At 47.7% G+C, this 101,589-nt stretch overlaps 1 protein-coding gene across 2 annotated transcripts; it reads right to left on the bottom strand.

The window, feature by feature from the left end:
- Nucleotides 1-2,510: 2,510 nt before the first annotated feature.
- Nucleotides 2,511-101,382, bottom strand: mccc1 (methylcrotonoyl-CoA carboxylase 1 (alpha)). Of its 2 annotated transcripts, none has more exons than XM_038816004.1 (19): nucleotides 101,128-101,382; nucleotides 85,406-85,449; nucleotides 83,011-83,150; nucleotides 76,397-76,492; nucleotides 73,803-73,924; nucleotides 71,665-71,812; nucleotides 59,683-59,804; nucleotides 59,294-59,405; nucleotides 57,216-57,297; nucleotides 48,769-48,896; nucleotides 44,504-44,687; nucleotides 44,282-44,391; nucleotides 41,282-41,498; nucleotides 41,113-41,199; nucleotides 39,371-39,420; nucleotides 35,674-35,811; nucleotides 35,480-35,587; nucleotides 19,529-19,600; nucleotides 2,511-3,061 (listed from the first exon to the last, which is right to left on the bottom strand). In XM_038816004.1, exons 1-19 carry the CDS (start codon nucleotides 101,178-101,180, stop codon nucleotides 2,945-2,947), a joined length of 2,130 nt encoding a protein of 709 aa, XP_038671932.1. In that variant the 5' UTR covers nucleotides 101,181-101,382; the 3' UTR covers nucleotides 2,511-2,944. The 2 variants fall into 2 exon arrangements, with proteins under 2 accessions (XP_038671932.1, XP_038671933.1); XM_038816005.1 differs by having other exon boundaries at nucleotides 101,172-101,381.
- Between the last annotated feature and the right edge of the window lie 207 nt (nucleotides 101,383-101,589).

The raw sequence follows: 101,589 nt of genomic DNA, 5'->3' as shown, positions 1-101,589 counted from the left end.
CCACCTGCTCGGCCGACCCCACCCTCTCCGGCACAGCTCCCCAGGTCCAAACTCCCCCACCACGACCCAAGCCACCCTTCCCTCCCCCGAGGCCCGTCAACCTCCCTCAACCTTCAACCCCTCCCAACCCAACAACTTCCCCCCTTTCCCGGAGCCCGTCCAACGGGCATACAAAACATCCCACAAATTTTCCCAAAAGAGAAAAAAAAACTCAACACAAGGGAACAAGGGAGAACAGAACCTCCAAACACTATACAACATTCCCCGACCCCCCCCCCCCCCCTCAATTCTTAGTCCGAATCCAGCTTCTCGGCCTGGACAAAGTCCCAGGCCTCTTCCGGGGAGTCAAAGTAATACTGGCGGTCTTTATAGGTGACCCAAAGGCGCGCCGGCTGTAGCAGGCCAAACTTCACCCCTCTCCTGTGCAGCACTGCTATCGACCGGTTATAACCGGCCCTTTTCTTCATCGCCTCCGCCTTCACTGCCAGGCCTAGGATTTCGTCCTCATTCTCCGAGGCCTTTTGCCGGACCTCGTGGATCTCTGCCCCCTGGGCCGCCATGAGCTTGTCGAGCGAGGCCTTTAGCGGTTCCAGCAGCTCAGCTCCCTGAAGCAGTGATGGAGGAGCTCCTGCTGCTCCTGCACCCACGCTGCCGGTTCCCCGCCCACCGCCATCGTGGTGTTCCTCCCTCGCACCTTTCTCTGCTCCAGTGCCGATTTTCTAACCGCTCCACTCCTGGTCCAGTCCATCCACTGGCAGAGAAGTGTTGCTGATGTCTTCCCACACCGGGAAAAATCCATCCAGTGCCGTTACGGGCCCTAAAAAGAGCCCAAAAGTTCGAAAATAGTGGGAGCAGCCGAACGGGCGGCTTAGCTCCGCATCACCGCAACCGGAAGTCCAGGAAAAATCTTTTTAAGATCCAGAATGCACTGGCTGAGAGTGGCGGAGGCAGATTCATTTGTGGCTTTCAAAAAGGAATTGGATTAGCATCTGAAAAGAAAAATAATTCAGGGCTACAGCAGGAGAGCGAGACCTGCTGAGTTGCACTTGCAGAGAGGCTGAATGGCCACCTTCTTGTCTATTACTGTTCTATCATTTTAACTCACCACAACTTGAACAAACTTCAGAATACTCTCAGAAATTTTGTAGCATCAGAAGTTCTTCAAAAACACCTTACATGCAAGTTAAGTGCCTGGCACTTTTAGTAACCTCTTGCAGCTCAGCGCCTGATCTTTGGCGTGTGCTGTATGAGTTAATACTATGGACCTGTGCAGTTTGAATTTAGATGGCAAAGCATCAGCTGGTACCACTGTGTGGTGTGAAACAGCTGCTTTTTGGCACCTTGCACGTGATGCCTGGGTGGGATTTTTTAACGCCCCACTCCTGGTCCAGTCCATCCACCGGCAGAGAAGTGTTGCTGATGTCTTCCCACACCGGGAAAAATCCGTCCAGCGCCGTTATGGACCCTAAAAATAGCCCAAAAGTTCGAAAATAGTGGGAGCAGCCGAACGTGCGGCTTAGCTCCGCATCACCGCAACCGGAAGTCCAGGAAAAATCTTTTTAGGATCCAGAATGCACCCCCTTCTCAAGATGACATGTCACACAGGTTGTGCTGAAAGAAGCTGACAGGGTAGCATAGAGGGGGAATTGGCTTCCATATTGCTGATGGAAACGCAGTTTGAAATTAAATGAAATGAAAATCGCTTATTGTCACAAGTAGGCTTCGAATGAAGTTACTGTGAAAAGCCCCTAGTCGCCACATTCCAGCACCTGTTCGGGGAGGCTGTTACCCAATGGTAACGTGACTCGATGAGTGTAATTCTGGTCTTTATTACTTTGGCAACAAGCCGATGGAAATAAAAATTGGGATGTTTCTATAATGGGTGGAACCTCCATCCCAGGGGGTTACTGCTGAGGTAGCGAGGGTGACAAAAGACCCTAAACTGTCTCAAGTGGAATCTGCAAACCAATATCCTCCAAACACTGACAAAATACTACGGATGCTGGGACTCTTGAAATAAAAGCAAAAAATGCTGGAGAGAGTTAGTAGTTCAAGCAGCTTCTGAGGGGAGAGAAACGGAGTTAACATTTCAGGTGAATAACCTTTCATCAGAACTAAAAAGGTTATTGAACTGAAACATTGGTTCGGTTTATCTTCAAAGATGCTGCCTGATCTGCTCAGTATTTCCAACCTTTTCTGTTTTATAGCCCCAGACAAACTTTGGTACACATTCTCTCCCAGCAGGGGATTTTAAATCGTACTTAATGTATCATTTTATTATTCAAAATAACTAAAACCCATGTTTGGCAAAGACAGAAATTCTCTAACGTAATGTGCCCAAAAATGTTTGATAAAATGTCTATGAATATTCACCCCCCACCCGCCGAATTGAAGGTAGTTGTCACATTAATGAAATAAACACAGTTTTCCCAGGTATCTGAATTCATACCTGTGGGACATGAAGCACATTAACTCACAAGTAATTTTACAAACAAAATTAACAGCACAGCTTTTGGTCAGCACACAAATGCTATTTATTGTTGCATTTATATAAAATACTGAACTTAAGGAATATACATCCTTTGAAAGTGGTCCAAAAAATGTCATATGAAATCAGAGCACCTAAATTCATTCAATAGTCACGCGAAATTTAAAAAAAAAACATTTTAAGTACCCAATTTGTTTTTTCCAATTAAGGGGCAATTTAGCATAGCCAATTCACCTACCCTGCACATCTTTCTGGGTTGTAGGGGTGAGACCCACGCAGACACGGAGAGAATGTGTAAACTCCACATGTCCAGTGACCCGGGGCTGAGATCAAACACAGATCCTCGGCGGCGTGAGGCAGCAGTGCTAACCACTGCACAACCGTGCTGCCCTGGTCACATGAATAAATCTCAGTCCTTATGCACAATTGACCAAAATAAATTGAGTTGAGTTGAATTCATTGTGAATTTTCTTCTTCCACAAATTTTACCAAGGCAGCATGTCGGTTAGCTTGGGAACCCTCTTTGTACAGAACTTTCTCGATCACACCAGCCTTTGGAGCTTTTATTGTATGCTGAAAAAGAAATGCAAAGAACTCAGACTTTGGCTTTCTCCACGTTTACTTCAAAAAAATGACTGAGAAAGGCCATTCACCTCATCTGAATTCATCCATCCAGATAGACCCTCCTCTCCCTCATTGTTCTTAGTGAGTATTTTAAAATATATCACATAAAAATAAATCAAAAATTATTCCAGGACGTTTGCCTCCACTACTCTATTTGGAAATCCATTACATCTTGTGTAAATATCTTTCAGACATCAGCCCTATGAATGTGCTTTCTATTGGTTTGAACTAGGCTTGACCTAAAGTAGTCCTGCCGATTTACCATTTCATTACAGTTGATTATCTCGTCAATCTCTGAGATTAGCTCTCAGTCAACTGCTTTCAAGACTAGAGAAGTCCAAATATCTCCCACCATTCCTTGTGATCTCAGCACTCGCATGTCTTCCTTTGTGCCTTGGTGACAAGAACTGGACACAATAGTCAAGTTGTCATCTGGACTAATGCCAATGCACAGGTTGGGAGTAACTTCTGAATTGTACTCTAATGGTTTATTTAGATAAATTAGCATTCAGCTGTACTAGCTTTAATAGTTACTCTGCCATGGTTAGACATATTAATTGCCAAATCCAATAAGAGCTCTAGATCAACCTTCATTTAATCCATATGCGTTTTGGTATCACAAGAACATACATCACTTAATTTATTCTCTGTGAAGTAAATTTCAATTGTCTATTATTTGTTGTACCATGCAGTTAAAAATATTTAATTTTAAGTTTTGTAAATGGCATGCCTCGAAAATGCAATTAATAATCTGGCCAGCAATATGTTTCAGAAAGATTAATTCCTCTTCTTCAAACTGAGCATACATAGTGATGAAACTTCCCCCCCCCCCCACAACACGTCCTCCCACTTCCTCTTCACCTCCCCGATTGGGACCCCTTCCCATTCCATCAATTCCTTATATATTTACGAGACACTCCCCTCCCCAACCCCTGTTTTTGACACCACCTTATCCTGTATTCCCCTTAGGGGGAGGCTAAGAAAGCCCGGAACCTGCCTCCGGACAAAGTCCCGTACCTGCAGCTACCGAAATCCGTTCCCACCCGGCAAATCAAACTCCTCCTCTAGCTCCTCCAGGCTCGGGAAGCCCTCCTCAATGAAGAGATGCCCAAATCTCTCACTACCACCTCCTAAAGCCCCTGTCCAGCCCCACCGGAGCAAACTGGTGGTTATCACAGATCGATGACCACACCGACGCCCCCTCCAGACTCATGTGCTGACTCCATTGCCTCCACACTCTCGGGGCTGCTACTACCACTGGGCTTGTGGAGTACCGAGCCGGTGAGAATGGCTGAGATGCCGTTATCAGAGCGTTCAGATGCCGCCTCCACATGCTCCCACACCGGACCCTCCCCACCCCACTTCCTAACCATTGATACGTTAACAGCCCAATAATAATTAATAAAGTTCGGAATGGCCAAGCCCCCCTCCCCGCACCCCCGTTTCAGAAGGACCTTCTTCACCCTCCTTCTCCCAACCCATATAAAACCGAAAATCGCCACGTTCATCTTCCTGAAAAATGCCTTAGGGATAAAGATTGGGAGACACTGAAACACAAACAACAATCTCGGGAGGACTGTCATCTGCACAGTCTGTACCCTCCCCACCAATGACAGCGGGAGCACGTCCCACCTGCGGAAGGCCCGTTTCATTTGCTCGATCACCCTGCCTAAATTTAACTTATGGAGCTGACCCCAGTTCCTTGCCACCTGAATCCCAAGTACCTAAAACTCCTTCCCACCAGCTTAAACGGCATGTCCCTCAGACTCCTCTCCTGCCCCCTTGCCTGGATCGTGAAGACCTCGCTCTTGCTCATGTTTAATTTGTAACCTAAGAACCGGCCAAATTCCTCCAATACAGTAGTCCCCCGTTATAACGCGCCCCGCAATACCGCGGTTCGCGATATACGGCGGGGGGGTTTATGGACCCCAACTTACTTGACTCATTTTAAACTCTTTTTGAAACAGCACCTTTTTGAGCCGCGATGATTAGACCGATTAGCAGCGATGATTACCCGCGATGATTAGACCGATTAGCAGCGATTATTACCCGCGATGATTAGACCGATTAGCAGCGATGATCACTGTCTTGTACTGTAGAACGATTAGCCGCGATGAGTAGCCGCGACCGATTAGCCCAGTTACACAGCCATAAAAGGGATACCTTTTCCAGTGCAGGTATCTTCGAGTTCGAGTTCAGTTGCTGTCGTGTCGTTCAAAATGTTTAAGCGCAAGTCTTACTCAGTGAGTCAAAAGATACATTTGATAGACCGGCTTCGAAACGGGGAAACGAAGGCAAAATTATCCAGAGAGACTGGTGTACCAGAGTCAACCCTCCGTGGGTGGGTGAAAGATGAGCCCAATTTAAGAGCATATGTTGGGACAGTTTCTCAGAGTGAAGGGCTTAGCAGGAAAAAGGCAAGGAACGCTAGTGACAGTAACTTAGAGAAGGCTGTGTTCACCTGGTTTGTCCAGGAACAGTCTGGTGGCACCCCCCTATCTGGACCTATCATCAGGACTCAGGCTGAGAAGTTCCATCACCAGCTCCACCCAGAGGACAGCAATTTCGTAGCCAGCAAGGGTTGGCTCCATCGGTTCCAGAAAAGACATGGGATAGGTGCAGTTACCATCAGTGGTGAACAGAGATCCGCCGACTCAGGAGCCGCAGCAGCCTTTCCCGACATCCTCAAGAACTACATGGTGCAAGAGGAGCTGACCCCAGAGCAACTCTACAATGCAGATGAGTCAGGGCTTTACTGGAAGATGCTGCCTGACAAGACCCTAGCTGTCAAGGATGATGCCCACAAGACTCTGGGGTACAAGCAAGCCAAGAACAGGCTCACCATCCTGTTTGCCAGCAATGCCACGGGAACACACAAGCTGAAGCCATTGATTGTGGGCAAATTCAAGTCTCCTAGATGCTTTCACCACATCAACATGGAGAACCTACCCATTACCTACCGGAACTCTGGCAAAGCCTGGATGACAGCTTTCTTGTTTGAGGAGTGGTTCTTCAAGTTCTTCGTACCCAGTGTCAGGGACCACCTTAGAGCCCGCAACTTACCGCAGAAGGCCACACTCCTACTGGACAACTGCTCAGCCCACCCTCAGGGAGATGTTCTCAAGACCAGGGATGGGCAGATCCAAGTGCTCTATCTCCCAAAGAACACCACCAGCAAGATCCAGCCATGTGATGCTGGCATCATTCAGACCTTCAAGTCTGTGTACAAAAAGGAACTGATCCTGGAAATGATAGACTCTCCTCTCACTGTCCCAGATTACCTGAAAGCCATCACCATCAAGGATGCCTGTTATCTGGCAGGGAAGGCCTGGGGAGCTGTGACAGAGAAGACCATCGCCAACTGCTGGAACAAGGCCCTAGGAGCAGCACTCCCACGACCCCAACATTACCCGGATGAAGAGGATTTCGTAGGCTTTACTGAAGCAGAGATCAGGGCAGCTGAGGAGAGGCTAGAGGACCAACTGGATGAGAACCTAACACTCCAGGATTGGGTGGACAGGTGGGCAGCAGCAGAGGATGACATGGCACCCGCAGAAACATTCACAGAGGAGGAGATCATCGACCAGGTCACCCAAGAGGAGGCAGAAGAAGAAGAAGAACCCCAGCCCACAGTGGCAAAGAGCCACTCGGATGCCATCACGCACCTGAAGTGGCTCATAGCATACACAGAGCAGCAAGACTTCGACCCAATATACATCCTGCACCTGAAGAACCTCCAGAGACAAGCACAAGTCAAGATGAGGAAGGGGATGTGCCAGAGGAAACTCACAGACTTTTTTAAATGATTTTAAAAATATGCGTGTAAGTACAATTTTAAGTATATTATTGTATGTATACTGTATATTATTGTATATATTTTAATACATTTAAAACTTGATTTAAGACTTGAACGAACTTTGCTGTTTCTTATTTAAAACGCCCTTCCATTCAGCAATGTTCAGCATAGTCAGCGATGTTTCCTCTCGTTCATTCATTTCGATATCCGCCATCTTGGATATCCGCGGCTCGGTTACAACGCGGGTGGCTGTCTTGGACCCGAACACCCGCGTTATAACGGGGGACTACTGTATCCCCATAATTCCTGCAAACCCCCACAACACATCTGTTATATAAAGAAGCAAATCGTCTGCAAAGAGCGAGACCCTATGCTCCACCCTCCCCTCTTACTATCCCCCGCCAAAGGTTTGATGACCTAAGTGCTATTGCCAAAGGCTCTATGGCCAGGGTAAACAGTAGTGGGGAGAGTGGACACCCCGGCCTTGTCCCCCTACACAGACTAAAATACTCTGACCGAACCTGGTTGGTCCTTAACATTCGCCCCGGTGCCTGATATAGCAGCCCGACCCTTTTCACGAATCCCTGCCCGAACCCAAACCTTCCCAGGACATCCCACAGGTACTTCCATTCTACCCGATCATAGGCTTTTTCTGCATCCATGGCCACCTCGACCTCGCACCCCCGCTGGCATCATTATCACGTTTAGGAGCCGTCTAATATTGACCGTCATTTATTACCCCCGGGACACAATCCTCTATGCGCATGGCGAAAATCTTTGCCAGCAATATCGCATCCACCTTTAAAAGGGAGATCGGCCTAGACGACCCACATCTCTCCGGATCCTTATCACGCTTCAAAATAAGGGAAATCGATGCCTGTGATAACGTTGGGGGGAGCACTCCGAACTCCTTAGACTCATTAAAAGCCTTTACCAGGAGCGGCCCCAGCAACCCGGAAAACTTTTAATAGAACTCAACCGGATATCCATCAGGTCCTGGGGCCTTACCCAATTGCATCGCCCCCAACCCGTCTATAATCTCCCCAAGCCTTCAACCAACTCCTCATCTATCCCCGGGAACTCCAGCCCCCCCCCCCCCCCCAGAATCGCTTCATACCCTCCTCCCGGCTGGGGGTTCCGATTTATATAATCTATGAGTAATTATAGGGACAAGGGGGACAGGGGGACAAGGCCGGGGTGTCACTCTCTCCACTACTGTTTGCCATGGCCGTAGAGCCTTTGGCAATGGCACTTTGGTAAAATTCCCGAAACACATCGGTGATGAAACTTTCTGCATAAGTTTGTTACTTTGATACTGTAATTTTCATTTTGTTTGGATTCAGTTGATTATTTTTAAGAAAATTCTGTTTAAACAGAAAACTGTAGACCTGATGTAGGCCTGGCAGTGGCTTGGAGACTTTCCTAAACCCAGAGATGTGATGCAACTAAATGCTGTTATGAGCCACAGGGTGCTTGTGTGAGCTTATGATTAAACTATTTGCATGTTGATGTAGCTCTCTTACACATGCATGCTCAATAACACCTCCCAGTATTTCTCATATGTCATTGACATTCACTCCCAAATCAAAAATAGTTACCACCAGTGGAAAGGGCGAAAAACACCAAGTAAAATTTTCTTTTAAAGAAAGTGATGTACTTCCTATAGTTTCAGCTTTCCTTCAAAAAGGCCCTATTGATAGAGGTGAAAGGTCTCTTGGCTCAGTGGTAACATTCTTGACTCTGACTCAGAAGATGACGGGTTCAAGCCTCACTCCAGAGATTTAAGCACCTAATCCAGGCTGACACTTCAGTACAAATACTGAGGCAACACTGCATAATCGGCGGAGCCTTATTTTAGATTAACCATTAAACTGAGACCCTGTCTGCCCTCTGGTGTGGATAAAATAAACTTGTCACGTTATTTGTAGAGGAGTAAGGGAGTTTTCCTACTGAGTATTTATCTCCCATTCAACATCAATTAAACAAATTATCTTGTCATTTGTCTCATAGCTGTTTATGAGATTCTACTATGCACAAATTAGTAGCTGCATCCTCCGACATTACAACTGTGACTATGCTTATGGGGAGATGGTGGCGCAGTGGTAATGTCACTGGGCCAGTAATCCAGAGGGCCAGACTAATGCACCGAGGGCAATGGTTCCCATCCCACCATGGCAGCTGGGGTAATTTAAATTCAATGAATTGGCCTGGACCTTTTTAAAAACAGAATCTCAGTAATGGTGACCATGATCAATGATTGTGATAAAAACCCAACTGGTTCACTTATTGGTCCTTGAGGGGAGGCAATCTGCCTGGTCTGGTCAACATAGAACATACAGTGCAGAAGGAGGCCATTCGGCCCATCGCGTCTGCACGGTCCCACTTTAAGCCCTCACTTCCACCCAATCCCCGTAACCCTAAAACCCCTCCTAACCTTTTTGGTCACTAAAGGCAATTTATCATGGCCAATCCACCTAACCTGCACGTCTTTGTGGGAGGAAACTGGAGCACCCGGAGGAAACCCACGCAGGCAGGGGAGAATGTGCAGACTCCGCACAGACAGTGATCCAGCAGGGAATCAAACCTGGGACCCTGGCGCTGTGAAGCCACAGTGCTAGCCACTTGTGCTACTGTGCGGCCTATCCAGAGCAATGGCAATGTGGTTGACTCTTAGCTGTCCTCCGAAATGGCTCAGCTCACCCTCACCTTTTCAAGGACAGTTAGGGACGTGGAACAAATGCTGATCTTGCCAGCGACACCAAAGTCTCATGAAAGAATCATTTTTAAAATGACTTCAAAAGTACTTTGGATGTGAAGCAGTTTGAGATGTCCCTTGTGCTCGCCACTTTGGGAACATGAAAGGTTCTACAGGAAGGCAAGTTATTTTACTCTTGATCTACCCGATGAAGATCTGATTGTTGGGATATCCCGCTACTCATACCTGGCAGTTATTAAACAGCTCTAGTTTTAAAATTCTTTCACAGGATGTGGGCATCACTGACTAGGCCAGCAATTGTTCCCCACCCCTAATTTCACTTGAAAAGGTGGCCACACCGCTCGTGTTACCATGCTGAATGCTTTTTTCCTTGGATGGGATGTGGTTATCACTGGCAAGGCCAGTATTTAGAACATCAGAACTCGGAGAAGCCTGTCGAGCCTGCACCGCCATTCATTACAATCATGGCTGATCTCATCTTGGTCTCATCTCCACCTTTTAGCCCACCCCCATTACCCTTAATCCCACTACCAACTAAAAACATTTGTTGTCCATCCCTAATTGACCTTCACCCAAGTTACTTGCTTAACCATTTTAGAGGGCGGCCAAGAGTCAACTATATTTTTATTGGTCGAGAGTTACATATGGGCCAAGCTAGGTTAAGGACAGTGCATCTCCCTCCCTGGATAGTTTTTAATGACAATCAATAATAATTTCATTGACTTCCGGTTGCGGCTATGACTAGCTAAGCCGCACATTTGGAAGCTCCTGCGGCAAAGGTGTTTTTGGGCCAATTGGAGGGCCCCAACGGCGCAGAAAAAACGAATCCCGGTGGGGGAAGGTCCCCTGAGGAGAACTAGACCGATTTTATGGTCGGTACCCGGAGTGGAGCGGCAAGAAAGATGGCAGCAGCTCCCCAAAAAAAGCGGGGGAAGAAAATCAAAATGGCGGCCGGCGGTGCATCGGAGGAGTGGAAGAAATGGGCGGAGGAGCAGCAGGCCACTCTCCTCCGTTTTTTCACGGAGATGAAAGTGGAGCTCTTAGAGTCCATGAACGCGACGGCCACCAGGTTGGTGGGAGCCCAGGCGATCCAAGAGGCGTCGATTAAAGATCTGCAGCAGGAGATGACCGCGAGGGAGGAGGAGGCCACAGTCATCGGGGCAAAGGTGGAGGTGCACGAGGCACTCCACATGAAGTGGCAGAGCCGCTTCGAGGAGCTGGACACTCGGATGAGGAGGAAAAATTTGAGGATCCTGGGCCTGGAAGAAGGCCTGGAGGGGTCGGATCTCCCGGGATATGTGGCGGAGATGTTGAGCTCCCTGATGGGGGAAGGGGCCGGTCCGGCGCCCCTGGAATTGGAAGAGGCATACCGGGTCATGGCCAGGAGGCCTAGGGCAAACAAGCCCCCGAGGGCGGTGCTGGTGCGGTTCCAGCGGCTAAGTGATCGAGAGAAAGTCCTGAGGTGGGCAAAAAGGGAGAAAAGCAGCAAGTGGCAGAACTCGACGGTAAGGGTGTACCAGGACTGGAGTGCGGAGGTGGCAAAGCGGCGGGCCCGGTACAACTGGACAAAGGCGGTGCTACACGCGAAAAAGATCAAATTTGGAATGCTGCAACCGGCGCGCTTGTGGGTCACCTACAAGGACCAACATCATTATTTCGAGTCCCCAGAGGAGGCCTGGACCTTTGTACAAGAGGAAATGTTGGACACGAACTAAAACCTGGGAGCACCGGCGGTCGTAGCCGCCTGGGGACTCTTGATTGAGCAAGTGGCCCTTTTCTTTTTCAGGCCAGGTCGGAACTGGGTAACAGTTTCGTGGATTGTTTGGGGTGTTTTTTCTCGAACAGTTGACTTTTCTGAATATCTTGAAGGTTTCGAGTTGTTGGGTGTTTCTGTATATTTGTACTGTTGAAATCTCTATTGTGGGTCGTTGGCTTCTTATGGGGTGTTTCTTCCCGTTTCCAATTTCCCCTAGTTATTTACCCCTCTTACCCTTTTTCTTTGGGTGCTTGGGGGGGTTTTTTGTTCTTTTTTTTTTCCTTTTCGGGTTATGGTTATCTGCGGTTATTTATACTGTTTGATGGAGGGTGATGGTTGGGCACACTGTTAGTTGATAGCTGGTTAATTATTTTGTTATTTAAGTATGTAGTTAAGTATTTATGTATTTAGTTGCCATTGGGTATTTATATCGTTAAGTTGGGGAGACGGGACGGGGGGGAGCGGGTTGATTATGCGGGTCTTTCTCTGGGGTTTTAAGGGGATCTTTCACGGGCGCAGATGGGGTGAACCGGGAGGAGTCGGAATGTGGCAGAAGCAGCCGGGTCAGCGGAGACCAGCTGACTCTCGGGAGTACGATGTTGGGTACATCGCGGCTAGGAGGGGTCCTAGCCAGGTGGGGGGGCTGGGGGGGGGACACCGGGTTGCTGCTGGAAAGACCAGGGACGAGAAGGGGAGAGCCGGGGGGGTGGGGGGGGGGGGGGGGGCCATCGCTATGGGAAGCGGGTCAGAAAAGGAGGGATGACCCGGGGCGAGCAAGGGACAAGACATGGCTAATCGACAGGGAGTAGGGACGGGTTGCTCTGCGATCCGATTGATCACGTGGAACGTAAGGGGGCTGAATGGGCCGGTCAAAAGATCAAGGGTCTTCTCACACCTGAAGGGACTGAAGGCTGATGTAGCAATGCTGCAGGAGACTCATTTGAGGGTAGCAGATCAGGTCCGCCTGAGAAGGGGGTGGGTGGGACAGGTGTTCCACTCAGGCTTGGATATCAAGAACCGGGGGGTGGCGATTTTGGTGGGAAAGAGGGTGTCGTTTGTGGCGGCAGAGGTGGTGGCAGACAAGGAGGGCAGGTACGTGATGGTGAGGGGTAGGTTGCAGGGAGAGAATGTGGTACTGGTAAATGTGTATGCCCCGAACTGGGACGACGCGGGTTTTATGAGGCGCCTGCTGGGCCTCATCCCGGGACTGGAGGCAGGGGGCCTGATCATGGGAGGGGACTTTAATACGGTGTTAGACCCTGGGCTGGATAGATCGAGTTCCAGGACGAATAGGAGGCCGGCAGCGGCAGAGGTGTTAAGGGGGTTCATGGAGCAGATGGGAGGGGTAGACCCATGGAGATTTGGTAGGCCTAGGGCGAGGGAGTATTCTTTTTTCTCCCACGTCCACAGAGTGTACTCTAGGATCGATTTTTTCGTATTGAACAGGGGGCTGATACCGAGAGTGCAGGACACGGAGTACTCGGCCATCGCGATATCGGACCATGCACCACATTGGGTGGACGTGGACATGGGGGAGGCGCGGGATCAACGCCCGTTGTGGCGCCTGGATGTAGGGCTGTTGGCGGACAAAGAGGTGTGCAGAAGGGTGAGAACGGGCATTGAGAACTATCTGGGTACGAATGACACAGGTGAGGTGCAGGTGGGGACGGTCTGGGAGGCCTTGAAAGCAGTGATTAGAGGAGAGCTGATCTCCATAAGGGCACACAGAGAGAGGAAGGAGAGGCAGGAAAGGGAGAGGCTGGTGGGGGAGCTCCTAGAAGTAGATAGGAAATATGCGGCGGCACCAGAGGAGGGGCTATTAAGGGAGCGGCGTAGCTTGCAGGCCAGGTTCGACCTACTGACCACTAGGAAGGCGGAAATGCAGTGGAGAAGGGCGCAGGGTGCGGCGTATGAGTACGGGGAAAAGGCGAGCAGGATGCTGGCACACCAGCTTCGTAAGCGAGATGCAGCCAGAGAGATTGGGGGAGTGAGAGAGAGGGGTGGGGACGTAGTGCAGAAGGGGCAAGAGGTGAATAGGGTCTTTAGGGACTTCTATAGGGAATTGTATAGGTCTGAACCGCCGAAGAGGAGAGGGGGAATGAAGAACTTTCTCGACAAATTGGGGTTCCCAAAGGTACAGGAGGAGCTGGTAGAAGGGTTGGGGGCGCCGATAGAGCTGCAGGAGCTAATTAAAGGGATAGGCCAGATGCAGGCGGGGAAGGCGCCGGGGCCGGATGGGTTCCCGGTGGAGTTTTACAGGAAATTTGTGGACTTGGTGGGTCCAGTGCTGGTGCGAGCCTTTAATGAGGCGCGCGAGGGGGGGGGTTCTGCCCCCAACAATGTCACAGGCCCTGATCTCCTTGATTTTGAAGCGGGACAAGGACCCGGTCCAGTGCGGGTCCTACAGGCCCATCTCCCTCCTGAATGTTGACGCCAAGCCGTTAGCAAAGGTCCTGGCAACCAGGATAGAGGACTGTGTGCCAGGGGTAGTCAATGAAGACCAGACGGGGTTCGTGAAGGGACGCCAACTTAACACAAATGTCCGGAGATTGTTAAATGTGATTATGATGCCAGCAGTGGAAGGGGAGGCGGAGATAATGGTAGCGCTGGACGCGGAGAAGGCATTTGACAGGGTGGAGTGGGAATACTTGTGGGAGACGTTGGAAAGGTTTGGGTTTGGGGAGGGATTTATCAAGTGGGTAAAACTGCTCTATTCAGCTCCGATGGCAAGTGTGGTAACAAACGGGAGGAATATTTTGGGCTCCATCGAGGTACTAGGCAGGGATGTCCCCTATCTCCCTTACTCTTTGCATTAGCGATTGAGCCGTTGGCGATGGCACTGAGGGGTTCAGGGGGGTGGAGAGGACTGACAAGGGGAGGGGAGGAACATCGGGTCTCGCTCTATGCGGATGATTTGTTGTTGTATGTGGGAGACCCGGAAGGGGGAATGCCGGAGGTAATGGGGATACTAGCGGAGTTCGGGGACTTTTCGGGGTATAAATTAAATCTGGGGAAAAGTGAGGTCTTTGTAATACACCCGGGAGACCAAGGGGAGGGAATTGGGAGGCTCCCCTTCAAAAGAGCAGTTAAAAGTTTTAGGTATTTGGGGGTGCAGGTGGCAAAGAACTGGGGGACCCTCCACAAATTGAACTTTTCCAGACTGGTGGAACAGATGGAGGAGGAGTTTAAGAGGTGGGATATGGTACCGCTGTCGCTGGCAGGGAGGGTGCAGTCAGTTAAAATGACGGTCCTCCCGAGGTTCTTGTTTTTGTTCCAGTGTCTGCCCATCTTCCTCCCCAGGGCCTTTTTCAAGAAGGTAACGAGTAGTATCATGGGGTATGTGTGGGCACATGGCACCCCGAGAGTTAGAAGGGTCTTTTTGGAGCGGAGTAGGGATAGTGGAGGGCTGGCGTTACCCAACCTTTCAGGATATTACTGGGCGGCAAATACATCGATGGTACGAAAGTGGATGATGGAAGGGGAGGGGGCAGCCTGGAAGCGTATGGAGAGGGCGTCCTGCGGCAACATAAGCTTAGGGGCACTGGTAACGGCACCATGGCCGCTCCCTCCCACGAGGTATACCACGAGCCCGGTGGTGGCGGCCACCCTCAAGATCTGGGGGCAGTGGAGGCGACACAGGGGGGAAGTGGGAGGTCTGATAGGGGCACCACTAAGAGGGAACCACAGATTTGCGCCGGGAAATACAGGAGGGGGATTCCAGAGCTGGCAGAGGGCGGGTATTAGACAACTGAGGGACTTGTTTATAGAGGGGAGGTTTGCGAGCTTGGGAGAGCTGGAGGAGAAATTTGGGCTCCCCCCGGGGAACACGTTCAGGTACCTCCAAGTGAAGGCATTTGCCAGACGACAGGTAGAGGGGTTCCCCGCGCTTCCCGACAGGGGGGTGAGTGATAGGGTGCTATCAGGGGTCTGGGTCGGGGAGGGGAAGATCTCGGACATCTATAAGATTATGCAGGAGGTGGAGGAGGTACCAGTAGTGGAGCTGAAAGATAAGTGGGAGTTAGAGCTGGGGAACAGATAGAGGACGGGACATGGGCAGACGCCCTGGAGAGGGTCAACTCGTCGTCGTCATGTGCGAGACTAAGTCTCATTCAATTTAAGGTACTGCATAGAGCCCACATGACGGGGACAAGGATGAGTCGGTTTTTCGGGGGTGAAGACAGGTGTATTAGATGTTCGGGAAGCCCTGCAAATCATGCACATATGTTTTGGGCATGTCCGGCACTGGAGGAGTTCTGGAAGGGGGTGGCAGGGACGGTGTCGAGAGTGGTGGGGTCCAGGGTCAAGCCAGGATGGAGACTTGCGATCTTCGGGGTTGGGGTGGAACCGGGGGTACAGGAGGCGAGGGAGGCTGGAATATTAGCCTTTGCGTCCCTGGTGGCTCGGAGGAGGATCTTGATTCAGTGGAGGGACGACAGGCCTCTAAGTGTTAACACCTGGTTAAACGACATGGCAAACTTCATCCAATTGGAAAGGATCAAATTCGCCCTGAGAGGGTCGGTGCAGGGGTTTTTCAGGCGATGGCAACCCTTCCTGGACCTCTTAGATCAGAGATAGAAACTGAGGCCGTGACAGCAGCAACCCGGGAGGGGAGGGGAGGGCGGGAGGGAGGGGGGGGGGAGGAGGGGAGACAACAACGAAGGAAGTACGGTAGCGGTGGTGGCACGGGCAAGGCCTGCCCGAGGACACTGCCAGAAATGATAAGTTGGTCTGACTGTCGGTTCGCCGGCGCGGGGGGGGGGGGGGGGGGGGGGGGGGGGGGGTGTGGGACGCGCGATTAGGGGGTGGGGGGGACTTTTTTTGTTAAGTAGGGAGGTCTGACTTTGTTTTGCTATAATTTAAATGTAAATGTAGGGGGGGTTAAAATGTTTGTATTTTGAAAAATTTCTTCAATAAAAATTATTTAAAAAAAAAAAATAATTTCATTATCACCATTCCTGAGACTAGCTTTAAATTTCAAATATTTAAAATTAATTTTAATTTAAATTCCACCAGCTGCCATGGTAAGGTTTTAGCCCACATTACCAGAGCATTATTGTAGTTATGGAGGAGGAGTGTGAAGTATTGGATGTGATAAACATCGGGAGAGAGGAAGTACTCAGGTGATTAGCATCCTGGAAATTGCATAAATCACCAGGACAAGGTGAAACATACTTCAGTTTGTTGAAAAAAGCTGGGAGGAAATAGTGGAGGGTCTCACCAACGCTTTTCAATCCTCACTGGCGTGGTGCTGGTAGATTGGAGGTCTGCTAACGTTATATCTTTGTTTAAAAAGGAAGCAAGGGGTTGACCGAATAATTATGAGCAAGTCAGTGTTATCTCAGTAGCGGGAAAATTATTCAAATCAATTCTGAAGGACAGGTAAACTGTCATTTAGAAAGGCATGGATTAATCAAGGACAGACCACATTGATTTGTTAAGACGGGAAGGTCGTGTCTGACTAACTTGATTCAATTTTTTGAAGAAGTAACAAGGAAGACTGATGGGGGTAATCCAGTTGATGTGGTCTACAGTCTTTCAGCAAGAATTTTGACAAGGTTCCACATGGCAGAATGGTTAAAACAATAAATAAAAGCCTGTGGTATCTTGGGGAATGTAGTAAACTGGATCTAAAATTGACTCAGTGGCTGGAAACAAAGGTTGATGGATGCTCTTGTGACTAGAAGGCTGTTTCCAGTGAGGTTCTACAGAGCTCAGTGCTTTTCGTGATATATATTAATGATTTGGACATAAATGTAAGGGGACTGATCCAAAAGTTTCAAGTTGACACAGAATTTGGCTGCAATGTTGATAGCGACTGCTGTCGACTGCAGGAAGATATCAATGGATGGATCATTTAGACAGAAAAGTGTCAAATTGAATTCAACCCAGTGAAGTGTGAGGTGATGCATTTGGTGAGGCCAAACAAGAAATGGGAGGATATTGAGAGGTGTAGAGGAAGTGAGGAAACTAGGAGTGAATGGTCCACAGATTCCTGAAGGCAGCAGGGCTGGTTGTTAAGATGGTTAAGACGGCACATGGAATCCTTTCCCTTATTAACCGAGACATAGAATACAAGAGCAGGAAGGTTATGCTGGAACCATATAAAACATTAGTTAGGCTGCAACTGAAGAACTGTGCGCAGTTCTGGTCATCTTATTACATAAAGGATGTAATTGCAGTAGAGAGGCTACAGGGGAAATTTATGAGGGTGTTGCCAGGACTGAAAGATAGCAGCTATGAGAAAAGAATGGATAGGCTGGGGTTGTCTTCCTTGAAACAGAGAAGGCTGAGGTGATATTTGATTGATGTGTAGAAAACTGTAAAGTGCCTGGATAGAATAGATGGGAAGAGCCAATTTACTTCAGCAGAGAAGTCAGTATCTAGGGGACATAGATTTAAAGTGTTTATTAGAAATATTAGAGGGGCAGAAATATTAGAGGAGGTGAGGAAAATGTTTTTCACCCAGGGTATCGTGGGGGGCTGCAACTCACTACCTGAAAGGGTGGAAATGCTCAACTAATGTAAAAGTTGTCTGGATATGCACCTCAAGCGCCATTTCCAGAACCAAATTGTGGAAAATGGGATTAGGCTGGGTGGCTCACTTTTCGGGCAGTGCAGAAACAATGGGCCAAGTGGTCTCTTTCTGTGCCGTAAACTTTCTCTGATTAGCCTGGGTCTCTGGATTACTAGCCCAGTGACACCAATAATCCACCATCTCCCTAAATTAGGGCACAAAAACAGAAGATAATTTTATCGCACAAAAGTTTACGTAAGGGTTTGCTCATTTATTTATAATGGCAAGATTGTGTCCATATTCAAAATTGACTCAGCTATGATTGGATATCACTGACATTGATCAAATGGATATTGGCAGTTTTGATAAGAGAATGTTTGAAATGCAGAAAATGCACTATTTAAATAAAAACTCGATGAGCTCATGTTTCAGATAGATATCTTTCAGAATTAATCCTTCCATATCTAAACAGGCTCAGGTATGAAATCAATTCTTAGGTGCCTCTTGTTGACCAAGACACCACTAAAATATACTGGGCTGGATTCTGAGCCTCTGCACCGAAATCGCGATCGGCGCGGGGGTGGAGAATGGACGGTTACGCCAAAATCCGGTCCGACGCCACTCCCGGAGAATCGACGCAGTGTGCGTAGGGGGCCATTGACAGAGGCCTCCGCAGCGATTCTCCGAGAGAAAGTGGACTCGGTCCGCAGCCACCCTGGTGGGGGGCGTGGGGAGCCTCACAGAAGGCCAGGCAAGCGATCGGGCGGCACCAATCCGTGGACGCACGCGATCTCAGGGGGGACCTAATTCGTTCATCATGGTCCGCGGTGTGAGTCCGCCACGTCGCATGCACGGACTCCCGACCGGAAGTGCAGGGCCCTGTATCCGCAGCCAGGAGCTGCGAGGAGCACTCCGGGGCCCTGCTAGCCCCCGCAGGTGAGGAAAGTCCAGAGTGAAACACCCACGTTACGACGCCGACATGGGGACATAGCCTCATTATTGGAGAATCCCGCCTACTGTATCTAATCCTCCACAAATAATGCTGTCATTGGGAAAGGTCAATTTACTTAATTAATTGTTAACTAAGTGGATGTTATCTCTTGTTAATGTGAAGTTAACATAGAAGTAAAAATGAAAAACATTATTGAAATGTTTATTATTTAAATAAAGTATTTAAAATGAATAAAGAATCACCGTCGAAAACATGAAGCCATAGAACATAGAACAGTACAGCACAGCACAGAACAGGCCCTTCGGCCCTCGATGTTGTGCCGAGCCATGATCACCTACTCAAACCCACGTATCCACCCTATACCCGTAACCCAACAACCCCCCCCATCTTTTTGTTTTGCACTAATTGCAGTATTTTATTTTTCATCCCGGTGTGGTATTAATGGGATAGTTGTTACAACTGTATTGGCACATTAATCCAGCGTGTTGATGGGAGAGGAGTCCCTTCTTTCAGTCTGAAAGTGTCTGCAATGTTACATATTTTGGTATTTGTGATGCAAATGCTCCCTTATACAATAACTATGGAATACTGCAACCTTTAGAATTAGAATTACAAAGGCAAAATAAAGGGAAACATTCTTCAGAAAATACGCATTGTTTTAGAATGGAATATGTTTGCTCACCTCCATTTTCATGGCTATCATTACCATCAATGAGTCTCCAGCCTTGACATGATCACCTTCCTTAACGAACACCTTGAAAATATAGATTGTGATCGATTACAATTAGCAAAAAATAGCCAGAACCATCTGCACGCACATCACAGGAAATACAGTACAATATTCTATACCAAAGGATGGCATGGTGGCGCAGTAGTTAGCCCTCACGGCGCCAAGGACCTGGGTTCGATCCCGGATCACTATCCGTGTGGAGTTTGCACATTCTTCGCGTGTCCACATGGGTCTCATCCCCACAACCCAAAGATGTGCAGGGTAGGTTGATTGGTCAGGCTAAATTGCCCCTTAATTGTAATTTTTTTTTCTTTTTTAAAAAAGTACAATCTTCTATACCTAAACTGCCACATTCTCTTCCAATCTTATACTCACTGTCTGACTTCTTGAAGTCTTACTCGAAAATTCCCACACCAGGATTGTAACATCTAAATGAAAGCTGGAGCCATTGTGGGCACATGTAAAAATATTAGGAGTGTTGTAGACAAATGGTGCTGCATGTGATCTCCTACACCTGTTCTGTATGAAGTCATAGGACTTGAATTATTGTGGCAACTGCTTCAGACCTAAAGTTAAACTGAAACTAATCAATTATCAACTACAGCACCCCACCCCCAACGAGAAGAAACACTGTAAACCAGCAGACGTGAAGGGTGTTTATTAAAACATGAAGATGATCCTGGAAGGCTGCTAATCTTACTTCTTCATTTTACACTCAGGACAGTTTGGAGATGGCAGGGTGGGTTTGGTGGAAAGAAGGGACCCAGTGTAACAAACACTACATGAGGAAGGAATCTACCACTCACACTGTCATATTCCTCAGATAAACATTTACAGTAATGCTGAGTAAATATGTGGCCATCTCTCATTGATGTGCTATCAATTAGAATTTGTTTGAGAGATGACAAGGAATCAAAGCAAACAAAGTGGAATGACCCTTAACCTGTTCCCTAATTCCCCTTTTGCAGAACAGTAGCTGTGAGAAATGCTCTCAAACTGTCATTTTGATATCAGTTGCTTAAATTCTCTTCCCCAGAAGGTAGTGGAGGCTAGGTCTTTAAGTTTATTCAAGGCTGAGTTAGATAGATTTTTGTTAGACAATGGAATCTAGGCTTGTCGGGGGACAGACAGGAAAGTGGGGCTGAGAACACAACCATGATATTATTGAATGGTGGTGCAGGCTCAAAGGGCCGAATGGTCTACTCTTGCTCCGACAACCTATGTTCCTAAATCTAGGGCCCGCATTCCCAGGATTCCTTCTCAGGAGTGTTCCTAAAACTCCCTTCTAATATTTCTCAGACAAACCTTTCAGCGTTCCCAGAGCATTGGAGCCTCTTTCAAAATACTGCATCGGATCTCAAAACTACCAAATTGCAGCAACCCCCACTCCTCTTCTTAGCACATGTAGGTTCCAGGGCCACCATCAATGTTGTTAAGTTAGCTTCACTGCTAATATTATTTGGCATAACAATTTTTTATATATAAAATTACTTATTTGCCATCAGTAATGCCACTGGAGATCTGTTAGAATTCTAAAAATAGAAACACCGCATTGGTATGGTTAGGTTTATTTTGTGATTTTCATTAGTAAAATAGATTACAATAAAAATTAATTAATACAACTTTGTTATTCTTTTATAGATACAAGATTAGAAAACAACATTTTTAAAAGGGAAGTTTATTATTGCGCTATAAAATGGAGCATCGGTTTAGTTGTATTACGAGGCAGAATGCTTCTTCTCTAACAATGCATTTCTTTGAAAAAGAGAAATTTATTCCACTTGCACGATTTAAACATACACATATTATGTGTATATTAATTCTTGGCGAAGTTACAGACTGTTTGACAGAGTTGCTGATGTAACCATGATTACAATTTGAGCTGCCAAAATACCAGTGACACTCGGGTATAATTATTTAAATGTGCTAAAATTGGAAAAGAGCTTTATTTTTAAAATATACAATTCAGATATTTAAGTCATTCTTTCTTAACAGGTGTTATTTTCTTTCTCGTGTTAGAGGAACATTTTCGTTGATTTTGACTATACCAAAATCAACCAAAATCCATCCATAATACACAGAATCAAGAGGAGAGAGTCCATCACTGCCCCTGATTTGTCTGGAAACTAAAAAGCAATTAGACTAATATTTTAAAGTCTTTTGTCTATTGGGTTATTTAAAAAATAATCTTTATTATTGTCACAAGTAGGCTTACGTTAACACTGCAATGAAGTTACTGTGAAAAGCCCCTCGTCGCCACACTCTGGTTCCTGTTCTGATACACAGAGGGAGAATTCAGAATGTCTAGTTCACCTAACAAGTCTTTCGGGACTTGTGGGAGGAAACCGGAGCAGCCGGAGGAAATGCATGCAGACACGGGGAGAACGTGCAGACTCCACACAGACAGTGATCCAAGCCAGGAATTGAACCTGGGACCCTAGTGCTGTGAAGCAGCAGTGCTAACCGTGAAATATAATACAAGAGCCTAAGTTCAAGATGATGTGGAGATGAACGTACATCGCGTGACAATCGCCAGGCAGGAATGTTCCATTCCAGTCGGGGAGCACTCAGTCAAGGGCATTCAGCCTCTGATCTTCGGGTAAGCGTTCTCCAAGGCAGCCTTCAGGACGCGCGACAACGCAGAATTGCCGAGCAAAAACTTATAGCCAAGTTACGCACATGAGAGAGTACAGCCTCAACCGGGACCTTAGAATTAGGATTAGAACAGTACAACACAGAACAGGCCCTTCGGCCCTCGATGTTGTGCCGAGCAATGATCACCCTACTCAAGCCCACGTATACCTATCCCAGTAACCCAACAACCCCCATTAACCTTATTTTTTAGGACACTAAGGGCAATTTAGCCTGGCCAATCCACCTAACCCGCACATCTTTGGACTGTGGGAGGAAACCGGAGCACCCGGAGGAAACCCACGCACACACGGGGAGGATGTGCAGACTCCGCACAGACAGTGACCCAGCCGGGAATCGAACCTGGGACCCTGGAGCTGTGAAACATCCAGGGAACCTTAAATTCATTAAAAAAACAATTTAGAGTACCCAATCAATTTTTTCCAATTAAGGGGCAAATTAAGGTGGTCAATCCACCTACCAGGCACATCTTGGGGTTGTGGGGGCGAAACCCACGCAAACACGGGGAGAATGTACAAACTCCACAGACAGTGACCCAGAGCCGGGATCGAACCTGGGACCTCGGCGCCATGAGGCAGCAAGGCTAACCCACTGTGCCACCGTGCTGCCCTGGAACCTTGAATTCATGTTGCATTACATTCACCCCCTAACCATCTGGCCTGGGCTTGCGAAATCCTACCAACTAGATCCCTGAAAGTTGCCACCCAGGTTGATACGGTTTTGAAGAAGGCCTATGGTGTGTTGGCCTTTATTGGTAGAGGGATTGAGTTCCGGAGCCATGAGGTCATGTTGCAGCTGTACGAAACTCTGGTACGGCCGCATTTGGAGTATTGCGTACAGTTCTGGTCGCCTCATTATAGGAAGGACGTGGAAGCTTTGGAACGGGTGCAGAGGAGATTTACCAGGATATTGCCTGGTATGGAGGGAAAATCTTAGGAGGAAAGGCTGATGGACTTGAGGTTGTTTTCGTTAGAGAGAAGAAGGTTAAGAGGTGACTTAATAGAGGCATACAAAATGATCAGCAGCGTGGCCGATAAAAGCCGGGAGACCTAATGTGATCCCTCAAGATGTTGTGATGTAAATCCCACCCACAATCACATTTTGGTAAATCTGCACATTAGAGCGATACAGCTAGCCTCACTCTAATGTACAGATTCCCAAGGTATCCGAGGCTTTGGGATTCATCCCCTTCGCTGCAGAGATCTCGGGTGGGCGCCATTCAGTACTGAGCTCCACAACCGAGGACCAGACGGAACGGAACTCATGGGGGTCTCCCAGGGGATCCGAGGCCCCCTGCTGCATGCCCTTTGGGCAGGGTGGTATCCTGGCCCTGCTGGTGCCAGTCTGGTACCCTGACAGTGCTACCTGGGTGCCAGCCTGGCACTGCCAGCTGGCATGGGCACTAACAAGCTGCTAAGCTGGCACACTCTGCACACGCAATCTCTCGCTACACTGGGGAGTTCCCCAGTGTACAAAATGGGGCTATGTGCGACCTCGCCGGCGTTTCCCGCTGAGACCTCTCGCGTTGTATAGCCATGTATTTCTCAGCACTGCGAGCCTCGGGACACAAGGGGCTAAATGCGTTGGCTTTGGGACTTTGTTCCCAATTAGTGCCCTTAGGCTGGAGCCCTTAAGTAATTAGTGGCTAGTCCAACACTAAATTTTTATATTTTATGTAATATAAGCTGTATAATATAAATGTTTTTCCTGAAACCATAATTGATGGTATAGACCACAATGGGCGCGATTCTCTGACCCCCGCGCTGGGTTGGAGAATCACGGAAGTGCCGGGCGAATCACGCCATGCCGCCCTGGCACCCCCACGCGATTCTCCCACCTCCCCCCCCCCAAAATGGCGTGTCGCGTTTTGCGACAGGCCGCTCAGAGAATCGCCACTTGCCGTTTCTAACGGCGACTGGCGATTCTCCGGCCCGGATGGGCCAAGCGGCCTGCCGAACCCGACTGGTTCACGTGGCGCCAACCACACCTGGTCGCTGCCGGCGTGAACATCGCGTGACCGCTGCATGTGGGGCCTGTGGGGGAGCAGAGGGAGGATCGAGCACCACGGGCGTGCTCAGGAGGTGTCTGGCCCGCGATCGGTGCCCACTGATCGTCGGGCCAACGTCTCTAAAAGACGCACTCTTTTCCCTCCGCCGCCCCGCAATATCAAGCCGCCATGTCTTGTGGGGCAGTGGAAGGGCTGGCACGGCCAACCGGCGCATGCGTGGGTGACGTGACTTAGGCTCCGCCGGCCGCATCATTCCGGCCGCGCCACTTTGACGCAAGTGTCAAGGCCCGGCGCGCAAAATTCACGCGCTGCCACTCCTAGCCCCCCCCCCCTCTGGGTTTCACTCCGCCGTCGGCTGTTTGTCTCCCTTTGGGTGAATTACGCCCAATATTTCTGATATTTGTCTAGTTTGAATTTGTACCAATTCTTGATTCTTTTTTTCTCCCCCATTTCAACCTAATCTCAACTAAAGGGAAGAGGTTGAGTAGTACATTGACAAATATTCCTGTAGATGGTTAAACAAATCCATTATCTAACAGTAATTAATATTTGCACATGGCCTTTCACTTAATCAAATGTTCTAGGAAGAGCACTGAACACTAAACAGGTTCACAAAAAAATTAATATGAAGGTGATTGGATTGTTGTAATAATGCAACAGATTTATCAATGTCCTTCAGTAACCTGAAATCCTACTAAGTCTGGGTAATAAGTGATTCTTGTTCATATTGTGTTGATTACCAGAACATCAGGACATGGTTGGCTGGGCCACACTGCTGACAACTATCCTCCATCTCCTCAAACAGCCGGCTCACCCTCACCTTTGTTAAGTGCGCCCTATACACTACCTACCAACCCCAGCCTCGCACACGAGGTCGAGGCATTGACCCTTCGCAGCACTTTGCACCATAATCCTTCCTCTAGCCCCACTTAGCCTTAATCCCTTCCATAGACTCCTTATCCTCCTCCATAATCCTACCATAAAGTTGTGGAGACAACCCCACTCTGACTTCCGGTGTGCACCATGGAGTGAGTGATCACACAGAGGCAGGTCCTGCCCAAGGTTACAGAAAAGAGCTCTTTTTTGGGCGGCACGTGTTGGAATTTCGATGAAAAGGCGTAGGTGAATGTTTGAGGAGTACTTTCCCCCAGGAATAGTATGTTTCTTGGTTATCAGACCCTCAGAAACAGTGCAAGATTGGGCTGAAGCAACAGCAGACAAAAGCCTCTGCAAGCATGCAGGCGGGGGAAGGGCCAGCTTATAGGTCTCAAGCTTGAGGGCCTTTATGAAAGCTGAATTCTAGCAGCAGAGGGAAGAACTGTGAAAAGATCTCACCAAGGCCATTGAAGAAGCGGGGAAGAACTTCCGGTAGCGGTGATGCGGAGCTAAGCCGCACGTTCAGTGGCTCCCGCTATTTTCGGACTTTGGGGCTCTTTTAAGGGCTCGTAGTGGTGCTGTTTGGACTTTTCCCCGTGTGGGAACACTCCTTCTCAGATTCTCCACCGGTGGATGGCCTGTACTAGGAGTGCAGCGGTCAGAAAATCGGCTTTGGAAACTTCCGGTTGCGGCTATGCGGAGCTAAGCCGCACCGCAGCTCCCGCTACTTAAGGACTTTTGGGCCGATTTGAAGGCCCCAAACGGCGCTGTCTCGACGAATCCCGGTGGGGGAAGGTGACTAGAGGAGCATTCCCCATAGTTTATGGTGCTCACCCGGAGTGGGGCAAAGGAAAAAGCTGCAGCAGCTCCCCAAGAAAAGCGGGGTAAGAAGGCCAAAATGGCGGAACACCCGAGGACTGGTGGAAGTGGGCGCAGGAGCAGCAAGCCTCTCTTCTGCGTGTTTTGCGGAGCTGAAGGCGGAGTTGCTGGACTCCCTGAATGCGACTACCAACAAGCTGCTTGGGACCCAGGCGGCCCAGGAGGTGTCCATTCGGGAGTTCCAGCAGCAGGCCGCTGAGCGGGAGGAGGAGGCCGTGGTCCTCGTGGGGAAAGTGGAGTTGCACGAGGCACTTCACAAAAAGTGGCAAGACCGCTTGGAGGAGCTGGACGTTCGCACAAGGCAAAAGAATTTGAGGATCCTGGGCAGCCTGGCGGAGGGGCTGGAGGGGTCGGATCTCCCGTCGTACGTGACCACAATGTTGAGCTCGTTGATGGGAGCGGGGTCCTTCCATTTGCCCCTGGAGCTTGAGGGAGCTCACAGAGTGCTGGCCAGGGAGGCCTGGGGCAAATGAACCCCCCGCGGGCGGTGCTGGTGCGGTTCCATCGATTTAGTGACCGGGAGTGTGTGCTGCGCTGGGCCAAGAAAGAGAGGAGCAACAAGTGGGAGAATTTGGTAGTGCGAATCTACCAGGACTGGAGTGCGGAGGTGGCAAAGCGGCGGGCCGGGTTCAACCGGACGAAGGCGGTGCTGCATGCCAAGCAGGTCAGATTTAGAATGCTGCAGCCTGCGCGTCTGTGGGTGACATATAAGGACCGGCACCACTACTTTGAGTCCCCGGAGGAGGCGTGGGCCTTTGTACAGGCGGAGAAGCTGGACTCGAACTAGGGTCTGGGGTCCCACTATGGCCGTTGCTGTTTTCGCTGTTGCTGTTCTTCAATTTTGACACGTGTTTTTTTTAATGCTGGTGTTCTTTTTGCTCTGTTTCCGGGTGGGTTGGTCTGTTGGGTATGGGTGTGGGGAACGTTGGGGGTATGTGCTTTATATGGTTTCTTCTGTACGTGGCTGGGGGTTGGGGTGAAACTGGATTTTGGGGAGCTGCGTCAGAAGGGTGGGGTGTGGCAGTGTGAAAGCGCGGGCTTTCCTCTGGTTTCCCGCGCTGTGGGGGGGGGGGGCGGAGCTGGAGGTTGGGGCATGGCCTCTACTGGTTTTTTTTTCCCGCGCTGAAGCGGTGCCAAGGAGGTGTGGCAAGAGGGGGATGACCCGAGGGCAGCACGGTGGCATAGTGGTTAGCACAACCGCCTCACGGCGCTGAGGTCCCAGGTTCGATCCCGGCTCTGGGTCACTGTCTGTGTGGAGTTTGCACATTCTCCCCGTGTCTGCGTGGGTTTCGCCCCCACAACCCAAAATGTGCAGTGTAGGTGGATTGGCCACGCTAAATTGCCCCTTAATTGGAAAAAATAATTGGGTAATCTAAATTTTTTTAAAAAAAGAGGGGGATGACCCCATGCCGGGAGGGGATGGGTTTTGGCGGGAGCTGCCGGGTCAGCAGAAGTCAGCTGACTCACGGAAGTACCATGGAGGGTGCGTCGCGGCTAGGAGGGGTCCTAGCCTGGGGGGGTGGGGGGATACCAGGTTGCTGCTGGAATGGCCAGGAAGGAGCTGGTGTGGGCCGGGGGGGGGGTAGAGGAGAGGCGTTATCGCCATGGGGAACGGGTCAGGCGGGGCGAGCTGGCCTGGGGCGAGCAGTCGACAAGCTATGGCTAGCCGGCGGGGGAGAGGGGCAGGTTGCCCTCTGATCCGGCTGATTACCTGGAACATGAGGGGGCTGATTGGGCCGGTTAAGAGAACAAGGGTATTTATTCATCTGAAGGCGGACGTGGCTATGCTCCAGGAGACCCACTTGAAGGTGGCGGACCAGGTTTGTCTGAGGAAGGGGTGGGTGGGGCAGGTTTTTCACTCAGGATTGGACGCGAAGAACCGGGGGTTGGTGATTCTGGTGGGGAAGAGGGTGGCGTCGGACAAGGAGGGCAGATATATTATGGTGAAGGGTAGGCTGCAGGGAGAGAAGGTGGTGCTGGTTAATGTATATGCCCCGAATTGGGATGATGCCGGCTTCATGAGGCGCTTGTTGGGCCGCATTCCGGACCTGGAGGCAGGGGGCCTGATCATGGGGGGAGACTTTAACACAGTGCTGGATCCCCCACTGGACCGGTCCAGTTCAAGGACGGGTAGGAGACCGGCGGCGGCCAAGGTGCTGAGGGTGTTTATGGGCCAGATGGGAGGGGTGGATCCCTGGAGGTTTAGGAGGCCGAGGGCGCGGGAGTATTCCTTTTTCTCCCATGTCCATAGGGTTTACTCCCGAATAGATTTTTTTGTCCTGAGCTGGGGATTGATCCCGAAGGTGCAGGATGCCGAGTGTTCGGCCATAGTGATTTCAGACCATGCTCCGCACTGGGTTGATCTGGAGATGGGGGAGGCGCGGGACCAGCGCCCGCTCTGGCGCCTGGATGTGGGGATGCTGGCTGATGAGGAGGTGTGTAGGAGGGTCCGGGGAAGTATTGAGGGGTATCTTGATACCAACGACACGGGGGAGGTCCGGGTGGGGATGGTCTGGGAGGCTCTGAAAGCAGTGATCCGGGGGGAGCTGATCTCCATCCGGGCCCATAGGGAAAGGAGGGAGTGGAAGGAGAGGGAGAGACTGGTGGGGGAGCTCCTGGATGTGGACAGGAGATACGCGGAGGCACCGGAGGAGGGGTTGCTAGGGGAACGGCGTAGTTTGCAGGCCAAATTTGACTTGTTGACCACCAGAAAGGCGGAGACACAGTGGAGGAGGGCGCAGGGCGCGGTATATGAGTATGGGGAGAAGGCGAGCAGGATGTTGGCGCATCAGCTGCGCAGGCGAGATGCGGCTAGGGAAATTGGTGGAGTGACGGATAGGGGTGGGAATGTAGTGCAGAAGGGGACAGAAGTAAATGGGGTCTTTAGGGACTTCTACGAGGAACTGTACCGGTCGGAACCTCCGATGGGGAGAGGGGGGATGGAGAGCTTCATGAACAGGCTATGTTTCCCAAGGGTTCAAGAGGAGCTGGTAGAGGGGCTGGGGGCACCGATAGAGTTGGAGGAGCTAGTCAGGGGGATTGGACAAATGCAGTCAGGTAAGGCGCCGGGGCCGGACGGGTTCCCGGTGGAATTTTATAAAAAGTATGTGGATCTGGTGGGCCCCCTGTTGGTGCGAGCCTTCAATGAGGCATGGGAGGGGGGGGGGGGCTTTGCCCCCGATGATGTCGCGGGCACTGATCTCTCTGATCCTGAAGCGGGATAAGGACCCCTTGCAGTGTGGATCATACAGGCCTATCTCGCTCCTCAATGTTGACGCTAAGTTGCTGGCGAAGATCCTGGCCACCAGGATAGAGGATTGTGTGCCAGGGGTGATACACGAGGATCAGACAGGATTTGTCAAGGGACGGCAGCTCAACACGAATGTGTGGAGACTGCTAAATGCTATTATGATGCCGGCAGTGGAGGGGGAGGCGGAGATAGTGGTGGCGCTGGATGCTGAGAAAGCGTTTGATAGAGTTGAGTGGGGGTACCTGTGGGAGGTGCTGGAGCGGTTCGGATTCGGGGAGGGATTCATCAAATGGGTGAGGCTGCTCTACGCGGCTCCGATGGCAAGTGTAGTTACCAATGGAAGGAGATCGGAGTACTTTAGGCTCTACCGTGGGACCAGGCAGGGGTGCCCCCTGTCCCCCTTGCTCTTTGCACTGGCGATTGAACCTTTGGCTATGGCGTTGAGGGAGTCAGGGAGATGGAGGGGTCTGGTGCAGGGTGGGGAGGAACATCGGATATTGCTGTATGCGGACGACCTGCTGTTGTATGTGGCGGATCCAGAAGGGGGAATGCCGGGGGTGATGGAGCTGTTAGCGGAATTTGGGGGCTTCTCGGGCTATACGTTAAATTTAGGCAAGAGTGAGGGATTTGTAGTACACCCGGGTGATCAGGAGGAGGGAATTGGGAGACTCCCATTTAAGAGGGCAGTGAAGAGTTTCAGATACCTGGGGGTGCAGGTGGCCAGGAGTTGGGGGACTCTCCATAAGCTTAATTTTACCAGGCTGGCGGAGCAGATGGAGGAGGAATTTAAAAGGTGGGATATGGTGCCGCTATCGTTGGCGGGTAGCGTGCAGTCCGTCAAAATGACGGTTCTCCCGAGGTTCTTGTTCCTTTTTCAGTGTTTGCCCATCTTTATCCCTAGGGCCTTTTTTAGAAGGGTGACTAGCAGCATCATGAGCTTTGTTTGGGCGCATGGGACCCCGAGGGTGAAGAGGGTCTTCTTGGAGCGGGGTAGAGATCCGGGGCGGGGGGGGGCTGGCGTTACCCAATCTCTCGGGGTATTATTGGGCGGCCAATGTGTCGATGGTGTGCAAGTGGGTAGCGGAGGGGGAGGGGGCAGCATGGAAACGGATAGAGAGGACGTCCTGTGGAGATACAAGCCTGGGGGCCCTGGTAACGGCGCCGTGGCCACTCCCTCCTACGAGGTATACCACGAGTCCGGTGGTGGCGGCTACCCTCAAGATTTGGGGGCAGTGGAGGCGACATAGGGGAGAAGCGGGGGGCTCGATGGAGGCTCCGTTAAGGGGGAACCATAGGTTCGTCCCGGGGAACATTGATGGGGGATTTCAGGGTTGGCACAGAGCGGGCATCAGACAGCTGAGGGACCTGTTTATTGATGGGAGGTTTGCGAGCCTGGGGAGTTGGAGGAGAAATTTGGGCTCCCCCAGGGAAACATGTTCAAGTATCTGCAGGTAAAGGCATTTGCTAGATGGCAGGTGGAGGGATTCCCTTCGCTTCACGCGAGGGGGGGGTGAATGACAGGGTGCTTTCGGGGGTCTGGGTCGGAGAGGGGAAGATATCTGATATCTACAAGGTTATGCAGGAGGCGGAGGAGGCGTCTGTAGAGGAGCTGAAAGCTAAGTGGGAGGGGGAACTGGAGGAACAGATCGAATACGGGACATGGGCTGATGCCCTGGAGAGGGTTAATTCTTCCTCCTCGTGTGCGCGGCATAGCCTCATCCAATTCAAGGTGCTGCACCGGGCCCACATGACTGGGACGAGGATGAGTAGGTTCTTTGGGGGTGAAGACAGGTGTGTCAGGTGCTCGGGGAGTCCAGCGAACCATGCCCATATGTTCTGGGCATGCCCGGCACTGGAGGAGTTCTGGAAGGGGGTGGCGAGGACGGTGTCGAGGGTGGTGGGATCCAGGGTCAAGCCAGGATGGGGACTTGCGAATTTTGGGGTTGGGGTGGAGCCGGGAGTGCAGGAGGCGAAAGAGGCCGGTGTGCTGGCCTTTGCGTCCCTAGTAGCCCGGCGAAGGATCTTGCTACAATGGAAGGATGCGAGGCCCCCAAGCGTGGAGACCTGGATCAATGATATGGCGGGTTTCATTAAGCTAGAGAAGGTCAAATTCGCCCTGAGAGGGTCGGTACAAGGGTTCTTTAGGCGGTGGCAACCTTTCCTCGACTTTCTGGCTCAACGATAGGGTACGGGGACAGTAGCAGCAGCAACCCGGGGGGGGGGGGGGGGGGGGGGGGAGACGATGACTATGTTTGTTTATTTAATTTAAATTTATTTTTAAGTTCTTTTGTTGTTCATTGGGGTTGGGGGGATGTGATACATGCGTCGATACGGTCTGGGGGGTGTTACAGTTATTATGGGTTATTTTGTTGCATTTCATTGTTTGTCGTTATGTTTTATATTTTCTGTAAAAAATTCCAATAAAAATTATTTAAAAAGAGACAACCCCACTCTCCAGCCCCCAAAACGTCAGCACCTCCTCCAATAACGAGGAGGGCGACGCCACCACCGAGAAACTCGGAAAAATCTTCCTTGCAAAATTCCCGACCTGCACATACCCAACGCCTTCCTCACGCTGCAGCCCATTCTTCACCCCCAACTCCTCTAAACTGCGAATCTCCCCTCCAGAAACAGATCCTTCACCTCTTTCACCGCCCTATCCTCCCATCCCCGGAACCTCGCACCGATCCTCCCTGGCTAAAACCCATGAACCTCTCTTATCGGCATCACTCTCGATCCCGTCCTCAACTTGAGGTGCTGTTGAAATTGCCCCCAGATCGCCGCTACCACTACTGGATTTCCAGAATACTTCTCTGGGGCTAGCGGTAGGGGCACCATTTCATTTCATTGCCAGCACCTGAAACACTGACCCCTTACAGGACCCCGTCTCCATCCGCACCCACAAAGCTTCTGACTTCTTCCTCCAGCCTCGTACTTTCTCTGCACACGCTGTCCAGTAATAGTGCCACAGATTTTGAAGAGCCAAGCCCCCTGACTGCCACCCCCTTTGGAGCACCGCCTTCCTTAATTTCGACATCTTGCCTGTCCACACAAATGACAGCCTATCCACCCCTCAAAAAAAAAATGCCTTTGGCAAAAAGGACAGTACACACTGGAACAGGAACAAAAACCGTGGCAAAATATTCAATTTTTACTGTGTGCACCCGGCCAACGATCGACAAAGAGAGACTATCCCACCTCAAAATGAGTTGTCGCCACCCTAAATGGCAAACCCTCTACTCCCGCCCCTCCACCCGAAGGAGACATGACAAAACACTCATCTTCCCCAAATTCAATATATACCCCGTAAACGCCCCAAATTTCCCTAGAAGCCCCATTATGTCCCTCACCGATGAGCCCAGGTCCATGATATACAGGAGTAAGTCATCTGCTTGACATAAACCACAATCAGCGCAATTGCCAACACGAACAAGAGGGGGGACATGGGGCACCCCTGCCTCGTTCCCCGGAATAGTGGGAAGTACTCGGACTGAATCTCATTCGTTTGTTCACAAGCTGTTGGATCCTTATACAGCAATTTTACAGGTGCTGAGGGCCCGGGTTCAATCCTGGCCCTGGATCACTGTCCATCACATGGTCCGATATCTCAATCACAGAGTACTCCGCCTTCTTTATCCCCATCAACCTTCCCTACCACACAAAAAAGTAAATCCTTGAATACATCCGAGTACTGAGGAGAAAAACAAATACTCCCTGTCCCATGGGTTCAAAAATCTCCCAGGATCCACCCCTCCCATCTCCTTCATAAACTTCCCTAGCACCTTTGCCAACCCCGCCCCTCCCTCGGGGGCTAGCGAGTGCGGCAGAGACATATCTATCCTCGGGTCCAACACTCCTCTAACAGCGCCACGACAATGTGAGATGTGAGAAAACTCAAGCTCTCTTCACCAGTTCCTCCTAACCCTCACACATTCCACGCCACCACTGCCCCGGGGGAGGGGGTCTTTCCTACCCACCGTGAGCATCTTCCTAGGCCCCGCTTTGTAAGCAGGGCCCTACCCTGGCCCTAGTCACTAGTCACTGACCCCCCTCCCCATTCCCAGCAACCCTTGCGCCACTTCCTCTTGGAAGTACCTCACCCTGTATCGGCTCCATTCCCTCACCATTCACCCCTCCCAGGCCCATCGAAACCTGCCCATTCAGGTCCCAATAGCCACGGCCCCTCCACCCACCTCGCTCACAGCCAACATTGCATTTGCTAGCACGATGTCCCCTACCCCCACATCAAAAACGAAACCACACCAACCCCAATGCCTCCAAACAAAGTTATCCATAACACCCGTACAAGAAAAAGAACCCAACTGAGAAAAAACAAAAAACAAATTCAGCCAAAAAAACATCAAATTCAGTCCTTCTGCCTTCACAAACCCTTCCACCTCAAAATAATAGTCTCTAACGTTGTACGTGACCCTCAGCTTCACCGGGTAGACCGCACCAAAATGCACATTGCGCTTATACAATGCCGCCTTAACCCGTCCGAGGGCCGCTCACCTCCTTGCCAGTCCTGATGTGTACATATATCCTTACCTTCTCACTCCACCTCATGCCCTTGCTTTGCCACCTCAAGTACTCTCTCCTTCACCTGAAAATTATCCTCCGGTTATGCCTTCGCGACCTGTTCTGAATGTCTTGCATCTTGGCTCTCAGCCCTCTGTTGATCTCCTCCACCCTCCGGTGCTCCTCATCCACGGAGGTGAAATGGCCATGACTTGACAAGGCCTCCTCCAACCCTTTCATTTTATCACCGTCGTCGAAGTTCTCACCAACTCATGTCTCACCGGGGCAAGGGTCTCACCCACCCATGCCTTAAGCGAGCCCATCATCACCATCTGATGCTTTTCAAAATACTTCGCGAACAGCCGTTCAAACTCTCCAGCCATCACCTCCACCGTGATGGGTGCGGCCCCGCCTGATGTGCTCTCTCCCACCATCTTTCCTCCCACTGCATCCCTCACCACAATTAGTGAAGCGCTTTCGCTCGCTGCCTTCATCCCTGGAATCTTCTTGCCGGCTTTTGACATTTTAGAAATGCCCCAAACCTTCCCACAGCTCCTCAGGAACAATTCTTCACCAAAAGCTGGGCTAAAAAGTCCATAAAAGACAGATCTAGCAGGAGCCACCAAATATGCAACCTCCACCTACATGCTGCAACTCACGGAAGTCATGGGCTTCAATCTTGGGCCTTGCATAGATTCTATAACTCTGAACAACATTCAAAATGATGTAGAAAAGCGAAAGAAAAAACTAGTCTTTTTTTTTCATTCCCTACATTTTCAATGTTGTCATGTCTAACCCTGAGAAGAGCTTCCAACTGCATATTTGCACCATGAAGATCGCCAACTTTCACATCCGTAATTCCATCTCTGCTTTAGCTCACCACGCCCGAAACCCTCATCCATGCATTTGTTTCCTCCAAACTGATCTTGCAACTTCCACAAACTTAAGTTCAGAAAACAAATCCTTCCTACCAGTGTCCTGACTCACACCAAATCCTTTATGTTCACTACCGCTGTGCTTGCTGACTTGCTTTGGCTCCCATTTGAACCATGCCTCGATTTAAAAATTCACATCCTTATTTTCAAATTCTTCCTTGGTCTAACCCCCCCCCCCATGTCTCTGTGACCTCCTTGAGCCTCACAATCTGTCTCCATTCCTCCAATTCTGGCCGCTAGTGCATTTTTCAGTTTAATCGCATCACCATTACAGCCTTCAGTTGCTGAGGCCCCAAGTTCTGGAATTCTCGCCCCAAACCTCTTCACCTCTCTTTCTTCCTTAAAGGCACTCCTTAAAACCTACTTCGCTGGCCAAGCGTATTGTCATCTACTCTAATATCTCCTTATGTAGTCGGCTGTCGGATATTGTTGGATAAGGCTCCTGTGAAGCACTTTGGGATGTTTTTCACTGAAGGCATTACATAAATGCAAGTTGTTGTTATTTGCATCTTCTGAAAGCGCCAACCCAAAATGGGGCTTAGCCTCACGGCAGCCAGCAGCCCTCACATGTGTCACCTCAGGAGCTATTTCTTTTCTCCAAGCCGAATAAATGTATTTTCCCAGGTTGTTCAATTTGTTGGGTATCAGCTGATCCTAATCCTGCTCACCCATGTCTATTCATGTATGCCTTCCTGTCGCAGTCACTTGATAGTAATGTGTTATTTCCCATCAAGTGCTATCTGGAAAACATATTAAGAATCACAGGTTCAAAATTAAAACGTTACCTTTTCAATTGTTCCTGTCATTGGTGCCACTGCTCCTCCTCGAGATCCAGAGGTATCAATTCCAACCAAATACTTTGGCACAGGGCTATTAACTTGCACAGATCCTTCCTAAATAAAGATTAAACATGTGTTACTTTGCTCTATTCAGTATATTGAATTACATTCCTTGTACCTAACACAGGAATGAATCTTACCATTGAAAACAGGTGAATGCTGTTGTCTGTGAGAACTAGTTTAGGTCTGCAAACCATCCCATTGACTGAACATTTCAGGTATGTGGCATCTCCCACTGCATCCAGTTCTCCAAATACATGGAATACCTCTTCATCAATCTGAGGTAGAATCAAAATTTAGGTATAAATCTAATGTTCCTCTGAATTAGACTGATACACCAACCACAACAATTTACTGAATGAAAACAGTAACAACTCATTTATCCAGGATAGCAAGACTTACACTTGAATGTTCACTCATTCTCACATTATAACGGTGAACGGATAGGTGGAAGCCATTTGAATGAGGTAGACACAGGGTAATGAGGAGTGCAGGAGTCTTGGATTGTTCTCGCAAAGAGCCGTAATAGATAAGATGGACCAAATGGCCTCCTTCTATGAAATATGGTTCTGTTGCTGCCACTGTATCTCAGGCTGCATGACTTAGCAAATTTATCTGATCCTTCTAAATTCATTGAGCAGAATCCTTGTTGGTCTGTTGCCTGTGACCTCAATTGAACGCTAATAATCTTCAGATAGACAGACTTTAGATCTATCTTGTTATGCAGCAAACAATTTTCACAGAAATGAAATCAGAATCTGTTGCAATTTTGAGGTTATTTATTTTAAACCGTATGCAGAACTAACAAACTATTTGGAGAGGTGATGTAAGTTTAGTTTTCCTGAATTTCCCAAAAGCGGATGTTATTGTTGCCATTCAATCAGATCAACTCAACAAGAAAATAAAAACAATTAAAACAAAAACAGGATAAGTAACTTATTCGATCCATTGAATAATCATCACATGAATATGCAAAATACAAGCAGATGTAGGCAATTCAGCCCCTCAAGTCTGCTCCACCATTCAATGAAAAAATCATGACTGATCTGTTTGTTTTGAATTTCCCATTCTCATCTCCACCCGAAAACCTTTAATTCCCTTGCCTATCAAGAATCTACCTCTGCCGTAAACTATTCAATGACCCTGCACCACCTGAGACAGAGAGTTCCACAGCCACATAACCTTCAGATTTCAAATCAAAACTAATTTTAAAACAGTGTCCCCTGGACTTACCCACAAGAGGAAACATCTTTTCTATGCTCACCTTGTCAATACCGTTCAGGATCTTGTATACATCCATCTAGTTATCCCTCACTCTTCTAAACGCCAGTGGAAATAAGCCCGGTCTGTTTAACCTTTCCTCATAACACAACCTGCTCATTCCAGGTTCAATCTGAGCAAACATCCTCTGAACTGCCTCCAATGCATCCTTCCATAAATAAGATCAAAACTGCACACAGTATTCAAGATGTGGTCTCACCAATGCCCTAGATCAGGCATGGTCAAACTCGGGGGAGCGACCTGCGGGTGGGTGGCGGGCGGGTGTCGGGGGAATCGTGGATCCGTCCGTCGCTGCACTCCCGATCACGCAACAGCCGCAGCAGCCGGCTTTTAATAACGGCGGCTGCTGGCGGCCTTCAAAATGACCGCTAACATGTTAAAAAAACGGCCGCACTGCGCGTGCGTGCCATATCATCGGCGCGCGCGTGCCATATCATCGGTGCGCAAGTTCTGGGGGGAGGGTAGCGGTTAATTTGATAAAACTTTACAGGAAACAATGCAAAACTTTGGACAGATGGAGACTCCATACTTTCCGACACCGGAAGGCTTCACACCTTCATCCAACAGGTTCCATTGGAGGAGTGTGTACGAGGGCCAAAGGGACCCCAAACCATTTCCTCCATGGTTTTGGCCTCGAAGATCGGCCGGCACGGGCAGCAAAGGTCGTCTGGCGCGGCCCGCAAAGGTCGGCCGGCGCGGGCGGCAAAGGTCGGCCGGCGTGGGTCGCAAAGGTCGGCCGGGTTGTATCCCGAAGGTTGGCCGGTTGGTAAAAATGGGTCCCCAGAAAAAAAGTTTGAAAAACACGGTGCTAAATAACTGAAGCATAACATCCTTGTGTTCAATTCCTCTCATAATAAAGGACAGCATTCCATTCGTTTTATCACTCGCTGTACCTGCATCCAAACTTTTTATGACTCATGCACTAGAACACCTAGATCCCTCTGCACCACGGAATTCTGCAGTCGTTCACCATTTATGTAATACTGTATTTTGTTTTATTTTTCCTGCCAAAGCGAACAGCTTCACATTTCTCCACATTATACTCCATCTGCCAGATTTTTGCCCACTCATTTGACCTATCTATATCCATCTGCAACCTCATGTCCTCTTCACAACATCCTTTTTTTGCGTCATCTGTAAATTTAACTTTCATGCCTTCACTCCCATCACCCAAGTCATCAATATAAATTGTAAAAAATGGAGGTCCAGCACAGACCATGCCGGCTTCTACTTGTCACATCCTGCCAATCAAAAAGGACCCATTTATGCATACTCTCGTATTCTGCGAGACAGCCAAACGTCTATCGATGCTAATTTGTTACAGTTCAATGAACTGTAGCTACTATATCTTAGGAAATTTTTTAGAATGTTACATTGGGTAAATACACTCCTTTAGCACTAAACTGTATAAAACTGAAAGCTTCCAGGTCCACTGTTTGCACTGTGTTAGCCGATCTCAGTGGAGATATACAATTGGCCTCAATTGGAACCCCATAAGTATGGATGCTGGATGGAACAGGCTGTCAATGCTCCCTGTTAATTTACATAATTGAACAATAGCTACATCGATGTGGTACCAGATTTAGACATCAGCCCAAGCATGGTTCATGCTGAAGGGAGCGAGAGGAGAAAAAAAATCATCTCAAAATACCGTTCCAAAGCTTTCCAACGCTTGTTCTGGGGGGAATTTATGTTAGGCTGGGGTAAAACCAGTAGTAGAGGGCATGACAAGGTTGAGACTGCACCTCCGGAGCCGGTCTCCATGTCCCGTCAGCCTCATCCACAAGCTGCTGCGCAAGGGTCACTATGTCGAGCGAATGGGTGTCGGAGCCCCTGTCGACCCGATTGCTGTCCTGGAGTACCTGACCGCTGAGACCTTCAAGCTGGCCGGCATCGAAGACCGGGCCAACAAGACGACCTGTATCAGTCCCTGCCACCTTTAGCTCGCCATCCGCAACAACAAGGAGCTCACGGTAGGCAGCACAAGTGATTAACACTGTGGCTTCACAGCGCCAGGGTCCCAGGTTCGATTCCCTGCTGGGTCACTGTGCGGAGTCTGCACGTTCTCCCGGTGTCTGCGTGGGTTTCCTCCGGTTTCCTCCCACAGTCCAAAGATGTGCAGGTTAGATTGTTTGGCCATGATAAATTGCCCTTAGTGACCAAAAAAGGTTTGGAGGGGTTATTGGGATAAGGTGTAAGTGAGGGCTTAAGTGGGTGGGTGCAGATTCGGTGGGCCAAATGGCCTCCTTCTGCACTGTATGTTCTATGTTATTACAAGATGCTGGGAGGGGTCACGGGCAGGCTTCTGGCCACATCCAGGCTGTTCTGTTGTCCAAGAAAACTGGGCACCAAAGCATGATTTATGCTGAAGGGAGCAAGATAAGAGAAAAAAAAATCATCTCTAACTACCTGAAGCAAGGAAAAAGGGGAGAAAATGGCATGAGTTACTGCAGAAATGTATTTGAATCTCCCGCATGCATCTGCTATCCTTATACAAGAAAACCAAATACCGTATCTAACTTGATATATTAAGAAAAATTCTAATTATAAGCTTACCTGAATACTGTAAGTCCCATCAGAGTTATATGTAACATCAATATTCACCTCTTTTATCATGGGGGAGGAAGAGGGAAACAATACAGGTATTATACACTGCAGAGTTAATGTAACAATATAAAAACATTAGAAATAGGTGTAATAAGCTAGTTGTTTATTTGAGCCTGCTCCGCCATTCAGTAAGATTATGGCTGATCTTCTGCCTCAACTCCACCTTCCTGGCAGCACGGTGGCACAGTGGTTAGCACTGCTGCCCCATGGTGCCTAGGACCCGGGTTTGATTGCGCCCATGTAGAGTTTGAACATTCGCCCCGTGTCTGCATGGGTCTCACCAACACCAACTCAAAGATGGGCAGGCTAGATGGATTGGCCATGCTAAATTGTCCCTTAATTGAAAAAAAAAGAATTGGGTACTCAAAAATTTTTTTTTTTTTTTTTTTTTTTTAAATTCCACCCTCCTGTGATCGCCCTATATCTCCAATCCTTTTGCAACAAAAAAACAACAATCAGTCTTGAATGCCCTCAATAATTAAGACATGTTTCTAATCAACTTTTATAAATACACAACAACTTTTCTTGTAATGCTCAACTTTTAGGTGGTGCTTTACTGTTTGATTATGACTTATGAGATGCACATTTCTCCCTTACGATTGTGCTGTTGTTTGCTGCGAAGAGCTTTTCACAACAGGTACGAGATTCTCGGAACTCCCCACAGTGTGTTTCTCGGCAGCAAGAGGTGGCCCGCTGTTGGCTGGCAGCGGGGTCTTTTGGACCCACTGCTGTCAATGGGATTTCCCATTTGAGTCCACCCATGGCACCGAGAAACCCGTGGCGCGGTGTGCCACTGGCAGGACCAAAAGATTCCGCCGGCGTGTACAGCCGGAAGATCTCGTCCCAGGTCTTTGTGTAATGGAACCATTTAGAAGTTGTACATTTGCTTATGAACTTGATTTATTAGGTTGGTAACATTAAAGATTAAATTTACCTTAAAAAAAAAAGAAAGCAGAAAATTTCAGTGTGTGAGTATGCAAACTTACTGGCAAGAAACACGCCATGCCTGTGGTCATAAATTTTACATTTTGTAAAGGGTTGCTATCTCTTTTTCTGGGTGCACGTTCTCCTACTGTGTGCCTGAGTTAGCTGCTCTAAACAGCACTCCAGATATTAGGGCAAAAGTGAACCAAATACTATTATATTGCATTTCATTGTGATTCATTCAAAACGGCGTACAGTTGTGTACATCTGTTGTATTGTTGGCTGTGTACATATCAATCCTTTACCAATAGTCACTAAATCAGGTTTACCAATGACTTCATCCAACTTTGGCACTGTAACTTCAACGGATATTTTTTTGCTGTGAATTCTACAATGATTGTTATTATGAATGGGGTGTACTTTAGTGTAAAAGGTTTGCCTTATGAATGAGAAATGTTGTACCGTCTATATCGATAAAGCCAGGGGAAATGGTTTCACTTTGAAACACAAATGCATGTGGCGAATAGTGAGAAATAACTGGGAAAGTGCAGATAGAGTTTAATTTTTATAATGTGAAATGGTGTTTTTAAACTTAGTATTAATTCTATAACAATAAAACGATTTCTGATGTTTTAGCAGCTTTATTAGTGTAAATTATTATGTTATTTCTTCTGTCTGTGTGCATCACTGGAGAGAGGAATCATTTGAAATTTACCAGCAAAAGCAACAACTCAAGAGCTAAGTTGTGCTGGCGACATAATACTTACTATTCTGTCCATCCATCAATGCAAGGTTTCTGCAGTATAGAATATTTAACCTTCTTCCAGTACTGTTTGCAAATGGAGAAAATGGGTCTGAAAAACAATTCAGAAAAAATATGAACATATATAAGCTTTCAAAATGTTCGAGGGTAGGTTGGTCACAAGTAATTCTTACCATGTGAAAGTCCCTTGAAAGTGTTGGTCTGAATCCTTTCATGCAGTATGAGAGCAAGTGCTGCCTGGCAGAGGACATCTTTATTAGTTGCTTCCTTTACTGGGAACAATCTATCGTAGTGTTGAGGGATAAAGTCTGTGTGCACATTTCCAGCCTCAAATTCAGGATGAGCAGCAAGGTTGAGTAGGAAATCTATGTTAGTGTTTAAGCCTACAATCTGTTATAACACAGAAACAATCAAAATTATGGATTTGCGTATGCAGGACTTCCAATTTGCCATTCATATAACAACAGGGAAAGGTGGATGGCAACATTTCTCAGATGGAGCTTCTCACTTGATCAAAATTAACAGCAATTATATTTTGAAATCACAGAGCTGGTTTAGCGAATAAGAGCAATATTCTCTAAGGCTCTACTTTTTAATTTTCAGACTAGAAAAAGGAGAACATAAAAGGAATACGTCCTTAATAAAGACGTCAAGTGACATTCTTCCAACTTCCAGATCTGTTCCAAGAATGACACAAGGAGGTATAACAACTTTTGCACTGATTGTTCAGACAATACGTCAGCATAATGTCAAAATATTCAGATACAAAGCAACATTACGTACAAAAGCAAAGGAAAATGGCACTTTGACCTGTATTTACCAAAGCTTAAGATGAGACACAACCCATCGAGGTTTGCATTAGATGGTTATTCACTTTGATAGTACATTTATACATATATTGTGTCGATAATTATTAACCTATTTCCTATTCTTTGTTAAATCCAATAAGTACATAAGCTCAGTATTAGTAAATGACACTTTTTCCAAACCCGAATAAGCAACACAATAGTCAATTCTGGAATTTCACATTTTCTTGTCTTTTAGCATTTTCTTCCAATGTGTATTACAGCCCCCCTCCTTCCTTTGAAAAAAATTATTTGCTTTTGTATTATTGGGTTCTCAGTCTCCCGATACAATGCAACATCCATTATGCTTCCATACACTGTTACGATTAGAATTTGTGCTGTCCTTGGATGTTTTGTGTAAGGTGTGTTTATTTTCCGAGCCTCAGATTTGGTGATTTTAAAAATAAAGATGTCTATTTATTATCACACACTTTCCCTGGATATTTAAAATGCAATGTCTCAATCATTCGTCTCACTCACACTATCTCACACACACAGATTAGGTGTAGATTAAGTTAAAGCCATTAAGTATAAATATTTAATTTTAACTCAGTTTCTATGTTAATGCAGGCATGATGTCTTCTTGGCTGAGTTGATATTTTAGTTGGAGTGAAGGATGCTTACAAATCTGTAAAGCCTCTTACTGACAAATAGCCAGTAAATTGCTTCTCAGGTGGACTTGGAAACTGGAATAAGTACTTTGGTTGCATTAAATGACTTTCAGCTGCGATGATTTGGCTGTTTCCGATATTTCTGGTGCTTCAGACGTTTCTTCCTCTGCAGTATTTGCTTTGTTCAGACATTTTAAACTGCAATCCCTGAAAGTTAGTTTCAGTCACATGATCTTGGGGTTAACAGTCTGAGGTCCAGACCACGTCATTCACTTTCAGCTCTGCCCAATTTGAGCGCAGATATTCTCCTTTGTTAAATATGGTACTCAGAGATCAACAGTCTGGAGGTCCCATATTCCTCAAATGCTGGCTTATCCTTAAACAACGGAATCTTTAAACTTCACATGTGGCTGAAAAGTACCCTTATTTAGGTCCACGTTTAACTAAATATTGGCCACAGAATCAAATGCTGTACACAGTTTACAATGTCCATCATCACAAGTTAATTTTAGGCTATCTTAACAGGTTTTGTGATCACTTTCACAAATAATGATCTTACAGACTGTAATATCCAATATCCTCATGCTTGTACTGAGCGTGACTAAACTTTCCCAAAATCTTTGGTGGTGGAAGCAGTATCAATGGTTCCACTTAAACATATCATTTATGCTTAATCTATCAAGTGAACATCCTCCAGCTGAGTAATGTGAATATCCTACTATTTGTCAACTCATCAGATGTTCTCTAGCTTTTGAAAGTTTGCCTATCAGTAATAACACCGTATAAATACAGACACGCACGTTAGGAGCAGGAGTAGGCCATTCGGCCCCTTGAGCCTGCTCCTCCATTCAATAAGATCATGGCTGATCGGATTGTGGCCTCAACATTTTCCTTCTTACCCCCAATATCCTTTGACTCCCTGAGAATCTATCTAATTCAATCTGAAAAATGCTCAATGACCCTGCCTTCACCATTCTCAGGGCAAGTGTGTTTCACACTCATGACTTTCTGAGAGAAAACATTTCTCCTCATCTCCGGATAAATGGGAGGCCCAATTCATGAAAATATGAATGACTGAACAAATCTGCATGATACGGGCCTGTATAATAATACGGAATATTATTATGAAGTTTCCAGCTGTATAGATTAGCATTCTTCAGGGATCATATCGTACGGCGAGTTCTGCTATTGAGAGAGAAGGAAAACTGTTACAATCTGTAGTAATGATTATAATGGGATGCATTTATTTATTTATTTATTTATTTTTAAATTTAGATTACCCAATTATTTTTTCCAATTAAGGGGCAATTTAGCGTGGCCAATCCACCTACTCTGCACATTTTTGGGTTGTGGGGGCGAAACCCACGCAGACACGGGGAGAATGTGCAAACTCCACACGGACAGTGACCCAGAGCCAGGATCGAACCTGGGACCTCAGCGCCGTGAGGCGGTTGTGCTAACCACTAGGCCAGGGGATGCATTTATATGGATTGTGTTTTATGCTTGTTATTCCTATTCCTACTTTTAAAACCCCAAAGTGATTACGTTTGTTCGTACTTGTAGCTCATCACTGCAAATTATCTTCTCTTTGTAGAGATGTACTAAAATGTACCAACTACTATGCCCCCTTCATACACATTTGTGATGTTCTTCAGCAAGGATTGATCATACGCCAATAAATCCAGTTTTTAGAATTATGAACTGTCTCCATACTTACATTGTACTGGCGCAAGCAATATTTCAATTTATTTAGAGCCATTATGCGGTCATTGCCCCAAACCACCAGCTTGGCAATCATTGGGTCATAATGCACAGAGACTTCATCACCTGAAAAGAAAGTGAACATGTACCATATCAATGAATATCTACTTTTGGAGAGAAAAAAAATAAAGTTACTTAAAGCGAACAAAGATTTTAATGTCTGGTGTAACTTCAATACCTTGTTTGACTCCAGTTTCAATTCTTGTAAAAGCATCTGCTACTGGTGTTGAAAGATGCAGCAAAGGCCCTGCTCCTGGCATAAAGTTATTACTTGGATCTTCTGCATAAATTCTTGCTTCAAATGCATGACCATTGACAGAGAGTTCTTCTTGTGTCATAGGAAGCTTTTCTCCAGCTGCCACCTTAAGTTTGAAGAAACAATTTATTTTCATTTCATAGGCATGATTCCTAGTTCCATTACTTATAGGTTCCTCATTTCATACACATAATACGAAACACGCTAGCAACATGCAGTGTTTGTGTGCAACTTGATGCACACATTAACGGTGGAATCAATTCCTTACTGTGTTTACTTTCACTTATCAACACTCCTCCTTTTAGTGGGTCATGGGTCCATATTAATGGCAGGTTGTGAAACCCAAATGAATATCCAAGCAGCAGCAATCATTGCCATTTTGCCACTGCACTCGAACTTTCCTGCCTTGATGGAGCTCCGAATTGTTTGTGGAGTCTTCTGAGCCCATCTTAACTAGAAATGCAGAGAGCTCCATTGTAGCGCTGCAGAATTGAGGAGATGACAGGCCAGGGTGGCGCAGTGGTTAGCACTGCTGCCTCACAGTGTCAGCCGTATCCCGTAACAGCCTCCCTGAACAGGCGCCGGAATGTGGCGACTAGGGGCTTTTCACAGTAACTTCATTTGAAGCCTACTCGTGACAATAAGCGATTTTCATTTCATCTCAGAGACTAGAGTTTCTTTCCGGTCTTGGGTGACCTGACTGTGTGGAATTTGAACATTCTCCCTATGTCTGGGTGGGATTCCTCCGGGTTCTCCAGTTTCCTCCCATAGTCCAAAGACTCAGGTTAGGTGGATTGGCCATGACAGAACTTCCCTTAGTGTCCAAAGATGTGCAGGTTAGGTGGGGTTACTGGGTTGCAGGGTTGGGGCAGGGAAGTGGGCTTGGGTGGGGTGCTCTTTCAGAGGATCGATACAGACGTGATGGGCTGAATGGCCTCCTTCTGCACAGTGGTGATTCCATGGACACACATCCCTTTATGGCACAAGCTACTGTATGGGAAGCTTACTGATTCTGTGTGAATGTTAGTGAATGGATAAATGTTAGTGAATGGACAGGTGGGTGAGGTGGATAGGGAGATAAGTGGGCGAATTGGGTCGGTGGTCAAGGAAGTGCTCATGGGGTCAGGATGAGATTAGGGGGTCAGTGTGTGATCAGGGTGTCAGGATGCCAGGAACTAGAGTAGGGCTGGGATTCTCTGAAAATGGGGCTGTGTCCGAAGCCCGCCGGAAAAAAGGCGCTAATCACATCAGACTATCCAGACTATTTTCAAAAAGTCTGGAGTGATTCTCTGACTTCAAGAGGCAAGGGGGATAGCTGGGCCCCGGCGTGCAACGCGCAGCTCCTGCTGCCGATATGGGGTCCTGCACTTATGGCCGTGGGTCCGCGTGGCGGCCGTTTTTGCGCCGGCCCCCGCGCAACATGGCGGACCAGCACAGAAGGTATTTTTATTTTATTTATTTTTTAAAATAAATTTAGCATATCCAATTCATTTTTTTCCAATTAAGGGGAAATCCATCTACCCTGCACATCTTTTTGGGTTGTGGGGCGAAACCTTCGCAAACACTGGGAGAAGGTGCAAACTCCACATGGACAGTGACCCAGAGCCGGGATCGAACCTGGGACTTCGGCGCCATGAGGCAGCAGTGCTAACCACTGCGCCACCGTACTGCCCCCAGCGCGGAAGATAGGCCCCCCCGGTTCGCGCTCGCCCTCCAATCGGTAGCCCCTGATTGCGGGCCTGGCCGTCGTGGAGGCCCCCCCCCTCCCGAGTCTGCGCCCCCGTTCCCCCCACCAGGATGGCCACGGGTCTGAGCTCCCGTCGGGTGTTACCATACAGGAACCATGCCGGCAGAACTCGGTGGGAAGTAGGCCGGTCACCGGAGAATTGCGTCCCGGCGTCGGAGCCGATCGCGGGTCTGAGACCCCATTCTCCGCCCCCGAGCCGAGCGCGATTTTGGCGAGGAGGCTCAGAGAATCCCGGCCTAGGTTTTTTCTGTCCAACATTTCCCGGGTAGCTATTCAGGTAAGTACATTGGAACTGACCAAATTCTATGACTTGCTCAGTGCTCAACACATTTGCACAGGATGCCAGGGTACGTGGGGATTGCTTGTCAGATGTTCAAACTTCCCTGGCAATTCCCATGAAAATGAACTGAAAAATGAAAATAGTTTATTGTCACAAGTAGGCTTCAAATGAAGTTACTGTGAAAAGCCCCTAGTGGGGGTCAGTGCCTCAGGACTTTGGCAGGGCCCTGATGAATATTTTGGGTCATACATCCAGTCCTCGACTATCTGGAGATTGGAAGATTTGGGCCAATGTGGTAATTTGGGAAAATTGCTATTTTGTTGTTAAAAATGTAACTAAATTGCTGATGTCTCACAGGTAAGGGAACCCGTCACTCTAAACTGTTACAGGTGATTACAATTCACACCTGTAGAATTCACTCCCCCAGAATGCAGTGGATGCTGGGACAGTGAGTAACTTCAAGGAGTTAGACAGGTTTTTAATTGGCAATGGGTTGAAGGGTTATGGAGAACGGGCAGGACTGTGGAGTTGAGGCCATGATGGGATCAGCCATGATCACGTTGAAGGTGTTTAGGCTCGGGACGTTAAACTGCCTACTCCTGCTCCCAGTTCATGTGTTCTAGGGAGGTGATGCGCTGGCTGATTTTGCAATCCAGTTCGTGGTCTGTAGCATCGCAGGAAACAGTGAGGAACATATCAGCCATAATAAAATGGCACAGCAGACTCGATGGGCCGAATGACCTAATTCTGTTCCTATATCTTATATGACTGTCTTTCAATGTCTCTGAAGTGGCCTCACAAATGACCCAGTTGCAAAGGCAAGTGCTTTGAAGAAAGTATCTGTGGAGAGAGAAACAGAGTTAACATTATGGGTCTGGGGTGGCACGGTAGCACAGTGGTTAGCACTGCTGCCTCATGGCGCCGAGGCCCCGACTCACTGTCCGTGTGGAGTTTTCACATTGTCGCCGTGTCTGCATGCGTCTCACCCCCACAACCCAAAAAGATGTGCAGGGTAGGTGGATTGGACATGCTAAATTGCCTCTTAATTGGAAAAAAGAATTGGGTACTTCAAATTTATTTTTTTTAAATTACATTATGCGACTAATATGACTTCTTTGGAATGATTTCATATTGGACTTCAAATGTTAACTCTGTTTCTCTCATCGTCAATGCTGCTCGACCTGTTGAGTTTTTCCAGCACTTGCGGTTTTTCCAGAATTCATTTTTGCTTTTATTTATACCATGAAGAGGAGTTGCAACTACGCTTCCCAAGTACAAATAACATCAACTCAGGAAAGCCTGCCAGATCTCTCACTGTTTCAAGACAAGCAACTGTCACAGTAAACATCCTTCATCCTCATATAAAATATTTTTTAAATTAATCTCAGCACAAAGTTTTAGCTAATGCCCAAGATATTTTCCCTAGATCCAAGTCTCTCAAATTGAATTTCTACTTTAAATTTAGTAAACCAAATTCGATAATATATCAAAAAGTGGAAAAAGCGACACTGAGTCAACACAATGGGGCACATTTTCATCCCATAGTTCACTTAAACCAATTTTTGTAGTATTCCTGACTTATATTCTATTCAAAGATACATTTAAAGTTATTTGACATTTATTTAAAGCCACCTTGAAGTTGGGTGTAACACTTAAACACTAATGGGCAACTACTGTTTTATGGTGTACAGAACTTGTGACTTCAATTTATCCTCTCTCTTCATGTAATATTCGTATTGTCCGTGGGTTGCTAATAATGGCTCCAAGGTTCCACATTATCACAATGGGGCAAGAAGCAGTTCTCATAAACTAATCATTTTGGGACTAACCCAAACCCCCCCCCCCCGTTCAGGACATTAATGTAGCTGTGGTCTGAAACCAAAATGTTCAGCTGTAGGGGCTGGTTTAGCACAGTGGGCTAAACAACTGGCTTGTAATGCAGAACAATGCCAGCAGCACGGGTTGAATTCCCGTACCGGCCTCCCCGAACAGGCGCCGGAATGTGGCGACTCAGGGCTTTTCACAGTAACTTCACTGAAGCCTACTTGTGACAATAAGCGATTATTATTATTAATTTTTCCCTCAGCCTTCCTGTAATCATGACCTACAGGTTCAAGTCTAATATAACATGAACCATTGGAAACAGCTGTTCTCACCCACCCGAAGCTGCCATTCAACAAGATCAGTTCCTGTTATCATCTCAGTGACTGGGTGCTCCACTTGCAGTCGTGTGTTCATTTCCATGAAATAAAAATTATGCTGAGAGTCCATGATAAATTCCACCGTCCCTGAAAACAAAAACAATTAGATTGCAAATTCAGAGATTTTCAATATTTGATTTTGGCCACCATTGCAGTGTAGAATCATGACAGGACAAGCATATGGCTTGTTTGCTTAGGCAAATGATTCATTTGCACATTTCCCAAAACAACTCATCCACAAAGTAGCATTGCACATTCATATGAAAATGGCAGTAATATCCATTTTCCTGCAAGTACACCAATGACAATTTGTAGAAATGTTTGAGATAAACAGATGTAAAATAAGGTGTAAAAATCGTCAAATTGAAGGAAATATTACCGAGAAAGCCAGCTGAATATATTTTGTTCAACGGCAATTAAAGGCATTTAAGGCATCAAAGACACACTTGCAGAATAAATTAGATAACTACTCAGACTAGAGAGGGCCATACAAATATAACCGACAGCTGAAATTCAAAAGTATGAGCACATAACACTGAAGCAGAAACTGAAAAAAGGATTGCTATTGGTTCAAAAAATGTATCAATCCAACAAATGAAAAGGAACAGACGCATTCAAGAGTATCTCATGACATCATCCTAGGCCATCCATTATAATGAGGAAACTGATGAATCTCATGGAAGAACCCTTAAATGGAATTATTTAGAAAATAAATAAAATAAAATTTTCATGACTAGGACTTATCTGATGTACTTTCCCATTTAATTGCATTCCTTTTAAGTTCTGAAGTGTTGTTAAATGTTTTTGCTGTGAGCTATCCATAAATTGTGAGACACTGAGAATGTTTGGCATGATTTCATGATTTTTCTTTTGTGGAATGCGGGCGTCACTGGCTCAGCCAGCATTTGCTGCCCATCCCTAGTTGCCCGAGAAGGTAGTGTGAGCTGCCTTCTTGAACCGCTGTAGTCCCTGAAGTGTAGATACACCCAGTGCTGTTAGGGAGGGGGTTCCAGGATTTTGATACAGTGAAGGAACGGCGATATATTTCCAAGTAAGGATAGCGAGTGTCCAGGTGGTGCTGTTGCCAGGTATCTGCTGAACATGTCTTTCTAGCTGGTAGCGACTATGGGTGTGGAAGGTACTGTCTAAGACAGGGGTGGGCAAACTTTTCCGTACAAGGGCCACATTCAGAAATGTCTTGGTAGTTCCTGCAGTGCATCTTGTAGATGGTACACACTGCTGCCACTCTGCGTCGATGGTGGAGGGAGTGAACATTTATGAGATGGGGTGCCAATCAAGTGGGCTGCCTTGTCCTGAATAATGTTGAGCTTCTTCAGTGTTGAGGAACTGCATTCATCCAGGCTTTACTCAGGATATTACAGTCTGTCAGGGGTGCAGTTCATGAAGTGACACAGTGAGTAGTTACTTTGCATATCTCAATAAAACATGTGGTGCACTTCTAATAAAATGTGCATGATGAGGCTATTACCTAAAATAAGTTGGCTTAGTTGACATCAAATGCATTTTGCCGGTCACATTATTATTATTGACGGTTTCAGTTTCCATTTATTGCAAACCTAGTTGTGAAGCCAGTAGTGGCAAGGTCAACATATTCATATATCAAAGTTGCAGAATAAGGTTCAATTTCTAGGACTTTTGCTATTTCTGAAAGAGGGAGCAAGGGGTCCAAAGAAAAGAGAGATAAATTTTGAACTTCTTTGAAGCTCCAAAGAAAATGTGGTTTACTTCTGATTCAATTAACAATAAGCAATGATAAACAGGAATTACAAAAGTGGAAATAATCTACATTATAATAAAAGATTTTCAATACAAATGAGTTCAATCAAGTTAACTAAAAGAATAATTAAGATTGGGAAATCAAGGCGAGGTCAGGGGACTATGCATAACACCATGTACTTCCTTTTGAAAAGAATATAGGAGAAAACAAAATACGTTCGGAATTGGTGATTATATGACATCCACAAATGATGCAGAGCTTTAAAAAGCCTGCAATTCGAATATAAATGAATGGCCAAGGGAAGTAAGGTTTTCACAAGTTTGCAGTCTTGGGAAGGAATAAGTTAAAGTAGAAACATGTGTCCTGAAATGTGCTTTCGACAAACCGGGGATGCATGGAACAAAGTTATACCTAATGGCACATTTTGAATTGAAGCAAGCAAGGAAACAAAGTTCAGAAGCATTGGCAAAGTTCAGAAGTATTTATCTAAAGATAACTTGGGATGCCAGAAATGAAAGAGGAACTAGCCATCAGAAGACCAAACTTTCCACGTATCCTGTCCAGGAGCGCAAGACACTACGAGAAGAACCTCTCGAGATGTAGAAACAATATTCTAATTCTTTTTTTTTTAAATTTAGAGTACCCAATTAATTTCTTCCAATTAAGGGGCAATTTAGCATGGCCAATCCACCTACTCTGCACATCTTTGGGTTGTAGGGGCGAAACCCACGCAAACACAGGGAGAATGTGCAAATTCCACACAGACAGTGACCCAGAGCCGGGATTGAACCTGGGACCTCGGCGCCGTGAGACAACAGGGCTAACCCACTGCGCCACCGTGCTGCCCAACAATATTCTAATTCTTGATGAACTGGGCTTTAAAATGTCAGATGGTCACTTAAAATTCTAATTAATGAAAAAAGTATGTGTGTGAAACTTATCTATTGACTTAGCCTGATTTTATTTTAAGAGTTAGCTACCGATATTTAAACTCTTTCGGTTCACCAGCTTACCAGCCTGGATGATTTAACTTCTTTGTCTCTGAATCAGATGCTCCTATTTATGGTATTTTTATGTTGTCGTACAAGCATTACTGCGTGATATAGAATTCTACAGCAAAGTTTATATACCAAGCTTTCTTTGTCCCTATCAACCTGATATAAAAGAAACGCAAGTAACACAACAACAACTTGCATTTGTATAGTGTCTTTAATATCTCAGGACATTTCAGGGAGGGAATCCAAAACTTAACTGTCTGAGCAGCTGATGACATCCCAATGTGCAACACTGGAAACTGGGGATGTACAAGAGTCCAGAATTAGAGAAGCACGGAGATATTGGAAGGTTGCAGTACTGGAAAAGGTAAAAGAGATAAAGAAGGGCGAGGCTATAAAGCGATTTGATGACAATATGTTGCCTGACTGCGAGCCAATATAGGTCGATGAACATGAAACATGGCACGATTTAGGATACATATCGCAGGTTTGGTTGAGTTGAAGTTTACAGAGGGTGGAAGGCTGGAAACTGGCAAAGGGAGCAGTGGAATAAATGGAAATAAACAGAAAATGCTGGATAAACTCAGCAGGTCTGGCAGCATCTGTGGAGAGAGAAACATCTCCAACTCAAGTCCATGGGGCATAGATATAAATGTTTATGGCAGACAATTGGTTTAGTCATTCATCACCAAATCTCTACTTGGTGTTGCTCTCCTCTGCCAAAATTGTTCATTATTCCAACATCATCCTGGAATACAAAGATTACCTCCAACATCTCTACCATTACAAACCAACTGCTTAGACCCTTGTCCCCAGCACCTTCTTCATCTTCACCTCCAGCAGAAAGTGTGAGGATTTCATGGACTCTTTGCCAGTAAGATTGAGATCTCGACTTCCTCCCTTTGTTCTCGTGTTGCCTGGCCAAGTTTTCCTTAAAGTTTCTCCCTTGTCCTGGTCCTGGACGTGTAGCTTGTTCCAAGTTTCTCTCCTATCTGGGGCTGGTCTCCTAGGGGCTGGTTTAGCACACTGGGCTAAATCGCTGGCTTTTAAAGCAGACCAAGGCAGGCTAGCAGCACGATTCAATTCCTGTACCAGCCTCCCCGAACAGGCAGCGAAATGTGGCGACTAGGGGCTTTTCACAGTAACTTCATTGAAGCCTACTCGTGACAAGCGATTTTCATTTTTTTTTCATTTTCTATCTTCTCTTATGTCCTCTCCGAGTTCATCTTGTCTATGAGACCCACTCACTGCTCCCAAAGCCTTATTCACACTAAACTGCTGACCATCCAACCTCCCCTGGCTACCATGTTAGTTGATGTTGTCAATGGTTCCCTCTCCTCAGTGCCCTTCTTCCCTTCAAATCTGCTGTCATCAGCCCTCTTCTCAAAAAACACAGCTTTGACTGCTTGATTCTTGAAAAATACCATCATCTTGACTCTCCCGTCTCTAAAGTTCTTAAATGTGCTGTCAGTTCCCAAAACCATGCCTGCCTTTTTTGAAACTCCATGTTTAAACCATTCCAATTAGGTTCTGCCCTTGCCACCGTACTGAACGGGCCTTTACCAAAATCCTTTGTGACTATGACCGTGGTAAACCATTCCTACTTATCTCCCTTGACCTGCCAGTAGGTTCAAGATGATTGACCTCATGATCCTTTCCTCTGTCAACCAGTTGGGCGGGACTGCACTCACCCGGTTTCATTCTTATCTATCCAGTACTATCCAGCTTGAGAATCATCTGCAATGGCTTCTCTTCTCACTGTGGTACCATTACCTCTGGTGTTCCCAAAGGACCTATATTTGCCCCCCTTTGTTTTCTCATTTGTATGCTGCCGCTAAGGCACATTATCTGAAAAAACGTCAGGTTCCACATGTGGATTGACAACACTTCAGCTCTAGCTCACCATCAACCCTCTCGACCACTCCACTTTCCCTAATTTGTCATACTGATTGGCCAAAAGCCAATGTCGATAACCGTAAATTTCTTGCAATTCAACATTGGAAATACAGATACCACTGTTTTCAGTCCTGGCTTCGAACCCAGTTCCCTGGTTTTTGTCTCCATCCACCTTAATGGGCAGCATGGTGGCACAGTGGTTAGCACTGCTGCCTCACAGCGGCAGGGACCCAGGTTCAATTCCGGCCTCAGGTGACTGTGTCGAATTTGTCTGTGCTCCGGTTTCCTCCCACAGTCCAAAGATGTGCAGCTTAGGTGGATTGGCCATGCTAAATTGCTGCTTAGTATCCAAAAGGTTAGGGGTTATGGGGAAAGGGTGGAGGCGTGGGCTTGAGTGGGGTGCCCTTCCCAAAGGCCGGTGCAGACTCAATCGGCCAAATGGCCTCCTTCTGAATTATAAATACAATGATTCTATGACTAATATGGTCACCATACAAATCGATAACTATTAAAGAGAAACTCAAACTTCCAATTAACAATTTCACATTGAGAGAGTTAAAGTTATCGTCACAGAGATCACAAGATCTCTCACCATGGCTCTCTTCGCGATCAGCAGTGAGAACCTTAGCTTCCCTGCAGACCAGAAAATCCAAGCCAAAGTTCCCATTCCTCATAGATGATGTGAGAATCACACTGTGAGAACTGAGAGAATGACATGTCAAGATTTCACATTTAAAAACTTTTACTGAGACAAATGACTAAAAATAAATCCTATCGACTAAATGCTATTTTATTTTGTAGGCAACTTATACTCTAAACTATAGAAGAAATTCCTGATTTAACTTTAGCACCACTGACAATCCCCTGCTACAGTTATACATTGCACTGTCACTTAAGTGGACATTTCAGCCTTCAGGAACCAGTCTAAAATTATCCTCAGCTCCTGAAGGTTTATTTCCTTTCCTCTTTCTCAGCCGGGTAACGTTTAAGCCCAGAACTGACTTTCGCTATGAGGATTACAATGTAGATTCTTTCCCTCTAGGAGAATCTTCCAGCCTCATTGAAGTCCTCACAATTTCAAACTTCAATCTGAGCGTGCGTGCGTCCCACCCATGTTCCGTGTTGTAAACAATGAGCCAGCATTTTCTCTGCTTCGGGTGCAGGCCTGACTGTTTCTTTCTCCTGATCTCTCTGCCTCTCAGATGGATGTTGACCACACCAAACAAAAAATACCGTCTGTCCGAGATGCTCATTGATTTGTAGGAAAGTCTGTAACCTGATCTGAAAAGTGGTTTTCTTTTCTCTCTTCCCCATGGGATCATGAAACACATTAGCTTTACTTTCAAATAGAAATGCTAATTAGTTATCATTGATCCCAACTCCCTTTCATCAAATACGCAAATGAATAGTTTACAGCATAACTGTTTACAATAAGATACCTAATACATCTTTCTGGGAAGGTAGAATGCTTTGCATCTAGTTGGGATATACTCCGAGACTGTGGTTAACTAGCTTGCACATTCCTCTGAGTAAAACAATTGGAGTCTCTTAGCTCGCTAACAGTCAAAGCACCTACCATCAGGCAGATTGTACAGTAGGTCACATAGCCCCCATTTATTTACCGTAAATTTAAAGCTCTAGTGCCAAAATACAATTACCTTAAAAAAAGATATAATTCAAATATATATTAATCGTATAAACCTCACAATTGTAACAAACTCCCACCCAACTATTTGAGGATGAAAGTTCACAACCTTGGTAGTGTATTTGATTCCAAAATGAGCTTCAGGCCTCATACCTGCACCATTACCAAGATCTTGATGATAAAACAAAAACAGAAAATACTGGACAATCTCAGCAGGTCTGACAGCATCTGTTGAGACAGAAGAGAGCTAACATTTTGAGTCTGAATGACTCTTCGTTGAAGCTGGAGAGAACTGGAAATAGTGTCAGTTATACTGTTGTGGGGGATGGGGGGGGGGGGGGGGGGGGGGGGGGGGGGCATGGAGCAGTGGGACTGGATAGAGGGCCAGCGATAGCTGGAGATTGACAAACATGTTGTGAACAGAAACACAAAGGCAATGTAAATGGGAGCGATTAAGGTTCAGAAGGATGCTGATTAGTGGCACTCGACGCATGAAGTGGGAACAGTGCCAGGGAGGGCAGCCATGTCAGATCAGCTCCCCGGCCATGTCCCACCATTAGGGAATTTTTTCAACAGTAGGACCAGCCTCTAACAGATTTCCTGCTACAGGAAAGCGAGAAACAAATTTAAATATTGAAATGCCCTATTAAGGGTCAATTTACCAGGCTGTCAGGAATTTGCCAATGACAAATCAACCCCTTCCTGTGAAACTGGTTGGGGATGGGGGAATTTATACAAACAAATATTCACATAAGGTAGTCCCGAGCCCCAATGATTATTCCGGACAGATTTCCCCTTCAGCAATCTAATATTTCTTATTTAAAAAAAAAACATTTCTTCAGCCAACTTGGTTGCATCTTCTTCAACAGCGGCCACCATTCCTGGTGGAGCTGCAAAGGTTGCTGGCCCTCTGATTGGGTCAGCAGATCTGGAAGGCTGGGGGCCTTCGCAAACTGGAAAGGAACATCAGTGGCAGCTTATTCACGAGCTGCCAGCCATAAATGTAAGAGGGAGGTCTCACAGGTTGGGCTCACTTGAGTTTTTTTGGAAAAAATCTGCCCAGTAACTCTGTTTCTATCTCCATAGATATTGCCAGACCTGCTGAGTACTTCCAGCAAAGACTGCCAGCATCCAACCCTGTAATATTCTGACTCTGTTCCTGCCTCCCTGCTGGAACTCTCATCCATACCTTAGCTCCCTATAGACTGGACTATTCCAATGCTAGTCTGAATGGTCTCCTAACTTGCACCCTCCATTAACTCGGATTCATTTAAAACGTCGCTGCCTGTATCCTAATTCACACCAAGTTTACTACTGTAACTGCTGGACTTCCTAGACTGGCAATACCTTGACTTTAACATTTCCATTCTTGTGCCTATATCCTTAATCACCTCCTGCCCTGCAACCCTCCAAGATATCTTCAGTATCCCAATCCTGGCCCTTTGCGCATGTCCTATTTTAATTCTCGATGGTAGCCATGATGTGGAGATGCCGGCGTTGGACTGGGGTGAGCACAGTAAGAAGTCTTACAAGACCAGGTTAAAGTCCAACAGGTTTGATTCACCTGAGGAAGGAGCAGTGCTCCGAAAGCTAGTGTTTGAAACAAACCTGTTGGACTTTAACCTGGTCTTGTAAGACTTCTTACTATTTTAATTGCTCCACCAGTGCTGTCCTCGCTTAAGCTGCCTGGTCCCCAAGTTTTGGAATTCCCTCCCTAAGCCTCATTTTTCCTCCTTGAAATCACTCCTTTAAACATACCTCTTTGACCAAGCTTTTGGTGATCTGTTCTAATATCTCCTTATGTAGCTCGGTGTCAAAATTTGTTTGAAGCACTTTTAGATGTTTTAATACGTTTAAGGCACTATATAAATGCAAGAGGTTGTTGTTGGTCACGCTCATCCCTGCTCAGCTCCTATTTGCACTGCGCCCCTATAAACAGAAGAACATCAAATTAGAAGTTTCCACTGAATAACTTTTGCCTATCGGCAGCTGATTCAAAAAGGCATCAGCAATGTTAGGGGAGCAGGTTGCCTACACCATCTTTCTGGCTCTTGACGGTACCTCTGTAGACTCTAGACTTCCTTAGGTCAATGAGGGTCCAATCCTTTTATTTGTGGCGAGAGTTTACTTACCAGCTCCTACATAATTAACAGCTTTAGCAGCTTGGACTGCAGCTTCGCCGAGTCTTCTTCTCACCTCCAGGCTAATTCCAGGCTACAATTGTAAAGGAGCAAGTTCAAGAAAAATTATTTACGATGTGTATCCACAAGATGCTTAAAAAGCGAAAAATAAATGTTTGCTTTAAGCTTCATTAATTAAAATATGAATGCAGTTATCGTAGTGCAGTTGCAATGCGACCGGGTGAATAGTTCAGAATCCTAGCCTAATAATCCAGTCAACACAAGTTCAAATCCCACCATTCAAAAATTTGAGTACATTGAATTAAAAATAAACCTGGAAACAAGTAAAAAGTTGCTCTCAGTATAATTTACAAAAGTTCAACAGGTTCACAAATAATCTTATAGCTTGGGCCTATTGGTCATTTCAGTCCCACAACAATATAATCGCCGGTTAGCTGCCCTTTGAAGTTGCCGAGCGAGCCACCAAGGTGTATTATACAGTACTACTGAACAAAAGGCCCACCTCTTCCTTCACAGTGCAAGTAGAATGGGCAATAAATGCTGAGCATTGGGAGAGTGAATCTTACAAAGAACTTTATCATAAATTACTTCATGAAATATTGTTTTGAGATATAGAAATATCTGATTCCCAATGAGGGCATAGTGGATTTTGAAGAGGTTCTATGGATGATTTGCACGAAAAAACCCTATGCATTTAAAACGGAGTAACTTTTTCAATTAACCTTACAAATTGATTTTGAGAGTGTAGCTCCTTTAGGCTATACTGATCTTCACTGCCCCATTTTCTTCATAACAATCAGGACTAATCCAGAACTCCATTAAGATCATTCATTTATTGGTTGTTGGGAGGTCTTCCTAGTGAATCAAGCTGGTTATATAAACCTCGCATTTCAGGTACAGAATCTCTACTCTGCAGGAGACCATTCAACCCATCAAATCTGCACCGACCCTTAGAAAGAGAACCCTACCTAGGCCCACTGCTCCACCACCCCCCCCCCCCCCAACTGTTTTCCCCAATTCACTCACTACGGGGATATCTATTATTGGCAAACCTGTACCCCACATGTTTTCATGCATGAGATTCACAAAAGAAATTATGCCAGATCTATGATGTACATTGTATCAGAGAAAGGTGAGTGGGTCAGAATTACAGAGCATGAAGTTTCAACAGTGACTCACATGTATTTGATTCCCTATCAGGGAAGTCAGGGACAGGGAGATTAACTGCAGTACTTGTGTAACCCATCCAACACATTTGGAGGGCAAGTTGCATAAACACTAGCTATAAGGTAGAGACTGAAAATAGGGTTTGTCTCACACCAGAATTCCATACATCGGGAGCAAAAGGATTGCTTATGGAATCCACAAAGTGATGGATTGGGCCTTTGGATGTGCATCTGGATCATGTATGGAATACCTATTATTTATAAAACAGCATTAAATAAAATACAATTGAAATGCATCATCAGAGTCTTAAATATATGCTTTAAAACAAAAGTCATTGAGGCACAGTTTCAGCTTGGATACAAATCAGTGAATCCGGATGCAAAAAATAGTTTTACCATAAACAGTACACAGTTTAATCAGAGTGTTTAGTTCACCACCTATAAGTAACCCAATTTTAAATACTGAAAATGGCTTTAACAATTATACTGAACAATTTACTAGCTTTGCTGGTGTGCAGTGCCAGTTTGTTGGTAAATTTGAAAAATATACTTAAAGCTTTTAAAACATGCCTATTTATGCCCTGCAGCCTAAAAAGGTAATTCATTTTTAGACTCTCCTCGCAAGCCCATTAAAATGGATGCAATTTGTGGAAAATCCCACTGATGATTAATTCAATCTGGGACAGTTGTTGGTTTTGATTGTGGATCCAGCTTCATATGCAAAAGATTGTGGAAACCCAATGTGGGTGAACATAATCTGCACTTAAAACTTTGCAATCTTTTGTGTTGGTTTGGCCATATTTGGGCAAATTGTGCCGAAAGAAACCAGCGGAATGTAGTGGGAACTCCTGCTTATATTTAATTCTGCCCAAATGCAAATTTCTATATGTTGAAATAATTTACCCCAGGTGCTTCTTCAATAATTTTCTGATGTCTCCTTTGTACGCTGCAGTCTCTCTCAAACAAATAAACAGCATTGCCATACTGGTCTCCAAACACTTGTACTTCTACATGTCTGAAACAAAGAACAAACCTCTGTTAAATCCACCAGAACATGAAAGGAAGCTGCAGGGTCAGGTATAACTCACTTTTCTTCTCCCTAAATCTTATGCTAGTTATTAGCAGTTGATGGTGGCATTTAGCAAACTGGATTTTATTCTGCGTCATTTTTTTGAAGAATGGTGTGCAGATCATATTTAAACTGATGCATAGTACCGCATTTATCACATTCAAAATTATATAAATTACCTCAAGTCATGAAAGTGCATAATTTCAGATTGGAAGCCGCATACCTGGGAGTGTCTACAAACTTTTCTATCAGCATAACATCATCATTGAAAGACTTCTTTGCTTCTCTCCGTGCAGATTCCAGTTGTTCAAGGAAATCAGCCTTTGTTTGAGCAATGCGCATACCCTAGGCACAGATAAAACGGAAATTAATTTAAAATATGAACCTGTGTGATACACACACAGTATAAGATGATACCTTCATGACAAGGCAATTTTCCCAGAACCTATACACACATGTAATTAATACCATAACACCACAGATATTGTTGAATGTAGAGCCTAATTTTCCTTGGACTAATATCCCAGGTTCACCCACTTCCAAGAAGTCAAGGGGAAGAGAAAGGGGTAAAGATGCTATATTTCCACCAATGTTCCCTCCAAGCTGTGCGTAGGAGAGGGTCATGATGAAAACACCATGGGGTGGGAACATTAGAGGGTGGTGAAGGCAGCCTTTGAAGGGAAGGACTCCTGATCAGGAAAGGGAGCCAGTAAGAGAGGTACCCCTGTTAATGTTGGAATTGTGCTGCAAAAGTGTACTTGCTTTAAGTTGATAATCACGTGCAGCTGCCCACAATCGGGAACCTATGAGGGCTTTCATTACAAGAGTGTAAAAAGGTGTTCACAGTGGGAGTTGGAGAGAATTTGAAGAATCTGTGCCTTTATTCTGTAGGCTTGGAAATAAATCTGTTTTAAGATGTAGGCCGGCTTCAGACTCATTCTTTCCTCAACATGGAATTGAGTATCAACCTGTGAAATCCTGCCAGTAGCAGGCGGTAAGAGCAGGAGAGACTCCTGCTCAGCCAGGCTCGGTGTGGAGTGGAGCCACTCAAGCTATAAGCCTCTGGTGGCAGGCCGACGACCTGTCCAGGTAAAACTCGCTATGGAATCAGATGAAGGTCTGCCTTGTGCAACACCAGGTACGGTAAGGTGAACAAACAAGAAAAGCCCTTTCCACTCGAAGTCCGAGCAGAATTACCTACTGGGCTTCTGTGCTCCCCCTGTCTGTGACCCATGCAGAAAGTGGCCCTTAAGTGGTCAGCAATTAGCCTCTTGAGGGCTTCAATGGCACGATGCGGGCAGGTCATCCTAGAGCCTACCAGCTCCTTGTATAACTTTAGAAAGATCGGAGGGGGTTGAATAGGCTATGTGAAGGCCACTTGAGGAACTTTTCAAAAACAAAAATCTTTTTATTCTCATTTTCAACATTTTAATCAATAAACAACCAAAGAAAACAAATGAAAACAAATACGATCACCATACCCCACACAAAACCACTCCACGCTCAATAAACAGACCAAAACATCCGCCCATACATTCTTGGTAAAAAAAAACACAATTTATCAATCCGTAAACAATGCAACCAAAGACAACAATACCGCCAAGCCCCCCTTCCCCCACAACGTTCAATGGCAACCAATTCTCGGAAGTGCAGAATAAACAGCCCCCCATGAATTGTGAAACCCTTCCTTCATCCCCTTCAGCTGAGACTTCACCTTTCCGAGAGTCAAAGATTCAAGTAGGTCCCCCCGCCAAGCCGTATCACAGATTGGAGAAGCTGACCTCCACCCCAACAGAACCCGCCTCCAGGCAATCAGCGAGGCAAAGGCTAACATCTGCCCCTGCACCCACCTGCTGCCCGAGCCGGTCCGACCTCCCGAAAAAAGGCTTCTAGGGACTCTGGTTCCAAGTTCACGAGCACTACCCACGAGATGACCCTGAAAAATCTCCCTCCAACAAACGCCTCATATTCCACACAACCGAGGTCAATACATTACATTTTCCTTGCCCGTGCTAATTTTCTTTATTGTACAGAGAGGTTTATTCTGGCTTCATTTAACTGACTATGTATATTTCGCTGCCCTCTGGATCGGTCTATAGATTCCCCCCTCCTTCCCCGTTGTTTCCCTCCCTTCCTTACCCCCCCCCCCCCCCCGCGGCTTCAGCACCCCTCCTCGTTTCCCCACTTTTCTCCCTACCCCCTCCAGGTTGCGCAGTCCATTGGTTCCACATCGGTCTTGTTTTTTTTATTCTTAGCTTACTCCTTCTTGCTGGCCTCGAGCAGGTTTTGGAACTGGCTGACAAACTGTCCCCAAGTATCCAGGGAGCCTTCCTTGGACCCTCGGATGGCGTACTTAATCTTCTTCACGTGGCGAAATTCCGAGAGGTCAGCGAGCTAGTTTGCAGCCGTGGGTGGTGCTGCCGATCGCCAGCCAAGCAGGATTCTCCGGTGTGCAATTAGGGAAGCTTTCCCATGTGTAGCTCTGGCTGCTCCGATACCCCGAAGATTGCCACTATTGGGCATGGCTTCACCCTCACTCCCACAACCTCGGAGAAGGCTGTCCAGAACCCAGCAAGCTTGGGACAAGCCCAAAACATGTGGGTGTGGTTGGCCGGGCCGCTCTGGCACCGCTCACATTTGTCCTCCACCTCCAGGAAGAACCTGATTATTCGGGTTCTGGTCAGGTGCGCTCTGTGCATCATTTTGAGCTGCATTAGGCTTAACCTTGCGCAGGAGGAGGTGGAGTTCACCCTGCTTAGTGCTTCGCTCCAGAGCCCCCACCCTACCTCTGTCCCCAGTTCGTCCTCCCATTTTTGTCTGCTCTCGTCCAGTGGTGTTCGAGCGCTGTCCAGTAGATGTCCGTATATTTTCCCACATAGCCCCCCCTTCTCGTTGCTTGTGCCTATCAGGTCCTCGAGTAGTGTTTTTTCTGGGTCCCCGGGGCACCCTACAGTCTCTTTGTGGAGGAAGTGTTTTATTTGGAGATGTCTCAATTCCTGTCCTTTTGCTAGTTTCCACTTCCTCGTCAGTTCGTCCAGTGTCGCCAGTCTGCACCCTACGTAGAAGTCCCCGACCGTCAGTGTGCCCTGTCCCGCCTCCACCTTTTGAAGATGGTATCTAGCATGTCTGGGGGGGGAATCTGCGATTGCCGCAGATGGGGGCCATGGGTGACATTTTGGTTATCCCAAAGTGCTGTCTCAACTGGATCCACCTTTTCAGCCTGGCCGCTACCACTGGGCTCATTATGTATCTTGTTGAAGAGGACGGGAGTGCTGTTGTAGCCAGGACCTGGGAGGGTCGTTACTTTACAGGATGCCTCCTCCATTTGTACCCAATCTGTGTCGGGTTCTTGTACCCATCCCCTCACTCTTGCTGCCCAGTGGTAGTATTGTAGGTTTGGTTTTCCCTCTTTGCAGTGTTTCCCAGGAATTCCCGGGTTCTTCCCCCCCCCACACAAACACCATGATTAGACTCTCTATGTTTTGGAAAAAGGCCTTGGGGATGAAGATCGGAATGGATCTAACCAGGAAGAGGAATCTTGACAGTACATTCATCTTGATCGTCTGCACTCCCTGCCAGGGAGAGTGGGAGTGAGCCCACCGCTGAAGGTCTTTTCTTACTTCCTCCACCAGGTGATCAGATTCCATTTGTCATTATTACATTCAGCAATCGCCTGATGTGAGCTGTGAGCTACCTACCCTTGACAAAGCCCGTTTGGTCCTCTGCGACCACCTCAGGTACGCAGCCCTCCATCCTTTTGGCCAGGATCTTTGCGAGTATTTTACTAACTGGGAATTTTGTCCCAACTTTGACAGCAAGAGGTCCATGAGCAGCAGCCTATTTCCAACACCAATGACATTTTATTTATTTTTTTAAACGCATTTTATTCAAACTTCTATTAAAGTAGGTTACAGCAAATAAACACCCCGGGAAACATTCTTCCCAACAATCAACTATATAGTTTGTACAGATTTTTCTCCTTTTTCAGAATCCCCCCACCACCACCACGACGAACAGCTCCTCAAACGGTCACAAGCATCCCCCACCTTTTCTCAAACTCCCCTCCTGAGCCCCTTAACTCATACGTTATCTTCTCTAACCACAGGAAGTCATACAGGTCACCCAACCATGCCGCTACCCCCAGTGACGATGCCGACTGCTACTCCAGCAAAATTCGTCACCGTGCAATCAGAGAGGTGAAGGCCATGACATCTGCCTTCCTCCTCTCCATGAACTCTGGCTTCTCTGAAACCCCAAATATCACCACCAAAGGGTTCAGGTCCACTCCCTCCTCCACTATCCTGGCTAAGACCGTGAATACACCTGCCCAGAATCTTCACAATTTTTTGCAACCGCAAAACATGTGCACATGATTCGCTGGCCCCTGCCCACACTTCTCACACTCATCTGCTACCCCCTGAAAGAACCCACTCATTCTCGCCCGAATCATATGCAACCTATGCACCACCTTAAACTGTATCAGGCTCAGCCTTGCACAAGAGGTGGTCCCGTTTACCCTTCGCAGTGCCTCACTCCATACTCCCCAATTGATCTCTATTCCCAAGTCCGCTTCCCATTTCTCCTTGATCTTCAACACCCGCTCGCCTCCCTGCTCCCTCAGCCACTTATATATATCCCCAATTCTTGGTTCCCCTTCTACATCCGGAAGCAGCAGTTGCTCCAGCAGGGTGTATCCCGGCAATCTAGGGAACCCCTTCCAGACCTTTCGTGCAAAGTCCCTAACCTGTAGATACCTGAACTCACTCCCCCTCGGCAGCTCTACCCTCTCCCTTAGCTCCTCCAGAAAAAAAGGCGAACCCTTCCTCCAAATACAAATCCCACACCTTGACCAGCCCTACTTCCCTCCACCTCCTGTATACACTATCCATCCCCCCGGCACAAACCCATAATTCTCGCACAGAGGCGTTAGCACCGACATCCCTTCCACCCTAAAATGCCTCCTCAGCTAATTCCATATCTTCATCGTGGACTGCACCACTGGGCTCCCTGAATACCTACTCAGAGCCATTGGCAATGCTGCCGTCACCATAGCCCTCAAACTAGACCCCTTACAAGATTCCTCCTCCATCCTAACCCACTCTACCTCTTCTCCTTCCCACCACCGCCGCACCTTGTCCACAATTGCCACCCAATAATAATCAAGCAAGTTTGGCAACGCCAACCCCCCCCTGCTGCCTCTGCAGCAGGGTCCTCCACACCCTCGGCACCTTCCCACCCATACAAAGTCAGAGATGATTGTGTCCACTTTCCGAAAAAAGGCCTTTGGTATAAAGATCAGGAGAGCCTGAAAGATAAACAAGAACCTCGACAGAATATTCAATTTCACCACTTGGATCCTCCCCACCAAGATTAAGTGCAGTGTATCCCCACCTCTTAAGTTCCTCCCTGGCCTCCTCCACCAGCTTCGTTAAGTTCTACTTATGGTGCCCCGTCCATTCCCTCGCTACCTGAATCCCCAAGTACCTAAACCTATCCCTCGCTACCGTAAATGGCATTCGCGACTAAATTAGCCCACTGTGCCAGCTCATTCACCAGGAATACCTCGCTTTTCCCCACATTCAGCTTGTATCCCGAGAGCCCTCCAAACCTTCCCAACAGGCCCATAATCCTTCCCATACTCTCCAACGGATCCGAAACATACAGCAAGAGGTCATCGGCATAGAGTGACAACCGATGCTCCCTCTGTCCCCTCATTATCCCCTGCCACTCTGCCGACCCCCTGAGAGCCATCGCCAATGGCTCTATGGCCAGCGTAAACAGCAGTGGCGACAGCGGGCACCCCTGCCTCGTACCCCTGTGTAAGTCAAAGCTTTGTGAGCTTATATCATTCGTCCTCACCCTCGCTCTTGGCGCCACATACAGCAACCGCACCCATGCCACAAATCTCAGCCCAAACCTTCCCAAAACTTCAAACAAGTCCCGCCATTCCACCCGATCAAATGCTTTCTCCGCGTCCATGGACACCACCACCTCCGGTACCAGAGCTCACGATGGATTCATCATCACATTCAACAGCCGTGTTATATTACTCGCGAGCTGCCTGCCCTTCACGAAGCCTGTTTGATCTTCTGCAACCACCCCCGGGACACAATCCTCCATCCTCCCCGTCAACAACTTAGCCAATACTTTCACATCATGTTCAATAGTGATATGGCTCTATACTACCCACATTCCACCGGATCCTTCCCTTTTTTTGGGATTAGTGTGATTACTGCCTGCTTCATCGTCTCTGGCAACTCCTCCTTCCCCAGTGCTTCATTAAACGCCCCCAACAGATGTGGTGCCAGGTCCGCCGCAAATTCCTTATAAAATTCTGCCGGGTACCCATCCGGCCCAGGGGCCTTCCCCGATTTCATACCCCTGATACTATCCAGCACCTCCCTCAGCCCCAGGGGCTCCTCCAACACCTGCCTCTTTGCTTCCTCCACCTGGGGAAATTCTAGCTCGTCCAGAAACCGCCCATGTCCCCCTCCTCTCCTCCTGGGTCTGCCTCATAAAGTCCCTGGTAATACTCTCTAAATGCCTCATTTATCTTCCCTGGCTCTGACACCACATCCCCAGCCCGGATCTTCAATATTTCCCTGGACGCAGCCTGCCTCCGCAGCTGGTGCGCCAGCATGCGGCTCGCCTTCTCCCCATACTCGTATTGCACCCCTCTTGCCCTACGCAGTTGCCCTACCGCCCACCCAGTTGTCAGCCTGTCAAATTGCCCCTGCAACTTTTTCCTCCTCGCCAATCCCTCCGCGGTGGGCAGCCTCAAATATTCCCTGTCCACCCCCACTATCTCACTCACTAGAAGGTCATGTTCCGCCCTCCTTTCCTTATTCGCACGAACTGTAAATTATATAATTTCTCCCCGGATCACTGCCTTCAGTGCTTCCCAAAAAATGCCTGCCGACACCTCCCAATTCTGATTGAACTCCACATAATCCCTAATCGCCAACCGCACCTTATCACAAAAATCTCCATCCGCCAACAACCCCGAGTCAAACCTCCACCCCGGCCTCTGTTCCCGTCCCGTACTGAACCGAATATCCAGCCAGTGGGGTGCATGGTCCGAGATAACTATTCCCGCATACTCTGCTCCCTCCACCCCAACCAAAATCTCCCGACTCACTACAAAGTAATCAATCCTCAAATACACCTTATAGACGTGTGAAAAGAACGAATACTCATAGGTATCATAGATGATAGAATTTACAGTGCAGAAGGAGGCCATTTGGCCAATCGAGTCTGCGCCGGTTCTTGGAAAGAGCACCCTACCCAAGCCCACAACCCTACCCTATCCCTTCAACCCAGTAACCCCACCCAACACGAAGGGCAATTTTGGACACTAAGGACAATTTAGATGGCCAATCCACCTAACCAGCACATCTTTGGACTGTGGGAGGAAACCGGAGCACCCGGAGGAAACCCACGCACACACGGGGAGAACGTGCAGACTCCGCAGACAGTGACCCAAGCCGGGAATCGAACCTGGGACCCTGGAGCTGTGAAGCAATTGTGCTAACCACTGTGCTACCATGCTGCCCCTTCCTTCTGGGTTCTGAAAGCGCCATTGATCCACCATACCCATCCCCTCCATAAACTCCCCCCAGCTCCCTTGCCAATCACACCGCCCCCATCGACCCAGGGCTCGATCTATCCACCCTTGGCTCCAGGACACAGTTAATATCTCCTCCCATGATCAACTGGTACATGGCCAAATCCGGGATTGCTGCCAGCAACACCCTCATAAAACCCACATCATCCCAATTTGGAGCATACACATTTACCAACACTACCAGTGCCCCTGCCAATACCCCACTCACAATCACATATCTCCCACCTGGATCCCTCACCTCCTTCGCACTCGAATCCCATTTCTTTTGCTCATTAAAATCACCACATCCCTCGATTTTAAATCAAACGGCGAGTGAAAAACCTGCCCAACCCACTCCTTCCTTAACCTAACCTGGCCCTTCACATGGAGGTGTGTCTCCTGCAAAAAGACAACCCCGCTTTCAAGCTCCTGGGTACGCGAACACCCGCGATCTTTTAACCGGCTCATTCAGTCCCCGGACGTTCCATGTTACCAACCTTACTGGAGGCTTGCGCCTCCAATCCCCTCTACCATCTGTCATCTTCTCCGCTTAACTCCTGCCCCTTTAATTCCACTCTGTACCTAGCCCATCCCAGATGGCCCCTTTCTTCGCCCTTGGCCATGTCATCTCTCACCACCCCCTACCATGTCGCAGAAACCCGCCCCCCTCGCTTTTCCCCTTTCCCCCCTCCCCCCGGCCACCCCTCTTGACCTTCTCCCCCACCACCTCATTTCCGTTCACCAGCATAACCTGCTAGTGCGGCTACCCCTGCCCAAAGGCACATCTTAATGACCCCCCTCCTCAGCTCAAGGAAGAAGGCCTCCTCCTGGCCTTAACCTCCCCCACCTAAAACAAGGACTTCTCCTGAACACCAGGTAGCCTTCTCTAAAAGCAAACAAACAGATGTTAAATACAAACAGTCCCATAAAACAGGAGGGGGGACATCCATCCCCACATAAACTTATCACCCCTACAACTCCTTAATCTCAACATTGAACAGAAACCCCCCGGCCCCACAAAAAAAGGCACAAATCCCCCAATCCCTACACCCACTTCAAACATGCTCCTGACCATTACATAATGCATGCACCCCGGTTCCCAAACATTGTCCACTCAGTTCTCCCCCAGTTTATGCTCCTTCATGAAGTCTTCGGCCGCTTCTAGGGTCTCGAAATAATACTCCCGGCCTCCGAACGTCACCCATAATTTTGCCGCGTACAGCACCCCAAACCTGATCTGCCGCCGGTACAGCACCGCCTTGGCCATGTTGAAACTTGCCCCCCGTTTTGCTAACTCGGCTCAGATGTCCTGATAAATCCGGACGTTATTTCCCTCCCAGTCGCAGCTATGCTTCTCCCTGGCCCGCCGTAGAATTTTCTCTTGCTCCACAAATTTATGGAGTCTCACGATCACTACCCGTGGCGGCTCCCCAGCTCTAGGCTTTTGCCTCAGAGACCTATGCGCTCGGTCCACTTCAGGTGCCTTATCCAGCACCCCTTCTGCCACCAGTATCCTTGAGACGTACCTCGTGGCACTCACACCTTCCACTCGTTCAGGCAGGCCCACTATTCGCAGGTTCTGTCTTCTCAAGGTATTCTCCTGCTCCTCAACCTTTGCCCTCAGCGTTTTACAATGTTCTGCTAGGAGCCCCACCTCCGCCTCCAGAGCCACCACACAATCGCTGTGGTCGGAGATCACTCCTTCAATCTCCTGAATCTGTGACCCCTGCACCTCCAAACACTTCTCCATCTGCTCCAAGGTACTCTTCAGGGGTGCCACAGCTTCTGCAATGGCCTTTGCATGATCTTCGTGCATTTCTTTCCTCTCTTTATGGAATTCCTCTTTGATTAAAGTCGTCAGTTCCTGTAGCTGTGGCCTTACAGCTTGCCCCTCCCCTGCCTGCATGCTGGAAGAGACTGTCTGTGAAGTACAAGACTGTTTCAACTTTCCAGCCAAACCTCTCACTGTTTTCTGCCGGGTCCGGTGATCAGAAGACATACCATTCCAAGAGTAAACTACTCCTCTAACATTCACCTTCACCCTTTCATCAAAATTCCACCCGGATCTGGGTAAAAAATGCCCTTTTCTGTGACTTTGAACAGGAGCAGCCCTTTATGTGACCAATCACTCCATGGTCACAAGCGGAAGTGCCACCATTGACATTTTATAGTACATTCTCAAGATTTGGTTTCTGCAGAACCTGCTCCAGTATGGTATCTGGAAGGATGTGGAATGAAGAGGAATGGTACACCCCAGCATTCCTACGTCTAATAACTTATTTTCAACAAAACACAATATGATGGTCACAAACAGAAGTGGTAGTTTTCAATTTCTTCTGTGAATCAGACTCTTCTTTCCATTGAGAAGCTCCTAACTGATGTGGGTCAGTTTACCTCAAGGAAAAAAAGTCAGACATCTTGACACTTTATTGCAGGTAATCAATGTTTAGGGCAATGAGCAAATCTGCATTTGAGTGACATCAACCTGACTACCATCAATGATTGTAATTGAGCTAATGGTAATATTTGCAAACTGGAACATCCGCAAAATAGAAAGTATCCATCCGTACTTCCCAAAGACAGATAGTAGGCAGGAGCTCAGTTCAGTGTCATGAGGAGCAGAGTTAAATCAAAAAGAATCCTCGTGTGATTGAGGCTGTCGGAGGTGGCTGGGGTGGGGCCCAGCTTGCAGTGGGGTTGCTGATGAGCAGGCCTGCGCCTCAGCAGTGCAGTGGAATCGGGTTGATGGCCGCCTGCATGAGTGTTGTTCTAGACGATAGATAGATAGATGGAACAGTACAGTACAGAACAGGCCCTTCAGCCCTCGATGTTGTGCCGAGAATTGTCCGAAAACAAGATCAAGCTATCCCACTCCCTGCCATTCTGGTGTGCTCCATGTGCCTATCCAATAACCACTTGAAAGTTCCTAAAGTGTCCAACTCCACTATCACAGCAGGCAGTCCATTCCACACTCTAACCACTCTCTGAGTAAAGAACCTACCTCCGACATCCCTCCTATATCTCCCACCCTGAATCTTATAGTTATGCCCCCTTGTAACAGCTACATGCACCCGAGGAAATAGTCTCTGAACGTCCACTCTATCTATCCCTCTCATCATCTTATAAACCTCTATTAAGTTGCCTCTCATCCTCCTCCGCTCCAAAGAGAAAATCCCTAGCTCCCTAAATCTTTCCTCATAAGCCCAATCCTGCAAACCGGGCAGCATCCTGGTAAATCTCCTTTGCACCCTATCCAATGCTTCCACATCATTCTGATAATGAGGTGACCAGGACTGCACACAATACTTCAAATGTGGTCTCACCAGGGTCATGTATAGTTGCAGCATAACCCCGCGGCTCTTAAACTCAAGCCCCCTGTTAATAAACGCTAACACACTATAAGCCTTCTTCACGGCTCTATCCACTTGAGTTGCAACCTGATCTCGGCTTCGTGTTGCATGTCTTTGGTACTCACTTTGTGGAACAGTGACGTATCTCCGAGAGAACGGTGGAGGCACAGAGGAAAATCTGTGCATTTGACTGGGCACTTTCTCTGCTAGGGCCCCGCCTTCTGTTTGTTGAGATCCTGCTGCACGGTGTGTTGCATATCCTGACAAGAATCAGGAAGCAGGAACTGGGCAAGGTGTGCCCGTGTGTCCGGTTTCTGGCGGGAAGCGAGGGATGAGCTCCCGACTGAGTTGAAGATCGGTTGCCATGCTGGTCACATCAGGTTCAACGGAGAACGATGTATCCGGTCTTCGAGGCCTGCGGTCAGTTGCGCGAAAGGGAGTGAGAGAGTGCGAACGGGAGCGAGAGAGAGAGCGCGCGAAAGGGCGAGAGAGAGCGCAAAAGGGAGCGAGTGAGAGAGAGCGCGAAAGGGAGCGAGTGAGCGAGCGAAAGGGAGAGTGAGCGTGAGCGAGCGAAAGGGAGAGAGCGAAAGGGAGAGAGAGAGCGAAAGAGAGAGAGAGCAAGAGCGAGAAAGAGCTTGCCTGTTTGACAGGAGGTTAACAATGTTCTCACACTCCTGCCCCTCCTGGCACCACATCAAGTTTTAAAAAAAAAATGTTTTTCTACATGTACATTGAGGAAGCAAGCACCTTCTAGACTGCTTCAGCAGCAGAAAAATATGAGCCTGCTCTGAGCAACCCAATTTGGCACAGGGTTGTTAAAACAGGAGGTAGGCCCCTTTTAACATATGCAACATCTGTTTTAGGCAGTCAGCAGTTACACCTTAAAAAGGTCCTGATAAATTTAACTGTGGCCCGAGCAGATGAGCTGCTGTCCATTGCACTGCTAAATTAGTCATCAATGCACCTGTTTCACACCAGAAATTAAGACACTCGCATTTAAATTTCTACCACTTTATGTCCTTCTGTTTCCAATTGAACTTTTCCCCAAAGATATGCACAAGAGGGAGAAATAACATTGCAGTAATTTTTTCTTATATCCGAATGTTATTCCACTTTTCATTTAGGACTTCCAGCAAACATTCACCATCTGATGCCGATGGTGTAAATTCACCATCAGCATCCTGCATCTGTGGCAATAAAGCCTAAAATGATACCTCGCCTATTTTATTAATGCAATTTGACAACAACTTACCTTGCCACCTCCACCCCGAACTGCTTTTATCATCACAGGATAACCAATTTTACTGGCCTCCTCCATTAATTGTTGATTAGATTGTTTATCACCATGGTAACCTTCAACTACAGGCACCCCAGCAGCTGACATTATGACCTTCGATGTGCTGGGTAAAAATGTTTAAAAGGCAAATACAAATACATTATGTTTCCAAATTTCACGATGCATTTTAATATGGCTGTAATATTAATAAAGAAGAAATAGAATTTACTTGCTACGAAATGTTTTAGCAATAAAGATCACTTGGTCGAGCAGGATGGAATTGAGGACATTAAAAACTACTGCACTAGGTGGCGCTCCTCTTGTGGATTTCAACTGCATAGCCTTAAAAATAAAGGGAGTATTTCTTCAGCCCCACTCGCACAGGCGTACATTGCATTATGGCCGGAGATCCTCACGAGAGGGCCATAGTGCGATTTGCGCCGGGGAGAACTCATTTTGAGACTTTCCCTGCCCTCCTCCAAAAAAATGTCTGAGTGTGCGATCTGCATCATGCCGGCCCACCCCACAGGAATCGCCACGCATTTCCTGCCGGAGACCACACGGAGAAATTATTTGGGAGAATTGCGGCCATAGTAAATGGCATGGAATGGAAAGGAAAGCCAATTCTTCATGCTTGCCGGTGTAAGTTACTTTTATTTCAATAGAATTTTGCTTAATTTTTGAATAACATCACAACATCATAACAAACCTGGGTTCTGCTTGACAAAGGAAAGTGTAAAAAATATCATTAAAAATAAATGTAAACATATTTTATTGCCATCAAAATATGATGTTCAAACTTCTAATTAAACATAGGTACTTTGTTTAGCTTTCTAAATTCATCTCCTAGAACCCTCTACTTTCTTCTATTTATGATGTGGAGATGCCAGCGCTGGACTGGGATGGCACAGTAAGAAGTCTCACAACACCAGGTTAAAGTCCAACAGGATTATTTGAAATCACAAGCTTTCGGAGTGCTGCTCCTTCATCAAGTAGATACATGTGTGCTACCACTCACTCCATTGCATAGTGTACCAGTGTACCGGGGCTGGGTCAGCTCAGTTGGCTGGACAGCTGGTTTGTGATACAGAGTGAAGCCAGCAATGTGGGTTCAATCTCTATACCGACTAAGGTTATTCATGAAGGCCCCCCCCCCCCTTCAACCTTGCCAATCACCTGAGGTGTGGTGATCCTCCGGTTAAATCGCCACCAGTCAGCTCTCCACCTCAAAGGGGAAAGCAGCCATGGTCATTAGTGACTATGGCAACTTCACTTTACCTACCGTTCCATAGGGTAATGATCGCTAACAACTATTTAGTCTCACAAATACATTGGAGGCATTGGGCAGTGCTATATAAATTCTTGATGGTTGACAAGAAATCTTTTAAAATTCTGCACCACCTTACCACCTCTCAACTGTTTATAGAACATAGAACAGTACAGCACAGAACAGGCCCTTCAGCCCTCGATGTTGTGCCGAGCAATGATCACCCCACTCAAACCCACGTATCCACCCTATACCCGTAACCCAAACCCCCCCTTAACCTTACTTTTTAGGACACTACGGGCAATTTAGCATGGCCAATCCACCTAACCCGCACATCTTTGGACTGTGGGAGGAAACCGGAGCACCCGGAGGAAACCCACGCACACACGGGGAGGATGTGCAGACTCCACACAGACAGTGACCCAGCTGGGAATCGAACCTGGGACCCTGGAGCTGTGAAGCATTTATGCTAACCACCATGCTACCGTGCTGCCCCAAATATTTACAAAGAACAGGAAAAGGCCCTTTAGCCCTCCAAGCCTGCACCGACCATGCTGCCCGTCTGAACTAAAACCCCTTACCCTTCCAGGGAGACGATCCCTCTATTCCCATCCTATTCATGTATTTGTCAAGATACCCCTTGAAGGTCACGATCATATCTGCTTCTCTACTTCCCCCGCAGCGAGTTCCAGCCCACAACCCTCGGTGTGAAAATCTTGTCTCGTACATCCCCTTTAAACCTTGCTCTCGCACCGTAAACCTATGCCCTCAAGTAATTGACTCTTCCACTCTGGGGAAAAGCTTAATTGCTTGTACATTAAATGTTAACCACAGATCAATTTACTACCTTTTGATGCCCATGTCTCTGATGGCTGAGGAAGGAGGTCCAATAAAAATAATGCCCTCTTTTTTACATCGTTCAGCAAACTCTGTATTCTCGGAGAGGAATCCGTAGCCTGGGTGGATGGCCTGCAAGAGAACAGCCACAAAACAAAATTAAAAAAATTTTTTTTATTGTAAATTTAGTATACCCAATTAATTTTGAAATGAAATTAAATGAAAATCGCTTTTTGTCACAAGTAGGCTTCAAATAAAGTTACTGTGAAAAGCCCCTAGTCGCCACATTTCGGCGCCTGTTCGGGGAGGCTGGTACGGGAATTGAACCGTGCTGCTGGCCTGCCTTGGTCTGCTTTCAAAGCCAGCGATTTAGCCCGGTGCTAAACCATTTTTCTCCAATTAAGGGGCAATTTAGTGTGTTCAATCCACTTACCTTGCACATCTTTGGGTTGTGGGGGCGAAACTCATGCAAACACAGGCAGTGACCCAGAGCCGGGATCGAACCTGGGGCCTTGGCACAGTGAGGCAGCAGGGCTAACCCACTGCACCACCGTGCTGCCCACCACAATATAAAAGGTGACAGATCACAACAGCACAGCTGTGTTTTGATTCGGTACTTCTCGAGCCAGAGTCACTGAATCATACAGCACAGAAAAGGCCCTTCAGCTCATCGCTTCTGCGCCTATCAAAAACAACCACCTAACTATTCTAATCTAATTTCTCAGCACTTGGCCCATAGCCTTGTATGACTACTTAAGATCCATCTAAATACTTCTTAAATTACATGTGGGTCTCTGCCTCCATCACCCTGTCAGGCAGCGAGATCCACACTCCCACCACCCTCGGTGTAAAAAAGCTTTTCTTCTCATCGCCTCCAAACCTCCTGCCCCTTAGCCTAAATCTATAGTATTTGATCCTCCCAAGGGGAAAAGCTTCTTTCTGTCCACTCTATCTATGCTCCCAAAATTTTATACATCTCAGTCATGTCCCCCACCCTCCACTCAGTCTCCTATGCTCCAAGGAAAACAATCCATGTCTATCCAATCTCTATTCGTTCACCCCAGACACCATCCTAGTAAATCGTCTCTGGGCCCTTTCAAGTGCTATCACATCCCTCCTATAAATGTGGATTCCAGAACTGCACTCAATACTCTAGCTGTGGCCTAACCAACATTTTACACAGCTCCAGCATAACCTCCCTTCTCGTAAACACTCTGCCTCGGCTCATAAATGCAAGTATGCCATATGCCTTCTTAGCCACTATATCCACCTGCTCTGCCTCTTTAAGGGACGGATGTCCATGCCCACCAAGGTCCCTCTGATCCTTGGTGTTTCCCGGGGTCCTGCCTTTATCAGGTATTCCCTTGCCTTGTTAGTCCTGCCCAAGTGCATCACCTCACATTTATCCCGATTGAATTCCATTTCCCATTGATCAGCCCATAAGACCAGCCCATCTATATCCTCCTGTAATCGAAGCCTATACTCCTCACTATTTATTATTTGTACCATCCTCCATCACCCTCTGCTTCCTGCCACTCAGCCAATTCTGGATCCATTTTGCCAAATTTCCTTAGATCCCATGGGCTCTTATCTTCACTATCAATCTCTCATGTGGGGCCTTATCAAAAGCCTTGCTGAAGTCCAAGTTGACTACATCAAATGCATTTCTACACACCAGTTCATCTCTTTGAAAAATTCAATCAACTTGGTCAGACAGGACCTCCCCTTAACAAAACCATGCTGACTGTTCTGGATTAATTCCTGCCTTTCGAAATGCAGATTAATTCTGTCCCTCAGAATTACTTCCACTAGTTACCCCACCACTGAGGTTAGACTAACAGGCCTGTAGTTTCCTGGTTTATCCCTTCCTCCCTTCTTGAATAATGGTACCACATTGGCTATCCTCCAGTCCCTCTCCTGTGGCCAGAGAGGAATTGAAAATTATTGCCAGTGCTTCTGCTATTTTCTCCCTTGCCTCACTCAACCGCATTAAACGTTCTTTCTGTGACCAACAAGACTTGGCGTGGGACTCGAACCCGGAGTTTCTGGTCCAGCAGTAGGGATGTTACCACTGCGTCACACAGTCTCCCAATATAGTGGACTGAAAAATCCAGATGCAGCCCAACCCCCCAAAAAAACTAAATTAAACAGAAGGAAAATTATACAGAATAAATACCAAGAACACTAGCTATTAATTTATCCGAATTACACATGTGAATTTTTGAGTCCTTTTGCAAGTGTAATAAATCCAGTACTACATCACTGGTGCAAATATATACTTTTACAGTGCATGAATTTGAGTTTACCACACACAAAGCTGAAAAAATATAATTTTAATTTGTACAGTAGTTCAATGGTTATTACAAATCATAGATAGTGTTACAAAGACTCATGGTTCACAAGATGAAGTTTTAAGATCTATTCATCAGTTCAATGGGGTCTCAATCTTGCATGGTCAGTGTGTGGGAGGTCACACAGCCCTATGAGACAAAGCAGTAATTCCTATTATGCATAATGTGGCCCAAAACAATCAAATTGAATTTCACACAGGAATTCTCAGTTTCAACTGGAACAAACAATCACAAAATTAGTCAACAAAATTACCTGTGCAGCTGATGTTTTCGCTACCTGAATGATCTTTTCCACATTTAGGTAGCTCTGCTGGGAGGCTGCTGGTCCGATGTGGTAAGCTTCGTCAGCCTGATGGATGACAAAGGATCAGTACACAATGAAAACATTCATGGTAATTTTGAATCTAATAGTTACTATTGTTTTTGACTTGGCCAAACACATTAAAGCAACAATTTCTGTGTCATCATCTTTGAAAAAGCATTATTAATATAGAAATCACATATGATCAATCCATGCGAGTTCACTCTTGCAAACACAGGCAGGGGGTCACTTGGCTAGCAAGTTTGCTAGTTAGCGGAGAGAGGGAGAGCCGGTTACCTATTGAGCGGGGGGGGGGGGGGGGGGGGGGGGGGGATTCTTTTGTTTTTGTCTGAGCTTAGGTTTAGGATATTTCAGGATATTAGCAGTGGGGGAGGAGGGTGGGTTTTGGGTTTCAGTGGGCTGGTTGAAGGTAAACCTTTCAATTTTCTATACAGCAAAACAATTGTCATAAAATTAATTACTTCCACTGTAGTTTTTCCATTTTGATTTCTTCACAGTTTTGCTTGCTTGAAATGAAAAAACATCATATTGTTTTCGGTGGCGGCTATGAGGTGAGCAGTCGCGCACGAGGTAGCTCCTGCCTGGGGATTTGGTTTTTGATCCTTTTGACCCATTTAATGGGTGTTTATTTTGGAGGAACTTGGTAAAGTGTGATAGAATTAGATCCCCTCTGTAGAATGATGTCTAATGGGTTTAATACCAGTAATATATCGGGCAAGGGATCTTCGTCCAATTCGGAAGTCTCTCAAGCCTCAGAAGGGGTAGAAAATGGCAGAGACCTCTGCAGTGTCGTTGCTTCCTCAGTGGACGACCGAGAAGTTAGTGGAATTCCTGTCGGGGGAATTCAAAAAAACAATGACAAGTGGTTGCTGATCATCTGATGAAGACTATTGAGGGAGCTGTGACACCTATTTATGTGGCCTTGGATAGGTTGGATCAGTAGGTGGAGGTTCAGAGGTCGACGATGAAGATGATGGAGGCGGCGCTTAATGATCACAGTGATCTCGTTGGAGGCAGAGATGACGCTATTGGAGGGGAAGCAATGTCAGTGACACAGAGAACCGCTCCTGACGTCAGAATGCAAGGATCGTTGGTCTACCAGAGAGCCTGAAAGATACAAGCACCAACGATTATGTATCTAAGATGTTTGGGAGCTTGATGGAGATGGGGATCTTTTCGATCCCTCCCAAGTTGGACCAGGTCCAAACATCATCGACACAGAAGCCAAGATTGGGGCAGCCACCACAGGCGATAATTGTCCGGTCTCACAGATACCTGGATAGGTTCCGAGATGGGCGAAGGACACTTGAAAATGTAGATGGTAGGGCCATCCCATCCGCATATATAAAGATGTTGGGGCAGAGTTGGCAAGCTGTTAAGTGAATTGGACATTCTGAATTCTCCCTCAGTGTACCTGAACAGGAGACTGGGGGGGGGGGGGGGGGGGGGGGGGGGGTGACTAAAGACTTTGAGGACTATGATCCTTTTTGTTTGGGCACTCTCGAGTTCCCCTGACTTTAAAAAAAAAGTTTTTGTTTTCTTGTATGGGGGATAGTTGTAAAGTAGGGGAGGGTGTGTTGTTGGAATGAAGTATGCCAGTTTGGGGGGTGTTTATGGTATTGTTGGAGGGAGGGCCTTGGGGTGTGGATTTCTGTTTGCTTCCTATATTGCTTGACACTAAAGTTGGGTTTGGGTGGGGGAACTAGATACATGGTGTGGCAGGGTCAGTTTTTTTCCTCACCTAGGTGGGGGTCAACTGGCTAGCAAATTTGTTAGTTAACAGGAGCGGAGAGGGGGATGGGGGGAGATGGCAGCAGCCGGTTACCTATTGGGGGAGGGGTGGAATGGAGGAATTTCTTTTGTTTCTTATGGTAACAAGCTTAGGGTACGGTTAGCACTGTCGCTTTACAGCACAAGAGACCTGGGTTTGATTGCTAGCTTGGGTCACTGTCTGCAGAGTCTTAATGTTCTCCCATGTCTGCGTGGGTTTCCTCCGGGTGCTCCGGTTTCTTCCCATAATTCCTGAAAGAAGTCCTTGTTAGGTGAATTGGACATTCTGAATTCTCCCTCAGCGTACCCGAACAGGCGCCGGAGTGTGGCAACTAGGGGATTTTCACAGTTAATTCATAGCACTGTTAATGTAAGCGTACTTGTGACACTAATACAAATTATTATTACAAGGTATATTTATTTTGTTGGGGTTGGGGGAGGGGGGAAGGTTTTGGTGGGCTGTTTGTCTGGTGTTCAGGAGGGGGTGGGGCTGAGTGCGAGGGAGTGGGAGAAGGGGAGAAGCAGTTTGCTGATGGTGCAAGTTCCTTTGTGTTTAATAAGTGGTTGTATGGGGGTGATGGCGGCCACCTTGGGTGGGCCTGGAGCTGGCACAGGTCGCTGTCCCGCCTGACAAGATTCATGGGAGGGTAATGGCTGATCCTGTCTGGTTGGTCATATGGGATGTGAGGGAGTTAAATGGACCAGTGAAAAGGTCACGGATTTTTGCCAGTTTGAAAGATTTGAGCTGATATGATCTTTCTACAAGAGACTCATTTGAAAGGTAAGGGTCAGACAAGGCTGCGGAAGGTTAATAAGAGGGTGACTATCTCGGCGGCGAATGTTATGGTGGACTCAGGAGAGAGATATGTAATTTTAAGTGGGGCATTAGCGGCATGTCGGTAGTTTTGGTTAATGTATATGCACCGAATTGGGATGAGACACATTTTATTCCTGGTGTCTTTTCCTGATCTCGATATGCATCGGTTGATTATTGGGGGTGGCAGGCTGATTCAGAACAGTTACTCGGATGAGGGGTTGGAATCTGCCCCAGGGAAGGTCAGGTGTGTGTGCGTGCGTGCGTGCGTGCGCGCGCGTGCGTGCGTGCGTGCGTGTGTGTTCTGGCAATGCATTGGGAGTCTCGTCTGCAGGGATGGTTTTGGAAGAGAAGTCAGGTTTTATTAAGGGCCGGCAACTTTCAGCAGCCAACATTAGGAGACTCTTGAATGTGGTGCTGTTGCTCTCCTCAGTAGCCGAACGCTGAGAAGGTGATTGATCGGGTTGAGTGGAGGTACCTTTTGAAGGCTATGGAGCAAATCAGTTTTCAGCTAAAGTTGATGTCCTGAGTTAGGCTTTTGTATAGGGCTCCTACTGCGAGTTGCCAGTAGTAATGTCCTGACCTCAGGTACTTTCAATGGAACAGGGATACAAGGCAGGGGTGCCCATTATCCCCGCTGCTGTTTCCTTTAGCAATCGAGCCACTGATCATTGCGCTTGGATCGTCTTCTAAGTCAAGGGGAATAGAGCAGGGAGGGAGGGAGCACAGTGTGTCCCTTTATACGGATGATTTGTTGTTGCACATTCAGATCCTCTCTCTCTCTCTCCAATGGGGTGGTGGAAGATAATGGAGATACTCAGGAAGTTTGCTTCCTTTCCAGTATCTGGGAATTTAGGTGGTTAATGCTTGGGCCTCGCTCCATAAACAGAACTTTGCCTGTCTAATTGATGGGGTGAAGGCTGATTTGTGAAGAGGTAGGGATGCCCTTCCTTTGACTTTGGCAGGTAGAGTTCACACAAGTGAAAAGGAATATTCTTCCAAGGTTTCCGTTTCAATGTTTCCCAGTCTTTCTTTCTAAGGCTTTCAATAAATTAATATCTACATTCATTTGGGTGGGCAAGACTCCTCAGGCTGCGTGGGACTTTTTTTTTGCAGAGATAGACAGTATGTCGTTGTTGGTGCCGATCTGTAGGAATCGTAGATTTGTTCGGCTTGGTCTAGATTAAACATTGAGGGCATGGAAGACGGAGGTGTTTGGGAGATTTAGAGACCTGATTTTGGAGGGTAGGTTTGTATGGCTAGAAGAGATTTCAGAGAGTTCCAGCTTACGAGAGGAAATGTATTTAGATATCTATAGGTGCAAGACTCTATGCGGAAAGAGCTACTTTAGTTTCCCCTGGTGCCAACGCCTTCCCTTTGGATAGGGTCCTGTCTTTGGATGAGCTAGGGGAGGGAAGGATCTCATACATTTATGGGCAGATGATGGCAACTGAGCGGGGTTCTTTGGAGGAAATAAAGAGAAACTGGGAGGACAGGTTGCAGTGGTCTTGTGCGGATGTGTGGAACGAAGCTCTGCAAAGGGTCAACTCCACCTCGTGCGAGATTAAGTTTGATACAGTTCAAGGTGGTGCATAGGTCGCACTTGACTAGGGCGCGTATGAGTGGGTTCTTCCTGGGGGTGGAGGATAGATGCGAGAGATGCTCTAGGAGGCCGGCAAACCACACGCATACGTTTTAGTCTTGCCCCAGGTTTGCTGATTTTTGGGTTTCTTTTTTCGAAACCAGTATCAGGGATTCTAGAGGTTGAGGAACTGGTTACCGTCAGCAGTTACGGGTGAGTGGGGGGGGCAGGCAGGAGGCAGGGAGAAATGCGCTATGGGATAGTAAAATTTGGTATGGATATTTTATCTGTTATAAACAAAAATTGTTGAATAAAATATTTTTTTAAAAGAACATTATATCTTACAAAAATAATCCATATCTTAGACTTAGGAAATGATAATGCCCAAGATGTGTACATATAAGGATCCAGGATAATGCTAAAAGCAAAATACTGCAGATGCTGGATAACGGAAATAAAAACAGAAAGTGCTTGAAGAATTCAGCATCTGGCAGCATCTATCACTTCCCTGCCTTTTGGCTAAGATGAGCGTGGGATCAGATGTAATGCCTGGATCTGGTATGTCTTTCTTTTGGAGACCATGAATTGGATTCAATTTGAATTGAATTGGTTTTGGATCAGGCAAGGAGTTGGATTAGGGGTTCGCCCCCGTCCATACTCTTGAGCTCTGGCTTTGTAACTCTGATAAAAGTAATGGATAAACTGAACATAGGGTGAAACATAGTTTTTTCACGTTTTGGTGATGATGGTGATGTTTACAAATGTGACCTAATATCCAAGTTTCCAATGGCCACTGACTTATTCAGTTTGTTCACATAGTTTAAGCGAAGATAACAGATTGAGGATTGAAAACAAATATTAATCACACACTAGTAGAATCAAGAGATATACACAAGCAGAGAACAACTGAAATTCTAAATGACTATTTTATTGGAAGTATACTGGGCGGAATTCTCCGCAAGGCCCGACGCCGTTGTGAAACCTGGAGAGGTTCACGACGGCATCGGAAGGCTCTCCCGGCCCCCTATTCTCCCCTACCCGGGAGGATAGGTGGGCCGTACCAGGAAACTCAGCGGCCGGGCCTTGTCGCTGGCTTCAAGGCCCGGCGCGCCAGAAATGATGCCGCGGCGGATCCTAATGACATCAGACGCACATGCGCGGGTTGGACAGCTCAAACCCGCGCATGCGCGGTTTCCGTCTTTCTCTCAGCCGACCCGCAAGACGTGGCACCTTTATCTCGCGGGGCGGCGGAGGGGAAAGAGTGCGTCCCCTTGAGACGCCGGCCTGACGATCGGTGGGCACCGATCGCGGGCCAGTCCCCTCCCGAGCGCGGTTGTGGTGCTCGATCCCCGATCCGCCCCCCCCCTAGGCCGCACACTTACTTGTCGCGCCATGTTCACGACGGCAGCGACCAGGTGTGGTTGCCGCCGTCGTGAACAGGTCGGGAACAGCAGGCCGCTCGGTCCATCCGGGTCCGAGAATCGCGGGCCGCCGTGAAAAACGGCGGCCCGTGTTTCTCCGAGCGGCGTGTCAGAAAATCGGACACGCCATTTTGGGGGGGTTGGGAGAATAGCGGGAGGTGCAGGAGCGGACCTCCCGCTATTCTCCCACCCGTCGTGGTTGCAGAGAATCGCGGCCACTGGCTTTTGCTATACCTCATTCCACACTCCAAACACACTGGGAAAATCAAAAGAATGAGCACTTGGATCACTATACATAAAAAAGTACTTTGCCCATTTTTGGATTTAGGATATTCACAATGACCGGAATGGCAGATTATAGCATATAGAAGAGCAAAATGCATCCCCCCCCAATCTGATTCATACAAGTATGAACAGTATGCCCAATGCTAATGCCTGTGCACTGGTGTCTGCTACTGTCACACACTTTAGCATGCCCCTAGAGATAACACACAGCCCAGGACAGCTCACCCAGATAAGAGACTGTACATCAAAAGTAAATAGACTTTTTTTTTGAATGGGTGGAATAACAGGAATGGAATCTAGAGTGTGGAATGCAATAGTTAAGTCCCAAACTCGGAGTGCCTAAAACAATTAGCTGCGCATGAAAGAAAATAATTCTGGGGGTAAGACGCATCCTCTGTGGGGTTGCAAACCGCAGTAGTGGACCAGCTGCTCATTATGCACCCCCATCTAATTTTACTATTCATTACCTTTAAAAGGTATAATGGACAGCTGAATCATTTCCAACTGTCATGTGCCTCCAGTGAAGCAAAGTTTTACCTCAGTCCATCTGCCAGTACTAGCATTATTCACTCTGATAAGTAAACATAACATCACGCCATTGGATCAATCTATATAAAGAATCAATATATAGTTTGAAACTTAATTTTATGTGTTCTCCTATGTCATGGCATACCATTGCGACATGCATGGAGCTTTTGTCTGCTTCACTGTAAACGGCTACGGAGCGAACCCCCATCTTCTTTGCTGTCCGCATTACCCTGCAGGCAATCTCGCCCCGATTTGCGATAAGAATTTTCTCGATTCTGCAACTGCCTGCAAAAACATATTAAAAATACATTTTGATTATATATGAGGCAGCTATATATATATATATAAAATATATATATAAGCAAACTTTCAGAAAACAAACCGACATAAAACTATTACAAAAAATATAATTTTCCTTCCTGTTCGAGCTTTAGCTACCAGTGTCCAAGAGTGATGACAAATGACAAGGTACAAAAATCCTCTAAACTTGGCTCATAATTAGCAATCATCTACTATCCATCAAATAATTTCTAGGAAAAATAATAATAACTTGAGTATAAACCTTACAAACTCTGTCTACAGAATAATAAAATGGTGATAAAAGGCAAAATGCTGGAAATCTGAAATAAAAACAGAAAATGCTGGAAATGCTTAGTAGGCCTGGCAGCATCTGTGGAGAGAGAAATAGAATTAACATTTCATGTCTGTGACCTTTTATCAGAACAATACTACCAGACCCACTGAGCGCTCCTAGTTCTTTTTGTTCTCATATTACAGGCAGTCCTCGACTTTACAACGTTCAAGTTATGACGAACGGCACTTACGACGTTTATAAATTGACACCCCATTTCGACTTTACAACATCGATTTTGACTTTACAACTCCACGCCAGCACGTTCACACATGCGCATTGATGTTCTGCGCTGCCCATCTATATGACAGGACAGGGCAAACCTTCTTTATTATTTTTTTTTTAATTTAGAGTACCCAATTCTTTTTTTTTCCAATTAAGAGGCAATTTACTGTGACCAATGCACCTAACCTGCACATCTTTTGGGTTGCGGGGGTGAAACCCACGCAGACATGGGGAGACTGTGCAAACTCCACACGGACAGTGACCCAGGGCCGGGATTCGAACCCGGGTCCTCAGCGCCGCAGTCCCAGTGCAATCCACTGCGCCACATGCCGCCCCTAAACCTTTTTTATGATGTTAGAAATTAGAGCAGTATTCTTAAATCCTTTTGGCTCAACCAGCAAGATTTAACACATTTATATGCTTATGCTGTATTTAATATGTGTACAGACTCGCTGAAGTTCAAGGTTCAACAGGCAACGACAGTGATCGAATGGCTTCATTATTTCCTCTGCACTAACCGAGGAAAATGTGCTAAGCACGCAGACAGCAACAGTCGTCGCTGCGACTTGACAGGTTCGGGTCTGCAAAGCACTGCTTGGAAGGGTGGTAGAGGTGGAGGCAGGTTCAATCAACACATTCAAGACAGCATTTAACACTGCGGGATGCTCCAGGAGTGATTTCCAGCCTTGGTCCAAGAACCAATCCCTCATTTATAACATTGTTCCCATGGGAAAATCAGTTTCGACTTATAATCTTTTGACTGACAACATGGTTTTCTGGAACCAATTGTGTTGTAAGTCCGAGGACTGCCTGCATACTTAAGTGATTAACTTTCCTTCACTAAGAATACCTTGCCTTTTGGTAGAATGCGGAGGGTGAATTCTTAATACATCATTAGTTTTCAATTGATTCAAGCTTTGGGCTGTCATCCAGAAATTAAATGGTTGGTCTCATGGCTGTGACACCAGTGTTACATGATATATAAAAACAACTTTGAAAGCTCTAGATCTTTAAATAGTGGATAGATGCCATACTGATTCACAAGGGTGGCAAGTTCTCAATTTAGATACCAAGTTAACCCATTTGAGGTCCAGAGCCTCAGAAACTGTGGAAGTGGCAATCTAATCAGAAGGCTAAGCAACAGAAAATCCACGAGTTGAGAAAATGGGCAGAATTTCTTCAAAAGTGATTCACTATTAACAGAAAAGGTGTGAAAAAAGATCTGAAATGGAGCATTCCTTTAAAATCAGCCTTCAAACTGCTATACTGGATACTAGCAAATCAATAGCTTTCAGTCAGCAAGCAGGAACAAAAACAACATGCAGACACCAGCCAAGTGGGTCCACGGCTATCAGGTGTTCACAAGGGTCCAGTGCAATTAGTTGAACAGAATATTTTTGGCCATGAAGCGACTTCCTTCTGCAAGCAGAAGTGCATAATCCTATTCAAAATTCTGGGAACAATATCTATTCAATATTGCATTGGCTGCTTGTATAGCATAAAAACAACACAGCTCCAATTATATTGTCACGTGCTGGCACTGCTCTGGACATCAACTCTTCTTTGCAATACTTGGAAACCGATGTTCTAAATTGAACGTATTTAATCAGGACAAATTACGCAACGATTACAAATTGGTGAAAGTCATCAGTGAAACCAGCATCAATAATACAAAAAAATATACCTGTTGAAGCATTTCTTAAGAAAGTCAGCGCACAAAACCATCGCCTGTGAAGTTTAAAGGAAAGAAACATTAACTTAAAACAAGACTAACAAGGTTAGTGCTATACTAAAAAGGTCACGCAAATCAGAAACATTGATTTAGAAAAAATATGGGCTTGCAGCAGAACTACTCCTGCAACACTTGTTTAAGAGCATAAAAATGGTTAGCGATTGAAGTGTTTTATATTAAATCTAGTTCAGATCAGTTTGAAAGCTGGATCTTCATACAGTCGGTTTAAGCTAAACTTCCCGAGAAAGTAGCTTCCTTGTATTTACTATTGTCTTTGTTATCTATTCCTAAAAGTATAGATATTATATCCCTAGTACAATTTAATATGAGAATAAGGTGCGTTGGACCACAAAGTTAAATTATCCCCATTCTATACAGATCAATCCCTGTTTAACCGCATTCTACAAAATGTAAATTCTAATTTTGTACAAGACAAAGATTGTGGGGCACAGGCTTAATGTGATTTGCAAAAGAAGCAAATATGATGTGAGAAAAAACATTTCACACAATGACTGGTTCGGGTCTGGAAAGCACTGCTTGGAAGGGTGGTAGAGGTGGAGGCAGGTTCAATCAACACATTCAAGAGAGCATTAGAAGATTATTCAAATAGAAACAGAGTGCAGGGGTACGGGGGAAAGGCAGGAGAATGGCATCAAGTCATGATGCTTGTTTGGAGAGCCAGTACAGACACAAAGGGCCAAACAGGTTGAATTGTATCCAACCACCCAACTTATGGGTGTACCTGCACCACACATGGACTGAGGGGGTTCAAGAAAGCAGCTCACCACCATCTTCTCAAGGGCAATTAGGGGTGGGCAATAAATTCTGGTCTAGCCAGCGACACAAAAACCCTGTGGAAAAAAAAAACAGGGCAGCACTGTAGCATTGTGGATAGCACAATTGCTTCACAGCTCCAAGGTCCCAGGTTCGATTCCGGCTTGGGTCACTGTCTGTGCGGAGTCTGCACGTTCTCCCAGTGTGTGCGTGGGTTTCCTCCGGGTGCTCCGGTTTCCTCCCACAGTCCAAAGATGTGCAGGTTAGGTGGATTGGTCATGATAAATTGCCCTTAGTGTTGGGTGGGGTTACTGGGTTATGGGGATAGGGTGGAGTTGTTGACCTTGGGTAGGGTGCTCTTTCCAAGAGCCGGTGCAGACTCAATGGGCTGAATGGCCTCCTTCTGCACTGTAAATTCTATGATTCTATGAACAGCCTCTTTCTGCGCAGTAACAATTCTGTGATAGAATGATAAAATGTTGCAAAAATTTGATCCCTCTACTGTGCCAGCTCTTTAATAGAGTTGTTTAATTGGTCCCACACCCTGGCTCTTTCCCCCAGAGTCTTGTATTCTTTTCACTTCCAATTATCTATTGAATTTTCTTTCAGGTAATGCACTCCAGATCACTCTCACTTACTGTGTAAAAGAACGTTCATCCTCCCACCACAGGCTCTTTTTACCGATTGCTTTAAATCTATGCCCCTGTAGTTACTGACTTCTCTGCGACTGGACAGTTTCTCATTTACTCCATCAAACCCATTTATAGAATCATAGAATTTGCAATGCAGAAGGAGACCATTGGACTCATTGAGTCTAATCCACCTAACCTGCGCATCTTTGGACTGTGGGAGGAAACATCTCTATCAGATTTCCTCATCCTAAACAAAGCAAAGCTGTTTGATACTTTCAGGCGGTTGGTGGTTGTAAAAAGTGCTATACAAACACAAGCCTTTTTTTTTTCATATTGCCACTCCTCGTTTCCTATTAAAAATGCATCACTTCACAATCCTCTGTTAAATTCCAAGTGCTATGTGTTGATTAATTTCATCATTTTACCAGTCTGTCTGTGTCCTCCCGAAGACTGTGACTATCCATCTCTTTGTTTACTATATTTCCAAGTTTTGTATCATCTGCAAACTTTTAAATTATTTCCTGCATACCCATGTCTAGATTATTAATATATGTAAAAAGAGTAGTGGCCTTAATACCGACCACCGGGAAATGCCACCGTAATCATCCCCCAATCCAAAAATCAAACATTCATCATTACCTTCGACTTTCGGTCGCTAAGTCAATTTTGCATCCTTGCTGTCACTGTCTCTTGAATAGCATGAGTTTTAGCATATTCAATTTAGAGTTACCGTACTATTAACTAAAGGTTTACAATGTTACTTAGATTTTCTCTTTTAAAAAAATTTTTTTATTCTCCTTTTTCACATTTTCTCCCAAATTTACACCCACCAACAATAAATAATTATCAGCAACAAATATGTCAATCCCCATAACAATAACAACGATCCCATCCTCCCACCAAACCCCAAACATTAGCCCGCATGTTTACATAAACAAATGACAAAAAGGAATCAGGAATCACCCATAGTCACCCTTAATACACACAGCACCCCCCTCCCTCCAACCCTCCCACCCATCCCCCCCCAACTAATGTTCGATGTTATCCAGTTCTTGAAAGTGCATGATGAATAATGCCCATGAATTGTAGAAATCGTCCATCCTTCCCCTCAGTTCAAACTTAACTTTCTCAAGAGTCAAGAATTCCAACAGGTCCCCCCACCACACCAGGGCACAGGGTGGAGAGGCTGCTCTCCATCCCAACAGGATCCGCCTTCAGGCGATCGATGAGGCGAAGGCTACAACATCTGCCTCGTGACCCATTTCCAACCCTGGCAGGTCCGACATGCCAAATATGGCCTCCCGGGGACCCGGGTCCAGTTTCACATGCACCACCTTGGAAATTACCCTAAAAACCTCCTTCCAGTAATCCTCTAGCTTTGGACAGGACCAAAACATATGAACGTGATTAGCCCCCTCCCGCAACATTCACACACATCTTCTACCCCTTCAAAGAATTGGCTCATCCTTGCCCTCGTGAGGTGTGCTCTGTACACCATCTTCAGCTGTATCAGCCCCAACCTCACACACGAGGTGGAGGCGTTCACCCTCCAGAGCACCTCACACCAGAACCCCTCCTCTATAACCTCTCCCAACTCTTCCTCCCACTTTGCTTTGATCCCTTCCAGTGGTGCCTTATTCTCTTCCCAAATAGATCTGTAAACCGCTGACACTACCCCCTTCTCCAGCACTACCTGCAGCAATGTAGAGGCCGGTTCCTCTGGGAAGTTCTGTGTCTTCTTTCTAGCAAATCTCGAACCTGCATGTATCTAAACACATCCCCTCGCTCCAGCCCATATTTCGCTTCCAGCTCCTTCAGTCCTGCTAACCGACCCCCAAGAAACAATTCTTTTAGTGTCTTAATTCCCTTCTCCTCCCATTTCTGAAAATTTCCATCCCACCTCCCTGGCTCAAAACTGTGGTCCCCCCGAATCGACATTTCCCTTGACCTTGCCCCCAACCCGAAGTGTTGGCGAAACTGCCTCCAAATTCTCAATATTACCCGACTCCGAGTATTTCCCCAGAGCTATTGGGAGTGGCGCTGTTGCTAGTGCTTTCAGCCCCGACCCCCTGCACAAACTCTCCTCCATTCTGACCCACTGGGAATCAACCCCTCTGACCCAGCTCCGCACCTTCTCCACATTTGCCGTCCAGTAGTAGTACATCAGATTTGGGAGACCCAAACCCCCTGCCTGCCTTCTCCTCTGCAGCAGCACCTTTCTCACTCTGGCCACCTTCCCTCCCTATATAAATGAGGTAATCGTTCCCTCAATCTCTCTGAAAAAAGCCTTTGGCAGGAAAATCGGTAGGCATTGAAAAATCAACAGAAATCGCAGCAACACATTCATTTTAACCGCCTGTACCCGACCGGCCAGTGACCGAGGGAGACCATCCCACCTCGCCAGGTCGGCTTTCACTCTCCCCACCAAACTAGAGATATTGTACCTGCCTCCCCCACGCCCAGGCAACTTGCACCCCCAGATACCTAAAATGAGTCCCTGCCCTACGGAATGGCAGCACCCCCCACCTCCGGCCGAGACACCACAATATACTCACTTGTCTAGAATCAGCTTGTACCCAGAGAAAGACCCAAATACTCGAAGTAGTTCCAATTTCCTCCTATCGACAACTCGGTTCTGACACGTATAACAGCAAGGCATACAAGGACACCCTATGCTCTATTCCCCCCCCCCCCCCCCCCCCACGCACTATTCCTTTCCATGCTCCAGAACTTCTTAATGCGATGTCCAATGGTTCAATAGCAAGTGCAAACAGCAGGGGGGACGGGGGACATAGGACATCCCTGCCTCGTCCCACGGTGGAGAGAAAAGTATCTCGAGTTGATGTTGTTTGTGCGGTCACTCGCCCTCGGCTCCTTATATAGTAGCTTTACCCAGTTCACAAATCTTGGTTCAATCCCAAACCGCTCCAGAACTGCCATCAAGTAGCCCCATTCTACCCGGTCAAATGCCTTCTCGGCGCCCAATGCCACAACCACCTCTGTTTCCTTCACCTCCGCCAGTGCCATAACGACATTCAATACCCTCCTAATGTTCGAAAAGAGCTGCCTCCCTCTCACGAACCTCGTCTGATCCTCACCTATCACCTTCGGGAGGCACCCCTCCAGCCTATCTGCCAGTACCTTTGCCAATACTTTTGCGTCCACATTCAGAAGTGATATGGGCCTATACGACCCACAATCCGTCGGATCCTTATTTTTTTTAGCAACAGTGAAATCGATGCCTGCCCCAAGGTTTGTGGCAACACCCCCTTCCCTATCGCCTCTTCAAATATCCCCACCATCAGGGGTGCCAGCTTATCCTTGAATTTGTTATAATATTCCACCGGAAACCCATCCGGCCCTGCTACCTTCCCCGATTGCATCCTCCCAATCGCATCCTTTATCTCCTGCTCCACTATTGCTCCTTCTAATGTAACCCCGTCCCCCTCCCCCAGCCTCGGGTACTCCAACCCATCTAGAAATTCCTGCATCTCATGGTCTCCCCCAGGTGGCTCTGACCTGTACAACCTCTCATAAAACTACTCAAAAACATTGTTGATCAGATCCGGAGCCACCACCAACTTCCCTCCCCTTGCCACTGTTTCCCTCCAGCGCTGACCTGCTATTCATACACCTTATCTCCATGTTCATAAACTGCACCCCTTGCTCGTCTCAGCTGGCGCATCGCTTTCCTGGTGGACAGTTGGTCGAAGCTCCTGTAGTTCCTTCCTCTTTTCCAGCTTCGCTGGGTCCCCATCTTCTGCATAACTCCTATCTACCTCCAACATCTCATCTATTACCCTCTGCCACTCCAACCTCTCCTCTTTGTCCACCCTGGCCTTGAACGAAATTACCTCAACCCTCACCACTGCCTTCAGAGCCTCCTAGACACTGCCTTCGACACCTCACCCGTACAGTTGAAACCTACATATTCCTTAATTACCTTTTCAATTTTCTCACAGAACACTTGGTTCCCCAAAAGCCCTACATCCAGTTTCCACCCCGGTCTCTGCGTTACCCCCTTCTTCAGTACCATATCCACCCAATGTGGAGCATGATCTAAAACTGCAATTGCCAAGTATTCCGACCCCTTGACTCCAGCCAGCAAAGCCTTCTCCACCACAAAAGAAGTCAATCCGCGAGTATACCCTATGGGCTGCTGAGAAAAACGAGTACTCCCGTTCCCTTGGGTGCAGAAACCTCCAAGGGTCCACCCCTCCCATTTCCACCATTAGCCCAGCCAGCGCCTTCGCCCCCCCACCCCCCCTCCCCCGATGGGACCAGCGAGCGCGGCCATGATCTGTCCAACCTTGGCTCCTGCACCAAGTTCTAGTCCCTCCCCCCCCAACAATCAGTTTGTGTGTGTCCAAGTCAGGGATGGATGGCCCCAAACACCTTCTTTGCGAATCCCACATCGTCCCGATTGGGACCGTATACACTTAACAGCGCCACTAATCTCCCCTCCAGCGCCCCTGTCACAATCAAATATCTACCCCCCTCTCCATCTGGAAGTGTACTCTTTTTCTGACCATTACCCCTACCCCTCGAGCTTTCCGTCAAATCCAGAGTGAAACACTTGACTAACCCAGCCCTTTTTAAGTCTCACGTGGTCCTTCACCCTCAAGTGAGTCTCCTGCAGCATTGCCACATCGGCTTTCAGACTTTTAAGATGCGCAAGCACCTTTGAGCTCTTGACCGGACCTCTTAACCCTCTCACGTACCACGTGACTATCCTAACTGGGGGTCTCTCACCGCCCCCACCCCTTCTTATCCACCACCATCATACCACCGGCCCCTGTCCATTATTAACATCGAGCCCCTTCCTCCCCCCTCCCTACATTTCCCCTTGAAAAAACATCTCCCAGCATCAATCCCTTCCCCCCCCCCTCTCACTCGCCTCGCGGCCCATTGAAGCCTACTATCCAGGCTCCAACGTCCGCAGCCCACCTCACCTCCGTTCACTAGCTGACTTTAGTTAGCTAGCGCGGATTGCTCCCCCGCCAAGATATAGCGTCCCCTTCCACCCAGTCCCAGAGAAAGGAAAAACAAAAACAATCCAACCCATACAATTCACTAAAATAAGATATAACCGTCGCAACACAGAACGCCAATAAACCCAATCATTAACTTGAACTCTGTAACAATGCAGAGAAGTAAATTACAATACACATCAGTAAAAAGAAAGTTGTAGCATTTATACATTTTCCAGCTGCCCAAACAGTCCACAGTCTCTCTTCCAGCTCCGCTCCTCACGTCTGTCCCAAGCCTTCTGCCCTCACGAATGCCTCAGTCGCCTCCACTGTCTCAAAATAAAAGTCTTTGGCATTATACGTTACCCTCAGCTTCGCCGGGTACACCATACCAAAGCGCACCCCCTTTTTGTGCAGTGCCGCCTTCACTCGCCCAAACACCGCTCGTCTTTTTGCCAACTCCACCGTCAAGTCCTGGTAGATCCGAACCACAGCACCATCCCATTGCACCTCGCGCTTCTGCTTCGCCCAGCTTAACACCTTCTCCTTCATGCAGTATTTATGGAAGCAGATAATGACTGCTCTTGGCGGCTCATTCACTTTGGGCTTCAGCCTTAATGACCGATGAACTCGGTCTAGCTTGTGCCGAGAGGGGTTCTCACCCTCCCCCATCAGCTCCGCCAACTTCTTACCAAAGTATTCTGTTGGCCTTGGGCCCTCTGTCCCTTCGGGCAAGCCCACAATTCTCAAATTGTGCTACCTTGAGCCGTTCTCCAAGTCCTGAGCTTTGCTCGGTGTCCTCTGTTGACCTCCACCACCCTCTGCAGCTCATCCCTCATGGTGGTGAACTGGTCACTGTGCTGTGACACTGCCTCCTCCACTTCCTTCATCTTCTCGACCTGCTCTCTCACCTCGGCCGATGTCTTTGCCACAGCTACTCTCACCGGGGCGATTGCCTCCTCCACCAATTACTTCAATGCGACAGCCGTTTCCTTCCTCAAGGCCTCCGTGTGCCTCGCAATCTATTTTTCCAGCTCCTCCGCCATCACCTCGGTCATCTTCTCCGCCATAAGTAGTGCGGCCCCACCATGCGGTTCGGCTTCCGCCATCTTGTCAGCACTTTTGCTTGTCCTCTCATTCAGCGGCTAGCCCGCGTTTCCTCCTTTCTTTGATGCTGCTCTTCGCATCCTTTAGCGGCTTCTTCTTTTTCCCTTCTTTTTCTCCCCCCTTCACCTCTGTCCTTTATCAATGTTTCTTTTTTTTTTGAAAAAAAACAAACAATTTTTCTTCCTACACACAAAAAAAGGGGAGAAAAAAAACTTTCACTAAACTGCTTTCTCTTCTCCTTTACATTCCCCCAGAGTTCCCCTGGGACCGGACTTTAGCCTTCTTATTGCATTCTAGGTGGGAGCCATCCGATGTGGGACATCCCACCTACATCGCACCCTGGCTTCGGGCCTGCTACCTCGGCCTCCTTTTGGCTCTGCCCCCGCTGCTCTGGCCTTCGAGCATGCTGGGCCCAGCGCCTCAGCCCCCGCTGCTCAACACCCGCGCGGGGTTCGTCACCGGTTTTCAAACTAGCCCCACTAGCTGCCCGTGACGGCCCCAAAGCCCGACGATAGTTGGGGGGGGTGATCAATAAATCGGGGAAATCCCCGAAAGCGCCGCAAATCATGGCCACCGGCGGGAGCTCTTCTTGATGCAGTCACCCTGCTTGCATACACCACCGGAAGTCTGTTACTTAGATTTTCATTGAACGGGACTTCCGGTGGCGGCGATGACGAAGGAAGCCACACATTTGGAAGCTCCCGTTTTAAACGGACTTTTCGGCTCTTTTTAGAGCCCAAAACGGAAATTTTTCGACGTCTCCCGGTGGGAGAAGGTGTGCTGATCGACTTTCCCCACAGTCCATGACTTGAACTCGGAGTGGAAAGGGGGAAAAAACGGCAGCAGCTCCCCAGAAAAAACGGGGGAAGGAATCCAAGGTGGCGGCTGGCGGAGCTCCAGAGGAGTGGAAGCAGTGGGCCCAGGAGCAACAAGCTGCTCTCCTGCGCTGCTTTACAGACTTCAAGGCTGAGGTACTGAGCTCTCTGCAGGAAACGAACAGAAGGCTGTCGGAGATTCAGACGACCCAGGGTGCTGCCATCAAGGAGTTGCAGACGCAGGCCACCGAACGAGAGGAGGAGGCCGTGGTCCTCGTGAGTAAGGTGGAGGGACACGAGGCACTCCATAAGAAGTGGCAGGAACGCTTCGAGGAGCTTGATCACCGCATGAGGCGGAAAAACCTGCGGATCTTGGGCCTTGCGGAGGGGCTGGAGGGGTTTGACCTGACAACCTACATGGCTACAATGCTGAACTCGCTAGTGGGGGCCGGGTCTTTCCATCTGCCCTTGGAGCTGGAGGGAGCACACAGAGTACTGGCCAGGAGGCCTAAGGAGAATGAACCCCGGCGTGCGGTGCTGGTGAGGTTCCACCGGTTCAGTGATCGGGAGTGTGTGCTGCGCTGGGCCAAGAAGGTGAAGAGCAGCAATTGGGAGAATGGGGTAGTACGGATCTACCAGGATTGGAGTGCGGAGGTGGCTAAGCGGCGGTCCGGATTTAATCGGACGAAAGAGGTGCTTTACAGGAAAAAGATAAAGTTCGGAATGTTGCAGCCCGCGCGCCTGTGGGTAACTTATTCGGACCGGCATTACTATTTTGATTCCCCGGAGGAAGCGTGGGCCTTCGTGCGGACGGAGAAACTGGACTTGAACTAGGGGTTGGGGGTTGCGGGGTCGGTTGTAATGCTTTATTGCTGGTTTCTGCTGTTGCTGTGTTCTTCTTTTTTTTGTTTTTTTGCACTTTTGCAATTTCGATATGGTTATTTATGGGGGTGTTGTTCTGTTATGTTTTTTTTTGCTGTGGGGCATTGTTTGAGTTTTGTATCTTGCGGGGAGGGTCGGGGGGGTTTGTTGTATTCTATGTCGGGTTGGGGGTATGGAGTGGGGCTGGTATTTGGGAGCTGCGTCAGAAGGGTGTGGTGGGGCAGTGCGAAAGCGCGGGCTTTCCTCTGGTTTCCCGCGCTGCGGGGCTGGGGGGCGGAGACGATGACGGGGGGAGGCGGGGCCTTAACCGGTTCTTCCCCGCGCTGGAGCGGTGCCTGGAGGAGGGATAGATTGGGGGATGATCCCACTTTGGGAGGGGTCGGGTTATTGGCGGGAGTTTCCGGGGTCAGCAGAAGCTAGCTGACCCACGGAAGTACAATGGAGGACGGTTCGCGGCTGGGAGGGTTCCTAGCCTGGGGGGGAAGGGAGGGGGGGAAAGGGGAATACCGGGTTGCTGCTGGTAGGGTCAGGAAGGAGCTGGTGGGGGCTGGGGGGACAGAGGTGAGGTGTTGTCGCTGTGGGGACTGGGTCGGGCAGGGGGTGCTGGCCTGGGGCGGGCAGTCAACGGGCTATGGCTAGTCGACGGGGGAGGGGGGCATGATGCCCTCTGATCCGGATGGTCACCTGGAATGCGAGAAGGTTGAATGGGCCGGTGAAGCAGTCGAGGGTACTTGCTCATCTGAAGGCACTAAAGGCAGATGTGGCAATGCTTCAGGAGACCCACCTGAAGGTGGCGGACCAGGTCCACCTGAGGAAGGGATGGGTGGGGCAGGTTTTCCACTCTGGGTTGGATGTGAAGAACCGTGGAGTGGCGATTCTGGCTCTAGGACGGGTAGGAGGCCGGCGGCGGCCAAGGTACTGAGAGGGTTTATGGACCAGATGGGTGGGGTGAATCCATGGACGTTTGTGAGGCCGAGGGCACGCAAGTACTCTTTCTTCTCCCACGTACATAGGGTCTACTCTCGGATAGACTTCTTCGTGGTGAGTAGGGGACTGATTCCGAGACTGGAGGAGGCCGAGTATTCGGCCATTGCAATCTACGACCACGCTCCGCATTGGATAGAGTTGGAGATGGGGGAGGTGCGGGACCACCGCCCGTTGTGGCGGTTGGATGTGGGGTTGTTGGCGGAGGAGGAGGTGTGTAGGAGGGTCCGGGCAAGTATTGAGAGGTACCTCGAGGTGAATGATACGGGGGAGGTTCAGGTGGGGATGGTCTGGGAAGCCCTGAAGGCAGTGATTCGTGGGGAGCTGATATCCATCCAGGCACACAGGGAGAGGAGCGAGAGGAGTGAGAGGGATAGACTGGTGGGAAAGATGCTGGAGGTGGACAGGAGGTATGCAGAGGCACCAGAGGAGGGACTGTTGAGGGAGAGGTGCAGCCTGCAGGCTAAATTTGATTTGCTGACCACTAGAAAGGCGGAGGCACAGTGGAGGAAGGCACAAGGGGCAGTGTACGAACATGGTGAAAAGGCGAGTAGGATGCTGGCTCATCAGCTCCGCAAGCGGGATGCGGCTAAGGAGATTGCTGGAGTGAGAGACAAGAGTGGGAATGTGGTGCGGAAGGGGGTAGAGGTGAATGAGGTCTTCAAGGACTTTTACGGGGAACTGTACCGGTCGGAGCCAACGGGGGAGAGGAGGGGAATGGAGAGGTTCCTCGACGGGCTTTCTTTCCCGATGGTGCAGGAGGAGGAGGTGGAGGGGTTGGGTGCGCCGATTGAGCTGGAGGAGCTAGTTAAGGGGATCGGGCAGATGCAGTCAGGGAAGGCACCGGGGCCGGATGGGTTCCCGGTGCAATTTTATAAAAAGTTTGTGGACCTAGTGGGCCCCTTGCTGGTGCGGACACTCAATGAAGCGTGGGAAGGGGGGACTTTGCCCCCGATGATGTCGCGGGCGCTGATCTCGTTAATTTTAAAGAGGGACAAGGACCCCCAGCAGTGTGGTTCATACAGGCCCATATCTCTCCTCAACGCGGATGCTAAGGTGCTGGCAAAAATCCTGGCCACCAGGATAGAGGACTGTGTGCCAGGGTTTGTGCACGAGGACCAGACAGGTTTTGTGAAGGGAAGGCAGCTGAACACGAATGTGCGGAGATTGTTGAATGTCATCATGATGCCGCCGATTGAGGGGGAAGCAGAGATAGTGGTGGCGCTGGATGCGGAGAAAGCCTTCGATAGAGTGGAGTGGGGGTACCTATGGGAGGTGTTGGGGAGGTTTGGATTTGGTGAAGGGTTCATTAGATGGGTAAGGCTGCTATACGAGGCCCCGATGGCGTGCGTGGTCACGAATGGGAGGAGGTCGGAGTACTTCCGGCTTTACCGAGGGACCAGGCAGGGTTGCCCCCTGTCCCCCTTGTTGTTTGCACTGGCAATCGAGCCACTGGCGATGGCGTTGAGGGATTCAGAGAGGTGGAGAGGTTTGGTGTGAGGTGGGGAGGAACATAGGGTGTCGTTGTATGCCGATGACCTGTTACTGTATGTGGCGGATCCGGTGGGAGGGATGCCTGGAGTGATGGAGCTGCTAGCTGAGTTTGGGACCTTTTCAGGTTATAAATTAAATTTAGGCAAAAGTGAGGTGTTTGTGGTGCACCCTGGAGACCAGGAGGAAGGAATTGGTAGGCTCCCGCTTAGGCGGGGAGGGGAGAGCTTTAGGTACCTGGGGGCGCAGGTGGCCAGGGACTGGGGGACTCTTCACAAACATAATTTCACCAGACTTGTAGATCAGATGGAGGAGGAGTTCAAGAGGTGGGACATGCTGCCATTATCGTTGGCGGGGAGGGTACAGTCCGTCAAGAGGTTCTTGTTCCCTCTTTCAGTGCCTGCCCATCTTTATCCCCAGGGCCTTCTTTAGGAGAGTGACTCGCAGTATTTTGAGCTTTGTGTGGGCACATGGGACTCCGAGAGTGAAGAGGGTGTTCCTGGAGCGAGGGAGGGATAGAGGCAGGCTGGCGCTGCCCAACCTTCTGGGGTACTATTGGGCGGCCAATGTGTCAATGGTGCGTAAATGGGTGATGGAGGGGGGAGGGGCGGCATGGAAAAGAATGGAGATGGCGTCATGCAGAGGTACGAGCCTGGGTGCCATGGTAACGGCGCCGTTGTCGCTCTCCCCTAAGAGGTTTACCACGAGCCCGGTGGTGGCGGCGACCCTAAGAATCTGGGGACAGTGGAGACGGCATCGGGGAGAAACAGGGGGCTCGATGGAGGCTCCACTGGGTGGCAACCATCGGTTCATCCCGGGGAACAAGGATGGGGGATTTAGGGGGTGGCAAAGGGCGGGCATCAGTAAATTGAGGGACCTGTTTGTTGGCGGGAGGTTTGCGGGCCTGGGGGAACTGGAAGATAAATTTGGGCTTCCCCAAGGGAACATGTTCAGATACTTGCAGGTAAAGGCGTTTGCTAGGCGACAGGTAGAGGGATTCCCTCTGCTGCCCTCACGGGGGACGATGGACAGAGTGCTTTCGGGGGTGCGGGTCGGAGAGGGGAAGGTGTCCGACATCTATAAGGTAATGCAGGAGGTGGAGTCGTCAGTGGAGGAGCTGAAGGCTAAATGGGAGGAGGAACTCAGGGAGCAGATAGAGGACGGGACTTGTGCGGATGCCTTGGAGAGAGTCAACTCTTCCTCCTCATGTGCGAGGCTTAGTCTCATCCAATTTAAGGTGCTGCACCGGGCCCACATGTCCGGGACTAGGATGAGTAGGTTCTTTGGGGGTGAGGATAGGTGCACCAGATGTTCGGGGAGTCCAGCGAACCACGCCCATATGTTCTGGGCATGCCCAGCACTGGAAGAATTCTGGAAGGGGGTGGCGGGGACGGTGTCGAGGGTGGTTGGATCCAGGGTCAAACCAGGGTGGGGACTCGCGATTTTTGGAGTTGCGGTAGAGCCGGGAATGCAGGAGGCGAAAGAGGCCGGTGTCCTGGCCTTTGCGTCCCTGGTAGCCCGACGAAGGATTCTGCTACAGTGGAAGGATGCGAGGACCCCAAGTGTGGAGACCTGGATCAGTGACATGGCGTGATATATAAAAGTGGAAAGGGTCAAATTTGTCCTGAAAGGATCAATACAAGGGTTCTATGAACGAAGGCAGCCTTTTCTGGACTTCCTGGCTCAAAGATAGGTATCTTGGTCAATGGCAGCAGCAACCCGGGGGTGTTCCTTATTGTAGTTTCTATTCTGTAACTTTATATTGTGTTAATTTGCGTTGTTGTTAAAATGCTGTGTTGTTCATGGAGGTGGGGGCGAATGTTTATGATTGCTAATATTGTTATTTTTGGTATTTTACTATGGTGCGTTATTGTTGTATAAATTCAAAATTTTTCAATAAAAATTATTTAAAAAAAAAAGATTTTCATTGAACATATTAAAAACATATTTTTAGATAGGGGCTTGAAGAAATCTTGCACAATGCATTTTAGAAAGTGACTGGCTGAAAACATCTACTGGGTGACAAAAACTGTAGGATTGGCTCCATAAGGTATGTAAAAACATTTACAACTTACATACACACCATTATTTGAGCTAGTTTGAGAGAGGAGGTCCAAATATCCTCCAAAACAGTGTACTCTTGCTCAGTGATGGCACTCTCACCTCCTGCTGAGGTCATGGACTCGACCCCATTCCAGGCTAGATATTGCAGTTAGCATTGAAAAAACGATGCAGACCTCGAAGAAAGCTGCCCACAAAGATTTAGCGATGACTGTGGTGCAGGTTTCCCTTTCCAGTTTAAATCGGATGCTCGGTCAAGGGGAACTCCTTGGAGTGCAGCAGCAGCAATGTCAGAAAGTAGTCAGTCAATCTCATTCTTCACACACAGCACACCCGAAAGTTAGTAACACTTTTAACACCCTTCAATCTTAATATAAATTTTCACATATCAAAATTATAATGATTGGATTAATACACAAGCCATTATTTTAAATTGTGGAATTTAAAAAATCATACTAGAGAAGTTTGACATTCCACAAATATATTAATTTTTCAGGGCCAAGATTCCATCTGTCCTATCAGAGACCTCATGGTACTGTACAAAGAAAGCAAGGGAATTCTCCTGGTATCCTTGCCAACATTTTCTTAACCAGGCATTTTGTATCGGGTAAGAAACCAACTGGAGGATCACAGCAGAAGCGCAACTGGTGGAAAGCAAACTTATTAAACTTTCATAATAATTCTGCAGTGCAAACACATTCTCAGAGAACAGCCGACAGTTTTTTCCCTAAATAATTTAAGTTTTACAAAAAGTTGGGAAGTCAATGAGTAGTCCTGCACACATCTAATACTTCATTTCCCCCTCAACCTTGGGTACTGAAAGTGCAGAATTGATCCAACCTACAACTTCATTGTGCAAAGTCATTTGCAAAGTCATTTTGAGTTCTCATCAATGCTAAGTCAGAGATATCAATCAGGCCTCAAAAAATTGAGGCAATGTGGATTTTTATTTAATTTTATTTGGCCTTGGGATGGAAGCATCATGAGCTAGACCAGCATTTATTGTCCATCCAGAATTATCCTGAAAAAGTGGTGGTGAGCTGCCTTCTTGAACTGCCGCAACTCATGTCATGGTGCAGATACACAGTGCTGTTAGGGAGGGAAATTCTGGGAATGCTGGAGAAACCTTCCAGGTAAATCTGAACCGAAAAGAATGAATGAATGCAAAGGTCCTGGTGCAAAACAGGAGGTAGCAGGTATCCTTGGATACAGGGGGAGGATATGTGGGGGAGGGGAGAGCTGCCACTGGATACACAGGAGAGGGGGTCAGCCCCTGGATGCCCGGGTGGGGCTGGGAAGGGAACGGTCACTGGATACCCAGGGCGGAGGTGCCTGACCTCTGGATACAGGGAGTGGAGTGGGGCTGGCCACTGGATACCGGGGGAGGGGCAGTATCTGGATACTCAGAGGGGGGGGGGGGGGGTGATGGTACCTGAATACGGGGGGGGGGGGGGGGGGCAGTGGCAGATGGATACAGGGAGGGGGAACTAGAAGCTGGATAGCCAGGGCTACTGGCAGCACTGGATACCCGGGGAGGAGGGGGGGGGGGGGGGGCACTGGCAGCCCGGATACCTATGGGGGGGGGGCGCACTGGCAGCCCTGGATACCCAGGGAGGGGGGGGGGGCGCACTGGCAGCCCGGGATACCGGGGGGGGGGGGGGCACAGGCAGCCCGGGATACCCGGGGAGGGCGCACTGGCAGCCCGGATACCCGGGGAGGAGGGGGGGGGGGGGACACTGGCAGCCCGGGATACCCGAGGGGGGGGGGGGGGGGCACTGGCAGCCCTGGATACCCGGGGGGGGGGGGGGGGCACAGGCAGCCCTGGATACCCGGGGGGGGGGGGCACTGGCAGCCCGGGATACCGGGGGGGGGGGGGGGGGGCACAGGCAGCCCGGGATACCCTGAATTGAAATGTGGAGGTTGGAAGCATCCCCTCCGCCGCCGCTCTGAACACTCACTCTTTCAGGCTTCTCCTGGCCCAGCGCAGCCCCCACTCACTCACCAACGCCATAACGTGAGGCTCAGGGACGGGGCTGCGAGCCGCAGGATCACAGCGTTAAATATCTGATAGCAAATCGCTCCGCCTCCTGGCTGAACGCGGCCTGGCGGCTGATTATTGCTTCAAACCCAGAGCTGGATGGTGCCGGCCCTGTGCCGCTCTGCCCAGCCCAGCTCAACCTCTCAGAAACGCGATCTCAGTGGGATTGCTCCCCACCTTCTCGCCATCCGTACGTCGGCAATTGGCAACCAACCAATCGCCTTGGAGTAAAAGACAATGGGCCGAAACCGTGCAGCCAATCAGATCGGGAACGTTTCAGACAGAAACACCACGGGTCCTAACGCCCACCAGGTAAACAGGGACCAGCTGTGACCTTCATTTCAAAGCAGAGAGGGTAATAGTCCATTCCTGACTCGATTGC

Source organism: Scyliorhinus canicula, chromosome 13 (assembly GCF_902713615.1).
Source record: "Scyliorhinus canicula chromosome 13, sScyCan1.1, whole genome shotgun sequence".
Taxonomy (NCBI): domain Eukaryota; kingdom Metazoa; phylum Chordata; class Chondrichthyes; order Carcharhiniformes; family Scyliorhinidae; genus Scyliorhinus; species Scyliorhinus canicula.
This window is presented reverse-complemented; position numbering and strand designations above follow the sequence as displayed.

Coding starts and splice junctions, on each gene's coding strand:
- mccc1 (XM_038816004.1), bottom strand. CDS start 101,180: ATGGCGTTGGTGAGTGAGTGGGGGCTGCGCTGGGCCAGGAGAAGCCTG. Junction 59,805..71,664: donor TTCGGGGTGGAGGTGGCAAG/GTAAGTTGTTGT, acceptor ATCTGTGCCTAG/GGTATGCGCATTGCTCAAAC. Junction 39,421..41,112: donor ATTGATGGATGGACAGAATA/GTAAGTATTATG, acceptor CCATGATAAAAG/AGGTGAATATTGATGTTACA.